The following is a 144179-nucleotide window of genomic DNA, read 5'->3' as shown; positions in this document are numbered from 1 at the left end:
TTTAAAAAGGGATGAAACAAAAACTAGGTTAAATAGTTACCTATGTAACCTATTTAATCATCACTTTTCATGACTTTATATCACTTTTTGTAGGTGTGTTGAACTGTCATTTTGATGAGATACCCGGTCACCCAATTTAACACAATTCAGGCATTTAGATTTGCAAACACGTTCACATACACACACACATAAATGTACAAATACTCCTACATATTTAAAAAATATTTTATCGCTGTACTAACCCCACCCGGTAGAATGTACATAATCAATCCAGATATTAATTTCATAAACACTTGTCTTTTGTACCGATCCTTGTAATCCTAACTAATATTAAAAACGCTAAAGTGTGTTTGTTTGTGCTTCTTTTACGTGGAAACAGAGCGATAATTTTTTGCTTAGGGATATTTAGAAGACCAGGAAGTGACATAGGCTACTTTTCATCTAGTAACAACATTTCACTCCCGTGCAAAAATTCTTTGTATAGTAATTTCTGCCTAATATGCCCTCGCTTCATGCGAACGAAGCCGCGGGTAAAAGCAAGTTATTTTTAAAACATTATCATTGCCATTGCCACTCATTTTATTTATGTTCTGTTTATTTCGAAAATTATAGAATAAATCAAATTTGTACACGCTTATCTATTTACCTGCAAATTGCATAATAAAAACAGTAATATTGGTAGTGGTACACCACTACTTGACTCGAACGTTATTCTAGAAGTTTCCAAACAAGCTTCTTGGATTTTCTTTTATTTTTTTAATATTTGTTTCTGCAGCAACTGGAATGTTCGAGAATGTTTTATTTTCCACCTGGATAAGCGACAACGTGAACGAAATGGTCAGTACAGTACAAGCAACCGCGACATCGAGATCGAATTATTTTGCCTACGTGACGCGCTTCGGAACATTCTCGAACCTTCCTTTCGTAAATCATTTTGTTGTATTTTCTACGTTTATTTATTGTTTTCGGATGTATAATTAAAAACCGCTTCAGCAAAATTTCGTAGTTATTTATTAATAAAAAAGAATACCGAACATAACTACATATTCACAAAAATAAGAATGTCGGGCAGTTGATAAACCGGTGGAAATTATTTTCAACGGTGTTTTTTTCATCGGTTATTGGCAACGATAACGGCGTTAACGTTATTTGAATCACCGACAACGTGCAGTATTTTGTACATCTGTACATTTCGCGTGTCTGTGTACGTATAATAATTTGCTCTCGTATTTAGGTCGGAAGTCCCGGCGTCGCTGAAGCCTTTCAAATCCCCCGACTTTACATGAAAACGAAAGCTTTCACACTTAATGACTTTTATTCGACGCAATAAAATGCCTCCATTCCGTTCATCAGCTCTTCTCATTCATTCTAACTCCATTATTCAAGTTTATCGATATAGCTACTAGAAAAACGATATTACTATATGTTGTTACTCTAAGTATACCCCCTTACATCTGTGCAATCTTTGGGTATACGGAGAAAAATGAATATTGCTAATTTATTGAATATATTATTATTTTAAGCAATACAAATAAGTATATAGTGGCTAGTGCACCTGACTGGCAATCAGAATTCTGCGAGTTCGATTCCCGCCATCGGCATTTATTTTGATCTCGGAAGAGTTTTACAATTTATAAGGGTGTTTCAGGCTAATAATTATTACCTACTTATAATAAGTTGTTATTCTTTGTGCTTTGTTTAAAAACATTGTATTGTAAATAATATTAGTTTATCATCAAAACATTATTAAGAATCTCTTCAAATTATTCGTAATCCGGTTAAAAACGGGAGTTTTTTTTATTTTTTTTTATAGTGAATACCTCACAAGAGTCCCAACTGCTCCCGTCTGGAGCCAGTGAGACTATGGCATCCCCAATTGGGTGATGTTGTGAGGCTGAAGGTAAGTGGGGAAGGGAAAGAGGAAGGTGGGGAAGTACCTGGCTATTCAGATCTAGTCACTAAACACGGCTAAAGCCATTTGGAGCAACGTTTCAATTCTGAATGGTGGTCTTACACCAGGGCGATACTGGTAGTATCTTCCACTCTGGAGTGCCGGTCGTTTCCTAATAAAATTTAGTAAATTCCTATTATATTGTAACACGTGTTCATGCAGCCATTAAATGTTTTAACAAGCAATAAAAGCTCAAAAAAATTATGTTTTTTTTAAAGAATAGACTTAAATACTCTTTACCTCAAACTAATTTGGCTATGCGGTACGATACGAGTATTATATGCATTTAAAAAAATCAGTATTTAGAATACAATAATATGCATATATGTATTTGTACATGTAGTTATCATATTTTATTTTTATTTTTTTACAATAAATAATGCATAGGTATGTGTTTTTCTGTACATTTTTTTACAGAGGGCATTGAGGGAAAAAATCTCTCAGGGGCTCTATCGTCTTTGGGGATGCTGTGTAAAGGGTCTTATGGGTCCCTCCCGCTGCAGTGCGAGGCGATGGGTCGAGAGCTAGATAGGTCGAAAGGTCTCCTTCAACAAGTCTTTCCCGATCCGACCCGCCACGCAGTAGGAGGGCAAACGCATCCGCCGCTAAGACCTAGACAAACCTCACCCCATGAACCCGGGCATCTCTGATAAGTCACCAAACGTAGCGAACCACTTCGGGTGACGTATGGCAGGGGTGTTGGTTATCCAATAAATGGATCCCGGAGCGAGGGTACTCATAACCATATTCATGATAATACTCCCTTCCTAAACAAGAGTTATTCTAAATTAGGAATGTATTAATTAACATCAAGAAACATATATTACATATCGGTGGCCTTGCGCACATATGTGTTAAGTGCAATTTAAAATTTAATTTATAAGAATACCTATTAGGGTGTATCGATTTTTAACTTTTTTTTGTTTTCAAATTTCAAGTTGAGAAAAAGTTGCTACTAGGTACCACAACTTACCACAAAAAGTTTTGGATTTTTAAAAAAATGTTTAGGTCTCCCGCACAAGGCCTAAAGTTTTTATTTTTTTCAAAAAATATCCAATTTTTTTTTAAATTTAAAAAAATAAAATCGTAACTTTTGTGTTTATTCCAAATTAAAAAAACAGTAGGTAATATTAGGGCATAAAAATAAGTAAGAAACGATTTCTTTTTATAAAAAAATGGATTTTAGGTCTCCCGCACAAGCCCTAAAGTTTGTTAATTTTTATGAAATTTTGTGTACATATATGAACCATGTTTTTTTTTTAAGTATAAACCACCGGAATTAATTTTAATTTTCTCACAGAAGGCATAAAATGAGTTCAGAACACAAAAGTTACGATTTTATTTTTTTAAATTTAATTTTTTTTTTATATATTTTGAAAAAAATTAAAACTTTAAGCCTTGTGCGGGAGACCTAAACATTTTTTTAAAAATCCAAAACTTTTTGTAGTAAGTTGTGGTACCTAGTAGCAACTTTTTCTCAACTTGGAATTTGAAAACAAAAAAAAGTTAAAAATCGATACACCCTAATACTTATTCTAGGTTAAAGCAACAAAACTAATGAAAATCCGCTTTGTATCAATTCTAGATAAAAATAAGTCATGTAAATTTCCCACGAAACATGCTGCAAGACCTTATGCAGAAAATTTGCACACTGAACTGCGCTGCAGACCGTTACCTTACTAGTTTAGTGCCAAATCACTATTTTGATTAATCTTTATAACGAATTGGTGTACATTATGAATACAAAAAAATATGCTTTAGATAAATTGAAGGTTTTCCTATCGCTTCGCTTGAGTAGAATACAAATACATATATAAATTACTCAATTAAAAATATAAATGCAAACTGCTAAAAAAAATATTTTTTCAATAGAAATGTATGAACGCATAAAGGCAACAACTTTTTTTTTAAATACAGTATTATAGCTAAGATTATCTGTGACAGTTTCACTTGATAAATTTTTTCCTTTCTTATAAAATTATTTACAAAATAAATAAATTCAAGCTATTTGCTTGAAATCGAACGTTTCTAGACTCTGTTTGTCAATCGATTTTAATGCCTATTACCTACGATCAGAGATGTGCAAAATGGGTACACAAAACCATTTGAAATGCAAAATGGAAATGGGTCAAAACTTTTCCATTTGAAAATGCAAAATGCAAAATGGTTTTTAGAAAAGCATTTCAAATGCAAAATGCAAAATACCTATTTTCAAAATGCATTGAAAATGCAAAATGGTTTCTAAAGTCAAACAATTAAAATAATTATAGAATTTTTAAACAGTTTTGTCATTTAATAATGGACATCAATGTAGAACAGACATATTACATGATGGTAAATCAAAAAATGCCACGACTACGGATTATAAAACACAAAAAATTTGCGCGGGACAAATGTTGCCAACGTAAAAACATAGAAACTGCTATCTAACATTTAATATTACAGCGTCATGGCCCCATGTTCAGTATTTGAATCAGTATGTAATGGTATCACTCAATTGCCAGGGCTTCTACCAGGGAGCAACTTGAAAAATGTAAATTACACAGGTCTGCAAATTGACCTTTTTAATTTTTTTTCTAAATGGTAATGGTTGAATTATATGTATTTCGGTATGCTGAATTCGAGAATGCCATCCATTTCGACCCATCACGTAAGGATTTTCCGCAAAGTGGAAACTAAAATATAGGGAAAACCCGCCTTACACAACTTCTGTAGGGAATGTTCAAAAGAAAAAAAAACGTAAAATTATACAAATTTAATTAATTTTAAGTCTTAATATATTTTATTTACATTATATACAATTATAAATCTTTATAAAATCTACTTTTTTTAGTTTGGAAGCTTCGTTTTGTGCTTTTTCGTTTGTGGGACGTTATATTTTCCCTATGCAGCATCCAGCAGTAGTCGCCCACTATATTTGTATCTCATCGACCTCGATACCTTCTCCCCATTTCCTTGATATCTTGGTGAAACCTCTCACCTTGCTCTTCACTAACTGCACCAACATTTTCCGGTAAGTAATCCAAATGGGAGTTCAAAAAATGGAGTTTTAAACTCATTGAGCATCCCAGATTTTTAAAATTGAACAACATATTTTCTACGATATTTTCCAATTCCGGATCCTTATGATTACCTAGAAACTTCGTAACTACATCTTTAAAAGAATTCCATGCTGACCTCTCAACATCGTTCATCACATTTTCAAAGTTGTTATCATTCATCAGCTTACGAATGTCAGGACCAACAAAAACTCCCTCCTTCAGCTTTGCTTCAGACAGACCAGGAAACTTTCTTGAAAGGTACTCGTATTTAAATGTCTCGCCATCTTTTGGCAATGCCTTCACAAACTGCTTCATCATCCCAAGTTTGATATGGAGCGGTGGTAGAAGAACCTTTTTAGGATCAACCAAAGATTTAAAGTGCACGTTTTTCTCTCCGACCTTCAATGTTCTTTTCGGCCACACTTTCTGGTTCCAGTGTTTAGCTTTGGCACGACTATCCCATTCACAAAGAAAACACCAAAACGAAAAGATTTAACTTTACCTTTTGACTACATTTTAAGCCGTTCAACACACCCTGAACAAACTCCATGCGGGCCCCAAGATTTGTCCTGGTCCCCTATCTTCACACCAAAATACCCAAAATATACTTTTTTAATGAAATCAGTAATATTTAGTTGTTGTTTTTTCACTACAAATTCACCACAAATATAGCAAAAACTCTCAGAAGAATTTACACAACCTCTTGAAGTCATTTTTGAAACGCACGTTACGAAAGTTGGAACAGAAATAAATTAATGAAAGGGCATAGAAGGGAGTGGGCACCTTGGGAATTCCGGCATTCTCTCATAATACTTACTATGGAAAATCCCAATATATATAATTCAAAGCTAACTAATTTTATCGTCATGAGTTACTAAATGTTTTGTTTCAGTCTATAAAACTTAAAATTATCTTATAATAAGTTGTAAATAATAAAAAATATATATTTCGGCAATAAACCCCGTTTTGCGCCTTAAGATAGGCAATCCCACAGTATTTTGAGTTTTGCGGAAAAACCTTACGTGATGGAATTTTTTTGATAATTTTCCCGAATTCAGCAACTAAAAAAAATGGGAATTACCTCTTATTTCAAAGAAAAAAAGAGTGGAGATTGTAGGAAGCATGTTGCAAAAAGCATTTAAAATGGAAAATGCATTGAGAAAAGCATTTAAAATGCAAAATGCAAAATGGTTTTTAGAAAAGCATTTAAAATGCAAAATGGAAAATACCCATTTTGCATTTTGCATTTCCATTTGAAATGGATTTATTTCAAATAAAGTACATCTCTGCCTACGATATAAGGTATACCAAGAATATACACATTTTTGGCTAGTGGCTTCCTTTTAATAGGGGCTAGTTGTTATGTTCCTGGTGGAATATGAGAGAAAACTTTCCCCAGAATATTTTGGGAATGGCATCACTAGATACTTCACCATCGAGTGAACAACTCGAACTTGTGAACGTGAACTGAAATCGTATATGGGTACATAAAATGGGTTATTTTTTCAAAAAATTTAAACTAAGGTTTACAAATTGTTATTAAAAATAGTATAGTCAAAAATCTGTCCACAATTACTCCACTACTATATTACGCACTAGGATGAATGTTTTAGGAAGGACGATAGTAGAATAATTATAACTATGTGTTTTGTGTACCGTGTACCCTCGCTCAGCCCGAGCCATAAATAAACCACTCGCCCAAGCTGCTCGAGTACAATGTTAGACAATCAAGTCCAATCTTTTTAAAGTTGTATAGGCTAGCATTACACTTGTAAGTTTTTTCGTAAATTTACGACTTCTAGCCAATGGGCGCATTGGATTTTCAAAATGCAAGATGCCCATTGGCTAGAACCATTTTGCATTTTAAATGCTTTTCTCAATGCATTTTCCATTTTAAATGCTTTTTGCAACATTCTTCCTACAATCTCCACTCTTTTTTTCTTTGAAATAAGAGGTAATTCCCATTTTTTTTTAGTTGCTGAATTCGGGAAAATTATCAAAAAAATTCCATCACGTGAGGTTTTTCCGCAAAACTCAAAATACTGTGGGATTGCCTATCTTGGCGCAAAACGGGGTTTATTGCCGAAATATATATTTTTTATTATTTACAACTTATTATAAGATAATTTTAAGTTTTATAGACTGAAACAAAACATTTAGTAACTCATGACGATAAAATTAGTCAGCTTTGAATTATATATATTGGGATTTTCCATAGTAAGTAAACCAACGTAATTAAAAATACATAACTTGTTCAAAATTTTGTTGTTACCAAATAAAATTTTCTTATTCTTTTCTCCAAACGCACGCAAAGTAATTAAGATTGAATAAACTTTAAATAAAATTCTATTGAAAACAGGCACCTACGAGTTAAATCGATACTTTAATCCGTCAGTGCCATCCCTAAATCTGGGCGTCAACTCAACGGCATGAATGTATCTGTCAGTTGATTTGTCATATTGTTTGTCCCGCATAATCTTATTTTATTCGTGCTAATTTTGTATACAAGATATAAATCTTATGAAAATGGGTTCTATTCATTATTGTTTGTTAATATTTTTATCGTCAGTTATAACCAGTGGTTCGTGTATTCTTAAATCTTTTAATTAATATGTTGGAGATTTTTGTTTTTATCATTGTTTTCTAACCTTTGTTTTGATTTTAGGTTTTGCAGTGAGATGTTACATGTGTTCCTCCGCACAAAACAAGCTAGAAGATACGTGTGGAGCTTACAAGAGGTTCGACAAAGAGCAAAATATTGCTGTTGAATGTAATAGTGAAGAATCCCCTATGCCAGGATCATTCTGCATGAAGATTACTCAGCAGAGCCCAATTGGTTTTGTTTGTAAGTACCATGTTTATTAATTATCTTAGGAAGTAATCTTGCACTGCAAATTGAATTATTTTCCTCTTATTCCGCTTCACTCTTAATATGCAATATTTAGCTTTCAAATAAATGGATTTAGCTTTATTAATTCAAAATATGATTTATTATGTCGGGGGAGACGGAAAGATACGCACTTTTAATTTTAATTTCGTTTATTAAGTCACTTACGCGATATGTCAATTAGTATGCGGCGCCGTTATAGTAGCAGCCGACAGCGACTATGTTCATATCAAGAGTTGGATTATATTCATAATATCGTATTAGAATTAAATCACAAACCAGTCTATACAAACCTAGCGTAGCCCACAAACTACTTGAAAACTGGGATATAACTCTAAACGGGATGCGAGCAGGCGTTATTAAAGGTTCCCCAACATTTATAGTAACTTTTAGTAATAATATAACTAAATTCAAGTATTAATTCAAAGTAAACATTCCATATTTACCGTGAAGCGGAATTCGTAACCTTTACCCAAATTGAATACGCTGTTTGTGGCCAACTTCAGCCTCTGTAAAGATATACGGATAGATCACAAGCAATTTCTTCCTTTTTCTGATGGTCGCCACATGCAACAGGAATATAGGTTAAAACACATTTTCTACTCTCAGAAGTAAAGCCATAGCTTTTAGAAGTCACGCTAACTCTTGTGTGCCTACCCGTCTCAAAACAGACATTATTAAACAGACCTTGTATATAATATAATATGTTACTGCAATGAAATTTATTTTTTCTCATGTAAAACATTACATTTATGCTGACGACACTGCATTAGTTATTTCACATGAGGATTTATTTTGACTTGGTCACTCTACAAAAATGGTCACATGATGTACGTTTAATAATCAATGCTAAAAAAACGAAGCTTATGCACATCAGATCTCCTCATAATAACATCACCATAACTCCTAAAATTATTTCTCATGATTTTAATTGCATCCATAACTTTGTAATACAACCATGCTCATGTAAAAATATTGATCTTGTTTCAAAATACGTATATCTAGGCTTAACAATTGATTGTAATTTTAAATGTGATATACATATACAAAAAGTCTGCACACGGCTTAGAGCTATAGTGAGCAAACTTTATAGATTAAAGTTTTTTGTTCCACCAAATACCCTTAGAATAGTATACCTGTCATTGGCGGAATCCCTAATAAGATATGGAATAACTTCATGGGGACATTCAACAAAAACAAATCTTCTTTCAGTCCAAAATGTACAATATTCTTTGGTAAAATTATTATTAAACAAAACTAAATACGAACAAAGACATGACGTACCAAAGTCATTACTATACAATTCTGTAAATTTATTATCTGTTCGTGCTTTATTGTGGCTTAAAATTGCGAGTCAGCATACATCTCAATCTGAACATAATAAAATAGTGACACATGTTCATAATACAAGACTAATTGCAAACGATGGACTTGTAGTTCCCAGATACCTGAATAAATACGGTCAAAGAACTCTAGAATACCTCGTTCCAATAATTTACAACATGTTACCAAACTCAATAAAAAGCTGTGAATTGACTCACAGAAGTAAATGTATGTTAAAAAAATGGTTATGTGAAAGAATTTTTTTGTACTAATGTAATTATGTGTATATTTTATGTACTTCTTAAAATTGTATATGTATTTAAAAAGTAATTGTTAAAAGAACCTGTTGACAAACTGATATCAATCAGTTTAACGGGACTTAATAGTAAAAAACTGTATTTTTGAAAGTTAATAAATAAAAAATAAAAAATTTAGTAATGCGGGTAACCAAAATAATATTATGCAAACATTTTAAATGTCCAGGTTGCCGGCAATGAAATTGAATTGAATGCCAATTGTCAATGGTGTATTTTCACAAACTATGAATACTGTTAAAAAGTGGAAGACTTAACATTTATTTTTGTTATCATGCTAAAAATATGTAATTTGAATATTTTCATTCGTAATTATTGATTTGAAAATTGATCTAAAACGGTTCTGACTTATCTACAACGCCATTATGACTTAGAAAATGCCAATATTTGGTGAGATGGCTGTCACCAACGGCTCTCGGCATGTCGTCAACGCTACCGACTTCACAAATAAAAATGATCATCATTTTGGCGGCAAATCGAAAATGGCACAATGGTGAAAATGGTAAAATCATCACAGAAAATTTATTCGTCAACACAAAAATACCTTCATTGTCATCATTTTTTTCGAAAATTAAAAAAATAACTGTGTAAATACTCTACAGTGTATGTTTTGAGTCATGTAATTTCTATATCTCCATTAATTGATTCAGATAAAACCCGACAACTTTCACAACTTAGTTTATAAATATTTAAATTAAAGTTATATCATAATTTCTTTTTTTTTAACGAAAGACAAACAGAGTTACAAATAACCTGACAATATTTGAAAATCTTCTACTAACATCACAGTAAAAGTAAAATGTTGCTTGTGTAGTGATGGAGGACTCAGCTGAAGAATTAAACTCACAATGTCTGGGTGGGAACTGAGAACCCAACTCAAGCCAAGTTTTTTTTTTTTTCATAAAAATTTAAATGATTACAGTTTTTTGTTTTCTGCAGCCACCATACTAGGCACATGCCCATATTAGCTACTGGCCCGTTAAATTATGATAGTATTTTTTATGAACCTGGAACAGTTTTGTTGTGATATTCTGATTTTTGATACTCACTTTGTCATATACATAGGAGATTTTATTTGTTTTGTTTTGAAGGGATTCAAAAACTCATTTTTAGATTCGTAAGACGTAATATTTAGATCATTTTGTAAATTTTGATTATAATTGGATTCATATGTCATGATGTTGTTTTCCAGGGGACGGACGTTGGCGTCAGGTGATCAGGCGCTGTGCCTCGGTGGCAGACACGGGTGTGACAGGAGTGTGCAACTGGGGCGTGTACGAAAATGGCGTGTACTGGGAGGAATGCTACTGCTCGGCCGACGAGTGCAATTCGGCCACCCCCCTCCCCATCGCCACCCCCCTCCTACTGCTTCCCCTACTCTTCATGATGAAGTCCGTCTTTTAATTTGTTCATTTTACTTATAAGTTGATGCTGCTCCCTACCTGAGGAAATGTCTCCATTGAATATAACCGTATTTACTGAAATAAATAGAATATAACCACTCGAGCGATTTTTGGCATACTATGGCAAGTTTGCAAAAAGGTTTTGCCTGTCATAATGTGCCAATTTTATAGAACTTAAAAATATAGAACTTAAAAATATAGAACTTAAAAATATAGAATAAACGGTGAGGTCTTGGTGGATTCATTGACTTTACACCGTAGTAAGCAATTTATAAGTTTACTTATTAATATTTTGTGGAATGATATTAATTAATAAATATGGTAAATGTATATATAACCAATTGGGTATGTATTTACAACCAATTGAGTGCTCGAGTGGTTAAAAAGTATTGCTTCTTACGGCCTGTTTATTTCATGAAGTATAGATCTACGTGTCAATTTTTTTGTCACGACATGTCGCAAAGGATATTTTTGCTAGATAATACGATTTAAAAAATCTGTTTAATTCTACAGATTTCTGAATAATTAAAAATTTTTGTGTACTGTCCAAGCTCTGCTAAGCGAACAACCATTCTTTACGTAGACATCGCATGGAAAACTCTCACGTCACAGTGACGTATGCCCTAAAAATTGACATTTAGCCGTGGTTTAGAAATTAACTGCATTCTCAGTTTTGAAACCTTTTTTAAAAAAAAATTTTAGTGATTCTTTGTTATAAAAATTAAGTTTAGTTTAATCTCGGTTTTATCTATACTACAGAAGAAACAACCAGGCCTAAGTGTGTTTTAACTACTATTGTATAAGAATGCCTTTGAAGATTTTAATCTCTTACATGTATGTATACATCACGTGTATTATTTTCTGAATAATTGTAAAAGTCTATATTTTGTTTACACAACGTATATTATTTGCTGAATCTCAAATTTGGTAATCTCAGAATAAGGTCATTCCAGTATTATTATGATTTACTGTGTGTATGTACAATATTTGAAAATATTATTTACTTATAATTATTGTGTTTTACAAGAATTTTTACTCTAAAAAATAACATTTAATATTTTTAAATGTGTGTTGAAAATTTCTTGAAATTTAAAAAAAATCTCTTACACCATTACTATTCAATGTAAATAACATAATTTTAATAATTCAATAAAATATTGTACCCAATTTTAATGTTACCGCACAGTGCCTAATATGAACAGAGAGCTAAACAGTATCATTATTATGTGATTCCATTTCCAGTAAAAGTGCCTTTTAAAATCTATTCTCATTACAAAAACGGCGCTCTACAAATTAGCCAATTATTATTATTATTATTGATAATGCATGGTCAAAAATGTTTCAGAATTTTGGCCTAATATTTTAAAATTGTTATTGTGTTTGACAATTTAACGTGACAATTTTTCTATTACTCGATTCGGAGTGTTGCATAATACGAGTGTTTAAAGCAATCTACATAACATTATGTTATTGAATCTTATTAGAAAACAAAAATATTATTTCTGCTCCTCGAAAGAATTCATAATGTGTTTCTAATAGAGCCGAAATATTATCAAAGGAATCAAGTTAAAGGGGCAAACACTGCGCCGATAAACAAAATAATTCCTGTCAACACACGGAGTCTATTTGTACTTCGTTATAAATAATGCGCACACAAGAAGAGTAGAAATGCTAATAAACATTAACGCGCGTATGCGAGTAATGGGGGTATTTTGATTTTTGAACTAAAATTACTGAAAACGAAAAACACATATTTTATTAAACAATTATATCATAAATATTATTGCCTCCTCACTTTTTTGTTTTATACAATAATAATTAGTAAAAAATTTCTCATAATTTTTTCTCAAATTAGGTTTGGAACCTTTGGTTTCATAGAGGTGTACATTTTAATTCTTCTGTGGTTAACTTCTGTAGTTCAATATAAAGCTTGGTGTTTTCTCTTTCTAACACCATTTAGTTCATATTTCTAACTATGATAGTAAGGGAGACACAACGATATCTGTCAGATTTGGTTTTACTATTATGTATTAACCGAAAAATTGTGACTACCGACTTTGAAATATATAAGGAGGCTATAAGAAAGCAACAAGCAGTCACAACATACTAAGCGTATAGCGTTGCACAGTTATAATGTCCAATTTGTATGGGTGTTGAAGTTTGTCTAAATCAGAGTTCCCCAAACTTTTTTATCCCACATTATTTGACGAAATTTCCCTAGATTTGAGATTGGTTCGTATGTATGAGGTATTCTCGATTTTTCAGTACTAGATTCCCCCTTTTTTTTAAATCCACTAATTCCCCACACAATATTTAAAAAAATCCATGGGGGGTTATTTTTAAATAATTAATTCCCACCATTTTCTATAAATTTTCACTAGAATATATGAGACTTCTGCAGAATTTGACCTCTTCATCAAAATTTTCAATTTCCCTAGATATCACATCACTGTTGTCTTTAGAAAACTGTTCCAAATGAAATCACAAAAAAGTAACATTCCCAAAAAATGTCGCCTAAACGCGATCCACTCGTTGAAATTGCAGGTCGAAATCGACCGCTGGGGATTGTAATAGACCACTTCGGGAATGACTGGTCTAAATGTTTACAAATTATAAAGTGAATAAAATAGATTAATTTACATTTACATCTTCATTTACAGGTTTACAATTTGTAAATTATATTTTTTTATACGATTATCACAAGAAATCACCTTTCTGGGGAAAAACATAGTATCTATGCATTATTTTTTTTTATCTTTTAGATTTTACTAACTGTATTGCACATTCCTCATATTTTATAAATTATATTTTGTAAGTTGATAAATATTTTCCGTCCAAGATTTATTTCTTAGTTTTAATATTTTATATCTGTCTTAGTTTAGGTATTTACCATTATTATTATTTCAACAAGTACACCGCCCCTATAAAGTATTTAATTTTAGCTGACGCATGGAGCATTTTTTTAAGTTTATAAATATCTTCCGTCCACGATTTATGAAGACATTTTTGTTTGATTGTCCGTCCTTAACTTTTATAGATTAAACAACTATACTGCCTTATAGAGTATTTACTTTTTGTTGATGTCTGACGTGAATATTAATGATTTAAAAAACACATCAAAGCCTTTTAGATGTATGTATATTTGAAAACTAGAATAAGTTGATATTCTAGGAGCCTTTGCCTGAAAATTAAATGTGATAGTTTCCAACTTTTTATCTGATGTGTCTAGGTGGTTTTCAAAACTTGTTATATAAGTGACGCACATATTAGAACTTAATACACATACATAATATTAATAAATTATGAACTGACTTCATATTTTAACGTAATATATCTGTTTTTGTACATTTTTAAAATAAAAAATAACTTTCATGAAATTGGTCTTCTTTTAATAAATGATTTTGTCTACAGCAAAAGAAAAGTAAGTACCTATATCTTACTTATCTGGTTAAACTTATTGTACCTACTGGAGTAGTCGTAATGCCCTTCTTTTTACATTTGCATATTTTAGCAATCGGTGTTTTGGATTCAAGGAGCATTTTCTTTATATTTCACTTTTGTTTTCGGTAATGAATGAAATCCAATATTGGAAGTGGTAATTAACCCGCTTCTTGACATCCGATCGAGCTGAAATTTGGCAGATAGACTCGTCGAAGACAATGCATTCTTTCAATTTTTGATAACAATTGCGTGCACACATACAGACATGTACGCATTTCTCTGAAATCAGATGACATTACAGCAGTTAGTATACAAAACAAATGCCGGTCCTACCCAATCGGCATCTGGCGAGGTTAGTAGAGTTGTCGACTCCAGTTCCTGGGTAGGAAGTTCAATCCTCAGACAGGTTTTACAGTTTTATACTAGATGTAAAAAATAAAATAATTGTAAAAAATCTTTATTTTTTACGGGTTGATTTTTTCAGGAATAAAATTTAAAAGGCGGTTTATACAGGTGGGCCTTGCTATAAAGATTATGTGTGTGGGTACCAGATACCCAAAGAAACCAGCCAGGAAATAAAAGAAGGTCTATACAGGTTGGCCCTGCTTTAAATATTATGTGTGGGTACCAGATACCCAAAGAAACCAGCCACGAAATAAAAGATGGTCTATACATGTGGGCCCAGCTATAAATATTATGTGTGTGTGTAACGGATATCCAAAAAACCAGTTAGGAAATAAAAGGCGGTCTATACAGGTGGGCCCCGCTATAAAGAAAATGTGTGTACCAGATACCTAAAGAAACTAGGCAGGAAATAAAAGCAAAATATAATGGCAGGGCCAAAAAAGTTTAATAAAAATGTAAAATTGTACACGAGACATGTTAATACATAACAGAGATTTACACCAGAATACATAAACGTTTCCAAAAGCGAAGTCAAACTTGTTTACATTTTCTTGTCAAATAATATAATTATTATTACACACAGGCAAACTTGCACATAAAATCGCAATACAAAGCTGTTTGATGGTACGACATCAGTGCAACATGTAACGGAAACAGCGGTAATGCTTGATTTATATTCGCTTTTATTGTAAGTCCATCCTTGCTTTTATACATCAAGAATTGAGTATTACATTTCAATTTGTGGAAGCAAAAAGTACATTTTTTTATATTAGTATGAAGATTCTTGCCTTTACCCAACTGATAAAATAAATGTTCATCTTAAAACTAATTGTGCTACATTAAAGATGTTAATTTAAGTCACATTTTATCATTCTATTGAGTGTACAAAATAAATGTGTAGATATGTAATTCTTTCTCTTACCAAAACCCTAATATGTATTAAATGAAACAAACACTTTGTTTCTAACCTCAAATTTATTTTAATTTATTCACCAACCGGCGGTATCCCTTGGCTAAAGCTTCACCAGGCTAAACATTAATTTTAATTTAGTTTCAATTTTAGCCTGATGAAATTTGAGTCAAGCGAAGAATGGTTGGCTCGAGAATAAATTATTTAAATAAATTTAAGGACAGAAACAAAGTGTTTGTTTAATTTAGAGGTACACAAATCATTATTATTTACTCTTTACTTGGTCATGTGGCAATGTTTTACACAAGTTTTAAAAATGACATCACAATACAAAATTATAAAATATGGAATAACCAAAATGACATCATAATACAAAGTTATAAAATATGGAATAACCAAAATGACATCATGATACAAAGTTAGAAAATATGGAATAACCAAAATGACATCATAATACAAAGTTATAAAATACGGAATAACCAAAATGACATCATAATACAAAGTTATAAAATATGGAATAACCAAAATGACATCATAATACAAAATTATAAAATATGGAATAACAAAAATAACATTAAAATGGATGGAATACAAAAAGACCTATATTAACCAAATAATGATTAAAAATTATCTATATAGATTTCTCAAGGATAAAAACAAAAATATCACGCTATACAGTATGCGATAAAGTTCATAAAAAAATTGGTTGTACGTGGGTAAGTTCTTAAAAAAATATATAACAATATAGTTTCAAGGGAACGAGCATAAAATGGAATGTTATTTAATTTAATTATTGGAAGTGTTTACTTGAATATAAAAAAAATGTATTAAAATTATTACATTAAAACTGAGAGCATAACTCTTATCGTTAATAATTATAATTCAGTCAATTTATCTCTTATGTGTGTACAAAATGATTTAGAAAAAATATGTATACATATTAAAAACTGGCAATTATGTAAATGATTTACATAATTGTAGAGAGAGAGAACAAAATATGTAAAATATATAATAAAACATATTAAAACTGGCAATTGTGTAATTTATTACCTTCGTCTCTACGCTTTAGCTAGTTTTACAGAGAACAAAATATTTGTCAAGTACTGACTAAAATGTGATAAGATTACATATCTCTTACATTCTAAATAATCTGCAATTAAAGGCTAGATTCACATTGGAGACTTAGCAGAGCAATTTCGCAGCATGCATCATTTTGTATCTACGTCGCAGGCTTGTACACATTAGCGACGTGAATATTTTCGATCGATTTACATACAAAATTATGTATGCGGCTAAATAGCCAATGTTAAGACGCCAATGTGAGTCTTGCCTTAGAGCACCGCAATTTGAAGGACGGAAAATAAATTCACAATTGTAAGCTTACTAAGGATGGGTTGTTTCGTAGAATTTGAACAATTCATAAAATTTCAACATCCATTTTCGGGTTCGGTGAAAGTCCTATTCAAGTTTTGTTATTATATCATTATATGCCAGTTACTTGAGAGAACTGAAATAATAACTTTCAAAGAACTTGAAAATTAACTTTGAAATTCGAAGAATTGTTCAAATTCTCTGAAACAACCCGTCCTAAATTGTTATAGGCACTTATTATCACCATTTATTTATGAAACAGTTAGTTTATAAATAGCATTACATAATAAATGTAATTACGTAGTTATAAAATATAACCCTTAAAAAACCTATATCCGTGGGGATTCTATTCTTACAAATATTATATTGTACTATGAATCTATTTGTAAATGGACGGAGATTCAACTTCTACATACACAATGTGTACATTTATTAAGTATTCAATGAGTCAGATCTTCATAGAATAATATTACTTCATCAATGACTCCTTGTTTCAGCATAAAAAATTAATAATTATCAAATGATGTTGCAGGAATGTGTAAAATAAACAAAAAGTAATATTTAGAACACAGGTCCAGTTCTTTCGTAGAAATTCAAATGTAATGTCATCAAATGCTATTCAGCGCATTTTTTTTTACATTTGAAAGGTTTGATTGCAATAAGTTTTTTGAAAGGTTTGATTAGATGCATTGCAACTTTCTATAAAATTGCTGACTGGGCTATATTACATTGCGGCTTTCTATAAAATTGCTGATAAAATTGGGCTGAATGTAGTTGTCCTTTTATGCTGATCACAATTTGTTCAAAAGCTGAAATGGTAAAGCTGAATCGGCATTTAATGGGAACCTTTCAACCGTAACAAAAACCAAAATGGCCATTTAATGACTTTGTCATACGTGAATTTCTGCAAAACAACTGAGCCTTAGGAGGAACGCTGCGGCTGCGCAGTCTTTTTCTTAGAAAACTTAAATTCGGATTTCAGACAAAAATGAATAATTATATTTTTAATCAAAATATATAGCAAATGTCTTGTACGGATACGTACTACTAAATATAGGCCAAAAGATTTCAATTTTTCATAATTTCAGAGGCAACTTAATAAAAACATTTAAAAAAGTATATTGATGACTTTTAATTTTAAAATACTAATGACCGATTTACATCGGAAAACATATTTGCTATATGTGAATTAAAAATTATACCCAAAAAGAGTTTTTTTTTAAAAAGACGAGATTATTTTTTTATTATAAAATCACAAAAAAATGCCAAAGTTACCTCTAAAATCACGTAAAATTGAATTCTTAAATGGCCTATATATCATCCTTTAAAAGACAAATAAATAAAGTAGCACATATCGGTACTAGATATTTGCTATACCTTTGGATTAAAAAAAATATATAATTCAGTTTAATTTGGTAATTTAAATTTGAAATTATTGTAAATTTTGTACAAAAAAGGCAGCGCAGCCGTTTTAAAACATCTTATATACCTCAGTATCGTTGAAATTCGGGAATAATTGTATTACATGTATAGTAAATCTACAGAACTTGAAACTTGCTGGCTTTGATAAAGTTCGTTCCGCCTCCACTTCTGAAAGTTCAAATCAGAGGAGTGTCTTGATTGCAGTGAATGCAAGAGTAACTGCGGTTGAAAGGAGGGTCAGGGAAAGGGCGGAGGTGGTGGGGGTGGCTCCGTTGCAGCCATCCTTGCTGTTGCAGGTGCAGTATTCCATGAAGATGTTATAGGTGCCGGTTCTCATGAGGCAGAAGCGCTCATCTCCGCCCAGCCCGGGCTCGCCCATGTAAGCGCAGCTTCGGAAGTAGCGCCATTCACCATTTACTGCAAACATAACGATGCAGATTGAAACAAAAGAAAGGATTCTTTAAAAAATTTATTAACAATCAGAATGATCCAATTAATAGAGTTAGACAGGTTTGTGGAAACATGACCGTTGTACCAGTGATCACTGTTGACAATATAAAACCTACACAATAGATCTTTACAGCTTGAATTGGTAAACTTGTCGACATCCACTGCACGCTTAATACGCAAAATAAATAAATAATACAGCACTTGGTTTTAACTTAATTACTACAAGAAATAACTATAAATGTCGTGGAAATGTTGGAAATAATTGAATTTCATGGAAAAATGTTGTAAGTTGGCAGCTGATAAACAATCACGGAGAAATGTTGCAATTATATGCTTCATCTAGTAAGATCATATTATGCTTAATCTAGTAAAGAAATATAAAAACAGGAAAAAAAACAAGAGCAATTGATGTTGAATTACGCAGTAAAGATATTGAAACACACTGGTTTTAACAATCTCTTGACAAATTTTATTGAATTATGTGTTCAAAATTCACCTTTCTGTCGTATTTTTCTACACATGGTGGGAAGGACTCCTTTAAGATGGGAAAGTTCTTGTTCTTTTTTGCAGTCTGTTATGGGAACCGTGGTGTTGTCGAAGGGATCCGCACATTTAGGATCCGTGTCAGATCGACACACCCAGCATTTTATACTACCGCCTGCAAACAAATAAAACAAACAAAATTATGGAATAATTTATGCACGGCCACTGCTTAAATCATCTTCAGCATTTTAGTCGAATTAACACATTTAACAAAAATAATATATTAAAAATGGGCGTGAACGAATGAGTCGTCTAACCTCCAATCTTTACTCACTTTGTTTTAGGATAACGGCGAATAATAATCCGAAAAGGATGAGCGGCATATGTTTCGCCATGGCTTTGATTATTTACCTTGGTGATTTAACAAAAAGATTAACAAATATCACATGTATTTACTGAGAGTTCAAAACAAGACTATAGATGATGTTTACATCACAAAAAAAGTCGTTGACGTTGTTGACAATCTGAACGTCGGCAACAGAAAAAATAATAATATAATGCGCGCGTAGTCAAGCACTGCTAGAAGTAGAGCTTGCGTAATAGCGATTGTGTCGATTCATGTAAAATCTTTTTTTTTCCAGTGATGTTTTCCGATAGAAATTACATTTTTGTTGATGACGCCAATCAAACCGGCTAAAACTGATCTTAACACGTGTGCGCCTGGCCTTCGATATAAACCAACACTATTGAAGGATCACTTTTAACTCACTGGGATTTTTTTTTTAAATTTTCCGACTTATGTCCGGGTTAAATCTTCCCCACAGAAAAAACTAAACCCTTACACACACTTTTTCACAAATGATCATCTAGTCAATCCACATTATGCAAGTGCATTATATAAGCATAATAGTCTAAGAGGTCACGGTCTTTTTCATAACGATCAGAGGAATGGGTAGTTTTAGTACATATTCAAAGTATGGCATCTCCGCATATGAAAAACGTTGGTCTGCCTGCTCTAAGTGGTTGCAACTATGAGTTATAGAGCTTACAAGAGGCTTTATTGTTTCGAAAAAAAAACGATCAGAGGAATGGGTAGTTTTAGTACATATTCAAAGTATGGCATCTCCGCATATGAAAAACGTTGGTCTGCCTGCTCTAAGTGGTTGCAACTATGAGTTATAGAGCTTACAAGAGGCTTTATTGTTTCGAAAAAAAAACGATCAGAGGAATGGGTAGTTTTAGTACATATTCAAAGTATGGCGTCTCCGCATATGAAAAAAGTTGGTCTGCCTGCTCTAAGTGGTTGCAACTATGAGTTATAGAGCTTACAAGAGGCTTCATTGTTTCGAAAAAAAACGATCAGAGGAATGGGTAGTTTTAGTACATATTCAAAGTATGGCGTCTCCGCATATGAAAAAAGTTGGTCTGCCTGCTCTAAGTGGTTGCAACTATGAGTTATAGAGCTTACAAGATTAGGCTACATTGTTGCGAAAAAAAAAACGATCACAGAAATGGGTATTTTTAGTATATATTCAAAGTATGGCCTCTCCGCAGATGAAACAAGTTGGTCTGGCGGCTCTCAGTGGTTGCATTTCAGAGTTATGATGCGCGCAAGTCATTGCATTGTTGCGAAAAAAACGATAACAGAAATGGTCAGTTTTAGTACCTATTCGAAGTATGGTGTCTCCACAGGTGAAACGAGTTGGTCTGCCTGCTCTCAGTGGTTGTATTTCAAAGAAAAAAAAATAACAGTAATCAATAAAATAAAAAAATTAAATCGAACAAATCCAATTTTTATTAATTCAACTTCCATAATCTAAACATCTTTGGGTAAAATCACAGATTAATCATTTTGTAGAATATTACTAAGGCTTAAAGAGTTAAATATTTACTTACTTCTAATATTCTTTTAATATTTTTATGAGCTTTTTCATTAGTCACATCAAAACATCATGGATTTTGGCGATAAAAGTAAAAAATAGCTTAAAAAAAGGGGTCTACGGTATCGTATACCGTTTACCTAATTCGAGTTTGAGGGATTTCTTAACGTACTTCGAAAAATGGTGTTCAGAAAACATAAAAAAAGACAACCTAATATTATAGTAGGAGATTTCAATATAAACATGAATAAAAATGCAGACATCTATACAAAAAACTTAATCATTGAATTCAATGGGGTGAAACAACTGGTAAAAGATCCCACTAGAGTAACTCTAACATCAAGTACATTAATTGATCTGGTGATAACAAATGTATTTGAACTACAGGTAAATCTATTAGATGCACCCAGAATCACAGATCACTCCATAATTCAAATTATAGAGCAAAATCGAAATACGAAAAAACATTTTATAAACACCAAAGCTTATCGGAACTATGCAAAATATGACGAAGAAGAACTAAGATTACAACTCAGAGCACAAAATTGGAATGGAATAATGGAATTAGATTTTGATATTAAGGTAGAAACATTCATAAAAAACTTAAAATATTCAATTTCAATATTCAAGATTTCTTTTTTAACTTGGATAGATTTAACTTAGATTTCGTCATCTTCGGAATCTTCTTCTTCGCTGCTGAGGCACGTAGACGAGGAGTCTGTAATGTGATAAAATAACTGTAAAGTTTGATAGAAAAAATGACGATTTTGATGATATGAAAATTATTATACATATGTATATATAAAAAAACAGAAGGAAACGAACTCTTGTATGTATAGCTTAATGAGATTTATGGTTTAGATACGTAATATGCCATTAATAAGAAACAAATACATGCAAACTTTTCGTTTCCTAACGATTTTTACCTATACATCCGCAATCGTATAAAACTTACCACTGACATCACCAGAAATATTGTCATTTTCTGACTCCGTTACAGTAACATCAGATACTTTATCTGGTAGTCGGTTCCCTGCATACCAGATAGGGACATATTTGCCGTGTTCTTCTTTCCACCCATGTTCAATTGGCAATAGATAGCTTGGAGGATTTTTGGTTGAATTTATCCAGATATTTGATACGTATTTAGCTCTAAGTATCTGTTGAACTAGTTCGATTTCAGACGGTGGCAAAAAAGCAGCATCAAAATTCATAAGAGTTTTGTTAAATTTTTCATTCTCTTTATTGGGCTTAAATTTTTTGAGGAAAATCTTATGGCGGGCCTCGTTTACAGATTTACTCTTCACACCATATAACTCACATATGAATTGTTCAATTTTGCATTTGATTTCATTTGTCAATGGAGCATTAGAACTTAGCTCTATTAGAGCCTCTTGATAAACTGTGTTTTTACTTAGGATATTGTAAGGTTTTTGTTTGCCCTTTCTATAAAATGCAGGGGTATAATCACACCCTGTCAAAGCATGAAACGCTGGCAAACTCTTTGCCAATGTAGCACCAATACTGAGATAAATTTTGTTAACATTTACAATACGTCGTTTGGCAAGAGTGCCGGATTCAATAAATATTTCATGCTTTTCGAATTTGTCCAAATTTCCCAGTAAAATGACGATTACATCAGTGTCAGAAGTTTTAATCAAAATATTAGATGGTTCTTGAATACTGTATATGTGGTATATTATTTTTGTATCGGTTTCTTCGTGGTGCCCACACATCAAATTAGGGTTATCGTTTTGCACAACCTTTTTGCCGTCGCTTTGATATTCATACGAATAACAATTATTTTCAAAATTGAGATTAACCGTGCTTCCAGAAATGACTAGACTAGCCTCCTCGGAACTCCAATGTTTTATGAAAAAATGCACGAGTTTTTCTTTGAATTGTGTAATTCTTAATTCTTTGACGAAATTTCTTGGTCTGATTTGTTTTGGCGATGTTATTTTATACTGTGTTTTGGGGGTAGCTTTGTGCCCAGCTCTCATTTCACGTTCAAAATCTTTGATTGAGGGTGATAAATAAGAATCAAATATTACATCGATACGGTTTGCTTTATAGCTCATACATTTTTTCAAAATGTATAGCGACATTTCACCAAATGTTTTCACATGCACTGGTATTAAATGGAGAATATAGAATCCATCTACAATCACAACATCAATTTTTTGTGGCGTATTGGCATTGGCTGTTTTTTCCAATATTTTCATGAGTGCAGCCTTGTTAGTCTTCATCAAGGAACCATCTAAATGACTCATTGAAGGTGACGATGAAGATAATGGATATTCCAAAACTTTTGGCAAATCTAGTTTCTGATTAAGGGAAATTCCTAAAAGACGACGGAAGACGTTTCGTTCTGCTTTTATAACTTGCAGTTTTTGTGCTGCTTTACATGGCTTTTTTGATTTATCTGAACAGAAATTCCTGATTTCATTGCGTTTTATTGGTTTCTCGAAACGGTCGGGATTTTCATTACATTGAGATATAAATTCTTTTATCTGATTTTCTCCCGTAGCCTCTATATTGAGCAGAAAGTCTGCGGTTTCATTCGTTACTGAATTCCCAGTGACAATATTGTACAGTTCGTCTTTATCGTCTTGATAATCAAATGGATTGCCATAAGATTCTACAGTATCGACAAGTTTCTTCACTGCCTTTTTGTTTTTGGAAATGTTGGCTGTCTGCAGATCAGAGGTAACGTCTTGTACCCTGGTAATATTAGTTTCTTCTAAAACATGAGTTATAATGGTGGATCTCAGTGCATGGCTTTTTGCCCAACGCTGTCGGCCTGACAAGGAATTAGTAAAATGGCTAACACCAGACAATCGCTTAGCAGCATCGGCGTTTATGGTTTGTTCTAGTGTTAAATCAACGGGTTGTCTAGAAAACGCTTTGTCAGTGCGCTTGATACCCAAGCCATGACGTTTTAAATGAAGCTCGAGGCCTGGGCGAGTGTCTTGGACTTTTAATATGTCGTCATGGTGCTTTGTGAGCCATCGCGCATAATTTGGATGATTTAGTATGAAAAATATATTGTTAATTTTTGGAAGTACATATTTGTAAAGCTCAAAATTGTTTTCTCGTATCGATCGGCTCAAAAGAAAGTAATACTCGATCAGATTTATATATTGCATGTAAAATTGTGCCGTTTTGCCGTGTTCTCCGTTTTGAGTTTTTTCTCGAAAAATTCTGTATTTAGAGATGATTTCTGATAAAAAGAAATTGTCAACATCGACCAAGATGTTTCCAGAACTGTCCATTCGTCTATTTTTTATTTCTTGCAGTTCTTCTACCAAATCTGGTGACAATTGTAGATTTTCCTCTTTTAAAAAGAATTTAAAATGGATTAATTGTAAGGCCAGTGAAATAATAGGGTGAAGTCTCTTGCATCGATTGTAATGCGTACCAGACATGAATCCATTAAGAGACCCATTGGCTAGCAAATCAGCTTCGATTAGCATATGCGTCAAACCACAATCATCTATAAATTTTCCTATAGCTTTGAAATAGGCCAGGATGATATGAAATGTGCCAAGAAAAATAAAAAGATTGTCAAAATTTGGCCGTTCTGTGGATTGTATTTGTAATGCCACTTTTGCAATTGCAAGATCATATGTAACACATATATATTCCTGACCACACTCTTCGGCTATACTTTTTGCTTGTTGCATTGTTGTTTTAACAACGGAAGTGTTAGTGGGAGACATGTTTATTGGGTTCAAATAAGCTATTTTCTGTTTACTGGTTTGATCATTCATAGTGAGGTTATTAAATCCTACCCACATAGGAGTATTCTCGATTTCAGCAGCATGACACAAAACCCATAATAAATCTCTATTCTTTGCATTTATTTTGACAGATTCAGTTGCTTTACGTAAGTCACTATCAAGTAAAATCATACTGTCACTCATTCTTGGTTTTTTAATGGGATGATCTATATTAATGTCAATCACGTCGAATGCCCTTCTTCTTTTGCCTTTAGATGGTTTCATTGACAAGTCAATAGGTTGATTTCGTATGGAGTACTGTTCTTCATTTTGAAAAATAATTCCTACTGTGTCATGCAATGTATTTTTTCCAGAAGGTGTGTCTACGTAACGGTCAAAATTATCGAAAGCTACTCCAGTATTTAACTGAGGACATGGAATTATCCCAGACGGAATGAATGTTGTTATAGATTCATCGATGGAGGCATAGGTAATTTCAGTTTCTAATTCTTCTAATAAAGTGTAGCTAGGTATCTGACCATATTTGTTCAAAATGTTCACAACTTTTCTGCTGTTAGTTAGACTTTTAATAGCCATTCCCAGAGCTAATTGTTTAGAAGGCTTAACATGTCCATTTGTCACAGCGTAAATTTGATCCTGGCTTATCGATTCAGCTTTCTTTAAGCAAGTCTCAGACAACTTTTTTTTTGTGCGCGAACCGATGCCAAGGAGCTCCAAGTTGAATTTTTTAAGAGCATCGGGTATATTACACTCGCCTTGGAGTAATTCCTGCACTGAACAAGTGGTTGGTAGGGGAGTTTTAGGCAGGGAAAGAATCTCTTTTCTCAATATATTAGCAGCAGACGTGAGAATATCTCTTTTCACTAATTCCTTCTGTTTCGACATCACGAAATCAATTGGCAAACCCGTTTTGAAAACTAACTTACGTCCATTTATTTCTTCTAACGCTTCGATCAAATGAGGCTCGAATTTTCTGTTCTAATCTCGAACATGTAATATTATTTTCAGTGCTATTTGACTGCAGAGAAGATTCATAATATTCGTGAAGATTGGACATTAAATGAATATTATTGCCATGAATTATGTCGTTTATGAATTCATACAATTTTTGTAAGGCATTTTTATGGCTCTTGCGTATAACGTGCCACACACCGTCTTTTTCATTGGACTGACAGTCGGATATTTTTTCAGTTCTTCTAAAAAAATCTTTCAAACAATTAGTGTGATAAAATAATGGAACACTTGTCTGTGAAATTTTATGTTGTAAATTGACTTCGTTAGATGCTAACGATTTCATCAGTATCTTTTCGCGGGTTTCATTTGATTGCAAACAGTGCATCTTTTCAAATTTTTTATGTGATTGTTTACGCTGGTGATCGCAGAATAAGCATATAGCTTTGCAACTAGACGTACTTGGTGAAGGTGATGACAATGTCTCCGCTTGATTATCTGAAGTCTCGACTGGCAGAAGTGTTAAACTGTTGGTCTCAGGAGTAGATATTATTGTTTTTTTCACTGCGGTAAATTTTTTATAGCACGATAGATGATATACGGCAGTACTGTCACAATCATTTGGTATTTTGATATGAGCATGTTTCAAATTACGGTTAATACGAACTGTTAATATATCACGACACTTTTCTAAACTGTTTTTATTAAAAGGCAGCACTTTTTCGTCCATCTTACATTCACAAAACAGGCATGTAGTATTTATGTTCGACATTATTGTAAAAGTGGGAGTAACGGGTAATAGTATTAAAAAATGCACCAAAACAAGCGAAAGCACACCCTCTCACAACGATTGTACTGCGCACACTGACGCGGGACGCGGGCGGAGGAGGGGGCAATGTGTGTGTCAAGCAGGGTTCCCGATTTGCGGGAATTCCCCAAACTGCGGGGAATTTTTCAGATTTACTTAAAACTGACCATTTCTCTGATCGTTTTTTTTTCGCAACAATGTAGCCTAATTTTGTAAGCTTTATAACTCGAAGTTGCAACCACTTAGAGCAGGCAGACCAACTTTTTTCATATGCGGAGACGCCATACTTTGAATATGTACTAAAACTACCCATTCCTCTGATCGTTTTTTTTTCACTACAATGTAGCCTAATCTTGTAAGCTCTATAACTCATAGTTGCAACCACTTAGAGCAGGCAGACCAACTTGTTTCATATGCGGAGACGCCATACTTTGAATATGTACTAAAACTACCCATTCCTGCGATCGTTTTTTTTTCGAAACAATGAAGCCTCTTGTAAGCTCTATAACTCATAGTTGCAACCACTTAGAGCAGACAGACCAACTTTTTTCATATGCGGAGACGCCATACTTTGAATATGTACTAAAACTACCCATACCTCTGATCGTTTTTTTCGAAACAATTAAGCCTCTTGTAAGCTCTATAACTCATAGTTGCAACCACTTAGAGCAGGCAGACCAACTTTTTTCATATGCGGAGACGCCATACTTTGAATATGCACTAAAACTACCCATTTCTGTGATCGTTTTTTTTTTTCCGCAACAATGTAGCCTAATCTTGTAAGCTCTATAACTCATAGTTGCAACCACTTAGAGCAGGCAGACCAACTTTTTTCATATGCGGAGACGCCATACTTTGAATATGTACTAAAACTACCCATTCCTCTGATCGTTTTTTTTTCGAAACAATGAAGCCTCTTGTAAGCTCTATAACTCATAGTTGCAACCACTTAGAGCAGGCAGACCAACTTTTTTCATATGCGGAGACGCCATTCTTTGAATATGCACTAAAACTACCCATTCCTCTGATCGTTTTTTTTTCGAAACAATGAAGCCTCTTGTGAGCTCTATAACTCATAGTTGCAACCACTTAGAGCAGGCAGACCAACTTGTTTCATATGCGGAGACGCCATACTTTGAATATGTACTAAAACTACCCATTCCTGTGATCGTTATGAAAAAGACTGTGACCTCTCAGTCTATAATAAATACAAAACAATACAAGAACACGTCAACTCACTAGAGATCAAATGGGAAAATAATTCACCGACTCCAGATATTTTCATATGAGAGGGTTCGGCTCGGTAGAACTCGTAACTGGACCTATAAATCCTACTGATCCCTCAATATAAATATTTAAAAAATCTTTCGTAATCCTACATGTATTTAAAATGAGAGATTTTTGAATTTTTTAATATAAATTCTTTGACAGATCTAATACGCCTACATTTTGAATCGTATAATGCCAGTAGCCGAAATAACAAATGGTAATATTTTTATAATCTGAGAATGACAATTTTTTTGAAATTTCCAAATTTATATTTTTTTATTTTGCAATGTATTATTACAAATATTACCGTAAATTATAACTTCTAAAATGCATTCGTATATGTAGGAAAGGGGGTCAGATCAATTGGGGAACTGCCGCCGAATATCATTTCTTTGTATGGGATCTGTCACTTTGACAGAATACAGCCGCGTAATTACGGCGCTCCGTAAATTGTTCTGACCGGAGAGGGGTCGCATAATTTTCAAATATCGCCTATTGATCACAGCGCATATCGTCGCCATGCCAACACATAATCTTTTTAGGTGTGACAGGTATGTATGGGAATGTATTGCGATCAAAATTGTGTTATATTAAACGCTTTGAACTTCAGCCTGTCAGCCCCTTTATATGCTAGTGAGCTAGTGAGGCAGGTGTAGAGCCCGCCTCCGAGAGGCGCTGATTTCATGCAGGTAGAGGGGGTGGGGAAGTCACTTGGAACGGTAGCTGAGATGGTTGCGCGTTGTTTAGTTTGAAGAGCGCCCCAAACAACGAACACCTCCGAAGTAGAACCGATCATTAACGATTAGTATTAAAAGAAATTATAATTATTATTTGGGTCCTGTTTCGAATGTTCGAATAGAAAAAAAGGGTAAATATTCGGAATCGCTGGACAAGGATTATATGAAATATTTTTAAATAAAACCTTCTGATTTACCTTAATGACTATAAAAGGAATCTGACTGCATTTGGGATATTTTTAATTGTAGCATTTTAATTTTTAATTACGTAAATCGAAAATTCACTTTCGTTGTATTGGATGACAGCTGGAATGATTTCTGTTGATGACATTTTCTCTGGTTGGTATTCCTGATACGAGTAGCTAGAATTTGAATCATTTCAGAATGCAAATTCTAGTTAGGTACTGTTTTGGCCAAACTCGAAAAATAAAATATTTTTATGTTACTTAAAAAACTTAAATTATTTATATTTAGGTATTATTATAATTATTGTTTTATTTAACCTAAACTATAGTAACCTAACCTATAATAATCAAACCTAAACTAACCTAACCTAACCTATATCCTAACCTAACCCATAATAATCCAACCTAACCTAACCTATAATAATCCAACCGTACCTAACCTAATCTATATTCTAATAATAATCGAACCTAACCTATAATAATCGAACCTAACCTACAATAATCCAACCTAACCTAACCTAAATCCTAATAATAAACAAACCTAACCTATAATAATCCAACCTAACCTATATCCTAATAATAATCCTACCTAACCTATAATAATCCAACCTAACCTATAATAATCCAACCTAACCTAACCTAACCTATATCCTAATAACAATCCAACCTAACCTAACCTAACCTATATCCTAATAATAATCCAACCTAACCTAACCTAACCTATATCCTAATAGTAATCCAACCTAACCTAACCTAACCTATATCCTAATAACAATCCAACCTAACCTAACCTAACCTATATCCTAATAATAATCCTACCTAACGTATAATAATCCAACCTAACCTATAATATCCAATCTATCCTAACCTAACATAACTCCTAATAATAAACCAACCTTACCTATAATAATCAAACCTAACCTATAATAACCTCACCTTTTTTAATTTTTCTATTTTATAAAACATACCTAAATATCTTTATTTTATTTTTCGAGTTTGGCTAAAATAGTACCTACCTAGTATTTGAACATGGTAAAAAATATAGCCACTCGTATCAGAAATACCAACAAAAGAAAATTTTATCAAAAGAAACCATTCCAGCTGTCATACAACGATAGTGAATTTTCGATTTACGTAATTAAGAATTAAAATGCTAAAATTAAAAATATCCCAAATGCAGTCAGATTCCTTTTATAGTCATAAAGGTAAATCAGAAGGTTCTATTTAAAAATATTTCATATAATCCTTGTCCAGCGATTCCGAATATTTACCCTTTTTTCTATTCGAACATTCGAAACAGGACCCAAATAATAATTACTAAGCCAACTTGTTTTTTTTTAAACTGGCACTGTATTTTGCATGGGAGTCAGATGTTTTTTATTCTTAAGATTACCCGCTTTTAACATTAAGGAACATTAGGTAAAATGTCAGCATCTCATCACTAATGTTATCGTATTGGATAAAAGTGTAAAAAGGCATCCATGACCGCACCTGATATAAACAATTTACCGGTGTTTAAAAACCCGCAATAAAAATGTTTTCATCTGTTCAAATGTGAATGAGGAATTGCCAATGCATATGTTCTAAAATATCCACAAGAAACGAAGAGATTTTAAAAATCTCCACAAAATCCCCAACTCCGAAATGAAACAAAATTATTTTTTTTTATTCCAGATAAAAGAAAAATACATTTTCAATTATTTAACTACAAATAACCAAAATAAAAACATTTTTTAAATTACATTATACAAAAACACATAACATATCAATATTATTCACTTCCAGTGTTTTGCTGATTGAGCATAAAAGTGAACAATTTTTTTTAAAATGTACCTACACTTTTTTCATTCGGTCTGTCTTAAAGTCTTAAAGTCTGGAAGGTAATTATATATGTTGCCCCCCTCGATTGCTTGCCATAGTGAGTATGTATGATGTTTAAATGTATTATGTTATCGTGTTGCCGTGTAAAGTGTGTGTGTACTTTGAATTCTGTATTTGTGTCTGAGTTTATTATTTATTTTGTATGAGAGATGTATTATATTCATATAGTTTTCTTAATGTTAACAGTTTTGTTTCCAAGTAAAATTTTTTGTCGATGTTCTGTGTTAGATGTGAAATAGCTTTTTGATTACTTTGTTTTGTGTTACTTGTAGTTCATGTGTGTATGTTTCTTATGCGTTTCCCCAGATTTCAATCAAGTAATTTAATTTTGAATGTGTGATGCTTAAGATAGACCTTTTTAAATTTGATTTGGTAACAGATATCAGCTAAATACGCTAATTAAGGGGGTGATTTTATCTTTAATATCTTGAATGTGCTTGTACTGGACGGAAGTCCGCACAAGACTGTAGATTTGGGCGAAGGTTCCAAACCGTGTCTTCAACCGATGAGAATGCTCCTTTACGGTCGATGATGATGATAGTTGTATAAATTTATGTCAATCTGCCTCCCGCACCCGGTGCTTGGTGAATGTTGGGCACTGGGTATGCTGTCGTCTCTGCTCGCTTCTGGCGTTGGAGGTTTTCCTGAGCAGGGCCGGCTGGTCTTGATGAGGTAACACCAGAAGGTTTGTAGCAGAAGACTAGGCGAGGTGAGGCAGTTGGTGGGCAGGAGTCACTTGTTGATAATAAAACGCTTGTTTTGGTGGTAAAGATGAACTAACTTATGACTTATGAAATATTGGCATACAGAGCTCCGGGCCAAAAAGGCCCCTTTCTCTTTCATCATGATTTTAAATATTGGTTGTAGGGTAAATTTTAGTTTAATTTTGGTTGTTTTTTAAAAATATTTTTGCAAGGAAACATGGCTGCAATATGGGGGATTTAAGATTTACGGAGGATTTGTTTGGGTTTTTTAAAGGTAGTTATTTCATTTTCATCGTACTGTGCGAGGCAGTTGATAGACGCGTTTTCATGGGTGGGGAGGCCCGCATAAAATGATTCCGCGAGACTTAAGATCTGATCTTTAAGGAGGGGAACTTCAGAGTCCCGATGTAGTTGAGCAACCCTAGTCCATCTAGATAAGATGAACTGATTTAATATGTTTTGTGTTGCTGCTTATATGCAATAAGCTTGGCTCGCAGCCGACATTTGGCTGTCCGCTGAAAAATGGTGGGGATTCTATCCGCGCCAGAAACGCGTACATATGCCACCGCAAAATGTTGCATATTCATTTTGCCGGTGGTATAGCCGAAGGCAGACGCTTAAATTTGGGAGTTTGCAAAGATTTTGCAAGCTCGCCTGAATAACAATTACATAGTTTAATTACATAGCAGTTATAAGAATGTGAACCTTGACAACTAGATTTTTAGTTTGTCAAGATACGACAAAAAATAAGAAAAGTTTGTAAATAAAAGTGTAAAAATGATCTTGAAGCGATCAAATTTATAAAAATGGTTAAGTATTTTTCTCAGGTCCCCCGTGACATAGCGCTCAGAAAGAGAAAAGGTTCACCATGCTACGAGGTTCCTGGATTTTTGTAGAGGCAAAAAAGTAAAAATAATTGTACAAAAATGGTTACACAAATATGTTAAAAAACAGCATTTTAAATATCTCCTCAGTGGTAACACATCGCAAATAGTGTTTATTTAACTACCGCCGAGGAGATGTACAAGTAAAAAAATAGGCATTTGCAACATTTAATACATTTGTACATAGGAAAATTTGAACATCGTACAGCTCGGCAGAGGTAGGTGTGCGATGCGGTACCGATGCTTTTCGGAATCAGAGTTTTCAGGCCGTTTCGGCCGAAACGGGGACAAAATGAACAGTGGCGGGGAGTGAGGATTTCGCCAGTGGAGTGGAGTAGGCACATTTTATAAATGTAAACAAATTTTAACAAGAAGAAATAATGTGGCTAACAACGTCCGTTACAATGCTGTTTAAATTTTAAGTGCTTATAAATGCACAGTCCAAGATATTTCTCCTATACCAGGATTTGCAGGTTGATGTTTTCACTTTTTAAGGGTACACGACGAGGAATGATTTTACGGCTTGAGCTTAAAATCATGCATCCGGTTTTTTTACATTCATAGTTAAAATATTTGATTGGAAAAAACTGTTAATTTTTTCTAGGTCTATTTGTGTATTTTCTAGTAAGATGTCTAAATCTCAACCCCAGTGGGAAATTGCTCGATCATCTGCAAATAAATAAAAAAATCACTGTTGAAATCTAATTGGGAGAAATCATTTATATAAATTTCGAACAGTAGTGGTTCTAGTATGGATCTCTGCGGAACTCCATAGTTTATTGGAAGGTGGTTGCTATTTTGATTATTGATGCTAACGAATTGCTTTCTGTTATAATAGAAAATAGTTTAGTAAAAAATTAAGTAAAAATGTGGTTAGCGTTTTAGACAATATTTTTCACGTTTGATATTAAAATATTAATGTTTATTTTAAATGCATACACCTGAAAGAAAATTTTATCTAGTTTCTAAAACAGTGTTTTTTTACGGAAAATTAAAAAAATAAGATCTATACAGGGTGTCCGGAAACTCGTAGTACAAGCGGGAAACTGGTGAATCTACATCACATTTGGAGTCGATTTTGTAGTATATTTTTTTTTATTTGAGCTTTCGTTATCGAGTAAATCGAGTTTGAAGTTGATTTTTTTTTTTTTTTTTTTTAATCAAATTCTCATAAATTATTACTGAAGATCAAAGTACCCAACTAATTAAAACTATTTGAAAGTAAAACAAATGAAGAAACTCGGATTTGAAGCATTATTTTGAAATCACCCTTCATTTAACCCTGTGTAATCATAAAATATTTCTGCTCTGCAGGGTTAAAACATCTGTTATTCAACCCTAAACACCAGAAAAAACTTTAACCCTAAAATAGCCGAAAAATATTTTTTTTTGGTTTTTTTTTTTTTTTTTTGAAAATGCTCAAATCAAAAAACTTAATGTTTTTTTGGGTTCCCCATGTGGTGTAGATTCTTCAGTTTCCCGCTTGTACTACGAGTTTCCGGACACCGTGTATAGTACATTTGAAAAACACAGAACACATTGAAAACTGAACAAATGTGTTGAATTTTTAATTCATTGTTTTTTTTTTGTTTAGTTCGTAGAATTCGTAGAATAATAAAAAAATAAAAAAAGTGTAGAAAGTAGTGAAGTGAATTCTTCTATATTTAATATTTATTATTATTTATTTCTATTATTTAATACTTGGTATGTTCTTTTTATTATTTTGATGTACTTTGTAACTCGCACACGTAGAAAATCAACAGATTAACATATTTTATTATTTGATTACCCAACAATACATACTAACATTCTAATATTATTACCATTTATGTACTATACTTTTTTATTCTTCCATATTTCACACTTTTGTTATATTCTTTCAAATTATTTTAATGTACTTTATATAAACACTGTAACTCGCACATGTAAAATATCAGCAGCTTATATCTACATTATTTCCTTACTTAGTAAATACTTATATTGATTTCATTATTTTTTCTAAATTATACAATATAATATTCTTTTAAATTCTATACTTTCTTTTATGCTGTATACTTTCTATATATCTTTTAAATCCTTCTGTATTCATCTCCGTCCATTGATATTGTACTTTATACAGGGTGTCCGGAGGTGTGCACTAACTTCGGGGAGTAAACTTATTCTACACGATTTTAGAAGTATAATAACTTCTTTCGAAATTCCAACTTTTTAAGGTAGTTTTTAGGTAAAAAAAAGTTGAATTGTTAGTATGGGAAAAAGTTGGAGTTTCGAAATCAGTTTTTTTAAATCTTTTTTACTTCTACCATCATGTAGAATCACCTCCAGAAGTTAGTGCACTTTACCCCCGGACACCCTGTATATAACCGACCACCACAATACGGGCATTTTCTTAGCATGGTGGTCGAAAACTTCTCAAGGACTGTAATAAACAATGCACAGAATAAAGACGAATTAATTAATTATTTTAATTTAATTTTAAATGTGTATTAATTTTATACAAGGAATTCGTTTAGAATCAAAAGATTATGATTTTTTATTACATTCATTGAAATTGCTGAAGTTAAGAACGGGAATTTGAACAATTCAAATTCATCAATATAAAATCGTACCTACGAAGCGAAGCGTCGTGCTCTGTCAAGCTATCGTTAATAATAGTAAACAACTTTATAATAAATCCGACGGAAGATAAAACGTAATCGTCGTTAAAAACAACGAAAGTTTAACACGTGGTAGTGTTCTCCAGTGACTTTTTAACATTTTACCATTGTTTTTTTAATAATATAAACTATAAAATTCACTGCATCCCAAACCAAAGTGTTGTGTACAACGGATAAAGTGCGCGGATTGGCCGCTTTAATTATGAGCTCACCTTTCAGGGCTCCTATTGGTTGCGTTTGTGTTGTGAATTTGTCATACCCCTTGTTTACAATCGAAACTATCTAAATTCTGTGTATTAAATCCTTTTAAAGTGACAATTGTGCGTCGAAAGAGATTACTCTCATCTCGCAAAATACTTTTTAGTATACATTTGTGTATTTTTTCTTTTAAATAAAATTATCCAGAACCTACAAAAAAACATATCCGATAATTTCGTGAATAAAACAGAAACTTTTCGGTAAAACCGATAGTGGATTTCGTAGATACATTCATAGTGATAAACTGTTTAAAGTTATTTGTGCTCAATTAGTGCAAATATAAAAAAAATCGTGATATAAAAACTCGATACGGCGACTTTTGTTTTGATTTACATAGAGCTAGACCGATTGCCCACCTACGAATTTTCAGGCGCAAAGCTGAACAGAACTAATACTCTGTTTCAAACATTGTTTTTTTTTTTTTTATGTGTCCTTATAAAGTAGTGTTTAATAATGAATCGTCCTAAAAAACGACACATAAGCACCATGATGTCTCCTAGTCCAGAGGATATAGGAGGAAAGTGCGTGACGATTGAGGATGCGGATGAAAACAGCTCGGTTACGTCATCCAAAGGCTCGGACGTCACCGAAGCGGAATATCCTTGCGCTTCAGGAGTAGATGTGCTCAATGAAACCCAAGCACATTTGACAGCTCTTCAACTTGTGTTAGCAGAGAAGCAATCTAAGGTCTCAAAAGACCAGCAGCTGAGGATCGCTAGAAACGTATCGGAAGTTTTCAGATCCGTATCTCAGCTGTTGTTGGAGCGAGAGACGATGCGTGCGGATTTAGCTACAGTTACAGCACAACTTAGAATGGCAGAAATAAAAATACGCCACGAAAAGAGGGAAAAAAGGCACCTTGAGCAAAAAATCATACAATTAGAGTCTGATCTCGGGCCTGTAATGCGGAGAGTGGCAGTGGCAACGGAGGCTACCCTCTCTTTTGCTGACATCGCCCGAAAACAGCCATATGATGCTCACCAACCCCCACCAATCACTCAACAAGGACATCGCGTCGGACCACCAAGACCTGCCGTTTGCATCTTTCCAACGGATGCGGACGCCACAAAGGACAGTGACGGTACGAAAAAAATGATTGAAGATACAATTCGGCCATCTGAACTAGGCGTTCGGGTCACGGGAATAAAAAAAATAAGAAATAAAGGCATCCTGATCAATACGGCAACCACGGGCGAACAACAAAAGCTATTAAATGCACCTTGCTTCGACAACTCGAGCAAACTGAAGGCCCGACTACCGTCAAAGCGTCTACCGAGACTGATATTCTTTAATGTTCCCCGGGACCTGACCGACGAAGATTTTTTAAGGATGGCTCTCACTGGTATTCCCAACGTTGAAGACATTGAAGAAACTATTGCAGGCTGTAAACTAAGTCACCTGGCTGGTGCTCGCACAGGTAACGCTTGTCACCGTATCTACGCAGTACCCGCTACCGTACGTAAATTTCTAGTCGAGCAAGAGAAAGTATTTATAAGCTGGACTATTTGCCGCGTCCGAGATTTTATTGGCCTTACTGTCTGCACCAAATGCTACATGATTGGCCACTCATACAAGTATTGCAGAGATACCAAACCCACATGTGGACATTGTGCTCAACAGAATCATACTGGTGAGTCCTGCCCAAATTCCACCATCAAACCAGTTTGCGCGACATGCACCAGATTTGGTAAGCCTGCTGATCACTCAACTGGAGATAGGGACAACTGCCCGGCCTACATCGCTGCACTCAAGAACGACCTTGCAACTATAGATTATGGAGTGTAACATACATGAGCATAAGTGCCTCACCATCGAGAATTATAATCCCGTGACGAACTGTCTACGAATAATGTATATGAACGCGAGAAGCATCCGTAATAAGTTTGATGAGATCGAAGAAAAAGTAAGAAGTTCGCGGTACATTGTACACGTGCTCGTCATTACGGAAACGTGGCTTAAGATTGGAGAGGAAAAGTTTTACTCCCTGAATGGTTACAAAAGTGTTTTTTCTTCTCGCCCCAACGAAGGAGGAGGCGGCGTAGCAATATATGTGATTGATACTATGAAGTGTGCAATTATTAAAAATTTCTCAAATGAAAATTCCTTTTTAGGTATAACGCTTAGTAGCAGTGATAGGAAACCAGTTAACATCTATGCTATCTATCGAAAACCCAACACAAATATGCAGGATTTTCTAATACATCTAGAAAAAATACTGAACGAAAGTAGACAAGATACATTAATATTCGGAGACTTTAACATTGACATATCCATATCCACACATTCTTCATTAAATTTTTGCAACATCTTACAATCTTACAATTTTTCAATACATAACAAAACATTTCCCACGAGAGTCACTGATACAAGCTGCACCTTAATAGATCACATCTTATCAAATAGGCAAAACATTCAGACTACTATATCGAATATTGATGATCCACTTAGTGACCATAATATACTTATTGTTGATTATAAGAACAACTTAAAAAAATGTTTTAATAATAGAACCAAATCCCGGATTACGAGACCTATCATCAACAGTATGTCAGTAAAATCCTATCTTCTTGATAACAATTTCACGATCAACTTAAGCAACTCAGAAGACCCTTTTAAAAGTTTCAATTATCACATTAAAAAGGCAATAGAATCAGGTACAACTACACCAAAAACAGGATTAAGAAGTCGGGTACAACTGAATACTCCGTGGTTTGATTCCAAATTAAATACATTAATCAAAGAACGAAACCAGATTCACAAGCAGTGGAAACAAGACCCTGGTAATCTTACTCTTGTAACACTTAAAAAGAGATTGAGAAATACCATTACTAATTATAGGCGAAATCTAAAACACAAATATTATGCGAACAGCTTTCAACAAAACCAAAATAACCCCACTAAAACCTGGAAAATCATAAACTCTATTCTATCAAACCGAACACATAAACCAACTAACGAAATAGAATCCCTCGTGGTAAATGACTGCGTAATTAAGGATCCGAGCCAAATAGCATCCGCATTTAATGAGTTTTTTCTCTCAATAGGAAAAAAGCTAGCAGCTACCATTCCGTCATTCCCGGATGACTGTAATACCGTTTTTGTGGAACCGAAGGCTTGCCAATCCTTGTACATGGCTAGGACAAACAAAGATGAGGTACTGAGGATCATCTCTAAAACTAAGCTGAAAGCAGCACCGGGACTCGATGGAGTAACACCATCAGTTCTTAAGACTTGTAAAGAAGAATTAGCGGGTCACCTTACAGAACTTTTTAATTGGTCACTGTCCTCGGGAAAGTTTCCAAATGAATTAAAGTTAGCGAAGATAATACCTATACACAAAGGAGACTGTAAAACATGTATCTCTAACTACCGTCCTATATCACTTCTATCGGTTTTTTCAAAAGTATTTGAGACCATAATCAAAGATAGACTCCTAAAATACATATCTGCGAATAATATCCTTACACCACAACAATATGGCTTTCGGAAAAATTCTAGTACTCAATGTGCCGCCTTTGATTTTATCTCCAACCTTCAACAGTATATAGACCAGGGTGAATATGTGGCAGCCATATTTATAGATCTCAAAAAAGCCTTTGATACGGTCGATCATGAAATACTCTTAAAGAAATTGGAATATTTGGGAATTGTTGGGAAGCCCCTAAATCTCCTCCGAAGCTACTTAGATGATAGATTTTGTCTTGTTGAAGTCAAAGGTGTCTCGAGTGGCTTAGGTAAAATCACATGTGGAGTGCCACAGGGATCAATTCTTGGGCCTCTGCTTTTCTTGCTATATGTCAATGACATAACTAAATGTGGTATCTCTGGAAACCTCCAACTTTATGCGGATGACACTGTAATCTATTATCACAGTACAAGCCTGAGTGACCTGGAGTCTCAAATGAATGTAGATGTCTCAATTCTAGCTAATTGGCTGCGTATTAATAAATTGAGCCTCAATATAAAAAAAACGCACTACCTAACTTTCGGTAATAAGGATTATGTGCCAATGAATATCACACTTGGAACTGAGAAGCTCCAAAATATAGAAGTCACGAAATATTTAGGGCTATTAATAGACTCTAAACTTTCGTGGAATTCCCATGTTGAGCATGTGAAATCTAAAATATCCCCAATAACCGGCGTACTGTACCGACTCCAAGGTCTTCTCTCTACATCTCTACTAAGGGCCACATACTATGCGATGATTCACTCCCATCTGAGTTATTTAGTTAGTATCTGGGGCACTATTACTAAAAAACAAATATCAGAAATACAAGTGATTCAAAATCGAGCAATAAGGAATATCTACCGTCTACCGTGGGATATACATATCAAAGATATATATTTAAAGACAAACATACTTCCTTTTACGGTTCTACCTAAATACAATATCACTTGTACAATATTACAAATCATACATAGATCCTCACACACTAACATCAAACCAGCATTTAATTCAGACATACACCAGCACAAAACACGGTCCCAAAATCTAATACACCTAGCATCGTCTACCCACACAACAAAATTTGGTATTAACTCATTACAATATATTGCATATAGACAATACAATGCATTACCTAATGAAATAAAGCAATCAGTAACTAACAAAAAAATATTAGTTAAAACGCTTAAAGATTATTTCCTGAAAATGTTTTTAAACCAGTGAATTTTCGCTCGCTTTCATATGTTGGTTTACTATTTTTCATGTGTATAGATGTCTCTCAGTATTTCTAAAATCTCTATTCTTAACAATGTATTTTTCCTTTTTTATTTATTTTTCTTTTCCTTTTCAATATGTTGTATTTTTTTAAAAGTGTAATATCCTTGTAAAATGTATTTTATGTGTCTGTACTTCCCGTAATGAGTTTTATCTCAACTCATTGGGAATAATGTGTTACTTACCATGTTTTTTGTAATACATTATAAATAAATAAAATAAAATAAAAAATTAAAAATAAAAATTTAATATTTTGTTTATAAGTTCTGGGTCCTCAATGTGTATCATTTTGGCATTTAGCCGGAGCCCCCTCCGACATTGGGACCTATGTCCTCAATGTGTATTATTTTGGCATCTAGCCGAGGCCCCCTCTGACATTGGGGTCCTATAGGTCCTATGTCCTTAGTGCTTACCATTTTCGTAGCATCGCCAAAGATGAATATCGCCTTAAAAGTAACTTATTTCATATCAAGGCCGGGGCCTCTCGGGCCTAGTCCGACCACGACCAAGACTAAGACTAAACTAGTAATATGTGTTGTTAGATATATTATTAGAAACGTATAATACATAGATTTTGTCGACTTATAGATGTCTTTTTACTATCACCAATATGTCTAAGGGAGAGTTGCCATGTACGAGTATGTAAATGGCACTTTTCTCGTGATTCTAAATAAATAACTAAGCTATTGTATCACGAAAAATCCTTAAGATTTTCTCCACCAGAATAATAATGGTTTAGTTGCTCGATGGAACGACTCCGAATCCAATTTAACGCCGCCTTCAGAATCATATTTGGATACCGAAGATACAGCAACGCATCGACAATGTTCACGGAATTAGGACTAAATGGATTTGCCGACCTGATGAGACACCGGGTCACTGGAGCCAGGATGCTGCTAATGGCCTCCGCCAACACGGTGGTGACGGCAGCCTACCAGCACCAAGCGCTACTCCTGCATAGTTCTTCTTAATTCTTAATTTATTCTTCTTCATCTATTTTTGAATTTTTCAAATATCTATTCTACAAAAAAATATCTATATCTATATGGGACGTGTGGGATTGCACTAACCTTCCCACGTCCTGGAATAAAAAAATTATATTTTCAGATTTTATGTCCGGGTTAAATCTTCCCCATAGGAAAAACTAAACCCTTCCACACACTTTTCCACAAATGATCATCTAGTCAATCAACATTATGCAAGTGCATTATAAAAGCAAAATAAATACAAAACAATACAAGAACAACACGTCAACTCACCAGAGATCAAATGGGAAAATAACTCACCGACTCCAGATATTTTCATATCAGAGGGTTCGGCTCGGTAGAACTCCTAAGAGGGCCTATCCTACTGATCTCTCAACATAAATATTTAAAAAATCTTTCGTTATCCTACATGTATTTAAAATGACTGATTTTTGCATTTTTATACATAATTTTTTTGATAGATCTAGTACGCCTAAATTTTTAATGAGAGAGCTAGGTATAATGCCAGTAGCCGAAATAACAAATGGTAATATTTTTATAGTCTGAGAATGCCAAATTCTTTTTATCTTATTTAAAATTATTTACAAAATAAATAAAAAAACAGTTTTGTGCTTGAAATCCTAGACTCAGTTTGTCAAGAGATTTTATTATTATTATTATTAGTAATCTTAACATCAATGATTGAATCGGAGTAATCTTTCTAACCATCCATGCATGTTATTCCGACGACAGGAAGTCCATAAAATGAATGGACGTAATTAATTAATTTTAATGGATACAACTTCTTTATTATCTGTGCGTCTGTGCACAAGGTATTTAATGTTCATTGAGAGAATTATACGGTAATGCGCATCCATGAGAACGCATCTCAGACTCAGGATGCACAATTATTAATACACAGTACTAATCTCCTTTATATCGATCAAAGCAATCGATTAATAAAATTAATAACTTTGTATACACCACTATTTAATCTTCATAATTATTAATAGTCAATTAAATATTATTAATAACCATTTTTCTTAATTGCCGTCTTTAATATGTATTTTCAAATCAATACCTATAAGCATTGATGATAATTTAATTGATTCTGTTGTGTTAATTAAAGGTTTTGATATGTATCTAAATGTGTTCATTATAAAAGTTTTTGATATGTACATAAATGTGTTCATTTATAAAAGTTTTTGATATGCACATAAATGTGTTAGTTTATAAAAGTTTTTGATTTACATATATTCAAAATTTGAAAATGGTTGCCTATTTAGTAACAATTTTATTTATTGTACATAATTATAATATTTACTAATTAATTAACGCTCATTGTAATATTTTGTCTATATGCACCTACTTATTTGTCTCTTCGTATATTTCTTTATGTATATCATTTTTATTATTTTTATTATGATACTGAAACAAAGAATTGATAAATACGCAGAAAACCTACTGGGAGAGTATCAGGCAGGCTTCCGCACCGGTAGATCCACAACAGACCAACTGTTCACCGTCAGACAGATCTTGGCAAAGTGCTGGGAATTTGACATAGACATACACCAACTATTCATTGATTTCAAGCAAGCATATGATAGCATAGATCGGGAGTGTCTATATGACATACTACTACAATTCCAGATTCCACCTAAATTGGTTAGGCTCATAAAAGCCACAATGTCAGACTCAAGATGTCAGGTCAAAATAGACGGAGAATTGTCGCAAGAATTTACAGTATCACAGGGACTTAAACAGGGGGACAGTCTGGCTCCCACTCTCTTCAACATTGTGCTCGAACATGTAATACGAAAAACACTAATAGACACTGGCTCCAATATTTGTTTCAAGAGCAGTCAAGTTGTCGGATATGCGGATGACATCAACATTGTCGGAAGATCAATTTCAGCCATTAAGGAGGTCTTCGACCCTTTAGAAACAGGGGCGCGGGAATTAGGACTGCGAGTTAATGTTGACAAAACAAAAATGATGGTACAGAGCAGGAACCCCTCACACAGAAGAAGAAGTAGTGCACTATTTAAAGACAACTACTCATACGAAGTGGTCGATCAATTCACCTACCTGGGCTCCAGCCTGACAGAGAACAATGAGGATCCAGCAGAAATCAGAAGGAGAATCACAGCAGCCAACAAAACATACTTCTCTTTGCTGCCAGTGTTTAAGTCACGTAGTGTCCACAGAAAAACCAAAATAACCATATATAAGACCATTGTAAGAACTGTATTGGCATATGGATGTGAGGCGCTGACACTGACGGTAAAGATGGCTGAAATGCTGGATACTTTTGAAAGAAAGGTGCTGAGAAGAATATGTGGACCCGTGAAAGAGGGCGAACAGTGGCGTATCCGGCACAATATAGAATTGTACGATATATATAAGGCCCCTAGCATCTCTGCACACATGAGACTCCTCAGGCTGAGATGGGCTGGGCATGTACAGAGAATGCCGGATACACGCGTCCCAAAAAGAATTCTGACTGGTCAGCCAGGTGGAAAGAGAAAAGTGGGAAGACCCAGACTGAGGTGGGAAGATGAGGTAAGAGGGGATGCAGCACAGCTTCTCCAGGTGACAAACTGGAAGTCAGCCGCTGAGGACAGGAGGAGTTGGAGGCGACTGTTGCAGGAGGCCAAAGCTCGATATGGGCTGTAGCGCCATCGAAGAAGATATCATTTTTATTATGTTTGTTTATCCTGATGAAGAAACCATTGGTTTTGAAACAAGTCAAATTTTGATCAAAAATTGGTTCACCCAAAATGATTTATTTTATTTAAAATAAAATGACGCCTCGAAGTGAATTTGCGATTATTGTCCTGTAAGATCTTCACGAGAATTTGCGAAATGGTTTGCATTTGTATACTTACTTAAAAATACTATAATGTAAAGTAATACTTACTTAAACCTACCAGGTATCTAATTATTTGTATTTTATATTATATGCACTAGCGGGAACATGTAATCTCCAGGATGGTTCATAAAGTGGACTAGTAGCGCAATGTTGAATCTTACACATCAAACCCATATAAATTAAATGGGTTAAACGATTGTGGAGGGCGCCACTGATTTTGGATATTGATTCCCATATCTGGAATACAGGATTCCTTGATGGGGCGATTCCTGCGATGCGTAAAACCTGTACATAGTTACCTATTAGGCTCTGCCACACGTACATTTCGAGGGGGCCGCGCAGAAAAGTCTCACAATGGTTTGCGCTGTAAACCGTTACCTTACTTTACTTTCGGACTTTATTCTTCTGCGCGGCGGTCTGGAGTGGCGCGTGGTACCGCCGCTCCGAAGTGTACGAGTGGAAGTGCCTATTCCATTCCTGCCCCTTATTCTGGTAGTTCAAAGCGGCGATGCCAAACATACCGAAATTTCAGTAGATCTACCGATTTCGGCAAAAATCTACCGAAATTCGTATAAAAACAACCGAAATTTTGAAATTCTATGGAATTTATTTAATATCTACCAAAATTAAAAAAAAAACGTATTCAGTAAATATGCACGGAAGTTTAAAATTATTATTGTGGGGAATTATTTTTTCCCGAAATTCGCAAACCACCCGTGGATTTCATAATATTTGTGGGTAATTTCTCCTGTAATCTCTAGCCACCCTCCCCCACAGGGATTTGAAAATTTCGGGAATATCATCACTGATTATGCACCTGTTAATATTTTGACGACCTATTGATTTTTGCCTCTAATCTACCGACTTTTTTCACCCAAATCTACCGATTTTCATTTTCGCGGTATGGCATCACTGGTTCGAAGACAGCTGCTATCTACTGAAATGGAGCCGGTACCTAAATATCGGGAAAAAAATCCGATAAATTACGATTTCAATAGAAAACAGATGGGAATGATTTGTATGTTTTACCAATATTTCAATTTTGGAAGAATCGCGTCCATCAACTGTAACTGTAACAAAATGACACGCGAAGACCAATAGTTTCCTCTCTACTAAAAGTTGAAATAGAGATTTCGAAGAGTCGTGAACCCGACTCAGTCCTCTTTCTTCTTAAAAAAAAACCGCACAGAGATGGTAAACTTGCAGTGGGAAATAAAATATGTCCAAAAGAAAAGTACAAATGCAGCCATAAGAATATTTGTTAATTACATTTCGTTCTTGTTTTCAGTTGTTGGCTTCAGTACAGTAGCCCCCTTTATTTGGACTAATGAATGTTAATTAATTTAATTAAACCTGACCCTCATTAGAATGTCACGTCTTTTTGATTATGAACAATCATTGGAAAGGTAGAAAGCACCCTACTTGCTGTCGTCTGCTGTTTAGTCACTGTGTGTTATTATGTTATTACTAGAAGCAACATAAAACATTAACTTTACAAAGGATTGGATTAAATTGGGGAGTTAAATTGAAAAAAGTCGTTAGTATTAATGTTATTTTTACACGTATTAGAACAATGTCTTACATTTATTACTGATCACATTAAAGAAACAAAAAATACAAAAACAACAAATGTATTACGAAAGTAGAATTACAAATAAATACATGTAATTAAAACGCAAATAATTATAATACGAAGTGTTGTCATCCATCTGGTTTCCAAAAACTTTTGTGCAAAATCAGAATTTTCGAAAATATGTTATTAAATTTTTTCGTTACAGTAACAACTTTCATGTGTAACGTATAATAATAAAGCACTGTTAAAAAAGTTAACAACGCTTGTTTTTACATTGGAAACCTCTGGATACTGACAATGGTTGACACCACTATGTATGTACGTAGATATTATGCACATCAATAAAAATATATGTTATCAGTGTAGTTATCAAAGTGAAACAAAATCATACTTTTATAAATCTGAGAAAGCAGTTTACAAAAATAAAGGCCATGTTGTCAATTATAAAAGTGTCAACAAAACTGACAGTTTGACAGTGTAATAATAGTATCCTTCGTTAAACAGGTGTGCTATCAATTCGTGATTTCCAATAAATGAGCAGTAGTTAATTTTGACAAACATTTACCAATATACCATCGTTATTCAAAGATAATATTATCTTCATAAAGAACTAACCGTTAGTTATATCAATATGTCCATGTGATGAAATAATAATACATTATCGTGGTACGAGTAATATAATAACCAATTGTATATCTGTGAATTTATGTAACTCAACTAGAATAACTTAAAATATTTATGTACAAATTTAGTTGTTATTGTTATTAAATGAAGCGATTTTTATTAAGGCACATTTAAACTTAATTATGGACGGAATGCTGACAAGTTATCGCACGACGACAAAAGGTCTATATCATTTTGGTTAGTAGTTATTGAAATTGAAAATTAATACAGAAAGAACAAGACAAGACAAAGAAAATTTTAATCAAAATACTATGTACAAAATATTTACGAGTTGAGGATAAATTGCCAGTTAAGAAATTAATACATTTTTTCTTAGACAGGCATTTGATGCGGAATTTTAATTGCCGTTTGCTTAATCCTTGAGATGTTATTTCATATTTTTCAAGTTGACAGATTTATGTTGTCACCTTTCGATTGGTGTGGTCAATGACATCACAGGTACTTGTTCTATTGTTTGCTTTTCTTTTGATTTGGTAAACACTTAAAAAAGGTGTTAAAATTATGTCTAAATTTTATGTTTAAACGCAAGATTCTTAGAATATATAAATGTAAATCTTAGTAACCTCGGTTTAAACCACACCACCATGGATAAACTCTAACTCTGTTTGAACTTATAAGGATCTAAAAAGATTTGTAAAATAATTAAAATAAAATAAGCAAGATAAGGATATTTATTATATAACACATGATAAAATAGTATAAAGTTTAATTATTACAGCAACATTTTGTGTTACTCATTATTTTAGAACTTCTGAATCGAAATCTTAGGTAGTAAGTAAAAGAAAATTGAATAAGAAAGTGTAAAAAGAGTCCCATATTGTCAATGAATTGATTTTTTGGTATTAATAGTAAAAATAAGTAAAAAAAAATAAATGGTAATTTTTCACGAAACTTATAGGTAAGTACTTAACTAAAATATACTATACACAATATTATTTTTTATTTGCACTGATATATATCGACGAAACATACAACACTTATTAATTTATTAATATCAAACAAACATTTATTCAATGTTATAATTTAGAATTACGCGTAGGTACAACACGTCATTGGCAATTTACCCGATGACGAAGAGATTATTTCTAATAAATCACACACGTGCAGCGTGCTGAAAACTTTACAAAACATTTAAATTTACGACATTTTTTTTGACGAAAAAAATCACTATTTTATTAGGCACTTAATGTGGTTATGATTTATCATGGTTAATGGCTTGGGCCCAGATGTGCAATGTTCTTACGTGACAGAATGAAAGAGAGAAACTACTGTCATGAAATATTGTTAATTTATAAAAAAAAACTGGTGAAATTATTCGTTTTCCCGTTAAAAACGCAACTGTAGGCCAATAACGAATGATTTTATAAATTTCATAACAAATTATCAGTTCAAATATGTTATGAGGAAGTCGGAACACGTGTTCTTCAAAAAAATATTTAATTTTTTAAATTTACGTGGTCAACGACACCTGCGTGAACACGCGATCAGATATATTCTGCATGATTTTTTTTGGGTAATGAACATGCAGTCTCATTTTTAACAGCATCTTGATAAAAAAAGCTTTTCTTAGTTTTCTCCGTGCAAGATCTATTGTGTCGTCCAAAATAATGACACTACTGAGAAGTTACTACTACGTGACGTTTACTCGGTTCTTTATTATTTATCTTTGGCCCAAACAACTGTTCCTAGGTTCAGTAAAATAAGCTAGACTGTGCCTGAGTCAAGCTGGATACAGGATTTAACGAATGTTGGAATGATGTTATGCGCGAGCAATATAGGTAATACAGTAATAAGATTTTAATGGAATATTAACTTTGCATCACCTGCCATCTAATTTCTTGGAAAATAGCGCTTCTGGCGGGTTCAGATGTTTCAATTTTTGTTGATCAACTCGACATTTGAAAGAATATTGACAAGTGCGAATCTTCTTTCAGCAAAGTTGATCAATTTTTTTGTTAGAAATCTTGTCGTTCAATAAAAGTTGATCAACTAAATTAGTAACGCCTGAACCCGCTATTTGGCCGATTGCGATGTTTAAATAATTTTAATTAAAAACATTTAAATTATATTATCAGAATTGTACTTGACTATTTTATGCGGCGTTTGAAATTTAGACCCAAATAAAAAATATTGATGACAGTGCATAAATTAATTTGTATTTTGATGTAAATAAAAATACCAAGGTTATGCTAGAATAAAAATGTTTCATGTGTAATTTATTTTACTGAATATACCCGGAATAGTCTACGTTCAAATGGAAATTACTTTAAATTGAATTTTCATGTCACGTAGCACATTTTTGTATTATGCCGTCATTAATATAGCAACGTTTAGGCGTTGCCACACCTTGATTCATAGCGTAATGTAAAAATTGTTCTGATTTATTATGGAATCTGACAGGAGTGTTTACACAGGGCCGGCCGTTAGTAAAAGCCTCAATGGCGCTGTATTAGGTAAGTAATATCAGCTCTATGGCTCCTTGGCAAGTTTACGCCCCGAGCGGACTTCTCCAATTGCGCCTACACAGGGCCAGCCCGGTGTTTACAAGACATTAGTAATAAATTATAAACCAGGAGTTTTTTGCCTCTGATCAGCGTGGTGATTGAATGAAATATATACTGCGAGATTTTTGACTCCCAATAAGAACAGATGTTTTGTTTCCAGTGAAATATTTTGCTTTTTTTGTGCACAGGCGTCATTTACATTATAATATTAATTACAGAGGTGATGCAGTTGATAGGTCTCTAGACTTTATTCAGTGCATTCGGCCTGAGCTATGGAGGGGGCGTTTAGCGCAGCAGGAGAGCTAGGGCGGGCGCCAGCAGCAGGGCGGAGAGCAGGCCGAGGGCGGGGGCCCCGTTGCAGCCGTCCGTGTCGCAGGTCTCGCAGAACAGCACCCGAATGTGGCCGGGGCCCGAGGAGCTGCTGGGGCAGACGCCCACGGGCTGGTCGGGCATCTGCCAGGCGCAGGCGCGGATCACCGTCAAATCACCGCTCACTAGAAGAAGAAAACGTTTGAGTTGAGAGAAATACACAGGCCAAAAATATGTCTCTTCTTAGAGTGCCTCATATTACCACGAATGTACGTAATTAGAAAGAAAAAAGTTAATCAAAGGAAAATGTCACAAATGATCTTAGCCATAAAATTTATTTATAAAATTCAAAGTATTTTTTTAAGTTATTTCTTTCTAACACGCGTTCAAAATAAATTTTAATATTGACTAACACCATTTTTAGTAATTTAGGCTTCGGTTTTGTTTTCTTTGTCTTAGGTAATGCATAGATACCCAAGCCACAAGACTAAAGACATAGATATGTTTTTAGGAAATGAATAGATACCTAAGCCACAAGACTAAGAACACACATATGCTTTTAGGTAATTTAATAGATACCCAAGCCACAAGACTAAGAACACAAATATGTTTTTAGGTAATGAATAGATACCCAAGCCACAAGACTAAGAACACAAATATGTTTTAGGTAATAAATATATACCCAAGCCACAAGACTAAGAACACAAATATGTTTTTAACTTAAGCCAAAACAAATTGTATTAAACACAGAGCTGTTTACTGGACTTTGAACTTTTAACGTACTTATGTACCATGAACACCGAACTCTTAAGGCGATGCACTAGATCTTGTTATATTTTAAATTGAGCCGCTATCAATAACAACGCTTACGTAGATGGCGATAAGGTTTAAATTCCCGCTTAACACCATCCGCCGGTTTTGATTTACGCATGAAAAAAACATGGCCAAAAAGTGCCTTTTATTTTATTTTGTGGATGTTCAGGCATAAATATTTTTATTTTTTCGATCATATTCTAAATAACTTAATTTATCACATTATACAATAAAATCGTAACCGAAAATGGGTTTGTAAGTAGGAGATTTGGAACTTTAAAGCAGTTTTCATAGGCCTTATACATTATTTTTTTCTGGGCTTATAAAACGACTTATCTAAAAAATACTCGATTGTTTCAAAGACCAAGATGTATTCTACAACCAGTATTTAATTAAAGCATCAGAAACATTTCTAGGCGACCAAATTTTCAAACCAAAAACACATGATTTTGCATTACTACGTATGGCATCGCCTTAGCGTGTAAATTATCGAAAAGGCTGACACTGATAAAATTATTATTAGCAAAAACTATTTAATTACGTTCGGTTGGCAAACACGTAGAAACCTTTCATGAACAAGTTCGTTACATATTTCTGTATTTTTCATTTATGTTTATTCTTTATTTATTTTTTAATTTTCAGCCCAGAAAATTTATGTTATTTGTAATCTCAGCGTCTTGTGACTTCGAATGTTTAGTTAATTAATTAATTTTTATTGTTGCACCTGTTATTCATCACTTTAAATTATTACGTACTTTGTTTAAAACCGGAGACAATGAAGAAGAGATACCAATATAACATCTTAATATATTCATAAATTGTCTCATCTAATTATCCATAAAAATATATAATCAATAAAAAAGTGATTAACTAAGCTTATGGTAAGAACAAGTCACGTAATTTTATTATTTATTAGTCTGTTAACTCATTATTTTAATTGTAATTTAAAAAAAATATATGTATTGCATTATACAGGTGTTCGGGGGTAAAGTCCACAGTCATCGGGTGGTGATTCTACATAATGGTACAATGGTACTTTTTTAGAAACGTCAACGTTTTGAAGTAGTTTCCAGGCACAAAGTGGAATTATTTGAATGGAAAAAATAATATTCCACCATGGAAAAATATTTTTCTGTAGGAAAAAACGGAATAACGAAAAAAATTATTAATCCTTTTTTACTTTACCTCGGAACCGTACCGAGATTTATTTTGTACATTAACTGCTGCAATTTTTTATAATGTCATACAATTTCAGAGAAATGCGTCTGTGTGGGTGAGTGCCACCAAAAATTCATAGTATGCATTGTCATCAACAGCGAGTATTTTGCCGAGTTTCAGATCGATTGGATGTCGGAAAGTGTGTTAATTTCCACTTTCAAGATTCGATTATTTCATTTATATATTTAAGAAAACAAAAACGAAATTCAAATAGAATTATTTAGAAAAACAAAATTGTACTAGTAACCTATTATTATTAAAAAATGAAATAATATTATCGTGTATAATAAATATAAGTGTCCGCTGATGTAGCGTGATGAACAATGTATATATTTAAATATTTAAATACAGGGAATTCTTTATTTTTTTCAGAACACGTAGTCGGATTATTTAAATGTCTTGCATAAACAAAGGTTTATGTTGTCATAGCAAAAAACGTAGGTACATAATATAATGTCCTGTATTAGCAAGTTCAGTATGTGAAGTTTACACCTTGTATCTGCTTTTAAAATCAAACATGACACGTGGCAGCCGGTGCGTACTCGACAATAATACACCTGGCCTACTTCTAAGGAAATGCTTTGAATAATCAGCCCGTGAGTTGGTAATACATGAACATAGATATATATTATTATGTTAAATATGCTAAGTCAACTAAACGTTCAATTTGTGTGTCATATACTTGGATGATTCCTCAACTATCTGTGTGTCATGTTTTTGGCTGGTTCCTGAACGATTTGTATGTCATATACTTGGCTGGTTCCTGAACTATTTGTATGTCATATACTTGGCTGGTTCCTGAACTATTTGTTTTTTTTTTCTTTTAAAGAAAGACAAACATCGACAACTCGGCCAACGACCGGTCGTCATATACTTGGTGTGTGTCATATACTTGGCTGATTCCTGAACTATTTGTGTCACATGCTTGGCTGGTTCATGAACTATTTGTGTCATATGCTTGGCTGGTTCCTGAACTATTTGTGTCATATGTTTGGCTGGTTCCTGAACTATTTGTGTCATATTCTTTGTTGGTTCCTGAACTATTTGTGTCATATGCTTAACTGGTTCCAGAACTATTTGTGTCATATGCTTGGCTGGTTCATGAACTATTTGTGTAATATTCTTGGCTGGTTCCTGAACTATTTGTGTCATATGCTTGGCTGGTTCATGAACTATTTGTGTCATATGCTTGGCTGGTTCCTGAACTATTTGTGTCATATGTTTGGCTGGTTCCTGAACTATTTGTGTCATATTCTTGGTTGGTTCCTGAACTATTTGTGTCATATGCTTAACTGGTTCCAGAACTATTTGTGTCATATGCTTGGCTGGTTCATGAACTATTTGTGTAATATTCTTGGCTGGTTCCTGAACTATTTGTGTCATATGCTTGGCTGGTTCATGAACTATTTGTGTAATATGCTTGGCTGGTTCCTGAACTAAACGCCTCGCACAAATACTTGCCATATATTAAGTGACCTAACTACTTCCTAATATCGCAAAAAACTTACCTGCGAGAAATGACATAATGCTGAAACACAGTATTTTTTAAGAATGCTTGCACCAAATAAAAATAAAATATTTTGAAATCCACACCCAGCTGGACTTTTAAAATTACTCACTAGAAATAATATAAAGTATATTTGCGGGACGTTCCGGTGTGGAATATACTCTCAATATCGCCCTGGTGTAACTACTATTCGGAATTGAAACGGTGCTTCAAACGGCTTTGGACGTGTTTTTGGGATGTTGTATTTCGGGAGCATCTTATTTTTTTAGCTTAAACATAAATACTAGGGTATTGTAAATTATTCGCAGTCTAACACTTAACAGTCCTACTTTTTTAAAGTAGATTTTGGCATTTGCATACATCTTCCCTCTCACCCCGTGACTTCAATTTGTTGAATTGCTCCGTCCAGGGCTTTTTAGGTCCATGGGAATCCTAGTGAAATGAGGCGAGGCGGTGCCGATCCGATGCCAAGCTGGTATGTATGCGATAAACTTAAAACGTAGAAATTCAAGTCGAACAGTTTTATTTGTGTTACTATGACAACACCGATTTTTTTAAATTATGGTGTGTTCAGATGTGAGGTTATGTTTAGCTCCCGAATTTGAATAGTATAGTCCTAGAATGTGCCGGAATTTTTCCGTTAATACTTCCTTCTTTGTTCATCTGCTATACATGTTCATGTACTCTTTCTTGATCTTGTTCGTGTACTCTTTCTTGATCTTGTTCGTAACGCCTACACTTGATACTAATCTTGCAATCATTTCGAATTTCCGCGTTGTTGTGCTGTATTGTGAAACTGCGTGTACGAGTAGCATACTTAAGTTTGTATGTCTTGGAGTAAGCCTTATACCTACACACATATCGTACGTCTGGTGATTTCTCTTGCTTCGTATAATTATGGTGGTTTGGTTCCAATAAGGGCATTTCAGAAAAAAAGTATCCCCTGTTTTAAGTATCACGAAGAAATTATAATTAAAACTTGTGACTAATGGATTATCTATCAATTATTTATGAAGTTAGAAGCGTATACATTGGTTAATATGACATTATACATATGTATGTAGATACTTAATATAATAAATATAATCATTGAAGACAATATTAGCGACTCTTAAACAAACATATTAAAAAGAAAAATCATAAAAAGATTCTGTAGCTGTAGTAATTGAACGCAGGATCTCAGCCTTACCGGGGCTTTGTTCTACCACTGAGCTAATTCGACCCTAACTCCCTCGGCCATATTTAACTATATCATACTTCGACTAAGAACTACTACTAACATCATCTGCATTTTCTTAATTTAATTGTGATTGGCTGCTCTCTTTATATATGGGGTGCAGCAAAACATATAACGCAGATTTGAAGGGCCGGTACATCCCGTGTAGTGGCTGTAGGATCTGGGAGGGGTCTCATTGTGTCGAGAGGGTCGTGCCGTTTTCAGTCGTTACCATGGTTTGATTCGGACAAAACCGGGGCTTCGGGCCCTATAGCTTCACGAGAGACCTCTCCACTTCCCAAAAGAGACTCGTGTGATGTGCGATATCAACATTTTGGGGTGATTGGACCTTATTTTTTTGAGGAGAATGGACGAACCGTGACTGTCAACGCTCAACGTTATTTTTCCACGTTGGAATTTTTTTTTGAAACTCAATTGTAAGAACTGACGGAGAAAACAGATCTGGTTTCAACAGGACGGAGCTACGGCCCATACTGCTCGAGTTTCAATGACGCAACTGCGACAGATGTTCCCTGCGCGCCTCGTCTCTCTGAGAGGTGGCGCGCGCTCTAAGCCGGTTTGAGCATTTGCAACTTCTTCCTGTAGGTTTACATGAATCCTTGAATTCTCACACCTTTGAAGAATTCAAGGATCAAATTCTGGAGGAAATCGCCGCAATACCCGTCGAGATGTGCCAAAATGCGGCCGAAAACTACTTTTAGAAATCGCCTTTATCAATGTATCGCTGCAGGCGGCCATCATCTTTTTGATGTAATTTTCAGGATTTGATGCATAAAACAACATGACGTATCGAATGAAATATAATAAATCCCATTTATGTAAGTTCTGCCGTTATTTTAATAGCTCTTCCAAACTGCACTGTCTGCACCCTGTATGATTGCTAGATTCTTCCCGAACTAAATGCAATTTAGATAATGTCTTAGAAAAATATCATTTTTTGTAATGTGTTAAATCTTTCGCCTTTTCTACAAGATTGGATGAGTATTTTTTATTTTATTTTTGGAATAACCTAATGAGTAAAACCTTAAATTGTAATATTTAATCATTGAACACAATATTAGCGACTCTCAAAAGAAAATATTAAACAAAAAAATCAGAAAAAAGATTCGGTCGCGTATAGGAATTGGTGAGGTCAATTAGCGACCTAATGTTTTTCAGATTTTTCGTTTTGTCACAAATTTTCGTTTCAAGTTGCTAATATTGTTTTCAATGGTTGAAAATATTTCTACTATTGAACTTATGGATGCCTGTTTTCGATTGTACCACACTTTCAAAAGAAAAATCAACATAAGTATTTAATAATCAATAAAAAACGTTTAGTTTTTTTATGTAGAAGTCAAGTGACTAAAGTTAGTACTATTATTGCGACTCTGCCAAAACTTGACCTCGGTTCGTCTCAAATATTTACTAATTGTTTGTTTTATCGCATAAACCTGTCAATTTTAGTGTGTGGGGTTCAATAACTCTAGCACAACACTGACATCTTTGCTCAAATTCCGGCACTGGTTACACAGTAATTGGTAATTACTTTGCTATGTTGTAATCCCATACATTACCGACCTATAATACACGCTCGCGCTCGTAAAGGTTAAGTAAACTAAGTGAAAGTATACTATCACTTTTACTTTAAAAATGCCTCGGAGTTGAAGATATTGGTGAAAGACCGCCATTCAGAATTGAAATGTTCCATGAAATGGATAATGCTTTGTGTAGTGACTATATCTGAATATCCAAGTCTTTTTCCATATCATTTCACCTCTCCGTCTCGTCCCCTTATCTGTAGTTCCACCGGTTCTGGGCAGATGGGTTTATATAGCCGGTTTATCAGTTTATTTTAAAGTCAGCTTGGTTGGAATGTCGAGCTTAGCGCGGCCTGGAACTTAATCCGTTTATAGGTCGTAATATCAGCAATATTATTATAGAGGACTGTGGTTCCTTTTTTTACTGAAACCAAATTACTGTATACGAGAGTGTTATATTTATGCTCTTTACTGGGGATGGAGGATAAAATTCCTCACTTCAATCAGTATGGTGCAATACGCGAGGATAGTGATTTTAAATAGTATTTGTTTTGCTGGAGTCAACGCACTATTCATGAAATAATTACGAATAAACCGCTATAAAGAAACTTCAATGACGTTGAAAAATCTTTCTTATAGTACCTTACCAGACTATTTGTCTATTTTATATTGATTATCAATTAATAACTTCAACATACCTCATCGCTCGATAATGTAATAGTTTATACTGATAAAAGACTAGGGAAGAGATCTGGCTATTCAGATCTGGTCACTAAACACGGCCAAAGCCATTTCAAGCATCGTTTCAATACTGAAAATCGCGTTGTCAAAAAATATATTTATACGAATGTTTAAACTGGTTTTATTGTTTGTACATAACATTGAATACCTACCCACACTATAACAACAACCAAAAGGCGTTTTCAATGAAATAGCAACCTTTATACTCCTTTGAGAGACTCTTCTGATTTTGTCCTCTATACAAGTCGACTGGTTGAATCACTTACAGCGCAACGAATTCGCCGCAGATTCAACAACATATAAAGTCGTATTATTCAATATTAGCTCACTTAAAAGTCACAAGCCGCCACTTTTTCCACGGTCCAAAAACTTGAGAGGAGAAGATAGTTGAAGGTTTTTGGATATTGAGTGAATGGCTTTACCTAGCTGTTCTGTCTTCTTGCAGACGGAACGCGCGGCGCTAACATAGGGGTAGGACGCCCCGGCGCCAGTGCTGGGAGCGTCGCAGTTGGTCAGGCTGTACCCGTGGGCGCCTCTGGGCACCGTGGAGTTGAAGGGGTCCCCGCAGCGCGGATCCAGGTCGGAGGCACACGTCCAGCACTGAACGGCCCAAGCTGCAAACAAACAAAAAGCAGCACGTTTAGTTACATGATCTGCGATAAAGACGAATTTGATCTGTGATGAAGATAAATATGATTCGATCAGTGATGAAGGGATGGGTTGTTTCAGTTCTGTGGAAGTTCTACGCAGGTTCTGTTATTATTTCAGTTCTGTGAAGCAACTGGCTCATAATAATATAATAACTGAACTTGAATAGGACTTTTACAGAGTTTGAAATTTGATGAATTGTTCAAATTATGTGAAACAACCCGTCCTTATATATTCTGTTAGGAACATGATTAATGAATATGTTATGTGATGAAGACGAATGTGATCTGCGATAAAGACGAATATGATCTATGATGAAGACGAATATCATCTCAGAAGCAGATGAATACGGATTTCAAAGCATTTTGGTAGAAAGCAATCATTGTGGTTTGACATTGCGTATGATAAAATAATACATTCTTTGTATGAAGGCTACAATTTTCGATTAAATTAGTGTTCCGTTCAGAGTGCTTGCTTAACTTTGTAAAGTGTTTGAGAATGGATTAACATGAATTAATTAATTACACAATTTCCTTACATTATTGCTTTTGTAATTATTTTTAATGTAAAAAAGGCTACGTTACTTCCACGTGTGTTAAAACCACTTTCAATATGTGACTAGAAAAAATGGGAACCTAAGTAAATATTAACTAAGCTGTGTAATGTTTGATTGTAAATAATTACTATTGATATTGACGAACTCAATAATGTTACAAAGAGAGCACGCAAGGCAAAAGACACACCTAAGGCAAATAATTATTTTGTAATAGCGTTTGCAAAAATAGCTGTCATCTGTGAGGATTTCCGGAAATCTTTTTTTGACATTTTTAACTCTGGAAATCAGTTGTTAAATGTCATTTGCATAATAAACCTTCTCATAGCAGCGAAGTGTTTTTGGATTGTTTTTCAATATCTATCAGTATCCGAATCTTGAATGGTCACTTGTTCAACCATGACCCAAGCAACATCTTGCCATTTCAACACAGACCACCTTTACCCTTAGAATTGCCAGCTTGGTATTGGGGAGAAATTACTGTTCAAAGAATTTTTTTATAGAAAGAAATGTTTTTCCTTTAAGAAAAGTAGCCTAAGAAACTTGACAGTTCTTCATATATCTCTATGCAAAAAATCACATCAATCGGTTTCACTGTTGCGTCGTGAAAGAAGGATAAACAAACAAACACACTTTCGAATTTATAATATTAATTAGGATTGGACCCGATGAAAACCCCATTGAGAATCATATGTAAAAAAAGGTGTCCAAAGATATTTTACGAATTCATTATACGCGGTGTCCGGACACTCGTAGTACGAGTGGGAAACTGGTGATTCTACATCACTATTGGAGTCGATTTGTGGCATAACTTTTTTTATTCGTTCTTTCGCTTTCAAGTAAATCGAGTATTTTAGGTCAAATTTGAAAAAAAATTCGGTCGCTGTAGGTTAACATTTGCTGGTTAATGTCTTTTAAAATGTGAAGAAGCACAGAACCGGCACCACAAGTGCTTTAATCCTTACGTTGCCGAAAAAAAAAATTAAAAATTGAAATACTCAAATCGAAGAAATGGGTTCTCTATGTGGTGAGAATTTTTCCAGTTAAGACATCGTTTATAATAAGTGTTTGCTTATTATATATATTTTTTAAATATAATAAATTCATTGTTACCGAAATAGGATGACGATTATAACAAATAATTTTGTAAACACTAACATATTTTCACTTTTTTAAAAATAATTGCATTTTGTCGCATATGAACTTATACGTAAGCTTATATGGTAAAATATGGTAAAAAAAATTATAGGTACCTAACTGTAATGACCGTTTTATGAATTTATAACATTAGTCGATAGTTATTAATCGAGTTGGCGGAATAATGGTCAAGAGATTGTAATTAACACAACGTATTTAACCGACGGTATTGGAAACCGTTCACACATAGACTTGTTATTATTGTCTCACGAAATTAACATAAAATATGGCAAGTAAGAAGCGCTATTAGGTATCCAGTAAATTCTTAATTCAAACATTGTTCATGTTTGACAAAGATAGACATTCAAAGAATATGTGTGTATGAACTAATAAAATGATAGCACTGGGCGGCGTTTATGTATTAAAAGTTGTGTCGAATACTGCATTTTATATCATGCGTCTGAGATGATAAGATTACGCTTACTCGCTTACACTAAGACTAATACGGAATACTGTATGAGACGACCTAATGCTAGTAGGTTGTCCTTCTTATACTTGTGTGTTGCTACATTTGCTATTTCATTTGTTCTAACGACGCCGAAAATTTTCGTGAAACAATAGAATTAATTTTATTTTTAATAAATAATTGTCTGTGTTTACTAATGAAATGTTATCCTCGGTTTTTTCTAGAATATGCCGTGTAATGAAACAACACATTCTCATCACACACGAGGGCATTTTGGAACTTTTTATGCAATTTAGGTAGCACACGACCTTACGCAACGCGTGATAGTCTAGTACTAAAACTACGAAATCGAAAGAACGACAATTAGCGTTTCTTTTGCTTGCCTCTTTGAGATCTCTAAAACGCGTCTACATGATTGTATTGTAACGTCATTGGTTCACACTTTTATCAGACCTTTCTTCTCGCTCTCTCGTGTTGTCTCTTTCATATAAGACGTCAGTCCACTATCATTAGAACAACTACTAGTAATAAGAAAATAATAGAGAAATAACATTGATTGATTATTAATAAAACCCCTATGATAACGTGAGTAATCCCATTGCTCATATTAAATAGGTAATAGTCTCGTCAATCGATTAAAAGTTAAATCAATGTTGGATTAGATCAATTGAATAATAATGTATTATTTCATGCGACACGCAACCTCTTATTTTTTAGGGCAGGAGGGTTAATAGTAAATTGTGAGAACACTCAATTGAAATTAAAATTTAAAACGGTCACTGGTCACTAGCTCTTCTAACAATACGGGCCTCGCATGATTCACGAATTACCATTATATTTATCGTATTATTATATGATGGACCTATGCACAGTCATAGGTTGACATAATTGCTGTCTACGGTAATCTATATAATTTAAATGTTAATTATTTTTAATGATAAACTAATGTTTTAAGAGGCAAGGTTTTTTATGCACAGCACAAAGGATAATATATTATTTTTAAGCAAAAATTATTTGACTTTTTTTTCAATTAATATTGGTGTTTCAGGCTACTAATTATTGCTAAACAATAACATAAAAACGTAAATGTTCGTTTTTTTAAAATCATTGATAAAAAGTTCTTCACCGATTGCTTTGAGATTGTGAAACAACTTTGCATTCGAATACGTGTGTGTTGGAAACGAAAAACAGAGCCATTTGTCGGACGTAAAAGCAACACGCGCTAATGTTTATATATCTGCGCAGACAGACTGAGCCACAGCGACGCGTGGCGGGTTCCAACCAAAAAAGTAGAGGAACCACAGACATAGGAATTAATAGACGAGAAGATAATGGCGAGGGGTAAAATCAACTGTTGAAGAACGAAGGGAGTGAAGCTGACTGTGATTCGTCAATAAATCAATCTGACAGTAAATAGGCATCTCGCATTATAATATCACCATTTACTTCTTAAAAGTAAAATCTGCTTTTGAATGAATAGACATTTTTACATGGGAGCGCAAATTACTCGCCACGTTATGAACAAATTTGCGAAGTCCAAATTCGGCAAAAAAATTCGGTTCATTTTCAGAGTCGAATATTTCGTTTAAGTATTTAGTTAAGACACTTTTATAAATGTTCATAATTTACTTCCCAGCGACCAACCAGCTTTGTGTTTCGCGTCCAGACGTTTCTCGATGTGATAGTAACGACTGATTCATATTATACGATGTGAATATGCTTAAAATAAAGTAAAATAATCCTTATATATGGAATGTAATACGACAATTGGGTTTATTCTCTTTTTCACATCTATTTTTACAAGTTTTCATAGTACAAGTCAACATTTTGCCGTGTTATTTCGTAAAATGAACCGATGATGCCTCGACCATAGTTCGCACAAGAATGATGACGTCACGTTTTCAAATTTCACTTGAGGCCATACGCGAGCACAGCCGGCTCCAATGGAACCGGTCAGGTCTTAGGGCAGGTCTACAAATATTCATATGTCTATGAGAGGAACGATATCGCTTAAAATTTCAAAGTTTGTTCTAATTTATTTGGAAAGTTAAGAGAGTGGTTTGAATGGTAGAAAAAGTCGGGGATGCTCGAGGGATACTTAACACAATATGTCTGATACTTAACACAATATGTCTGATACTTAACACAATATGTCTGCACCGGACTGAGAGACAGTTGATGTAATGTAGTTAATTGCGTGTTTGTGGCGGCGTGGGCTTGATTTGTATACAAAAATCTACAGTTTTATTCTAAGATTGATGAAATTTTGCACACTTGACCTACAAGAGAAGTTTTGAAAAACTCTGTGTAAAGTTCGAGCAACACAGGGAAGTTCAGCTAGTTCATAATATCAGATAAAGAGTTGTCATAGAATATTGTGCAATGAACGACAAGCTGCCGATAAAAAAAGATATCCCGTCAGTTGAAACAAGATCGTGAAACCAACAAATATTCTATAATCCCGGGATTAAGACAAGTGCAGCACTGGGATTACGGTGCCAACAAAATTCCCGGAATGCCTGTTCTCGAGATCACGGGATTGAAAGATCTATTACTCACAATCTGATATGATTAATACGCTTGTGTATCTGTTATTATTTAGCTACGGATATATTTGCGAAACAAAATGCGAACCGAGTCTGGAATTATATGAACTAAGCGTTCCTTTCCCATAATTCGAGTTTCAGTTCACAAATGTATACACAAGTACCCATCCTGAATATTACTCTAAGATAATTCACCAAATCTCTACCAGAAGTACCACACTAGAGTATACAAACTGGAACCAATCCACCACAAATTGGCGCAGTCGGGATCACCACACTATCTGAAAATGTTGATGGAGGGAGAGCATAACGCTTTGGACCATTTTGATATTATTGTTATATCATTTTAAAGGATTTAATAATACAGAATTCCATAACTACACGCAATCCTTATGTATTAGTTTTGTTTATCATATTCTTATTTCTCTATGAATTTGTGTTGGAATTGGAAATTAATGTTTTGTATTACGCACAACCATGCTGAAAACCTTGCTATTTTATTAATATAATTTTGCATAAACCATTTAGGAGTGCGCAGTGAAATCATGTTAACATTTCGGTCTTGGAGATATGGTCAGTTAACTTTTATTTGTTAACTTTTCCGTTTATTTGGTAAGTAGTCCGTGGAGAGATATTAAAAAGAAACGCGCTGAACCGTTAAACTATGCAAGAAACGAACGTTAAACCATAATTATTGTAAATTATCTTTTATTGGTACATGAACAGTTTCGAATGACTAGGCATTAGCTTTTTGTTACAGAAAACAAGTCATCACTTTTATACCAAACGTAGCTAAACTAACTAATTGCGGTCAGACAGAGAGGTAGGCAGAGAGGACGGACCGCCAAACAACTCGGTCTTAGCACACACATCTTGCCTCATTCACATCCATACATCGTCTCATACATACTCCTCCATTATTCTGACTCTTGACATGGCCCGACTCAGGTATCTGATTTACTTGATGGTACCATATCTTCCTTGGGCTTCCCTAATTTTTTTTTTCATAAACTTTTTTCTGTGCTCATTAGCTCTAGATTCCCAAAACACATAAGCGTCCCTTACTTAATCTTACTCATCACACTTACATCAGCATTGCACTCTTTGCGTATCTCCATAGACATAACTAACTATTCGAATACTAAACTATCAATTAAATTCATCAAATCTGTTTCTTTGTCCAACTAAACGTTGAGCTTTGACCATGTATTTTGCAAAACTTTTCAGTCTGAAATTCAACGGTTAACGTAACTGTATATTTGCGATGGAGCAATGGATTTTTAAATATTTTTACTCATTAATACATTATTTATAACAGTGTGGGAACTATTAACGATTTTTTAAAACTCTTTGATAATAAACAGAAGAAAAAGATCTGTTTAATTAATTATTAGTGGGAGGGTAATGGGAGACGAATTAGAGAAAGGTTAAACATTGGTTGAATGCAAAATTAATGCGTTGTAAACATGTTGTAATCAGATAATTAGATGACATAAACATGCAAAAAAAAACAGGAAAACAAACAATGGAAATGGATTCTTCAAACACGCAATGATATTTTAATGTTTTTAATTGTCTTTTTTTTAAACAATGACGGTTCGCTTGTAAATATTATGATCGTGTAAAAAAAAACTTAACTTGCTTAAATTGAAACATTCTCGAAATAAGTCTTGGTTATGAGTATGGTTACATATATTATATCGGTAAACAAAAATTCCCGGATTACGTAAAACCTGACCGCAGAAAAGTTCCTTGTGAAATGATGGACCTAGTTCTCCGCAGCACGTGGAATTTAGTAAATACCTCTTTACAGTGTATTACGTGAAACATTACTCCCATGGTAACTCATCACTGAAATACATTTAGTAATAATAACATAATTGCATATAGACAAGCAGAAGGTAATTTGCAGGTGATGTCAGTTGGGGCTAACGCGTCTAAGGGGAAATTGCGTATATTCAAGCTACGTAGTTTGATAGCTAAACTAATTGTAAAAATGATTCAACTGCGTAGTAAAAAATACATTTTCCCTTCACTAGATGAAACTTAAACTCCATTGATAAATATTATGATTTACTATAAACCTTCGCATTCAGAATTTTAGTTAAAAATCTAAAAAAATATACGTTTTATTGTATAATATAATATGGTTATTCGAACAGTGAATAAATCGATTTTGAGAAACGACTGATCAAACCACCAGACGTCATTCTGCTCTGTTTGTTGGAGATATTGACTACGATTGAGACGTCATCTGAATCAATATCGTATGCTTTTAAGATTTCAAAGCAGGTTCGTTTTCACGATCCATACTTTGTTTCTTACTAATAAATAACTAATTTAAAAAATACTGGCGTTTAAGCCAGAACAGTTGAATTGAACTTTTGAAATGTGAATACCTCAAAAGAGTCCCTATGGGTCCCGATAATTTCATGAAAACACACTTTTGTTAAGTTACTCTTTAAAATGTTAAGAAGAATTATTTATTTGCACCAGTAAATACGCAATATGAATATGAATAAATAGCTTTGTATGTATACAAATTCAAATCTTTCAAGAAAGGTATACAAATACAATATTGTATCGATGATTCAAACCTATATTGCATTTGTATGCCTTTCTTAAAAGATTTGAATTTTTATACATACAAAGCTATTTATTTATATTCATATTGTATATGTACGGGTGCAAATAAATAATTAATCTTAATATTTTAAAGCACAACTAAACAAATGTTTATTTTTTATAAAATGCTAATGTTAATGAAATGAACGCCTGCTGCGAATGCGCATATTATAAGTACGTTACGTTTAACCTAAATAATACAATCAAAACAGTGAAACGTAGCATTTTAAATCACCTAAAAAATATTACCTCCATTAGTTGTCAAAAAAAATTCAATGCTATTATTTCTATTGCGTAATATGGTGTTGACAACGGAAGCGAAACAAGTCAGTTTTTCACAATACCAGCCACTAATCATCCCACCTTAAAAAAATCGGTGTATAAGTAGTTATGATTATATTGTATATAGTTAGTGAACGGTCGTTATCTACAAGGTTTTCCAATAAGAGGTGTTATTTTGATATTCAATCGTAAAAGTTCAATGATTTCGTTGCTTGTGTGGCACGCAGCGCCGTGTTGTTGAAAGTAAACGTTGTCCAGATCAATACCATTCAATTCCGGCCATAAAAAATCATTAATCATCTCTCGATAACGCAATCCATTCACCGTAACTGTTGCTCCAGCCTCATTTTCGAAAAAAATGGTCCAATGACTCCGCCAGACCATAAACCGCACCAAACAGTCACACGTCGAGGATAGAGAGGCTTTTCAACGGTAAATCTTGGGTTTTCCGAGCCCCAGATGCGACAATTTTGCTTGTTGACGAAGCCACCGAGGTGGAAATGGGCCTCATCACTCAAGATCATTTGCATTTGATTCACTCAAGTGAATTTTAATAATTTTAATGCGTTATTGAAGCGTGTATCGTTCCATTTTTATTAATGGCGTAGTTTTTACTTGTCAAATGTCAAAAAATGACAGCTTCAAAAGTAACATCTACCGAAATAGCGGGCTATTCAAAATAACACCTCTTATTGGAAAACCCTGTATATAATTATTTTACCATTAATATTAATTTTTTAAAGTTTATGTAAGGTTGCCGAATCTCCACCTACATAATTTAATTTTATCCCCACACCGGAGGCCTTGAGGAAAATAATTTCCCTCAGGACCTATGTCATCTTTGGGGATGCCTTGTGGAGGATCTTTTTTAAAGAGAGGAAGTTCTGGGAATGTTAATGGTATGAGGATTGGGTAGGAATCTGGGCATTTATACATCTCCCACTGCGACGCAATGCGATGTGTCGAGAGACAAGTTGGAGAGGTTAAAGGGTCTCCCCAAACCAGCCTCTCCCGATCTGGCACTCCACCCATCTGGTGGGCAGGCGCAACCCGAACACAACTCACCCGATGAACCCGGGTTAAAGTTACCAAAAGTAGCGAAAGACTTGAGGTGTTGGTTTTACAATAAATAGTTATGGGGACAGCGGTACCCAAACCTCCCAAATTATCGAAATAGTAGTTTTCTTGTAGTACTTAAGTTGAAACCAAGTGCTACTTTATTTAACTCAACACAATGACAATTCAACGCACATTTAAAAAGTGATATAAGTCAATAAAAGAGAAAAACAACTAACCTGTAAACCAAACCTGCGTAACCTTTTTAACTTAGTTTTTGTTTCATCACTTTTCACGAATTTATATCCACCTTTTAAAGGTGTGTTGAATTGTCATTGTGGCGAGTTATTATATAGAAAAGAATAAAAAACTTCGTGGAGACGCAATTGCAAATATTTTGATCGCCGAATGACTAAAAACATGGCGTCTTACTCTTTTGACCTACTATGTCAAGTTATACCTACGTTGAATTAAAAAAAATAATAATGTGGGCGTTGAAAGCGTGACCGACCGTTGCGTGAAATTGGTGTTTTCTAAACGTGGCCCTTCGAATACTGAACAATGACAAGACCTCGTCCCACTGTGCAGCAGCTGTGCGCATTGTTGTACCTATTGAGAATAAAAAATGAAATATAACACACTCACATTGCACAAATGCATATTATCGAATATATACTATGAAACTGTCCTAAACGACATTTCCCCACTCACATTGCATAAATGCACATTATCGGATATCTACTATAAAACTGTCCTGAACGACAATTTCCCCACTCACATGGTATAAATGCATATAATCGGATATCTACTATAAAACTGTCCTGAACGACAATTTCCCCACTCACATGGTATAAATGCATATTATCGGATATCTATAAAACTGTCCTGGACGACAATTTTCCCACTCACATGGAAAAAATGCATATTATCGGATATCTACTATAAAACTGTCCTCAACGACATTTCCCCACACTCACTTTGCATAAATCCATATTATCGGATATCTACTATAAAACTGTCCTCTAGTCATTTCCCCACTCACATTGCATAAATGGATATTATCGGATATCTACTATAAAACTGTCCTGAACGACAATTTCCCCACTCACATGGTATAAATGCATATAATCGGATATCTACTATAAAACTGTCCTGAACGACAATTTCCCCACTCACATGGTATAAATGCATATTATCGGATATCTATAAAACTGTCCTGGACGACAATTTTCCCACTCACATGGAAAAAATGCATATTATCGGATATCTACTATAAAACTGTCCTCAACGACATTTCCCCACACTCACTTTGCATAAATCCATATTATCGGATATCTACTATAAAACTGTCCTCTAGTCATTTCCCCACTCACATTGCATAAATGGATATTATCGGATATCTACTATAAAACTGTCCTCTACGTCATTTCCCCACTCACATTGCATAAATGGATATTATCGGATATCTACTCTCTCATCTGGAATAGACTTCCATCAGCTCTTACTAATCTCCAGAATTTGGCTGAATTTAAACGAGCTTTAAAAACAAAATTATTTAAAAAATCTTACCATTTATAAATTTTAACTTCTTTTCGATATTTTATAATAAGCCATATTCTAAAACTTCCGGTAATTGTTTGGTTTCGGTTGTCTCCTTATTGTACCTTTTTAAAGTGTCTGCTCAGAAAATTCTCATTTCTGAGCACAAACTGCCTCCTGTTTTATGTTATGTTTTAGTTTTAATATTCGTGTTTTGTCCTGTTCTACTGTTATTGTTATTCTAAATTTTGTCATCACTTTGTATAAACAGTGGGATGAGGAATAATTTTAAGAACCATTAATACTGAATTACCATTTTTTTTTTAAAGTTTGTTATACGAGTAGTTAAGCGCACTTGAAGTGAAATGACACTAAACTGCGCTATATAAATTCCATGTTATTATTATTATTATTATAAAACTGACATCTACGTCATTTCCCCACTCACATTGCATAAATGGATATTAACGGATATCTACTATAAAACTGTCCTCAACGACATTTCTCCACATTCACATTGCATAAATCCATAATATCGGATATCTACCATAAAACTGTCCGGTACGTTATTTTTTCGTTATTCGATTCTGGGTTCAGTTGTACCAATCTTTCCGAATAAGTAACACCAGAAATCAACGTTAGATGATTTTGGCTGTTTAAACACACACATTTTTTTCTAAAAAAACTAATATAGTGAATAAGTATGTCCAAAAAACACTAAAGTAAATTTCATTTACATTTTTCTCTCCAAATAATCTCAGAAATCACTAGTTAGTAAGTCAAATACGTCCCTTAACACCCTGCATATTATGTTTTAGTAGAAAACAATTATTTTGTCTTTAATAAATTTGTGGTTTAAAACAGAGTGTTTGTCCTAATAAAACTTTTATAATTTTCGAAAATCTTTCTTGAAGAAAATATAATTTCGTTTGTCTGTCTGAGGCCTAAATTGAGCGACAACATTTTTTTTTTAAATCGGTATATATAGAACAGGATGGGGGAAAAGTAATTACCCGATGTTCTTTTGCTGTGATTTTTTTTTAATGATAAACTTTGGTACTGCTTGTTATTCTTGCTTATAAATACAAGATTCATATCTTGTAGATTTGTATTCTGCGTTTGTTTACTTCACAAATGTAAAATTCGAATTGACATTTGGCGCCATTTGCAAAAGTTATAGCGTTTTCCAATAGGGTGATTACATTTGCCCCACCCTGTAGATAATTCTTCTATGGATTATCATATCTAAATAATATTATAATAAATCTAAATAAATATGGCAATCCATTCAAATTATTCGTAATCCGGTTAAAAACGGGTTGCAGGACATTAATGAATGAATTGACAGGTATCCTGATAAACTTTTAGTAAAATACCAACGTTTTATCACGATGGTGTTCATAAAAATCCTAACATTTTCGCATTTCGTTATTATATATTATTAAGACAAACGCAGGTGCACGTACACGTGCTCCGATATTATTTCGAATTTACTAAGTTTATCAGATGGCGGCCTGTAGCACCGTTTTTAACCAGATAGCCAATAATTAAAAAAGATTTTTTGATAAATCATTGTTTAAAAACAATGGATATTTTCCAGATGTACAAGTCCGTCAGGGTTGCAGGCAATTATTGTAAATCTGCTGAAATAATACCTGCCTAGGTAACACGCAATATGCTCACCGACTGGAATATATTATTATTAAGTGTATTTGTGTTACGGCATTATTGGTGATGTCTCCTCTCCCACCTATCCCCCCCCTCTTCCTCCCCCTTCACTTGCCCATCTCCTCGGCATAACTGAGCCGAGCGGAGGCAGGCACCGTGACGCTCACAATGGCCTGAAGATTGTGTGAACATCACGTTTTAGAAAACGAACGTTTGATCGATTTAACTGTACTTTTTTAGTTGTTGAGTTGTGCCTATTATTATACGAACGAGTATTGCTGGTGGTTGCAACATAATGATTAGATTGAAAAAATCAATGGCCCGTTTCCCAAAGATATTAGCAAAAGCAGCGTGTAACCGTGTACGCCTAACCTAACCTAACTGTGTACGCCTCCGTAGTGCATGTGATTCATTCAAAATATGATGGAGGATCAGATCAGTCAGATTCGAAACGTTGCTTAAAATGGCTTTAGCCGTGTTTAGTGAATAGATCTTTAAAATCAGGTTCTTTCCTACCTTCATCTATAACGCCATTTACTTTCATTCCCCATACACTCCAGTTTCACAACATACCTCAAATGGGGATGCCATAGTCTTACAGGCTCTGGTTAGCAGGGAGCTGTTGGGACTCTTGTGCTAAATTAGCCAAAAAGTATACCTATAACTAAAGATTTTTTGAGAAAGACAAACATTCCCAGTTTACAAACAACCGGACTAGATTTGAGAAAATTTAGATCATAATATAGGCTCAAATATAATATTATAGGCTCAAATATAATATTAAAGGCTATTACGATATAGGCTCAAATATAGTCCGGTTTATAAAAAACCGGACTATATTTGAGAAAGACTAACATTCCCGGTTTACAAACAACCGGACTATATTTGAGTAAGACAAACATTCCCGGTTTATAAAAAACAGGATTATATTTGAGTAAGACAAACATTCCCGGTTTACAAACAACCGGACTATATTTGAGAAAGACTAACATTCCCGGTTTACAAATAACCTGACTATATTTGAGAAAGACAAACATTCCAGACTATATTTGAAAAAAAAAAACTCCTACTATCATCATTATAAGCTGCAGATGTTGCTTGTGCAATGGTGGAGGAGAAGAGGAATTGAACCCACGACGTCTTACTGGAAACCAGATGCATTTATCACTTAAGCTACTAACCGGTCAAGATGATTCAAGATTTGTGGTCTGGTTTGAAGTTTCCACTGAACAAACCAAAACATATATTTTAGTAGATATGTACCGAAGTTTTAACTATATATGTAAACTATATATTAAAAGGTTATATACTGTATAATTTTTTTGTCGATTTTTATCGCTCTTACGTAATATCGTATAATTTTATATTAACAACTAGGAATATATTTTTTTATCGCTTTTGCAAAGGATTGGTTGTACAACTGGTTTTGCAAAATAAAATAAATTCACACATAAATTAGTAACTATCTATTTGGCTCTTTGGATTTGTTTACCAAAGATGTGGAGATGTGCAAAAATGGCTAAAGCTATTTCAAACAACGTTTTGATTCTGAATGGCGATCTTTCTTCACGATGATATAGAGATATTCTACCTCTGTAGAGATTTATTTTAAACGATATTCAGTAGATAATTTTGTAATGCATAACAAACACGAAACAAAGAAAAGTGGTTTCTACAAGAAGCTTTGAAATAATAATTATCAAAGGTAATTTGTATATTAATGATCTTCCAATGTAATTAATTGGCGTTGTATGTAATTATAAATATATTATGGCGTTGTTGTAACAGACACAATAATGCGTTAATAATAGAAGTTAATTTAAGGCAGAATATTTAATAAATAGTACAAAAAATTTAAACAATTTGAAACAGTACCTACCAATGCAATTTTACGGCAGAACAACCATGAACTACTAAAATTTCAACTACCTTTTTGGGTTAAATAGCAGTTTTTTTTAACGACAATAAACATAGTTTTTTTAAACTTCAACAGACGCGTCAAACCGCAATCAATAAAATCATACTTTTATCATATCTGTTTTCGCAGACAAAATGTTCATAATTTAGCAACTAGGTTAATTGCACGATTTTTTAGAGTTGGCCACTAAGCAATATTGGTAATAAAATTAGTGAGAAAAACCTACAACGAAGACCTTGATAACTTACCACATAAGTTGCAACCAAAGTTAAATTGATTCAGTTATTGATGTCTTGGATTCTTAAAATCAAGGTTTACATTTGGAGAACAGGACACCGAATATAGTTTCATACTTGGTAGGTAACTTGACCACACCCAATATATACAAGATTGCACTTTTTCAGGGTACATAGTCCTTATTTCTGAGAGAAAAAACTATTATTATTATATTATTAAATGGTGTATGGGATCGCTGCTTTAATGCGCCACAAAGTAGCAGGGATATGTCAGCGTTGCCGGAAATCGGAAAACACTCTCGTCCAGGCCGTCGCCCAGTGGCAGTACAAGTGTAACTAAGTTGACCAATTCAGTTTACTTTTCCTGTATTCAATACATTATGTAATTCATTTCTATGGCAGAGTATTGCACTCACCGTTCTGTTCAGCTGAATTAAACAAACATAATTATTATCACATCCTTATTGACACCTGATGACAGTGATGTATGTCGTCGATAATGTTATTCAAAGTTTCTTTTTCAGATTTACTGTACAATGACCAATGTAATTTTTGGAGAAATTATTATTAAGTTAATTTTCTAAAACAAGTAAAATACCGTCGGCATAGTGACATTTCAATAAACGATAACGAGAATCGAACTGATAACGTTTTTGAATTCACTCATTGTTCTCTCCAGAATTAGGCACAAGAATGGAGGCAATAAAATGGATCCGCAGTCAATGGTAAGTAATAACTTGATCTAGATGAACTTGGCACTTAACCCCAAGTTAAGCTGATTAATTTAGAATTAGACGGTGGAGGCTGGTGACTGTAGCGACAGACTCAACATTGTATTGGACATATCCAACAGTACCTATATTGAACATACCCAAGAGTAAGTACAGTATATTGCACATACTCAACAGTGTACGAGTGGTGACTAATGAATGACGAGAATGGTTCGATGTTTTAGTATGTCAATAGTCAATATTATTGAGTGTGAACATTCATCACCAATAAGCATAAATCAATATTTTTTGTCCTTTACCACAAGGTATATAATACATTGTTCTGCTACAAGTGTTCTGTTGTCTACGCAAATCGTACTCGTGTAAATAAAGATTGAATTTACACATAACACGAAACACGTTTTAAGATATGAATTCTGATTAGTATATGTATGTTGTACGCGTGAATATAGATAATTGATAGTAACACATTTCAGAAGGATGTTTGTTATTGGTATTATGGAACTGTCAGATCGTTAAATATGCATTCATATACAGGTACAACGGGTTCAAGTTGGGTTATTTAAAGAGATTCTTGCTTGTGTAGTGGTGTATTGTATCGTTGGACGACTGCGGGGTAAGATGGACAGCGGGCGGGTATTACAAAAAATTTCGAACCAATTTGAACCACTTCTTCATTCGTGTGGTGGGAGGGTCAGAAAGAAACATCTAGGACAGTAAGTCAGTATAGGGCCTCAGACGTCGGCCGCCCTGTAGACCTTATCAATCCCGCCGGGTAATAAATGGAGTCGGCTTTCGTTGACCACATGTTTGGTGATCAGCACCGCATCGCATTCACACATCGCCGACTATTTAAAGCCCCACCTATATATCATGTGGGCACAGCGGCTGTGAGAGATTCTATCATGGTGATGGCCGTCCAGAGTTTATGAGGCAGTTAGAATCCAGACTGTCTTTCAGTGAGGTCGTGTACGAGGATAGGTATTTCTTACGTCGACCGATTGCCCTTCAAGTTTTCGGGACTCCTTTTGAATGAAGACTTCCATTTGAAATAAACAAGACACAAAAGTGTGTTCTCTAGACATTTTTAATTTCGAAAAAAGTTATTTACCGTTTTTATTTGTACCTACAGAAGTTAGTGCACTTTACCTCAGTACACCTGTACAGCACTATACTGGCCTTGCAGGTCTGGCTTTGTTGACACAACATTACCACATAATTACAATCATAATAGTAGGTCATTCCATTGTTGAGTTTTCATCTTTAGATCGTCCTCTTCTTTCTCACATTTCTTGTATGAAAACTAAAAGTCAGAAGATAATAGAGCGATGACGTCACGTACGACCTCTCTTTGTGCTACTTTATTATTTATTAATAGAATTAATTTCCATAAAAAAATCTAGAAGCTTTGATTACCTTAACAGTCTCTGAAACGACCTAATTATTGTATTTTATTTTGCAATATTGATGATTATTATTATTATTCATCACGCAAATGCAGTCATTTCATTCCTTTGGTATTATTCAACTTAGGATATTTTTACCTCTGACAAGTGTATTAGTCAGTGGACATTGAACGTTATTTTTTAAGTATGTCAACGATTCTGTTTAGGTTTTTGTGTTGCGAAAATTGCGGCTGGTATTTTCAATGGTTCCATGATAACTCAACACAGTGACAATTCAACACACTTTTAAAAAGTGATATAAAGTCATTAGAAACGATGAAATTTTTTTTTAAACCTAACCTAACCTAACCTAAAGTTTTTGTTTCATCACTTTCCATGACTTTATATAACTTTTTAAAGATGTGATGAATTATCATTGTGATGATTTATCCGGTTCCCATTTTCAATAGGTGCCAACTTTTTATGTTGGCTTGAGAGATATTTAAGTTCGTCAAGTTGCTATCAGGCTGGTTTATTGACAACCCTATACGACTAATGCATTTATAAGTATACTGAAAAACCAACAATTTTTGGTAATGTATTTTTTTAAATTCATCATTTTGTTTGGAAAAAAGATTGAAAGAAGAAATATCAGTTCAGAACAAAATTTAGAGTTTTACGTGATGTTGAAAATTGTACAATGTTTCGGATATAATTTCATTACAATTTGGGAGGCGGGTACGGGTACACAACTGCCATATATCACCCCAAGTGGTTTGCTACGTTTAGAGACTTAGCAGGGGTGCCTGGGTTTATGGGGTGAGGTTTGTCTAGGTCTTGGCGGTAGATGCGTTTGCCCACCTACTGCATGGCGGGTCGGATCGGGAGAGACTGGTTGAGACCTTTTGACCTCTCTAGCTCATTTATTATTCAATCCCATCAATCATTTTTATCTCATTTAATATTTGTATAGTCCTGATGAAGGTATTAACAGAAACTAGTCGGTTATAATATAATATATTTGTACAAAAATAAAGTACTTTTTTAATTAAAATTATAATGTCCGCCCACAAAGTGTTTCCTTTCTGTGATAATCATTAAAAAAAGAAGTATAATATAAATGTGTGTAAACAAAACTGACGAAATGCAATTTTATTAGACATTTATTACTTTGTTACACTGTTAATTTTGTAATTTTATTTCACTAAGTCGAGAAATTTATTTATGAGATTACGGCTATTAACAGTGTTCGATTTGTTTTAATTAGATGTTTTATTATTATAGTATCCTATTAATTCAACTTTAATAGTTAAATATCAATTATTGCAATGTGACGAAATTGTTTGGGTTGACACACTTTTAGAAATTCACATCAAAGCATTTGTCAAATACGTAGATAATTTCATGCCAAATGTGATATATCAACAAAATAGAAAGTATTCTATATGAAAAATATTCGCCCGCCGCTGTGATTATCCATTCGGATTTTAAATGGCTAATTATGCCCATTGTTCCACGGGTCGGTAAGCAATCGACATAAACCGAATGCTGCAAGACCCTGCACAGATAGAGATTTTATGTCAAATTTGACAGTCGTAATGTAGTCCTTAACCGAGTGTGAGTACTGCAAGTAACAGGGAGATCGGAAATTAAATTACGTTTGATTTGATTTGTGCCCACAGTAATAAGTTAATAATGTTTTTTTTAGAAATATGTGATTAACCTACATGTAACGACTTTTTATTTAATATCAACTACATACATTTTTAGAAGTTGTTCGGGGGTAAAGCGCACTAATTTAGAAAGATTTAAGTGAGTTTTATGGCAAAAATAATTTAAAAAATCTCTTATGAAAAATATTTCGCAAGTTAAAAAAAATCAATGGAATTTCGAAAATATTTATTTATCTTTTTTACTTCTACCATAATGTATAATCACCTCCCGAAGTAAGTGCACTTTTCCCCCGGACACCTGTATTTTATAGAATCACCTCCCGAAGTAGGTGCACTTTACCCCCGGACACCCTGTATTATGTAGAATCATCCCTTAAAGTAAGTGCACTTTACCCCCGGGCACCCTGTTTTATGTAGAATCAACCCCCCAAAGTAAGTGCACTTTACCCCCGGACACCCTGTATTATGTAGAATCATCCCCCAAAGTAAGTGCACTTTACCCCCGGACACCCTGTATTATGTAGAATCAACCCCCCAAAGTAAGTGCACTTTACCCCCGGACACCCTGTATTATGTAGAATCATCCCCCAAAGTAAGTGCACTTTACCCCCGGACACCCTGTATTATGTAGAATCAACCCCCCAAAGTAAGTGCACTTTACCCCCGGACAACCTGTATTAAGATGTAAACTTAACGAATTATAAATAATTTATTTATTTAATATAATTTGTACAAAATATTGATTCAACATATATCTGAGTCTGATTATAAAAGGAAAGTGGAACATGAATATAATACAAGGTTTACAAAGAATGAAGGAATGCTTGTTCCAAAATATAATAATAAATACGGACGGCGAACCCTAGAATTTAACGTGCCAAAAATGCTTGACATGTTACCCATTAATATAAAAAATTGCGATTCTACAAATAGATTGAGATATATGCTGAAACAATGGTTACTAAATAGAGATAGTTTATATTAATTTAGGTGTGTTAATTGTATAGTTATAGTAATAATATTATGTGTGTATGTATGTAATTGATCATTAACATCCTGTTGACAAACTGCTTTATTGCAGTTTAACGGGATTGTAGCTTGAAAACCAATTAAAAAAAACTAAAAAAAAATTCTGTTAAGATCATATAATCATAAAACGATATTTTTTATGAAATGTACTTAAATAAAGATACATCTCTAATCATCGAAAATACTTTTAAAGACTTTGTAAGATTTGAATAATTTTGTAAGATGTTAAAATAATCGTTAGATCATTAAAATTTGTACTACAGGTATATTACAATATTTATGCTCGGGTATATTCCCGATAAAAATATTTCACTTGTACATTTTAAAATTTTATGCTCTTTAAAAATTAATATTATTTTTGAAGATAATATATTTTCATTTGCTGAGCCAACACTAATTTTACATGAAATTCCCTAGATAGAAAAAAAATCGCAAAGTATGCTTCTAAAATTATTAAAACACATTTTGTTATTTAAAATGTTATAAGTATGTATGAAAAAATTCACAGCATTCCTTTAAGCCCCCGCTTACCCACAATTTCTCTCGTTTTATAACAAGTTTCTCGTTAAATCTTTAAGTTTTTAAGTTTAAGAAAACAGTTATTTTTGAAGATAATATCTATCATTTCTTATGCTGAAACGTTAATTATATGAAATTGCCGCGATAGAAAAAACGCAAAGTAAGCGCCGAAAATTATTCAAAACACGTTTTGTTCTGTTATTTAATATGTTATAGGCATGAAAAAATCATTGTGTATCTTTAAATACAACTAAAGCATTTGTCAAGAGATTTTAGCTCTATTTCAAATTAGTCGTGTTTTATTAAATTGTCACCATTTTCGCTTAATTATTAACGTTTTTAATATTAGCGCGCTCCCTCAGATTTTTGCTCTATTTTAAATAAAATACTTAACCAAATTTTTTCATACATGCGTGTTTACACATCTCCCTTTCGAACCATCTTCTTCTTCTTTTTGAACGCTTACTATGGAGCCTTAAGGATAACAACAAAAACCCATCATAGGTACTATTCGGTTACTAGTACTTTATCAAAACTCAAAGATTAAACTATAATATTGTAATTTCTTTGAGTTCATTGGTCGTGTAACAGTTCAGTAAACCGAAGGGAATGGGTACTAACCGATAACATATTTGATTGAACACGGGATAGTAACCTGATTATGGCAAACATTATATGAAAATCTACTTATTATTATTTACCTATTTACGACATGTACGACAGGCACACACTACTTTTGATTGACGATCGGAATAATAATGTGTATGGAGTAATCGGATCGGATAATTGGAATGGATCGTTACTATAATGTGTATGGAATAATGTTTTAATATCCCAATTTTGATAGTATTTACACCCTGAAGGAAAGGCGTTTTTCTAATATTTATTTTATTTTTATGCACACACATTAGCAAAAAAGCAACGGCTAGCAAAATTGTGCGTGATTATAGTTATTACCTGCCTTGAGAGAAATAAGTATTGGTCATTTATTAAAATCCAGCATAAAACGAGAATACATCGTAACACGTGCTCATGCACCTGCATTTGCCCTGAAAATATATAATGACGATTGAACAAAACTCGAAAATATAGTGATTTTTATGAAAACGTGTCCAGTGCATTCCATTTTTACAAACAAAAAGTTTAACAGGAAACCTATCAATTCATTCCTTAAGGGGAAGCTACAAGCCAAAAATATGTATATTATTGGGATACCTTATATTGCAGGTAATAGGCATTAAAATCGCTTGACAAAAGGAGTCTAGAAACGTTCGATTTCAAGCACAAAACTGGTTCTTATTTATTTTGTAAATAATTTTATAAGAAAGCATGATGAAGTGAAACTGTCACAGATAATCTTAGCTATAATACTGCATTTTTGTAAAGTTGTTTGCTTTACGCGTTCATATATTTCTAATATATATATATATATATTAGAAATATATGAATAATATATATATATATATATATATATATATATATATATATATATCCCGCTACATTTGTTGCGTCCGACCCCTAAAAACTCCATAGCATTGCAGCGTCCACCGACTTACAGCGTCCGATATACGGACGCTGCAATGTTTTGACCTCAAAATTGGCCAGAACGATGCTTACCCCATGTAGAATCGTATGGCAAAAATTTTTGTGGAAGCAAAAAATGTCTCAGAATGTCTGGAAACGAATATTGAACGTTTGACATTTTGCCGACAGGTTCGCTACACGATGTATATATCGAGCAGTGTATGTTTTTATTCATTTCTACGATCTTGCCGCGTCCACGAAGTAATATAATTTTCGATACATAACGACGATCATGCTGCGTCTACGCATTACATCGTTAGTATTGCGTCCTCAAGACCGATTACGAGTAGATATTATTTTATATACATAACGACGGTCGTGCTGCGTCCACGCATTACGTCGATAGTACTGCGTCCCCGTAGCCGCTCATGAGAATATACTATTTTTAACTCATAATGACAATCATGATGCTTCCATGCATCACGTCGATAGTATTGCGTCCCAGTGAACGATCACGAGTAGATATTATTTTGAATATACAACGACGGTCATGCTGCGTCTACGCATTACGTCGATAGTACTGCGTCCTCGTGGCCATTCGGAGTACATTGTTAAATATTATTTGAGCGTTTGGTTGAGTAAATCATCAGATTTGGCAACATTTGGTTAATTTACAACGATGCCGCTTGATACTCAGAACTAAGAATCGTCTTGCGTGGTTTTTAATGCATAACGACGATTTTGCTGCGTCCACGCATTACTTCGATAGTACTGCGTCCCCATGGCCATTCACGAGTACATTTTTATAAATTATTTGAGCGTTTGGTTGAGTAAATCATCAGATTTGGCAACGTTGGGTTAATTTACAACGATGCCGCTTGACACTAAGAACTAAGAAGCATCCTGCGTAGTTTTTAATGCATAACGACGATCGTGATGCGTTTACGCATTACGTTGGTAGTATTGCGTCCGTTGTTGTTTTTTTTAAAAGAAAAAGCGTTTTTTTTGGGAGCGAAACCCGGTCGGCACAAAGTATAAAAAATAAAAGTGGTGTTTACAAAGTTATTGTTTTATTTTAAATTAAATATTGTTGTCAATTAAACAAACAATTTATAAGTTCCCGAATATTATCTGAATATAAAATAAATCTTATAGAATAAAATAAAACCTCAAGATATGAATTGAAATCTAGCAAGAATATCGTAACACAAATTGTGAGGATTATTATTAATATATTCATAGAATTATAACTATATATTTTATCACACCTTCATAAATGCAATGAAAACTTTAACTTAAATGAAATCAACAAAAAATCAAAATATAGAAGAATACGTATGTGAAACATACAGCGAATGCACTAAAATCTAGAACAATATAGTAAATCTACTAACAATCTTGCACTTAAACATAAGGAGTATAATTTGAAACATGGACGAACTTCTGGTATACCTATGTATTTAACATTATGTCCACAGCCAGATTTTTTAATACTATCCGAGGCACACTCGCATGCAATACATAAAAATATACCAAGTATTCCAAACTACAAACAATATGTCACAAATTATCACAAAAATAAAAGTAGTGGAATTGTAGTCTATGCTAAAGAAAAATTTACTGATATCAATGTTAACGAAATACCAATATGTAACGCAAACTGTTTGTCAATTAATAAATCTAAATAATTAGCCAATTAATATAATCGCATGTATCGAATACATAGCTCGTTATACCCTTATAATCCAGTAGGTACCCAAGCGATTCCTTCAGAAACTTGATCAGGGTGCTTAGGCTGTGAACATCTTGGAATAATTATCGATAATAACATCAAATGGAAAAGTCAAATAAACTCCACAGTAGACAGAATGAGAAAACTCATCTTTATGTTTTTTAGACTTAGAAATACTGTATCATTAAAAATACTTAAAGGTATTTATTTTGCACTTGCACATTCTACAGTACTACAATATGAAATCGTGGTTTGCGGGGGGGGGGGGGGGGTGCGTATAAATCATACCTACGTCCACTTGTGACAATTCAAAAAATATTAATAAAAATCATATTTAAAAAAGCCATATAACTATCCAACAATAAATGTTTTCCAAGGTTTCCCGGTTCCCATTCTCACAAAAATTTATGACAAAAATACTCGTACATTAAGAACTTCAATTACATAAAGATTTATTTGATAAAAATAATATTCCATAATTAATTTTAAGCTAAATAATTATTTATATTGGAGGACTAACCGTACCACTAGTTCGAACTACAACAGCATAACATCATTATTTATTTAACGGTATAAAATTATTCAATAAATTACTCCTGGATATATCTGAGGAAAATTATGACAGTTACAAAAAAAAACAATTTAAAATTCTCTAATACCACCTAATAAATTTTCTTATTGTTTTAAATTATTTATTTATTTATTTTATTTCAGGGAAATCAACAGTTTACAATGTGGTTCATTTATACACGTGTAATTTACCTAACTGAGAAACCAATTGCAGATTTCCGCAATATTCTATTCTATTATGTATGTAAAAATTTAAAAACTATACTTACAAGAACTAAAAAATATTAAATTTATCGAAGAAAGCAAACACTTAGTGGCTTGACATTATACAAAATGAAACAAATACTTTGTTTTAAACCACTTTATTTTTATTTATATTTCGTCGACCGGTTTGGATTGAACCCAAATATTGTATAAAATAAATATAAAGTGGTTTAAAACATAGTATTGTTTTATTTTGTAAAAAATATAACGTTATTCAAGAGGGAGATTATTATAACATGAGATTATTTTAACTGGAGATTATTATAACAGGAGATTATTAAAACAGAAGATTATTATAACGTAATACTACATAATATATGTCATTACATAATATAATAACATTTTATGCAGTTTGGTACACGTTTAATATATTTTTAATATAGTTTTTATATTTATTTTGGTTACATTGAAGATAGAATCAGAGAGAATGTTATTATACATATGTTGAACATATTCTTCTAAGACAAGCATTTTTATTTTACTAGATTACATGAGCGTGTGTGCCGTGTAGGTACTTTCAAATCAATTCTGCTTAATAAACTCCACATATTATGTTTCTGCTTATCATTCCTTGGTATTATTTATAACTAACCTGTTTTTATTACTTTTATTGTATTTTCTTGTAAGGCTATTAATAGTTTTTGTAATAATATTTGCAATATAAATATGTAAAAATATATTGTTGTCCTCTCCTAAGCACAAGCATCTTACTTATCAGAAAAGTGATTTAAATATTATTTAATATTATGTTGTAAATATTGTAACACTAAAGATGTTAAGAAATAAAAATAAAAAAAATATTTTTATATTGAACTTAATGGTATTAATAAGTTTAACTCATTAATTAAAATATTGCAATTTGAGGTTGAACTAATTAAGTTAAATATAAAAACAGATATTATTATATTGAATACGTAACGACAGAAGTTCTGCGTCGATGGTATTGTATCCTCGTGACCAATCACGAGTAGATATTATTTTGTATACATAACGACGGCCGTGCTGCGTCCACGCATTTCGTCGATAGTATTGCGTCCCCATGGCCGTTGGCGAATTTGTACATTTTTATGTATTGTTTGAGTCCTTGGTGAAGCAAAACCCCAGATTTGGCAACATTCAGTTCATTTACAACGTTGCCACTTAGCACTCAGAACTAAAAAGCGCCTTGCGCGGGTGGACATTTTTGTAAGATGGTTTACAGTGGACGGTAAATTGATATCCCGACCTAAAAATGTCCGACCGCCCTCTGCAATGGAGCAAACTGGCGCGTTATGAAATGATACATTTTTACTAAGGATATCGTTGTAAAAAAAATTGTCGCACGCCTGCGCCCAGTTGGTACGTTTGTATACAAGGTGCAACAAGATATTCATTAAAACTTCTCACTATCAATAGACAGTTTGTTGTCAGGTCTGGTGTGTTTCTGGATGTCAAAAAAATAAAACATAAATATATATACATATATTTTTTATATACCGCACAAGAGTCTCAACCGCTCCCGTCTGGAACAGCGAGACTGTGGCATCCCCAATCTGAGTACTAGGGTGAAGATATTGGGGAGGGGAAGAAGATGAGGAAGAGAAATGTAGAAAAGTACCTGGATATTTATATCTGGTCACCAAACACGGCAAATGCTTGGAAATAACGTTTCCATTCGGAATGGTGGTCACACACCAGGGCGATACTGAGAGTATATTTCACTCTGGAACGTGCTGCAAACACACTTTATATTATGTTTAATGTATTAATTGTGAAATAACACAAACAAATAAAAAATTATTTGCGCACGCCGGGTTTGACTGTCAGATTACGGGCTTCGGATTGCGAGTCGAGAGTCTTATCTCTCAACCACAGATGCTGTAATTAATTAATTAATTCACTATGAACGTGAAAACTTCACTAGAAAAGTAAGAAATATTTTGTGTTGTTTATTTATTTGTTAATTTATTTATTACACCTAATAGACGTTTCTATTCTAGTTTAATAGTTGAGTATCGCAGTAATTATAAATTCTTCAAAATTAAAACAATAGAGAAAACAAAATAGAATGAAAAAAAAAATGTTACAACAAAAGCGTAAAATAAAATAAGATACATTGGTAAAAATGATAAGAAGTCTCACATAAGTAGATATTCAAAATAAAGAAAAGATTGCAAAAATTATAGATGTCCTTTTGTCTCGATATATAAAAGAATTAAAATAAACAATATTTATATTGATTATTTTTAAGGTGAAATATATCTCCCATATCAGAATAAGTCATGTAATTCTAAGGGGTTTAATAATATAAGGGGCATAACAACGGCCTAAATTTACCTTTTGAAACTCTCAAAACAAATCCAAGAGTCTTAAGGGCCGTATATACGGAAGACGTAAAAATTAAATCGACCTTCAAAACGCCATGTAACAAACAAATAATATACACTCGGACGCAAGAATATATTATTCAGTATGGACGTGAAACCTTTATTAGAATAGTCAGCAATATACGGCAGACGTAACAATTAAATTAGAGTGAACGGACGTGAAACCTATATTAAAAGGAACCTACAATATACAAAAAATATACACCCGGACGTGAATATGTACGTGACGCTAGAAATGTATGAGAGTGTAATAAACATCAAAACCTGCATTATTATGAATATTAAAAAAATATGATATTGGCGATTATCGTGAGTAAAACATAGTGCAATATTCACAAAAACAATCTAAAAAAAAGAACTAGAAGTGCTGGACGCCCAAAGACGGATTTACGCACGGACGCAATAAATGTTGTGGGACCTATATATATATATATATATATATATATATATATATATATATATATATATATATATATATATATATATATATATATATATAAATATATATATTTTTAGTAGTTTACATTTATATTTTTTATTGAGTAATTTATTTTTTATTTGTATTCTACTAAAGCGAAACGATAGGAAAACCTTCAATTTATCTAAAGCATGTTTTTTGGTATTCATAATGTATTCGTTATAAAGATTAATCAAAATAGTGATTTAGCATTAAGCTTCGACTTAAGGGCCTGCTGTACCGTTTTTTACGGGATTAAGAATATTTTGAAGAGATTCCTAATAATTTTGCAATATTAGTTATATCAGTAAGTTTTATTCGTGTACAAGTTATCATTTTATCTGTCACCCCGTCACGCATTGCTGCGGCTCAGTCTGCCTGTTCAGATAGAGAAACAATACTTAACTAGCAGTTAAAAACCCGCTCCGCGGGTTTTTTTCTGCTAGGCCCTGCGGGCGGCACTTCGTTGGGCTTCGCCCATTTTAAGTGATATTAACAACAGTTACATTTAATAGATAGATATTACGACATTCACATAGAGAGGGTGAGTATATATATTGTTAAAACACGGAACAGGAAGGAGATAATTAATAATAACATGCTAAATTTACGCATAATAAGAATGACAGTTGTTTGAATAAATGAAATTTTACGTATTTGTGATGGATTATTTCAAATGAAACACTATTATTGCCTACATGTCTACAACTGATATTAACTGTTATCTTAGGTACCTAATATAATTAGCTCATAGGAGACTTGCAGTGCTTAAATATGTGTTACAACCGTCAATGTCTATAAGTTGAATCAATATCGTTTAGTTTGTCACCATTAAAGATAGTTATAACAAAGTTCACTTAAATAATAGATGATTACATATTTTTTAATTGTACCAGTGTTTATGAATAAAAGGAGGGGAATTGTGCGATGAGATTAGCAGTCGGTTTAATTAAAAGGTGTTAATTTTACTCCAACTGGTGGTAATTCTTTACCTACAACTGTTACTGTATCTAATAAAGTTTAAAGTTAGATTATATATACAACATCATCAGGAGAGTAAAAATTTATATATAAAGGTAGATTATTACAATATAGCGCCCCTGAGGTGATATCTCACAAAAGCGGCGCTATGCAAATTGTCCAATAAATGAAAAAATATAATGTTTACATTTTATTGTGTATACACCGAAGTCAAAAATTAAATATAGATTGCAATTGGGAAAGAAGGAGTGGAAGGAGGGGGGAGGGGTAACAGTAGGCTGGGTTTATAATAATTAGGAATTACAATATCGTTAGACGGGAAAGACCAGTTGAGTGGGAAAATATTTAAAAGAGAGTTTATAAAAAAATTCTTGTTAATTATATCTGCTTTTATATTAACATGTTTCCTCATTTCTAAAATTTCAAAATTATTTATAGTGAAGTATTTTAAGACCTGAAAAAAACAAATAGCATATAACCATAAAACAATATATTCATAAGACAAATAGCATTTAATAACGGTTATTCTAATAAATTGATAGTTGAAATACTAAATAAAAAAATTAAACATATTCTCTTCAAACGGTCTTTGAAATAGTGTATCTGAGTTTGCAAATCATCTTTTGAATAAAGATCACACTTTCGATAAAAAAAATCAGGTCTTAAAATACTTCACTCAGGATATAAAGCACCGCAAATAAATAATTTTGAAATTTTAGAAATTAGAAAACATGTCAATATAAAATCAGTTATAATTAATAAACAAAAAAAACATAAATAATAATGAAAAATGCCATTACAAAGTGATAAGCTTCCAGAAGAAATCTTCTTAGTAAACGCTTGTTAATCGTATAGTCAAATATTGTGAGCTGCATATTTAAATATTCGCGCCATTCATTTGGTTCGTTTTTAAACCGCCAGAGGTGCGCTCCCTGTCGGCCATCTATAGCTGTGCGTATCGGCCATTGAAGGAACGGGTGATTTTTTTTATAAACGTCAAGCATAATCACGTAACTGTGGATAATTTTCATTGTAATGTAATTAATCCAATGGATTATGAACTTTCTAAAACATATTTTCTTCGATATTATCCAAAAATTATATGAGCAGAAACGTTGCTTTTGAAGAAATCTCGTATTATTATGAGGCGTTCCTATTTTAGTATGAACTCGTGTCTTAATTTTCAAGTTAGCGGAATTTAACCGAAACAGACAATTTAAATTTGACCAATCAGAGGGCCTACACCGTCCAGACGCTGGAGTATTAATAATATCAGATGTTGCTTTTATGTTCAACAGATGGCGATGTTTTTCAAAAAAGCATTTTTCACCTGTCACAGGTGACATTTAAATAATAAAGGTTTATAAAAACATACGCGTATTCGAATGCAAATTTCAAAGCAATCGATGAAGAACTTTTGGAGTTTTAAGATTTTGAAAAAACGAACATTTATATTATTATTTCTACAGATAACAAGTTACTTAAAGAATTATTTTTAAGATTCCACTATATTTCAACCTCTAAAAAATCTCAAATTCTTATTTAACAGAACTTCTAATACTTCTATTTTTTATTAATTTTGAAATCTGGGTGGATTTGTGTTTTTTACAAAAGAAACATCAATATGAGTAATAAAGCGTTTGTACAAAAAAACGGGGCAATTTTACTTTGATTGAAACACGTTTAAATTTGGATGAAAAACTAGTAAGACAATATCAACCCTATTTTTGAACAGTTCTACATCTTGGTTCTTATTAAAAATTACACCAGGAAGTGAACGTATTAAAATTAATAAATTATACGAATGTAAAACATGCCTTTTAATCTACTGAATGCAAAGTTAACTTATACACACGAAAATACACAAGACACACACAACCATAATGCCTGTGACAGACCACGCTATACTCTTGTGTCTTTGTCTATTTCAGCATATCGCTCGCCATAAATATCAATTGGGATTATATTATTATCTCAGTTCACTAACACGAAGATTTACACATACTGATCTCTGACCCCCACCAATAAAACCGCAAAATAATTTTACTGCTGTGGAATTAATTGCACAATTTATTATTGAAGAAGAAGATAATACTAATAAATCTAAACGAAACATTAAACAGAACAAGACATAGAAAAACGGTCACAACTAGGAATTGAATCCGGGTTCACTTGTCTTACCGGGACACGTGTTTAAACCACTAGACCTTTAGAACCTATTTATTATGCGTGATATTTGTCGAAGTCACATTTCAAATTTAGAATTAACAATATATCTTACAACTAATTTTTTCCATATTTTTGGTGGATTTTTAAAATTGTATCAATAATTTTAATATTTTTTCTACCAGAATGATTTAAAATTAATTAATCGTAAAAGCGAATTGCCATAAAAAAATAGGACACCTCGAGTTTGAAGAAAATGAGAGGCATCGAAAATTCTCGAAGAATATTTTAAGAAATTTTAGATCTACCGGCTGCGCCAACTCTAATGTAGCTGGTGCCAATGTGGTGTAGAGGCTGGAGTATTGTTGTAGAAGGGTGTAAGTCGTACACAATAATGATTCGTGATCTTGTACTGATATTTATTGGGGAGCTGCTTGTAACAAAAGAGGCACACAACTAACGTACATCGCCTTTTATAAGATCTTGCAAGTATTCCATCTCGCTTGAACTCATCCACATTCATACAGACATCACAATTTATAATGAAATTTGAATGGATTTTTTAAATTGACGTAACTATTTTTAAGTATTTTTCATAGTGAGCTATGTATGGAGCTTCGAAGTATTGTTAAAAGGTGAGATGGTCAAGGGGTAAGGCTCTCGACTAGCAATCCGGAGGTTGGTATCTCAGCGTGGCAAGTAAATTTTATTTAATTAATTTGTATTATATCACAATTATTTCGGCTCGTTCCAGAGTGGAAGGTACTTTCAGTATCGCCCTGTTGTAAGACCACCATTCTGAATTGAAACGTAGCTTGAAATGGCTCTAGCCGTGTTTAGTGAGTAGATATGAATAGCCAGGTACCACTCCCCACTATCTTTAGCCCCACAATACACCCCAATTGGGGATTCTATAGTTTCACTGGCTCCAGATGGTTGGGATCAGTTGGAACATTCCACACATGTCAATGATGCGCTCTCACAATGTATGTGAGTACTTATAATAGGTATACGAGTGTGTTGAGCTATTAAACTAATCATTTATTGCTGTAATGAATATTATTATATTTGTGAGGATGAACTATGCTGGAGGTGAAGGATGTCCAACATATGTCAGTGTAATTAATAATGTGTATCTAACATGTTTTTCAATACTTCAGAGGTAAAGTGGGCGCCGAGAAATTTGAATATTAGGTATATTACAATACTGTCGCTGTTGTCAATATTGCTGTTATCACTGCTATTGTCAATGTTGCTGTTGCCAATGTAGTTGTTGTCAATGTTGCTGTTATAAATGCTATTGTCAATATTGCTGTTGTCAATGTTGCAGTTATCAATGATGTTGTTGTCAATGTTGCTGTTGTCAATGCTGATTTCAATGTTGTCAATGTTAATGTTAACCCCCCTCCCCCAAATATTGAGCGAAGGGTACAACTGCTGCTCAGGCTGATTGTCCCGGATTTTTGTAGGGTTTTCACCATAATTTAGAGAATTTCTTCCGCAAGGTTTATAAATATTTACAGTACGTGCATATTATAGTACAGAAAGTAGAAAAGTTGTGCAACGCTGGGTGCAACGCTGGGTGCAACGCTGGTTGCACCTCAGCTAGTACCTAAATAAAATTTTAAAAAATTCACAAAATTCATAACAAATTTTGGGGCATCAACTATTGCAACGAACACTTCTTTTATAAACAATGATATCGTATTTTTTGGAACGCTGTGCACATAAGCCAGACTTGAAAAATAATCCCCCATTTCCAGGTATCTTAGCTTAATTTGTAACTTAGTTTTGACCGGGACAGCCGCGCTCATAACTATGTCCCCTTTTTGGATTTTTGCTTGAATTTTAGAAAACAGTCCATCAAATTCTTATTCCGAAATTCGCAAATGATTGCGATAGCCTTCGGTATCTTCTAACGCCATCTCTCTCAATATAGTCTTAGAACCACCCAATTCGTTTCTCCTTATAATCCATTTTCTGGCCTACATTCGACGTTTTTTGTGCTTTTTCATGTTCTAAAGTTCATTCAGTAAAAATCTTGTTAAATTTTTGTCATTCAACTAAATCGCACTGTCAGACCAGGGCGTGAACGGGGCACATATATTTATGCGTGAGTGGTAAGTCTATGGCCAGAGTGGTTTATTTATTTATGTCTATGGCTCTTAAAAAAATAACAAAACCAGACAACACTTTGGCGTTGGTTTATTTATGCTTTGACGTTTGTGTCGTTTATTATGTAAATATTTTTTTTATTTACAATGATTATAATTCAAATTAATGTACAGTTTTCTTTTTGATTTAAAATAAGACAACTGTGGAATTTATACATAATTATTAACTGAAAATTATTAAAAATAATAATGAAGGGAATAAATTTAATAATAATATTAACAGCCGAGCAGTGTGATAGTATCATTTTTACTACAACTTTGCTTTTACTAAGAAATGTTTATTAAAAACCCTACAAATATGAATTATACTGAAGTAAAATAAAAAAAGGGCAATGTGAACATATAACTACATATTATGAACCATCCCACATACCATTATCTACACTCTGTTCTCATCCCGACACCTAGAAGCTGGAAGATAACAAATACGTTCCTCCTGATAAAATAATTTATGCACAAATGAGTTCTCGTATTGATGATAAGAGCATCCTGGGATATATGATATTATTTATAAAATTGAAGCAAGAGGAAACGCACACAGCTTTGTAGCAATATGCCATGTACCTAATATTCATTTTTGTTACAATATGTGATATTATATTTACAGATCTGAGTTTGGTATTAGTAAGTTATTAGTTGTGCTATGTTTATGTGTAGTAAGAGGATGTTACTCAGAGTGAGAGGCTCTATTTTTAAAACTCTTTTTGGCATTCTGTTGGTCATCTCAGTTCGACATGTGTACATGACTTACGATGTCAAGCTTGATCACGATTACCCCGTTCTTATCTGGTGGACCGGAACGTTTCACGGAGCTGGAGGCATGTCCAAGAACCTTCGCTGCAAAAATAATGACATTTGCGAATTCACAAATGAGTTGGAAAGGCGTTACCATCAAAGCACAGAAGGGTTTTTGTTTTACGGTAGTGATTTTGATTATTTAAATCTCCCACTTCCAAGAGATGCGGGAAAATACATTTGGGCTCTGTTGCATGAAGAATCTCCAAGAAATACTCCCATCATACAATACGGACCTTCTCTTCAACTGTTTAATTATTCCTCTACCATATCTCGCTACAGTGACGTGCCATTGACCTGTGAAATGTGAAAATATTACGTTTTTCATGAATACGTGTTCCAACATTGTAATAATATATTCGTCATTTGTTAAAATTTTATCAGGAAATCTGTTAATTCATTCGTCCTGCCATCTTATTTCTAACCGGATTATAAATAATTTGAAAAAATTCTTAATAAAGTAGCATAACTCATTTTTCTCCGTGTGTTGATGGCGTTCATAAAACTAGGCAATTTAAAGGATTTTTAGTGGGTCTAAACTCCTGTAAGAGATATGTAAATCGTTTCCTCTTAAGACTCTTTTGTAGTAAATTGGCTGAAAAAATGGATTGAATTTACCTCTACTGCGAATTAGGACGCAATGTAACGTTATAATCAAAAAAGTTTTCACATTTCAAATTTAGAATTATTTTGCTTACTCAACCCAATGAAGAGAAAAAATGGAGTAACCTAACCTTACCTAAACTTACATACAACATTCTTCTTCTTATTTCTTCATTTTTATTGGGCAATTCAATTCATACGGGTAATATTATTATTATTGGGATTATCGATACAATAGTGGAAAAATTGAGAGAATCTGTATTTATTATATTTCTGATTCTATATTTTACGTCTGTATAGTCAAGTACTTGATCTTGTTACGGACAGCATTTTTAAAACTAATAATGTCAAATAATAGAGTTATTGTGTTTTTTTTACAAAAGAGGATGGGTGAAATAATTTGAAAACGTCTTTTCCCATGAAAAGATGATTGTTGTTGGATGTTGGATTCATAAAATCAGTTATTATTGTTATTTAATATCTATAATGACTATTCTTTGTTCAGGGTATATACCACTTATATAGAGAGTAACTCATATAACAATGAACAAAATACAGATGCATAATTTTGTATTATTGTCCGCGAGTAAAGGTACCTATTAATATTCAACTTCTTTCGCGCGAATATAAAATAACTATTATAATTAAGAGGAAGCTACAAGCCAAAAATGTGTACATTATTGGTATACCTTATATCGTAGGCATTAAAATCGCTTGACAAACTGAGTCTAGAAACGTTGGATTTCAAGCACAAAACTGGTTTTTATTTATTTTGTAAATAATTTTATAAGAAAGCAAAAAATCAAGTGAAACAGTCACAGATAATCTTAGCTATAATACTGTATTTTTTAAACGTTGTTTCCTTTATGCGTACATACTACATTACTATTTCTATTGAAAAAATATTTTTGTAGTAGTTTGCATTTATATTTTTTATTGAGTAATTTATTTTTTTATTTGTATTCTACTCAAGTGAAGCGATAGGAAAACCTTCAATTTAACTAAAGCATATTTTTTGGTTTTCATAATGTACACCAATTCGTTGAAAATAGTGATTTGGCACTAAGCTTCGCCTTAAACAGCTAAAAATTGTAAACAAAATATCAAAATAATCATTTTCCCGTCAAATCCCCACTTAAAAGTTCTAGAACGATGGTCAAGTTTAAAACAAATACAGTGTGTGGCAAGCCTACGCACGACGGAAGTGAAACTTTTAGTATTCTTCTCTCTCTCTTTTCATTTCATTCTCTCTTTTTTTCTGTCTATTGACATATTTATAAGTAGCATGTGATAAAAAAAAATTAAAAGTTATAAAAATATGGGATTCGAACCCGGGTCCTGCATAACGAGTGTCGAACGCTCTGCCTCTAGACCGCGAGGAGTGGTATCTCGCGCGACGAGAACCGCGTATACAACGTGTACTCCTCAATTGACTTGTCCCGCGAAAATTTTTCGTTTTCAAACACGGCAAATGAATAATATCACATAACGTCTCGTTAAAGCTTTATATAGGGTCGAATCGAAGATATATCGGCAGAGTGAAGTCATATCTGTCGTTTTTCAAAATATTTCCGTATATTTGTCCGTTTTGGAAAAGATCTATCGTGTTTTAACAGTCTCATACCCGTATGGAGTCTGAATTTGAAAAACATTTCTAAATTTTGAAAAACTCACTCACGGCTGTGTTTTTTACTAAAAAAACTTGTCACGCACGTCTGCGAGGGTAATTAGTCGCGTTATCGGCCTTGATTAGTAATTTTAATGATTCAAAATAAAAATAATTAATCAAAATACCGAGCGACTCTACCGGCTCGATTTGTAAGCTATATTTCGACCAAAATATCATATAGTCAAAATATCTAAAAGTCGCAGCACTAGAGCATTTTATCACTTTTCTTCGTATTGAAAAAATCACAAAAAGATTTTTTTTAGTTAAAGCGGGGATCGAACCTCGGTTCTTCACGACGACAATCGGACGCTCTGCCTCTAGACCGCGAAGCTGAGTTTGGAGAGCGACCTTAACTAGGTATATAATATTAGCTAGGCTCCTATAGCGAAATGATCACGGTTTTTCGTGACGGTCATGAGGTTTTTCATGACGGTCATGTTACTCCGGTCCTCGAAATTGCATGACGCGCGTAAAGAAGTTTCACTTCAATAGACACAATTATCTGTTTAGCGAAATGCGTAAGGTTAGGCTTAGGCATAAATATTATTAAATTCGTCTGAAAAATTATGCACTGCTTTGAACATTATTAATCGTCATTATTTGAAATAACTTGAGTACGAAAATTTTCCTTATTTTCACACAGTAGTTGATGTTGTATACGTGAATAGATAGTGCTTAGAATACCACAGTAAAGTAGGTAACATAGTTTACTATTCAGACAAGCTCAATGACATCTATAGGTTAAAGTGCAAGATTTCTGAAAACAATATTGTAAAATAGTCCCAGCATAAGCACGTACGGACGGACGTCATTGACGTTCTTCTTCTTCTTTCTAAGGCGTCTGGTTTGAAAATGAAAGAAGATACTACAACGATGACGTCACGCACGATCTCTCGCTGGGACTAGTATATATACCACAGTATATTATATGCATTGAAAATATTTGAATGTATAGGTACATACCTCCATACATTGTTATGTCATTGCGACTCATTCGTAGGTTGATTTGAAGAGATATTATTGACTGATTATTATTTTAACTCGTCTTTTGCATTTCGTCTTGCTGTAAATTTGTTTAGTACGTTCCATTTCCGTTTCAAGATGGTGGCCGTTTTAAATCGTCCGGTAAAGATTATTTTTTCAAATGTGAACAATCGTGTTTATTTGAACTTTCTTCTTCGCATTTTTTCAATATTATGGTACCTACCTGCCTGAAGTATGTTGTAAAAATAATTGTTATTTTGACAGTGACGTTTTTCTGGAGAAATTGTATAACTGATTTAAAAAAAAAACTTTCATAAAATTAGGTGTTTTAGAGTACTTACTTACAAATCTTATGATTTCAGAGGAAATAATTTTTTTTGATTTGTTAAATAGTAGAAAATTGGAGACAAAACTTTTTTGGACGCGAGGTATACTGTTCAAAGAACTATCAGTATAGGTATTAGCGTTTAGCGTCTGACGTTTTAATTTATTATGTTAAGAAGGCAAGGTTGAAACTCCTGTGCATACACCATTTTATGTAAATACCGCATAGGAGTCCCAACTGCTCCCAACCGTCTTGAGCCAGTGAGACTATGGATTCTCCAATTGGGGTATGTTGTAAGGCTGGAAATAGTTGGGAGGGGAAGGAGATGGAGTAGAAGTACCTGGCTATTTAGATCTGGTCACCAAACACGGCAAAAGCCATTTTTTGCGACGTTTCAATTCTGAATGGTGGTCTTACACCGGGGCGATACTGAGAGTACCTTCCACTTATGTTTGATTTCAGTAACGATGTCGAGAGGTTCAGATGCCTAGGGAGTGTGGTAGTGTGCTTGGCAATTTGTGAACACGTCCGTAAAAAGGGATGGATTCATATACATGTATATAGAATCACTAGTCAGCTGTAGATCCAATTTTATTTATAGATAGGTAACGCTTGGTTATAATAGATGTCTTTGAAAATCAGTGTTAGTGTCGAGAATATCAATTAAATATCGTCGCACGTCGTAAAAAGATTTGGCTCCCGAAAGAGTCCTCTGTTATAACGTCATATTATGTAACGTTTAATGTTTCGTTTGAAATATTTCGCCTCTCAAACAGGTGAAATTGCAGAAAGTATTTCTCACACGACACATTTATTAATAAAAGTTTAACGTAATAAAAATATAATAACCTGTAAGAGCTCATGTAAAATGTAAAAAATTAAAACACCTTTAATTTCATTAAAATCACACAATTATAATAATATTACGCTTTTAAAAAACTACTTTACCTTTGATATTGTTCATATTATGAACAATACCAATAGAATTTACTGCAATATTACGTTATATCATAAATATCATTTTCGGGAAATCAACAACTTACATTTTATCAGTTCGTACCGACATGTGCAGATAATATAACTAAAAGAAAATACATTATATAAAAACCCCAAAAAAACCCAAATAAACAACAAAATAATTTATGAAACTTATTCTGGTTCACATTTCGACTGTGTTTTGGGAAAACTCTTCATGCAACATTTTTGGAAATGTTACTTTTGAGTGATTTCATATAGAATAGTCTTCAAAGTACTACATGATAAAGTAATTTTTACTGATTAGGTAATAATAATAATAATACTACTTGGATGACTTTTATAGCGCCGTTTTTGTGCAAAAACACCTCAAGGGCGCTGTACAAACTTATAATACATTTCTACAGTGATCTATGTTATTACTTAACTATTTATGGAGAAAATATACAGTACAATACTTACCTGGTAGGTCACTTGAGATTAACACTTAATTAACATTATCCAATTGTTTATTGGCGATATTTAGATAGAGGATTTAGGACTTAATTAAAAAATTGAATATAACTGGACTTTCTCTTAGGATTGGTATATTTAATTTAAGGGTACGACAGCTTAAAAAGGTAAGTTTAATACTACCAACTAAATTTATACCTACAATTTATTAGGTATTTCCAGAAAATCGTTAAAGAAATTGTCAACACTCAAATCTAATCGAATAACATTGATTAGCATTGCAATGATCAATTTCATATAAACATGAAAATTTTAATTAGTTTTACGAATTTGCGAATATTTGTTTTCGTCTCCTGTAAAGATTTCATTATGTAGCTTTAAGAGTTTTACCAAACCACAGTTGATTTGTTTTCGACTACTTTATTTTAACATAATATTGCTTTACCGGTTTTAGATGCACCCTTTCTTCATCAGGATAATATTAATTTATTTACTGCAGTTAAATTACGTTTCTGATAATAAAACGTTGGGTTCAACGGTGAACACATAACATTAACATATTTATGATTTATGTTTATTTGCATTGATACATTGTATCAACAGGTGATTGGTATTGGAAATTTAACTGTTATGAACGTATACATTCAAATTAATAGACTTGCCCTAACCTGAAACCTGGGTATCACTTCGAAGAGCTGGAGGCAAACCACGTGACCATATTTTTTGACACCAGGAGGGTTTGAGAAAGCTTTGATTAAACTATGACAGCAGTCGTACGTCAAACTAACCAAACTATGCGCAGAAAAGAAAAGTTCGCTAAAGTAAAGCAACGCTTTGCAATGTTTTCCATTTTGGGACTTTTCTATGCACGATCTGAATGTTCGTTCTTAAACGAATCTTAAAAAGTCTGGGGTAGCATGCTAAAATTGAGTGCGGTGGGTAAATTGTTAAACACAATTCTCTGTCTAATTAAATAGGATACCACATATTACATTTTGGAGACAAGTCCGTACTTTTGTTTACCCGATTTGGGATATTATGGAGTTAAGTTTTTTACGCTGCCAGCAATTTGCGCGCCATTGTAAAAAGAACTAGTAATTCGTAAGTAGATATTATATTCGAGGATAGAGTGTTGATAAAACAATACAATTTATTGACAAAATACCGAAAGTAGGAGGATCACGCCGCCTCCCGCGCTCCACGCAGTTGGTTTATTCCGCTTTTCCTGATTAGCTCGTCTATTAACTTGGATGTCCATGGCTATGAACTAATAAAGTGCGGGATTTAAATCAAAACTTTATTAATTTCACTACAAAACATAGTAAAACGAGTTGATCAAATCAATTTAGATAGATATGTACTTCGTGGGTGAAATTGATGCTATGGCGTGTCTCAATTCTCAATAAAATGTTGAAAGTTGACAAATGCGAAGGGACCTGACCAGACCACTTCCAAAATAAACTGTGGACCGTTTAAAATTAACTTACCTTGAAAAGACGAAGATTGAGACTCAAATAAAACTCTAGAGTAAAGCAGAGTTCGTTTTAAAGTATAGTGAATATTAAAAAGTATTTGAGAAGTTTAACCTTTTATAAAGATTTATGTATTTTTGAGCGGGTTGCGAAAATAATAAACTCCTCACTCTGAGGAAATTCACTCGACGGTATTTTGAATAGTTATAACATGTAACTTATGTAAACTAGTATGTTTTATCACGTCTTCAATAGTATAGTGTAGCATTCGGAATCGGGCCGCTAGTTATAACATGTAACTTTTGTCTCGTATGTAAACTAGTATGTTTTATCACGTCTTCAATAGTATAGTGTAGCATTCGGAATAGGGCCGCTAGTTATAACATGTAACTTATGTCTCGTATGTAAACTAGTATGTTTTATCACGTCTTCAATAGTATAGTGTAGCATTCGGAATCGGGCCGCTAGTTATAACATGTAACTTTTGTCTCGTATGTAAACTAGTATGTTTTATCACGTCTTCAATAGTATAGTGTAGCATTCGGAATCGGGCCGCTAGTTATAACATGTAACTTTTGTCTCGTATGTAAACTAGTATGTTTTGTCACGTCTTCAATAGTATAGTGTAGCATTCTGAATCGAGCCGCTAGTTATAACAAGTAACTTATGTAAACTAGTAAGTTTTATCACGTCTTTAATAGTATATATAGTGCAGCATTTGGGATCGGGCCGCTACCAATAACACTTCTTATATGGATGGCGATAAGGTTTAAATTCCCACTCAATACCAGCCGCCTCTTTTGATTTATGCAAGAAAAGAACATGGCCAAAATGTGTGTTTTATTTTGTTTTGCGTTTTTAAAGAACTTAATTTGCCAAATTGTATAATAACCGAAAATGGGTTCGTAAATAGTAAATACTTCATTTTTTCTGGGCTTATAAAAAGACTAGAATTATTATTTAAAATGCCAAGATGTGTTCTACTCGCAGTATTTAACTAAAACATCTATAATATTTCTGAGTAATCAAATTCTCAAACAAAAAACACACGATTTTGCATTATTATAGGCTTCGCCTCAACGTTTTTATACTGGATCGCTGACGTGTACCAGGCTTTACTTGGGGACTTTTGTATGGTTTGGGGTAAAGTTTAAAGGTTTTGATGATCTCATAAGGTTTAACCAGCGTCAAAATATTTTTTGTCCACATGATTATAAAACTTCAACTTTTTACTACTTTTTATAAATTTAATGTGCATGTATTATGTATAAAAACCTTCCGATAGAAATTCTCGAAATGGTAGTGAAAACCCTGTCAAAATCCGGTGTCTTATCATATTATTTAGAGATTTGAATGTTAGATTGTAAAAAAATATTAAATGCCATTCACGTACCTATGTATCTACTTGGTACTTAGGACATGTTGGAGAGTACTTGAGGTAAGAATCTAAATTAACACCTTTTAATGTATTATTTTCACAAAATAAGTGCGCAAAATATTCACGTTTAAATCTTTTATACAAACTTATATATTTATGGGATTTATTAGTAGGAAAACGTTTAAAATACAGATGAACAATTTTCCCCACTTCAATTTTTATTGTAAAATAATACGCTGAGGCATCATTTTTAATTAAATATTAAGACGCGTTAACTTGTTTCAGAACTAATAGTACCTTCATTAGGACACAAAGTGTACTAAATATTAATATTTTATTTTTATTTATTTATTTATCTATCAATATAAAGTTTTTACTTGTATTTATCGGCATCTGTCTCACTAGGGTACACCTGTGTCGAGACAGACGTATACAGATACTTATACGAATCAACATACAATATGAATTAACATGTTTTAGAACTAAGAATTCCTTCATTAGAACACAAAGTGTACTAAATATTAATACACATCAACATTCAACATGTTTCAGAACTAAAGTTCCTTCATTAGACACACAGTGTACAAAATATTAATATGAATCAACATGTTTCAGAACTAATAGTTACTTCATTAAGACACAAAGTGTAGTAAATATTAATATGAATCAACATGTTGTATTTTGACTGTCCTAAAACAGGAATTCCTCCTAGTTGGGCAGTCAAAGGATTTTTTATGTATATTTACATGTGTCATTGTATCATCACCTGTACAAAATAAATAAATAAATAAAATGTTTCAGAACTAAAAGTTACTTCATTAAGACACAAAGTGTAGTAAATATTAATATGAATCAACATGTTGTATTTTGACTGTCCTAAAACGGGAATTCCTCCTAGTTGGGCAGTCAAAGTATTTTTTATGTATATTTACATGTGTCATTGTATCATCACCTGTACAAAATAAATAAATAAATAAAATGTTTCAGAACTAAAAGTTCCTTCATCAGGACACACATTGTACGAAATATTAATATAACATACAAGTATAGCGGATATAATACTGAATTAAAGAAAACACGCTAAACAAACGTAAGGTTCTCCTAGAGGGGTGTTTACAAAACACTGCCTATTTTATTTCCCCACCACATATTATTATAATTACTGATCATATTAGTATTACTGGAACGAAATATCTATATAAACTGTAATCATATGTAAAATGATTGTAAGAGAATAGAAAAATAATTTAATAAAGTTTATTTTAATATAATATTATGTTTATCGGTTCCATGATAACTCAACACAGTGACAATTCAACACACTTTTATAAAGTGATATAAAGTCATTAGATACCATGATTTTTTTTTAACCTTACCTAACCTAACTAACCTAACCTACTTAACCCAGTTAATAAAGTTTTAATTTATTTTTCGGAATAACTTTATTGAGTAAAACCTCAAATTGTAATATTTAAATATTGAAGACAATATTAGTGATTTCTAAACGAAAATCTGAAACAGAAAAATCAGAAAAGGAAACGGTCACATCTGGGACTCGAACCCAGAACCCTTGTCTTTCCGGGACAGTGCTCTACCAACTGAGCTAATGGGACCCTATTCCCCTCGGTCACTTTTAACTGTATCATACTTCAAATAAGAACTACTAACATTGTCTTCATTTTTTCACCGCACATTTTCCTGGGTTCGAGTCCCAGATGTGACCGTTTCCTTTTCTGATTTTTCTGTTTCAGATTTTCGTTTAGAAATCACTAATATTGTCTTCAATATTTAAATAAAGTTTTTGTTTCATCACTTTCCATGACTTCATATAACTTTTTAAAGATGTGATGAATTATCATTGTGATGATTTATCAGGTCCCCATGTTTATCCACCAATAATTGTCGATATATAATATGGTTAAAACTAAGGACGGGTTGTATAACAGAATTCGAACAACTAATCAAATTTCATAATTTTCAATTCTGGAAAGGTTATATTCAAGTTATTATTTCAGTTTTGTGATCATAACAGAGCTTGAACAGAAACCTCACAGAACTTGAAAATCAACTGTGAAATTTGATGAATTGTTCATATTCTGTGCAAAATCCTGTCCTAAGTGTTTTATTATTATTACCTATTTGTTTATTTTATATTAACTTTATGTATTTGTCTTTTCTAATTAAAAAGCAAAAGTAAATTTTCTTTTATAAATTTTGATAAACCTATTAGAGAATTTAATCACTTTTTACTGTTGCGACAATATTAAAAAAATATATATTTGACACTAATAAAATACAAATTTGGCGTTTCGACATGTAGATTATTTCAAGCTAATGATGTTCAAAATGACACAGGAAAAAGTATTTCCATCGGGTAAGGTAGATCAGGTTGCTGAACCCGGATACATTAGTACTAAACCATAAGCCTGTAGGGAAGTACTATGGTTCTATTAATGCTGCAGGTACTTACTTACTGACGCCTTACTGACGAGGTAAATTGACTAATGTATTTGTCTGAATTATTGATGGGCCTCGGCGCTAATGGGTTTCAAAAGAGAAGAGGAAGGGAAAGGGCTACATATGTAGATTATATTCCTAGGTTGGACGATGATTTTATGGTGATTTATGATATATTAACATTAGGTTTTCAATCGATTATAGTCAGTTGTGACAAAAAATATGTTTCACAAATCTTAAAAACAAAAAATGTTGATAGTTGGGACAAAGTCACGTCTTAATTAGGATAATATAAATACATTAAAAAAGTGATAATATTATGTACGATTACTTATTAATATTATGTATCGCTGGAAGTGGGAAAATGATTGGAAAGGAAACTGATGTCGGCAATTAAAATTCGGTATCAATGTAGATTAGAACCATATTTCCCTACCATATATTTTAGATACCTAAGATAGGTAAAGAAGAGAAATACGAAATTTAAGCGATATTTTATTACATTGCCATCAAAATTAAAAGACGCACATACGTGGAAAATCACAATGAAAAAAAGTAAAAAATAAATAAATATTTTAAAAAATTGCCACGGCCGAGAATAGAACCCCAATCAACTGCTTGGAAGGCAACAATGCTGACTATTACTGTACCACCAACTATCTTAAAAACGGCCTCATAAATTCATTATATTAATTGAACATAAGAATTATATGTAGGAAGATACTCTCAGTATTGCCCTAGTGTAAGACCATCATTCAGAATTGAAACGTTGCTTGAAATAGCTTTGGCCGTGTTTGGTGACCAGATTTTAATAGCCAGTTGCTCCCCACCTTCCTCTTCCCCATCTCCTTCCCCTCCCCACTAGCTTCATCCTTACAACATTCCACAATTGGGGATGCCATAGTCTCACTGGCTCCAGACGGTTGGGAGTAATTGAGACTCTTGTGTGGTATTCACATAATTATTTATTTAGACTATTTATTTCATAATCTTTGACGTAATCTAACAATCGTAAAAAACATATAATTGAGATTAAAAAGTTCCCTAAAAAAACTCAAATATTATGATCAAGAAAAGGGTTGAATAATAAGTTTTTTGGCTTAAAAAGATTTTGGACAGGTGGAAAGAATTACCTCGAACTTAATTCTGCGAACGATTTCTTGTGGAGACAAACCAGTTTTGTTGTTGGCGCCCAAGTTATTTGGTGATCACAAGGCACCTACCTTCAGAAATAAACCAATACGCTAGAAAGGTTAAAAGATGGCTATGGTTGAACATCTGATTTAGTATAACTTTGTATAAGGAAATATATACACTGTAAGTCAGATTGAAAACCATTGGTGCATATATTATACAGGTAATAAAGCAGCTAAAAATATTTGATTTATTACACAGGAAATAATATAAATACACATTAATCAAAACAGTGCAATCAATAACAAGCTCGCACCAACGAACTTTATAATAATTGAATTTCCGATAAGATAAAGAACAAGTCTAATGAAAATTATCAACTAAAAGTGCTTACGTGGTATAAATATTAGGTATTGCAATTGGCAATTCTTTCCCAGCATTGCAAGCAAATTAGAATTACTATTAAAGCGAAGCTTACTGCCGAATCACTATTTTGATTCATCTTTATAACGAATTAGTGTATATTATTAATACCAAAAAATATGCTTTAGATAAATTGAAGGTTTTTCTATCGTTTCGCTTGAGTAGAATACAAATAAAAAAATATAAATATAAAATATATAAAAAAAATCGTTTCAATAGAAATGTATGAACGCATAAGGGAAATAACTTTAAAAAAATACAGTATTATAGCTAAGATTATATGTGACAGTTTCACTTGATTAACTTTTTGCTTTCTTATAAAATTATTTACAAAATAAATAAAAATCAGTTTTGTTCTTGAAATAGAACGTTTCTAGACTCCGTTTGTCAAGCGATTTCAATGCCTATTACGTACAATATAAGGTATACCAAGAATGTACACATTTTCGGCTTGTAGCGTCCTCTTAACTCAAAGTATAGATGGAACAAAAGAATTTTGCTATTGCATACCTAACTCACCATCAATATCTGATATATTCATCAACTAAACAAATATAACGTGTTGGTAAACTACTTGCATTACAATTAATAGTTATTACAACATTATTAGACTTATGTACAATATCGAATAATAAACCGTAAGGTGTACGTGAGCTTCCGTCAGCCTCGCGCAGCGGCTGATTCCATGATTTTAAAACCCTTTTAATACGCAAAATTAAAAGGGATTAAAATTATACAAATATATTGAAAACTATGACACAATATAACATGTATTAGAATCCAGGCTGCTGTATTATCTACTTGTTAAAAAATGCATACACTAATCTATCTTAAATTACATGACATTTAACGGCGTCCATCTTGAATCAGTATCATGGCGTTAAGTAATAGGGTGTTGATAGTTGATGATATTCTTTGCGTGACATATTATCGATATACAGGGTGTCCGGGGGTAAGTGCACAAACTTCGGGAGGTGATTACATAATAGTAGAAGTTAAATAGTAATTTAAAAACTCTTTTTTCGAAATTCTAACGATTAATGGCAGTTTTCGGCTAAAAAAGATGAATTATTTAAATGGAATTTCAAAAAAAGTTATTTTTTTTTTTTACTTCTACCATCATATATAATCACTTCCCGAAGATTTTCGGACACCCAGTTTATATACTTGGTCGAAAATAACTTAATTAGCAAAATGTCAAAGATGTGCAAAAGGAAGACCACAAAGATACGACTCGTGTAAAGACTTTGATTTTCCCGATATTTCTATACAGTGTAGAAACATGAACACAGCCGGCAAAAGGAAGCATTTAGATGCCTTCGAAATACGGTGCTGGGGAAAAATGGCTCAATTCCATGGACAGCAAGATGCACTAACATATATCCATTCTTGAAGAGATAGGCACCACAATCGGCTATAAACGGTCTACTTACAGCGTTTTTTAAGATAGTTTTGGCATGTTGACCAAGTGTCAATTCACCAAGGGAATTCACTGAAAAGCCACCATGACTAGTCTTTTCTCTGATCTTGAACCCATCATCATTCTAGACATCGTTTGCATATTATATGATAAATTTGAACATTCCAAATTACAGAATACATTTAAGGTCGAGAATATCATTGCCCAACCTTTAATCGAGCGGAAAACCAGTATTGGGACCGAAAGAAAAACATTCGTAAACCAGTTTGGTGCGTTCTGAATTATGCACCGAATAGGCTTTATAAGTGTACAAATAAACATCTTATCAATAACAGGTTCTTGGCAAGTAGTTATCGGCACTAGGTCAGTTGCAGTTGCGCTTACACTGCAATATATTATTATTTAAACGTGCACGGCGTTACGCCAGAGCGTACTGTAAACGGAAAACTATTTTCTGTATTCATTCGTATTGCACGGGAAGAATTCCATTGAAAGGGAATGTTTGCTTTTTCTCACATGCAGAGTGGTAAATATAGTGTAAATCTATATACATACATAAATGAATAAATAATAATTATCTCTTGCACTTTTTATACTTAGATGACGCGCTGCATCAAAGGTTGAAAGAAGCAAAGGTTAAGCTAAAACTGATTAAATTTTGAGGTATGGAGTAAATAATTCCTTTTTTATTATTTATTTTTAATTTTTTTATGGAAAGATAAACGTTCCTAAGTTACCGATAACCTACATACGTAATTTGAATTCTATCTACTACCATAGTTATAAGCGAAAAAGCGTAGTTTATGCAACGGGGAAGAATTTACATAGCTGGCAGAGGATTGAATCCGCTTCACCTGGGTGGAACTAGACGCTAAGGGCAGTCCGAAAGATAATTGAAATTGTTTAAAGAACAATATTTTCAAATGATGTGGTAAAGTTAAGTAATAATTGGTATGTATTTATAATATTAAAAAGGAAAACAAACTTAAAATGTCTAAGTGATTTTTCAATGACATAAACATAAATCATCAAAATGTGAATGGTTTGATGGGCTAGCGGACGACTGCTCTACATTAAACTTGGCTATTGGGACATCGCGAAGGTTGAGCATACAGGGTATAAAATATTTGAATAAACCAGTATATTGGTACGAATATGGTTGAAGTGATGTTCGGAGTGATATTATGCTGGTTTAGCAAATCACGGTGTTTACCTCACAGTCGCGGCAGTAAAATTTTATTAATTTTTATTTAAAAAAAACTAATGTTTTAGTTTTCTCTTTGCTCAAATGTCATAGGGAATTTTTTGTTTTATTTTTTTTAATATTAAAATATTTTCTTTCAGGGCCCATATCATCTAAGGAGATGCTGTGTGGGGGAAGTTATGTGGAGTTTAATGAAAGAAAGTAGAGGAAGTACTGGGAAGAAAAAAATTATTGGATGTGTAGGAATCTGGGGTCAGTGTGTACAGGAGTGAACGTGAGCACTCTTCCCCCCACTGCGGTGCAAGCCGATGTGATGGGTCTAGAGAGTTCGGCTTGAGAGGTCAAAGGGTCTCCCTCATCCGGCCTCTCTAGACCTGGACAGACCTCATCCAATGATTCGGGCATCCCCGTTAAGACGGGACAATACTCCATATACTACCATAAAGTAGGAATCTTAACGACGTAAGTGAAAAATTCATGCACAGCAATATGCGACGCGCGACCCTGGTGTATTTGAGAAGCCTACGGGTGAATTTGCCCAATCAAATCTCTAAAGTAAAGCGGGAATCTTAACGACATAAGTGATGAAGTCGTGTAAAACAATATTCGACACACGGCCCGGCGTAATAGACGGACATATGGTCGAATTTTGTTAAATAAAATATTTTAATGATAAAGTACTGTTTTTATAAATCTTTAACATAAATTGCTTATCCGTAGGGATCGGTCTAAAAGTATATATATTATCGTAACGAATCAATTAAATTGTGAGCTTAGAGCAAACCCCTGATATTAGTAGAGTCTTGTGTCGCCTAACGAAACGAACCACTTGGGTGACCTATGGCAAAGTTGTTGGTTGTTCAATGAATGGTTCGCGGGGAAAATTGTAATTTGTTTTGCTTGTCTTATTGCAAGTAATACTTTGATGATCTTAAACAACTTTTCTGTATAAATTATCAAAGAAGGCCTTACTTTTGAGATTTGCATCATTAGTGTGTTATGTAAATGACCTCATAAGGACAAAGAAGCCTCTGTAAATTACGCGAACTCAATATACTTTTGACCTTCGCAAATCCCGTCACATCTACATATAGAGACAACGGTCAACTGTCCTCACATCCAAACGTTGCAAGAATGGTAGATACTCTCAGTATCGCCTTTGTGAAAGACCACCATTAGGAATCGGCTGGTTGCTTGAAATGACTTTAGCCGTGTTTGGTTACCAGATCTGAACAGCCAGGTACGTTTTCCCATCTCTTTCTCCACATTTAACTCTTGGGACTCTTGTGCTAAATTTACATTTATAACAAACTATCACTGCTAACCGGAGCTAGTGAAACCGTGACTCTAAGGCAATTACTATAAAACTGGCTTTAATTTTTACACCGTTTCTTTCGTTTTTCAGTTGTGTAGAATTTAAAAAATATATATTGCGGCCGTTAATAGTATATTTTGCACTCCAGCAACGAAAATTATTTTTTTTTATTGAATGTTTTTAGATACGTCATGTCATTGGAAAAGTTATGAAAATTTAAATACAAGGCATGTTATAAAAATTCCACAAAGGCAGAGCCTGTGCGTGGTAGTTATTATCACATTTATATGATTTAAGATTAAAACATAAAATTAAGTTATCATAAAGTAAAATGAAGTTATAAAAATCGTTAAATGAAAGAGGAACAAAAAATAATATAAAATAATATATGACATTTTTTGTGGAAGTTTTAAACCAAACATAAAGACATAGTAGAACCAATGTTTTAAAAAGTTTAATAAAAGTATAGATATAAATATTGTGTTATAGGTGCAAACTAAAACAAAAACAACAAGGAAACCCTCCATCATTGCAATACTCACTTAAGGCGATGCATTACGTCGTGTAATATTTTAAATTGAGCCGCTATCAATAACAAAACCCTTACGTAGATGGCGATAAGGTTTAAATTCCAGCTTAACACCATCCGCCTGTTTTGATCTATGCAAGAAAAAAACATGGCCAAAAAGTGCCTTTTATTTTATTTTGTGGATGTTCAGGCATAAATATTTTTTGTTTCGATCATTATATAATTAACTTAATTTTCCATATTATACAATAAAATCATAACCGAAAATGGGTTCGTAAGTAGGAGATTTTGAACTTTAAAGCAGTTTTCATAGGCCTTTACATTATTTTTTTCTGGGCTTAAAAAAAGACTTATCTAAAAAATGCTCGATTATTTCAAAGGCCAAGATGTATTCTACTCGCGGTATTTAATTAAAGCATCTGAAACATTTCTAGGCGACCAAATTTTCAAACCAAAAACACATGATTTTGCATTACTACGATCATATATATTATATTATCCACATTATGTAATAATTAGATTTGCGGCAGTGCTTCAGCGTAGTTGCCGGTGTGTTGTGTATTTCTTTGACACTTAGGTGTTAAATACTTTAATTAATACCTACTAGTAATCCAGAGACAGACTGTGATTGTTTTAAGCAATGAACAAAAAATCACTAGAAGTGTTATCTACCTATAAAGTTTTTAAAGTAAGCTGTCTCCAATTTACACAAGACCTTCAACTTCTAGGTCCCATACAGGTTGAAATTCTTAGAAAAATTACGAGATATGAATTTTTTTATCAATTTCATCGAAAGTAAGACAAAACTGATATTACTTCAGGCACGTGGCATGACAGGCATGTGACCGGCCCAAAATATACTTCTATCAGTTTATTTCTTCAGTGCTTTCAATCATGATCGACAAAATAAAGGCAAAAAAATCAACGATTCTATGCATGAAATGCCGTACGATAAATGCGTAATTTAAAATCTAATTAAACATACGAACTACCGTCATGTAAACGCGTTATTACAACTTATTTGAAAAAAAAACGGAAAAATAGTAATTTACAATCTAATTAAAAAATACGAAATACTATCTTGCATAATTTACAATTTTATTGAAAAATACGAACTAATATCATATAGATCGTAATTTACAATCTAATAAAAATAATAAATACCGTCATATTAATAATTACAATCTAATTGAAAAATACGAACTACCATCAAGTAAATACGTAATTTACAATGAAATTGAAAAGTACGAACTACCGTCATATACATTCAATCGGAAGCTTGTAGGTACTATAACGAAGTAAGTTAAAGTGCTAAAATTCAGTAGGTACCGCCAAATAAGAGCAGTATGGCGAGAGTGTTCTCACGTTTTGTAGAAATGTGTGTGAAAATACGTAAATGAAGAGAAGTATTTTATTTTTACAAATTAACTGCGTTTTAGATATTCATATTTCTCCATTAAAGAGAAAAAATGTGTCATGTAATAATAGTGCTTAAAATATTTTGATCTACGGAAAAGCTTCGTTTTGTAACCCGTTGACTTAGAAAATCAATTCATATTCATTATAGCATTAATTTTATTTTTAAGATTGATGTTAATGAATAGCTATGACACCATGTAATTGTATATTGATATACAGACGCGCTGTATAAATCTCAAAGTGGCAAGACAAAAGCAAGTCAATTGCAGTGCTTTTGATTTGGTAGTTTTTGTACTAAACTGCCATGCGTCGTGCAAGGTCGTGGAATACCTCGCCAAAATTGCATTAAAATAGTGTCAAAATGTTTTCATAACTCGGCGAAATACTAGCAAAAGCCAAGAAATTAGATTAAATTCGTAAATACACACAACTTATTTTATTATTAGGATAGAAAATACAATTATTTCGATTGTTTCCCGAAGATTATCAGCGCAGTCAGAGAAAGTGAGATAGCAAACGTAGTAACACATAAGTATAAGAAGGACAACATAATATAAGTAATAACAGTATTCTGTTTTCGTCTTATAGTGTAAGCGAGAAAACGTATATGTTATCTCAGTCACACCCGTGATGTAGAATGTAGTACTCGACGAAAATACGAAAACGCCGCCCGCTATAGTTTATTTCATTCATACGCATATATTCTTTGAATGTCTATCTTTGTCAAACATAATAAACGTTTGAATTAGGAATTTACTTGATACAACATGAAAGTGTTTCTTACTTTCCACATTTCATCTTGAATTTTTGAGACAACAGCAAGTCTAGATGTATTGTAACGTCATTGTTCTGATATGTAATTTAATGTGAAGTAAAAATATTGCTATTCAAAGGGGTTCACTGGGGTCCCCCATCTTGTAATATTATTACTTCTGCCATTTCCAGTAGAATAGATATTCGTTGCTACCTATCGTTTTAACCGGACATCGCCCATCTAAATATTATTAGATATAATGAATTATTTTCTAAATGTTGATCGATATAAATAGCAACTCTGATATGGTACAAAACTAGTAGTGTATTAACTCACTCCCCCCTCAAAACTAAATTGTTAATTGATGTTGCAATATTGAAATAAATACAATGTTGAAACGAATAACAATTACATGTTGAAAGTTTCACGAGCCACCTTGAAGTCTGTATTAGCAGAAGAGAGCAAAGTGCAGTTTAGAAACTAAGTTTAGTAACAATTATAAATTGATGGGGATTTTCACCTATTGCCAACACTGGAAATTGATTTACTTTGACACTAGTACGATATACGAGTACATATAATAATATTTCTTATTATATCAAACAGAATTTTTATTTTTTAATTATTTTTCTGTAAGGTCAAGCTTCCAATTGAGGTTCATTCATTGGATAGCCAACACTTCTGCTGTAGGTAACTTCAAGTGGTTCGTTCATTCTGGTGACTTAACATGGGTACTCGAGTTCATGGGGGTAAGGTTTGTCTCAGAGACGGAAGCATCTGCCCAAAATCCTCTGGTAGACCAGATCGGGAGAGGCAGGTTGGGGGAGACTCTTTGACTTCTTCATCAGAGATTCATATGCCCGTCACTCCTGGACACACTGACCCCCGGATTCCTACCCACCCCTCATACCCTTTTCCATCCTAGAACTTCCACTCCTTCATTTCTTTAAAAGTCTCTCCAAACATCATCCTCAAAGACTACACCGGCCCTGAGAGAAAATAATGTATATCCTGTAGACAGGTCGTGTTGAAGGTCAAGCGTGCAAAATTACATCATTCTCGGAATATTGTAGATTTGGATGAAAAAAAAACCCATAGACACTTTTCTTTATATATCACTAGCTGAATCGCCCGGCTTTGTTCTGGCTTTATTCTGATTTAAGGGGTGGGAAATGGGATGGGGTGGATGTTCGAAATGTCATGTATACAATTACATTCAACTTGTTTTGTTGGTCATGTGTGCAAAATTTCATCAATCTCGGAAAAAATCTGTAGCTTTGTATAAAGATCAAATCCATGTAGCCCGCCTACCACAGACACTCATCTTTATAAGTATAATACCTAGATGATAAAGAAAACGCTAGTCTTAGTCTTTTTCCTTTAATGTTATACAATATCATATTATGTAAAATTTTAATTATTCAGTAAGGCTAGTATCATTATAATTTTATGTAATGACGGCGTCATTAAATAATGATTTAAAAGATAATTCCATATGTATTGTAGTCATAAAATAAACAATAAAATTAATAAATAAATACAAAATAGTGCTTCTCTTTATTCTTTTTCCAATTAATGACTGTTCGCACTTACAATGTGTATCTGAAATGTGATGAAAATCTATATTCTTTGTTCAATTAATGACTGTTCTCACTTACAATGTATGCAGCTGAAATTTGATTAAAATCCATATTCTTTGTCCAATTAATGACTGTTCTCACTTACAATGTATGTAGCTGAAATGTTATATAATCTATATTCTTTGTTCAATTGATTACTTTCTCACTTACAATGTATGTAGCTGAAATGTGATATAATCTATATTCTTTGTTCAATTGATTACATTCTCACTTACAATATAATATATGTAGCTCAAATGTGATAAAATCTATATTCTCTGTTTACTTGATTACTGTTCTCACTTACAATATATGTAGCTCATATGTGATAAAATCTATATTCTCTGTTTACTTGATTACTGTTCTCACTTACAATATATGTAGCTGAAATGTGATATAATCTATATTCTCTGTTCACTTGATTACTGTTCTCACTTACAATGTATGCAGCTGAAATGTGATTAAAATCCATATTCTCTGTTCACTTGATTACTGTTCACACTTACAATGTGTATCTGAAATGTGATTAAAATCCATATTCTCTGTTCACTTGATTACTGTTCACACTTACAATGTGTATCTGAAATGTGATGAAAATCTATATTCTTTGTCCAATTAATGACTGTTCTCACTTACAATGTATGAAGCTGAAATGTGATAAAATCTATATTCTTTGTTCAATTGAATACTTTCTCACTTACAATATAAGTAGCTGAAATGTGATAAAATCTATATTCTCTGTTCACTTGATTACTGTTCTCACTTACAATGTATGTAGCTGAATTGTGATAAAATCTATATTCTTTTTCCATTTAATTATTGCTCTCACAATGTATTTAGCTGAATGTGATAAAATGTAAGCATGCGATGGTATGGGTGTAACGTGTTTCTATGGGTGTAACGCATCACCCCTTTAACAGAAATGATATTCGACGCTTCAAGTATTAAAAATAATTATCCACCCATTTGTTACTTGCGTATCAAATTATGAATATTTTTTGCCTTACATGTCAGACACAAGATCAATATTCAAACAAAACAAAAAATATCGATATAAAAGAATTTCATGTTTACATTTCAAACAACAAAAATGCCGAGTCGGTACAATAGATAAGTATAGTATAGATTCAACATAGATAAGTGCAAATCAAATCAATTTGAAAGAAAATGTACTTAAGAATGTTTGACTTCTAGGCCCCACACAGGCAAACAAAAATATTGTTCGATTAAGAAAGAATTTGGATTTTTATTTATTTATAATGTTTTGCGCCTATAAGAGCTTTTACACACATGTAAGATGTACATAATAATATAAAGTGACAGTAATCATTGAGTAAGTTTAGCGAATTCGAAATATGTAGAACGTATTATGTTAAAACTAGCGCAGACCTCTTGAAAAATCACAGGGTATTATAATTTTTGGATTTGTAAAGGTGAAAGTATTTATAAAACAAATATTTGTCACAGGATTAATGCCTTTCAAAATAATAAATTTACCCTTTGAATGTTAGTAAACTTGAAAAACTTACATATCTATCCACTCAATTAATTCATTTAAGAAACTGTCAAACCTCTAAATAAAATAAACACACATTTCCAATAATTACAACAAATACATTTATTTTGGCAAATTAATTTTAATGATAAACTAATGTTTTAGAGATGATTTTTTTTATGCACGGCACAAACGATAACATACTAAGATTAAGAAATAATTGTTAGCCTGTACCACCTATATAAATTATATGTTATTATGGCATATGTTTATCGCTTGTCTGATGTGATTTATAATATTATTTATACTTATTATCATTTCCAAGTTTGAAAATGAAAACTTCATTGAACTTGAATAATTTTACGCATTACGCAGGAATATTTCACATTACCCATGCACTAACAATCGAAATTAGTATGTTAAGTTAGTTATTATTTAAGAGGTGTGCTATTATAGCCTTCTTGTAACTATATTCCGCGCAAATTGAACACATCTACTATTTCAGGGAAAGTATTGCCAACTGCATGCAAACTGGTACAAGCGAATATCTAAATGACTCGCGATATTGTTGTTACATTTGAAAATAATTTTGCTATATTTTAAACGATTGGTCAATTTCAACAGAAGTAAGGAATGATGAAACTGATTTCTCACACACGGACACATAAAAAAGATTTCGCCAAATTATTAAAGACTACCTCAGAGATATACATGCATTGACTATGTGGGCATCTAGCACGGTAGATCGATAAAACCCTATATCCATACGATATTGACGAAATCCGTCACCTATGGTCAGTTAGCGATATTTGCGAGCACGGACAGAATATGATTTCCGACAGACAAAAGCCGCTGCTTTTAGCGTGGCCCCCGAGTTGTCAGATAAGCTGTATATGCACAATTTTTCGGATAATGTTGTTCGATATGCAAAATAACTGGCTTTTAATGAATGGAGGTGAACAAACCAAACTCGGTCTGGCTATCAACAGCGTGAACGTACTCGGGAAATCGGTATAAAATCGATTCGATATCGTAAAGTTATCGATTTTATGTGGTAGACTTGGATAAGAAAGAAATATTTAATATTTAGAAATATTTCGGTTATCAGGCACAAGAGCTCCTCTTTTCTGATAAGGTATACATGACCATATATGAACCTTAATATTATATTTTGCAAAATATGTATGTATTAATGTAACCCATATGATGTATATTAAAATAATAAAAAAAAAAAAAAAAAAAAAAAATTTAAATCTAATGAAATCGATATTTGAAAATGTTTTAATAATTTGAGCTTATTTCGGACACACCCACAATCCTCTCCCATCGGTTTATTTGTTCAGTGATCCAATCCATAATATGTACCTATGTGCGTTTTAGTGGAATATTTATGTAGATTAGAATAAGTTGTGTCGGTGAAGCTTTTTATTTTTCCTATTTCCGATGCTAACAAGTCAGTAGGTATATAAATATTTGTTTGCGTGTCAATGTAACAACGGATAATGGAAGGGTGCGTAGTTCTAAGGGTGTCGAAGCAGGGTGCTAATGTGATTTAAGTACAGAGATAGTGGATACATTATTAATGAGACTCGTCACGTTCTGAACTATCTACATTTTTTGTAAAATAATCATGTCAGGTTGTAGGGGTTAAGAAACCCTAGTAGGCGGGTTTAAGGGTGAATAAATCAAGCTTAGAGTCCTGTATTCTATGACCTACATAATTTTGTTTTATATATTAGGGTAGACAAAGAAAGTACTTAAATAAGGCCTAAGGGAAATCGTTCACAACTGTCTATTTAATTACTCTGTGTTTCAGGGTATCTCCAAGGGGTGATTATTCATGAACACCTAAAGATTTTTGTTTCTATTTTCATTAGAGCCCTAATCAAAAAGTTGTGACGTATTTCATGTAAATTAGGTGTTCTTGTAACCGATCATTTATAGTAAACATTATGCCGACCACTACAAACAGACCGCTATCGGCTCGCTAATTGCGATATTATGTCTGACCGAACGTAACCCAATGACTGATTGGCGATGCAATTAGTTGCCTATGCAGATGTGCTGGTAAAGGTATTTATGGGATGTTGTAGATATTCATTTGGTGGAATTGCACCCGGCGTTTAATAGTATGTAAGTCCTTCGTGTCAATAGAATGTACATTCTTTACATTAATCATTCATCATTTATCATTATCATTTATCAGTCTGGAACAGCTAAATCGCAACCAGCCACTGCCTCTTACCGGTAATTATGGCGGTAGATAGCCCTTGGTGTCACATCGAAAGTAAGAAAGTTTGGTGGGGGTGGCTGAGCGAGAGGTGGGAGTGGGTGACGAAAATGTGCTTTGCTATGGGAAGGCCGCGAATGATATAGATTATTTCAGAATGGGCCCGTCGACTGTGTCAGTGAGTCTGGAAGGTTCCAGAAAGTTCACGAAGGTTCTCGAATGCTCAAGGAGGCTCTTTAAGATTCCAAACTAAGTGGCGGAGTGTGTAGATCAGTCTATAAGGTTCCGGAAAGTTCGAAAATGCTTTTAAAAGTTCTAGAAGAAGCCACATCAATTTCTTGGCGGAGTACAGTTAGTACTTAATAAACTACGATCATATTGTGGCGTATTGTCTTATTTTTGGATATTTAAAGGCTTATGAAGCTCATGATGGAAATAACGGTTTCGAACATGAAACTGGTTAACTAACTATACAAATTTTGATGGAAAAAGCTGGGAAAATTTCATGACGCCAGAGCTCGATGTTCGATAGCTTTTGTGATATTTATTTCTAATTTTTTTATTCTTCTTTCATAAAGGCGAGCCACGGGATTGGCACGTAGTAAAAATCGTTGTTACTAGTTCAGGTTCGAATTTGAGCGCAATACAAAAAAAAATGTTTGTTGTATCTTTAAGCTCTCTAAATAAATACAACTCCGGCTTCAAGAAAACACTTGGAAATTTATTCTGAAAGATTGACAATGGCTCTGATATCTCAATTATCAGGCGGTTGCAATAATAGACCTTGAGGTTCTCACCTCATTTATTCTTCTATTATTATCGACAGCTAACCCCGTCTATGGATTACCTAATATAAAAATCTAGTGCCATCTATGGATGAGCTGATACACTAATATCAATATTATACTTACCGATTCTAAAACTTGATGAACGAGTAAGTATGTATAGTTGGTGTGATATTTTTTCTCTTTAATCATTTCAGAAACTAGATCAGTTCCGCTAATTTGGATCCGTTCCGACATCCGAACACGTGTATTTGAGTTGATAATATATCATTAACAATAAATAAATCTTTATCAGGAAAAGCATTATTTCATTCGTTACACCTTCATTCCTGTTTTTAACCGGATAACCAATTATTTAAAGAGATTCATTACACTAAAATAGTAATACCCATTTTTCTCCATGTGTTAGTCTCTCACACTTGTTAAAATCGCTAAAGTAATTTAAATAATTAATCAAGTATTTTAATGTGACACACCCACGTTAGAAAAAAATTAATGTTGTTTATATTCTACATGAAATAATTATTATAACAGGAGAGTTTTCTAGCATGTGCTAAGAATACATAATATTGCGAGATTAACTCTAATAAGATTGCTATAAATAGGTTGGTACTGGTATATTTGGCCGATGACTACGTTTGATTTAAACTCCTCCACAATCTATATAAGTATTGTCAAAACTGGTTTCTTAAATTTTACTTTTAATCACGCGGAAGAAAAAATGGTGTGTGGATATATCCTTAACCTCTAAAGCAGTGCTTCCCAATGGAGGCCTAGAGTGATTATATCTATGACTTAACTTTTTAAATTATGTAACATATTAATTTCAAATATAAAGACGGTCACATACCAAGATTGGAGAAAATGTTTCAAGAAAAAAGAATCAACGATTCAATTGCTTCGAAATGTAAAGTTACAACTTATTTCTAATATTACAGTTTTTAATTTGCCGTGGAGGCTTCATTAGGTAGCAGGTATTACAGTTCATTTAATTTTTCGTTGCAATTGCTCCAACACGTTGCATTCTTGATCCATTTACACTTTTTACACAAAATTGAATTATGTACATTTGCAACTAGTGGGTTCTGTAATATCAAGACAAATTGAAAATATCTCCCAAGTAAAAATAAATGCCGCCGACAGGAATTGAACCCGCGCCTTCTGATGTCCGGTCAGACGCTCTGGACCCCTGGGCCACGTCGGCTTATTTCCAACCAATATGTACTAGTACTTCATCAACAATTACCGCTTATTATATTTTTTCTACCTGTAAACAACCAATATTAATTTTATAGGAAAGGCTTTGTTAGTGCTAAATTTCCCACTAGATGGCGTCGAGACATATTATATCTACATTTGTTCGTGAAATATTTTGACTGATCAAATATTATTATTTTTTAATGATAAACTATTACAGGCTATTATAGGCGACTAATTATTGCTTATAATAATTTATTATTATTTGTAGTTTGCATAAAAAAACCTTGTCTTATAATCATTAGTTTATCATTGAAAAATAATAGTAGGTTCTGTTTTTTTTTAAATTCGGCGTCTCTAAATGCTAAACTATTCTAAAGATACATGCTACCACTGATTAGATAATAAACACTAGAAATGGCTTACATGTTGATTTGACTGGAAACCGATGTCGTATCTGACTTAGTACCTTTTGATTCAAACCACATAATAAAGAAGAAAACTAGAAAGTGAGTACGTATTAGAAGTACCTTTCATACGCCTTTTCAAAATTTTAATGGAAACAAATGTTCCATTCAGCACGCGCTCTCTCTCACTCGCATAAAATCGTAGATTCTCCATCCCATTTGTATTTCGTATAACGCAAGATTGGCCAAATATTTGGATCACGAAACACGTCCACAAGGAATTTATGTTGTTATAATTCTGTTCTTACATTTAACACGCGCCTCTCTTTGCACTGCCTGATTATATCGCCGTTTGATTCGTGATGAAAATGACATAATGACGATGAAACGGATTTTTGTATTTTAAATTTAAGCGAAGAATGGTTACGATAAACGCCCACATTCCTAGTATTTTTCTTTATTTTTGATATAAAACTAGTAAATTTTCACATCATAAAGGTTTATGGAAGTTATTATTTTAAAAGTTGTTTAATTCGTTTGACATCTATTGGTTATATATAAAAATATTTATTGGGCCAAGTTGTAAACCCTGAACTCTGGACCATTCATAATACTGTTCGTCAGTAATAATAAATTGTATTACCCACCTTCTTAGTCGAATAGTCACAAAATAATTCTATCAATATAACATTTTTTTAAATATCAACACAACATGTTTTTCTGTGACCAATGCGGAAAAACCTGCTGATCGATGCTTTTTTATTTGTTGCATCTCGAAAAAATAAAATAAACTAACATCCAAGATAGTTCATACGCACATCATTGACGATATCTTCTTCCATCTTACTCACGTTTTGTATGAAAACATAAGATAAACTAACACTATGGTAAAGTAATCCAAGATGGTTCGTACGCATATCATTGATGATATCTTCTTCCTTCTTACTCGCGTCTTGTATGAAAACATAAGATAAACTAACACTTTACTAAAGTAATCCAAGATGGTTCGTACGCACATCATTGACAATATCTTCTTTTTCTTACTCGCGTCTTGTATGAAAACATAAGATAAACTAACACTCTAGTAAAGTAATCCAAGTTGGTTCGTACGCACATCATTGACGATATCTTCGTCCTTCTTAAGCTGCGTTTACACCAAAGTTTTTCACAAAGTTTTCCACAAAGTTTTCCACTAAGTTTTCCACAGGTTGCGGCAATTTGTTGCTTTTTCTACAAAATACAGCAACTTTTTCTGTTTTCGACTTGTGGAGAGACAAATCTTCCACTAAATTTTGGTTTCCCGCGGAGTATCGGTAAAGCCGAGTTTACACCAAAGTTGACAAAACACTGTTTTCAACTTTTATTTGAAAACTAAAAGTTGCTCTTCTCAAATTTAGAACAACAAATGGTAAACTTGTTGCCAATGAATTTGTGCGAAAGGTAGTAGTGTCAAGAATTAGGCATTATCTCCGAGAAGATGGTGAGCTGAGGTGCGACGGGAGTGTCAAAAACTTTCTGAGAATGACCAGTAGTGACTTACAATTAAAAAACGTGACACAAACTACAGGAAAGCAGTTGTGCTGTTATCTTTAAAATGAGCAATCTAAAGCCAAAGAAAACCAAATCTCTGGTAAACAACATTATTTATTTTATCTGTATATAACAAATGAGGAGAATTTGATCATGTTAAACGAGATCATCCCTTTTAGTTACCACTATACTAGTATAATATGCATAGGTATTCGAGTAGGAACCTACAGCATAACAAGAGCTTCGCGTGCAATCGCAGGTAATTGAACAGTGATGCATCATCGATGACGTTATACGAATGTCAATTCATACGCAAGTTCTTAATTCTCTGCGCGTTGTATTGTTCGAGTTTCAAATGAACTATTTACTTGTCATGACGCCATGTTTCCAAGCCTTGAAATATAGCTGAGATGGATCAACAACACCTCACAGTTTAGATGCCTAGACTTTGACAGCGCCCCTAACTGAAAATTTTTCAATGAATCCATTTAAATGTTTTCCATAAGATATGATTTTAAATTTTAGTGTATTATTTTAGTGTATTATTTTTGGGGTATTATGCCGTGTTGCGCTTCCTCTTTCTTTAGCCACTTCTTTAGCGGACAGTATTACAATGTCCATCATCGGGTCATATAGGTAAAAATTGTGGTGAAGACTTTTTTCGGTACCACGACAAAAACAACACTTACTGTGGCCTGCAAAAGCAAAGTTTCCTCTTGAAACAGCCTGTAAACTCGGCCACCCTGACAAATCGGCAATACTACATAGGTTATTTGTTTGTATTTACGAAAAAATGCATATTATACTAGTATAGTGGTAAGTAAAAGGGATGATCTCGTTTAACATGATCAAATTCTCCTCATTTGTTATATACAGATAAAATAAATAATGTTGTTTACTAGAGAATTGGTTTTCTTTGGCTTTAGATTGCTCATTTTAAAGATAACAGCACAACTGCTTTCCTGTAGTTTGTGTCACGTTTTTTAATTGTAAGTCACTACTGGTCATTTCGACCTGCGGCGCTTATTGTTTGCTCACTCGTTTTCAGAAAATATATATAAGGATGATTTATAGAATAGATATACAGGATGTCCGGTGATAAACTGCATTAACTTCTGGGGGTGATTCTACGTGTTTTTAGAAGTAAAAAAAAACATAACTTTTTTAGGAATTCCAACGTTTTAAGGTAGTTTTTAGGTAAAAAAGTTGAATTGTTTGTGTGGAAAAATAAATATTCTTCTATGGAAAAATATTTTAGTATGGTAAAAAAAATTTATATAAAATATGAAACAACTCAAGCAACGAATTTATATAATATGCTCTCCAACGATATGCGGAATTCATAAAATGTTTGCAAAGATGTTGTCGAAAATTTTTATATGTTGCGGTCATATCATAATATAAAGATGACGTGTTATTAACGTTCTTTCCGGCAAGGAGACCTATTCATTTTATTTTCAAAATTAAATACCTTTTATTGGTTTGGTTTTTTTTGCCACTTAAGAAATGTATTTATTAACTAACGGACCATGTCCAATTTCAATCGTTCCATGATAACTCAACAAAGTGAATATTCAACACACCTTTAAAAAGTGATATAAAGTCATTAAAAACGGTGAAAAAAAATAAAATTTAAACCTAACCTAACCTAACCTACTTAACCCAGTTAATAAAGTTTTTGTTTCATCACTTTCCATGACTTTATAAAACTTTTTAAAGATGTGATGAATTATCATTTTGATGATTTATCCGGTCACCAATTTCAACACATTACATATACACGAAGTTATTACAAGAAATGAGATTAGATTGAGATCCGGTACCAACTCATAGCTATAAGATTAAAATAAATATTATACTCGTATATTAATAACGTGGGTTATTATTAACATAAAGCCTTTAAATATAAACAACAATTATTGTTGAAACCAATTATTCATTGTTTTCATATTGTATAAATAAAACAATTTTATCTAATGGTAATATTATTACTACTTTTAATTAATGTTATTAATAATTTTATATTATCTTCTCATAGCAATGAAATTACAAGTAGGCAGAAGTTAGTCTTTATTATTTCAATCCTGATTTAGGTTGATAGTATAATTTTTGTATAAGATACATTCTGGAGTGGAGGATACACTCCGTATCGCCATGGAGAGGTATCGCTTTAAATGACTATCCTTTCCCTACCCAATGTCATTCCCCTTTCCGCTTCTACCAGCTTCACAACATTCTACAATTTTATAGTCCTCCTGACTTCAGGTAACTATGTTGCGGCATAGAGCTGTAAAATTAGATGCGATACTGCGTATTACTATCGCGTCAAAACTCAAAACGTGTTCCAACGTTGGCACATGAGAAACAGTGTACGAGGATCGGATTCGGTAGTTTCCAATCTTAGTTTCGCTTAGTGACTCATGTAAATAGAATACATCAATGTGTCCAGTAGCACGTATTACAGCGAAAAGTTTGGTCGTTAACAACATGCCAAAATCGACAGTTCTTGTAAATTAGGCCGTTATAAGCAAATGTGGTAATACGCAATATACACTTCCATTTATGGTTACACAAATGTTGTAATAGGCAATATACACTTCAATTTATGGTTACACAAATGTTGTAATGGGCAATATACACTTCATAATACGCATATACACTTTCATTTATGGTTAGACAAATGTTGTAATACTCAATATACACTTCCAGTTATGGATACACAACTGCAGATATTTACAAAAAAACGAATTAAATATGTAATAAAATTTTGAAAGTTTTCGTTCTAATAATATTTTTTTAAGATGCTTCATTTATATTGTAACCAACATTTTTAAGATATTTATTGTCTTTGTTTTCTTCTGTCTCAGAATCGTCGTCGCTCTTGTGGTTTTGCTTTATTTCGATAATTAAATCTTTATATAATATATATAAGGTAGGCGCAATAAACAGTTGAAGTACGCGGAATAAATAAATATATTTATATCAATTTTATTTATGTTGAGTATTCACATAAAACGTTGAAAAATATAATAATATAATTAAATTCACTAAGACGTTATAAACGAACTTCACTGGTTTTAACTATAACATAATTATTTTTCTAATTATGTTAATTTATTGATTTACAGAGAAATGTAACAATTGATTTACTGGAATATGCAAAAAACGCTGTAAGCTAAAACTTTATAAACGAATTTCACTGATTTTCACTACAACATAATTATTTTCTAATTTTATTAACTTATTGATTTATAGAGAAATGTAACAACTGATTTGCCGTAATATATAAAAAAACGTTGTAAACTAAGACTTTATAAAACTTCGCTGGTTTTAACTATAATATAATTAATTGGTAATTACATCAATTTATTGATTTACTTGAGAATAGAACAGTTGATCGTTGCGGTAATATGTAGAAAAACGTTGTAAGGCAATTCACAGATTTAATCAAACCTTAGTAATACTGTTAATTATACCATTTATTAACGAAAATGACGTGCAACTTACTTCATACAAAACTTATCTCAGGAGTCTAGTTCTGGTGACGATTATACTTTATGATAAACTGGGATAGACGATTTTAATAAAAATATGGAAAATACCATTGCAAGTTGTAAGCAGAGGCGTTACAAACAAACTTTACTTAATTTAACAAATTTAATAAAATATTCGATTCCGAATTATTCTGCTTGAAAAAAAATAATACTTTATTAATAAATCTTTTATATTAATTATAACAAGAAACAAATATTTATAAATTGAAAATGTTATTTATATCGTGGTAGATAGTAAAAGATGCACTAAAGTCAATTTTTTTGTCAATGAGAGTTATATTTGAAGATTACGAAATACACATAAATTATTTTAAATACATGTTTTTCATCTCCCCTGGCTTAAATAATTGTTTCCTGTAGTAATTAAGTTGAAATAAAGTTTATTAAAAAAACAAAAAAATCGTGCGTTTTGCGTAATTCGGCAACTTTACCGTCGTTTCAAGCAATTCTTTAAAAACTGGTTTTAGGAGTGTCGTATCCCTGGATCCTCATAAGAATGTTATAGATGTAAGCGTACATATTCTAATTTACAACTATCTTTATTTATGATCGCAAGATTCAACCCGAACTAAATGCAATCTAGACAGCGTCTTTTTAGATAAACCTATCTTATTTTTTATTTAACTTACTTTAAGTTAAAAAGTCATTAACTTACTTTAAGTTAAAGTTTCTAAGTAGGTAAAATAAAAAAAAACATATGCATTGCTACAAAACACTATAAAACGTAATAATTGTGTTTGCGCGTGGCTGCCACGGCCATTCGGAGTGGCATTGTTTTTGTTTACGCTCGAAGCCTAATTTTACTACACCTTTTGTGGTTACGCCCAAACCGATAAATTCGCCATCTTATTACGAAATCTTCTCGAACCTACCAACAATGAATAATGTCGGAAAATGATTGTCTCATTTCTTTGACTAACGGTATTCTCAATATAAACAACAACAAAAAAATAATTGAAAAATCTTTTACATTAATATGATTATTTATTTTGTTCGTTATTATCCGTTTACGAAACATATATGCCTGACGAATTTTTCTTCCAAGAATGTCAAATAAAGGTAAATTAAACTTAATTAAGATGAATATAATACGAACACAATATAACAATAACATTACAGCGGTTATTACGCTAAGATGGCACCAGTAAACACGACATGTTAACTAAATACATACGCACTTACATCCGATTCTAAATCTAAACATTATGTAATTTTATTTAAGAAAAGAACATTCTAAATATTTAAATAAAACATTTGGAAACGCGAAAGTTTATAATTATCTAAAATCGGCGTTATTTTGTTTTTGATACGAACATAAAATTTGAAAGTGCGAGACAAAGTGTATTCGTTTACCTGTGGGCGCGAAAGTTACGAGGAGGGCTGAGGTGAACAGAAGTACGGAGGAGACCATCATGACGTGAAACACAACGTTAGCACTCGAACAGCGACGGGAGGGAACTAACAACTACTACTAACCGACTAACTCAGAATTCGACTAACCGATTCGTATTACTTCGCAACTTGTTTCTTCTGGTCGAGTTGTCCGCGAGCGGTGTCGGCAGTTGGAGCGGGATAGACTCCGCGCATCGCAGGAAGCTTACAAACTAACGAACGGTTTTTAAAGTAATACTAATGTTATTTCGTTTTATGTTCCTGGCAGGACAATTACAAGACTTTAAATTCTTCTTCAACGTCGCAATATTATACGCTTATGAGACGAATCTAATATGAACAAACTGGGAAACATCTACTCCGATGTTTTAGATATACATATTTAGTTAAACAATATCGCAATTTAAACTGGATTTAGGCGAACAGCTATGAAGCAATGAAAAATTTGTTTTTTGTTTGAAAATTTGATTAGAAATATTTAAGGACGGGTTGTTTCGGAAAATTTGAACAATTCATCAAATTTCAACGTTCATTTTCAAGCTCTGTGAAAGATTTTTTCAAGTTCTGTTTTTATTTCAGTTTTGTCAAGCAACTAGCCTACAATGATATAGTAACAGAACTTGTATAGGACTTTCACAGAACCCGAAAATGAACGTTGAAATTTGATGAATTGTTCAAATTCTCCGAAACAACCCGTCCTTAGTATTTTAGAAAAAATCTATCAGGCCATGTATGTCCAGGGCCATTAAATTTACCTCTATCTAGGAAAAACACTTCTGGGGAAAACGAAAAAAGAAAACAAAATCTACCAAATTTGTTGTTTTGCAGTCACAATTCTCAAGCTAATTTGGGGAATTTTGAAATACATTAATAAATTGTGCAAAATTTTGAAATTCATCTCGTACAATCTCATTCGGAAATCTGGGGAAATATTGGTCTGAAGTTTAGGAAAAAAAAATTAGGCATGTAATCTCTGAGTGGCGTGTTACTCATCGACTGCGAGCTGATCCATGGCGTACACGGTTCGGCTCGTGACGGACAGACGGATAGCAGACCATGGACTGAGCCGAGCCATCGCAGTAATACAAAGGCGGATATCAGCGATACCTACCGAAATCTCAGTGGATCTACCGATTTCAGCAAAAATCTACGGTATTCGCAAAAAACTACCGAAATTTTTGTAAATTAACCGAAATTTTACGAAAATCTAAAGATATTTTTGAAAACCTACCGATAATTTGAAAATCAACCAAAATTTATGAAAATCTACCGAAGTCAGCGAAAAGATTCTGAATTATGGAATTATGGGAATTATTCTTCCGAAAATCACAATGTGGGGAATTTTCGCTCATCGAAATTCTTTACCCATGGACATGAAACTCCCCCCAATAGATTTTAAAATATTGTGGGGAACAATTCACCGTATTCTCTAGCCACCCCCGCCCTCATGGATTTGAAAAAGTATTGTATAGAATCATTTTTTTTTTTAATTTTTTTTTATTTATAGTGAATAACTCACAAGAGTCCCAACTGCTCCCGTCTGGAGCCAGTGAGACTATGGCATCCCCAATTGGGGGATGTTGTGAGGCTGAAGGTAAGTGGGGAAGGGAAAGAGGAAGGTGGGGAAGTACCTGGCTATTCAGATCTAGTCACTAAACACGGCTAAAGCCATTTGGAGCAACGTTTCAATTCTGAATGGTGGTCTTACACCAGGGCGATACTGGTAGTATCTTCCACTCTGGAACGTGCCGCAAATATACTATATATTATTTTAATTAATTAATTGTGAAATAACACAAATTAATCAAATAAAATTTATTTGCGCACGCCGGGTTCGAACCCGCGACCTTCGGAATGGCAGTCCAATGCGTTACCACTGGACTATGCCGGCCGTCAATCATATTTCGGAATTCTGTTAAAATTGTCAAAATTTTATGAGGAATTATTCCTAGCAGAAATTCTCTGGGGGAAATTGGGGGAATTATTTCTACAGAATTCTCTAACCATCCCCCCACATGGTTCCGATAAAAATATTGTGGGGAATTCTGTAGTGAGTTAGCAATACCCCACACAAATCCGTTCTGATATTCTACCGATTTTCGTACGTATTCTACCTATGTTTTTCACCCAAATCTACCGATATTCATTTTCGCGGTATGGCAACACTGAAGGATCTGTTTGTCGAGCAGAACCGTAGGTGAATTCTGCGCTTAACTCAGAACATTGAAATATAAAAAAAAATTTTGTGCTATCATTATTTGTTTCTTTATTGAAAATAAAGTACAAATACTGTATTTTATTTGTCGAACCTTCAAACGTGAGCACTATAAACATTGTTGAGAGAAAACACTCAATTCATGTCTCAAAATAATATGTTATAATATATTATGATAAGTTGTAGTCAAATAAGTAAAAAACGTTACTCGTAGAGGTCAACGGGTACTTGGTATTGATTACTAACAAAATATTGCATAAAGTCATTTTGACAACCTAACCTCGATTTTTTGGATTTTTATTGGAAACAATAAATTTAAGTATTTTCTCAGAAGTACCCACAAGTAAAACATACGAATAATATAACCACAAACATTATTAGGTTAACCAAACTTTTTTTGATAAATTCGATATCTTTAAACTTTAATTCTACTCGTTGCTCATATCCGTTACGGACGCTTTATATGACACCTTTTTTCGAACAGATTCCATACAGGTCGTCTTTCCATATGATTTTCGTATGAAAAATAAAACTTAAGACTCCTATTTTCGTCCAGTTTAAGGAAATTTGATTAATTGACAGCTGTTCTTCATTTACTGAACTATTATTTTTCATTTTTGTGGAAATATTGGTTCCATGTCAACTCAGGACATTGGCAATGATATGAAAAGTTTTGAAAAGTGATATGAAATCATTAAAAAGACTTCTTAACGTAAAAATTTACTAACCGTAAATCTTCGTAAACGAAAATCTAAACTTAACGTAACCTATATAACATAATTTTTATTTAATAACTGGTGTGTAAGAAGTTATGTAGTTGTTTTTTATGTTAGTGTAAAAAATGATTGTCGAAGGACCTTGAATGTTTGAGCAATGCCCACTGCACATAAGATAATATTTGTAGGAAGGACTCACCATTAGGAAAGGGCACTTGTTTCTTCCCGTCTTTTCTTCCCAACAATGTCACTTAACACAAGCGGATTGCACTATATCGTCGCGAATAATAATGTCGTAAGATAAGGGAGACGAGATCTCGAGCGGATGCGGTTTATTGTTAGCGGTTCGGGTTATTGCAACATACAGACTACCAAAGGGCACATAAATTAGCAGGAATGGGAAGGAAGGTAGGAACAAAGGAACAACAATACTATCTCAGTACAGTGGTCGCAGGTATGTGTGTATGTGTGCATGAGATGTGTGTATAATTAATGTCTATTGCGTATTGGCGCAACCAATAACTTTTATATCGCTTTTCGAGTGTAATGAATGAAGTGTGTTAAATTGCCACTCTTAGAATTGCCGGTTACCAAAAATAATGATCATATCAAGATACAATACCTACCCTCAAATAAAGCCGGAATCATAAAGACGTAGGTGAAGTAGCCATGCATAAAAATATGCAACACGCGTCTCTGTTGTGTATTTGACAGACCTGCGGTTAAATTTGCCCTAAAATAAAGTTATAAAGTTGGAATCTTCACGACATAAGCGATGAACATAATAGACGGACCTACGGTCGACTTTGCCGTAGCCGTCCTGTTTTTCCGTGGGGTTTATTTTAACCTCTTAAGGACCACGTCCGAGTATACTCGGGCGTCTAGAATTTGGAATTCATACTAAAGAAAATTTTTAATTATTTTTTCACACTATGCACCACAAAATCAATATTCAGTCCCATTTCGGGCCCGAAATGGCTTTTATATGAGGATATATATTTTCAGTAAATAAAATTCATTGATAAAAAAAGGTGTTTTAAAAAAAAGAGATTTTAATTTTTAATTTTTAAATGATTACTGAAGGGGTTAATTATTTCCGATGAACGTATTACTAAAATCACTAATGTTTCTAAAGTGATACCTCTTTTACTAATTCATCGTCTAGAAAAATAAAATCTGGTGCCTAATAATTTTATGGTTTAAAAACGTTTTATAAAATTTTAACCGTTTTAAATTAAATATTTTAAATGCAAGTTCCTGTTTTTATTATTTTTGAATATAAATAACATACATCCGTAGGGAACCCTCTATGAATATTTGAAAATTTAGTAATACGGTCATCAGAAATAATTCAAATATGAGCGTCGTGCAATCCCCCGCTATAAGAGATTTAAGATTTTATATATGGATATCATTGATATATAATTTAGCCAATGATGGATATGGTGATGGGTAAGGTAGGCGACACATTACTCTAAACGCATCGTGGCTTGGTATATTTCAGCATATCTCTCGCTATACACTACCAATGCGAATGTGCAAATAGGTAAAGGTACGAAAATATAGCGCGCTTATAGCATGGTCTGTCACAGGCTTAAAGCTAGCGTTACTCCTAATCTATCTTCTATCTATATAAATAAAAATTTGAATGTTAGTTTAATCAAAATCTTAAATCTCCGAAAGATTTTCACCGTTTGCTTTGAAATTTTGACAAAAGGTTGGATTCAAATACGCGTGTGTTTTTATATGTTATATAGATGTTACCGGCTACAGGGGTACCTACAGCTGGTCAAAAATATTTTTATAAATACCCTGTGTTATGTATGTAACTGCTTCCTTGTTTTTATTCATAATAAGTCACATCACAGTTACCTATTGTAGGTAGGTAACTGTTGTAATTTGTATTTATTGACAAGTAAGTTAAAATAAAAGTTTAATCAGTACACACAATTTTTTAGGTTTTTATATAAATAATAATATGTTTTAATGTTTGATCAATTTCAAATGTACACCTTAATAAAAAAGATAATATGAAATAATAAGTTGAGATGAAAAAAAAACAATAATAAAAGCGGTATGAGGTACTGTTTATAATATATGATGTATATATTGTGTATTACATATATATGTTTTATTCTTTTACTTAATTTTTTTATGACTTTACTTATTTTATTCGTTTTTCTTTAAACCATCCTTTAATTTTGTACCTGAAATCTTTTTTGTTTCCCTCACATTTTGTTTGGATTGAAAGATTGTTGAATGCTTTTTTTGTCTGGTTTTCGTGGTGTCTTTGTCCAAAACTTGTCTTTACCGTCGGAGTTTTTTGGTTCGCTTATTATTAATAACTGGTTTATTAATGTTATTTTGTTAGGTCAAAAAACGTAGTCTAGTAGTGTTTTGTTGTGTATAATTGGCGTATGTCTAGTATGCTTAGTATGTGGAGATGTCAAAGGATCTACCTAAACAAGCCTCGCAGGTGGTGGGTAGGCGCACCCTCAACACACCACACCCGATATATGTGGAGAGGTCAAAGAATCTCTCCAAACCAGCCTTTCCAGATCTGGCACGCCACGCAACTGGTAGACATGCGTATCATGAACACACCTCACCGATGAACTCGGGCACCCCTGCTCAATCACCGAACGTAGCGAACCACCTTGGATGACCTATGGCAGATGTGTTCGTTATCCAATAGATGGTTCCCGGGGCGGCGGTACAAAATCCCGCCTCCTAAATTGAGTGTGATATTTACAAATAATTAACTGATAAATATGTCGTGTATTGTAAAAAATACTAATTTCGGATGAACCTCTGTTTGAAACCCCGGTTCAATGAACTATCGAGCTTTTGCTTTGAATTTCTGTTTCTTTTTCAAAATTGGCAGAATCATTTTGGAGAATTCAGACCTGACCTGAGCTAAACAGCATCTGGCAAGAGTAAAGTTTTGGCGCCCCTTGTCAAAACCAGCCTAGGTGGGTTATGACGTACGACGTACGCGTATACATGTAGACGCCTACGTAGGTTATACAAAACAAGTAGAGGCCTAGATAGGTTATCACAAAACCAGTAGACGCCTAGGTGGGTTATCACAAAACAAGTAGACGCCTAGGAAGTTTATCACAAAACCAGTAGACGCCTAGGTAGTTTATAACAAAACTAGACGCCTAGGTAGGTTATCACATATCTAATAGACGCCTAGGTAGGTTATCACAAAACCAGTACACGCCTAGGTAGGTTATCACAAAACCAATAGACGCTTAGGTAGGTTATCACAAAACCAGTAGACGCCTAGGTTGTTTATCACAAACCAGTAGACGCCTAGGTTGTTAATCACAAACCAGTAGATGCCTAGGTTGTTTATCACAAAACCAGTACACGCCTAGGTAGGTTATCACAAAACCAGTAGACGCCTAGGTTGTTTATCACTAACCAGTAGACGCATAGGTTGTTTATCACAAACCAGTAGATGCCTAGGTTGTTTATCACAAAACCAGTACACGCCTAGGTTGTTTATCACAAAACCAGTACACGCCTAGGTTGTGTATCACAAAACCAGTACACGCCTAGGTTGTTTATCACAAACCAGTAGACGCCTAGGTTGTTTATCATAAAACCAGTAAACGCCAAGGTTGTTTATCACAAACCAGTAGATGCCTAGTTTGTTTATCACAAACCAGTATACGCCTAGGTAGGTTATCACAAAACCAGTAGCGGACTGATTGTATTTTTTATTTAAAAAGCCTTGGAAAAATCGACGCCCGGAGCGGACTTTTGACAATTGCGCCTGCATTGGGTCGGCCCTGTACGTACCTATAATATAATATTTTAAAGAGAAAATTATTTTAATAGCCCTTTCGTAATTCGAAATGATTTTCCGGGAATTCAAATTACCCACATTGATGTATTAAATTTGAATAGCCCTTTCATAATTCGAGCTTATTTTTCATTCAGATTACCCTCATTAATGTATTATATTTAGATGATACACGAAGCGAAAAAATTGGTCACACTTTTTACGTCTATTAGTCCAATTCGACCTTCAACGCTCTATACCTGCCTTATTATAAAAAAATATATTTTCATACCTATCCATTAATATTTTACCAGACTATTTTTATTCTATTTTTAAATTATATTTTATTTTTTCTTTAAATTCTGTGCAATCAAATATCTCAGTTTTAATCATGGCAAGTCCTGTGATTTTTCACGTGTAAAAGTGTTATGCATTGAAGATACTTTAAAATTACCTGCGCTGTGTTATGTCAACGATTAGTAGACGTTAATCTTACAAGAAATAATATTTTTGCATAATCTTCATTGTTTTTGCATAATTAGTACTTACCTGATCACGAATTACAGTGAACTAGCGTTTACGTGTGTACAACGCAGGTATAAATTCGCAAGGTATTAATAAAGAACTCTAGTCCGTCTTTATTATTTTTTTGATCAATATTGAACTTTCTAACTCAAATACTAGAATATATATTTTTATTGTTTCAGCTAGTTTTAATTGTTAAAATAATTTCCAAAGTTTTAATTTTTCGGGTCTCCGCATAACGCACATAATATGTAATTTGTCTATGTGATATCACCAGTAACAAAAAAAAACTGCGTAATAATATATTCACAGGCACTGTATTGTGTAGAGACGTTTTTTATTCTTAAATTTAACCGCTTTAAATATTGAAGAACACTCGGTAAAGCGTACTTCTCTTCGCTATAGTTATTATACCTTGCCAAAGTGCAAAAATATATTCCTTACCGCCCCTGATAAATACTTGCAACAAAATCTGTATTACTACAAGGAACTTGAAGATGGTGTAACGCCATCAAGCTAACCAATAAGAAAAATGCTCCCTTATCACTTAGGTCACCTGCATTTTGTTGTGAGATCATTTTGGTTCAAGTACAATAGTTTTATTTAGGCGATCAAAACAATGTTTGTACTTTGTTTGATAAATTAGTGAAAACAAATATTTTCGGGCGCTTACATTGCCAACGCTGGCTAAACTTTCTGAGATACATCAAAATAATCTATTACGAAATTGTGTATCTTAAAAGGGCCACAAAACCTAAAAACTTTACCCCAAATCATTTATAAGCCCCCGAAAAACGCCGATCACACATCACCTAGTAAAATATTAAAACTGTATTCGAAAATAAAATAAATAAAAATAAAATTACACCTGGGTGTTTCAACTGCATATTTTCTTTTAAATTTTCGTGAGACTTTCTCCTTTTTCCTTTGTACCATTAAGGTTTATATCTCAATGCGTGTAATTATAATCAGCAGTGATAAAATCATGTGCATATATTATAAAAACGGTCGGCGGAGGAGTTGTTCCGAAAACGGGCGGCGGAGGAGTTGTACTAGATAGGGAAGTAGAAGGCGAGTGGAAGTGCATGTAGAAGGGAAAGTAGATAAAAAAAAGTAGAAGGACAAGTAAAAGGACAAGTAGAAGGAGAAGTAAATAGGAAAGTATAAGGGCAAGAAAAAATGGAAATAGAAACAGAAGTAGTTGGAAAAGTATAAGGCCAATTAAAAGGAGAAGTAGAAGGGGAAGTAGATATGGAACTAGAAGGTAAAGTTGAAAGGGACGTGAGAGGTAAATGTGAAAGTGAAGTAGATAGGGAAGTGGAAGGGCAAGTAGAATGGAAAGTGGAAGTTCAATTGTAAATTGAAAAAGAAGGGGAAAGTGGATAGGGAAGTAGAAGGGTAGGTAGAGAAGGAAGTATGAGGAGAATTTGGTAGGGAAGTAGAAGTTCAAGAAGGGGAAGTAGAAATAAAATTATAACGTCACCGTCACCCAGGGCCGGTCCTGAGCTAAACGGCGCCTGGCGCGAGTAACAAACCAGTAGTCGCCTAGATTGGTGATTACTGTAATCAATCATATTTGGATGGTTTGTATTTAAAAAAATAATCTCATGGGTGATGTATGTGACAAGGTATTATTCGGCGCCCGGAGCGGATTGATTGCCAAAAGCGCCCGCGTACTTGCCCTGCTGTCACCGTAAATTTGTGCAACAAGAATATAATAAACAAAGTGAACGAAACTAAGTTCACATAAACTAAGTTCTGCAACATAAAAATATATTAAATAAAAGATAAATAATTATGTATCAAGTAAAATCTGTAAATCGCGCAATTCGCCACATCGCATCGTTGAGATCGTCTACGGCCAAACTGTGAACTACAAAAGATATCACCTGTATAATATTCCATTTTTCTCTTATCTTCCGTCGTCATAACAATCATTTTAGCAAAGTTTCATACCTTTCGGTAAAAGACATTCTGCTCGAGGCCATCAAACAGATCTCACATATTTACCACTAGATGTCTCTAGTGCGCCATCCCCAATACCAACCGTGTCGTTGAGGATTGAAACGACATTATGCTTGAGACCATAAATTTACCACTACATGTGTCTCTAGTGAATTTTTGACTTTTTGAAATAATGGCATACAGAGCTCCAGGCCAAAAAGGCCCCTTTCTCTTACATCATGAGTTTAAATTGGTTATAGGAAGATAATATACGACAATATAAGATAATAGATGTGTCTTTAGTGCGCTTACCCAGTACGTGAGTGGTTTATTTATGCCCAGTACCCACCCTGTTGAGGACTGAAATGATTTTTCTAATGAAAAAATGATTTGCTCGATGCCCGGCTGCAGACATGCATGTTTTTTTAAACCGCTATTCGCTGGCAATCAACTGAAATCTATTGTTTAGGACGCTTTTAATATGTAAGTATACGTATATTTATCAGTTTCTATAAAAAAAGTCTGGAAAACCCACTGCAAATATTATGTATTTTATTTTTCTGTTTTATGTACGAAGGTAAATTATTAATGACCTCTGTATTTCATTTATTTTATGTAGAAATAAAAGGTTTTCCAATAAGACGTGTTATTTTGAATAGCCCGCTATTTCGGTAGATATTACTTTTGAAGCTGTTATTTTTTGACATTTGACAAGTAGAAACTACGCCATTAATAAAAATGGAACGATACACGCTTCAACAACGCATTGAAATTATTAAAATTCACTTGAGTGAATCAAATGCAAATCATCTTGAGTGATGAGGCCCATTTCCACCTCGATGGCTTCGTCAAAAAGCAAAATTGACGCATCTAGGGCTCGGAAAACCCAAGAGTTATTGTTGAAAAGCCTCTCTATCCTCAACGTGTGACTATTTGGTGCGGTTTATGATCCAGCTTAGTCATTGGACCTTACTTTTTCGAAAATGAGGCTGGAGCAACAGTTACGGTGAATTGATTGCGCTATCGAGAGATGATTAATGATTTTTTTACTGCCGGAATTGGATGGTATTGATCTGGACAACGTTTACTTTCAACAAGACGGCGCTACGTGCCACATAAGCAACGAAACCATTGATATTTTACGATTGAATATCAAAATAACACCTCTTATTGGAAAACCCTGTACAATGTTTATTGTCGTGTTCAGAAGATAACGTTGTTCGCAAAAATATTATGTTAAGTGCCAACTTCCTTTTTTGTTAGGTAAGTAGGTACGTACTTAGATATTATACTTTAATAATAATGATTTTCCTTAACGTTTAACGTATGAGTACGCCTATGTAAGTAGGATTATAGTTTAATTTTATAAGTATCAAGATACGGAATGATCAATAATATTGTTAGTCATTGCTTGATTTATCGCACCGTTCCTATCCAGGAAATATATGTGTTAGTTATTAGATTTTATCAAAAATATTGTCATTTCCAAAGCACCAATGCGAAAGACCAGCGTGTCGTGCAAAGTCGGGTCTCCAGCGAGAAAATGTTTTCAAAACATCGGCGACTAACAAAAACATTGGATATGCGTCACCACGTTTTTGTTTTCCACCGCCCATGGAAAACAAAAACATTGTGACTATACCCCAATGTTTTCATATTTGAACAAACATTTGGTTCAATGTTTGCGGAAACGTGTCGCTGGAGACCCGTATTTAGTGGAAAGATTACTAAGAATAAGTATTATTTGTTTCATCCAAAAAAGCGAAGCTAGCAGTCCATAATGGAATGCTGATAACAGTACTTATGTATGGCAGTGAGGCATTAAACTCGCAGAAGTACGGTAATAGTACACTGGGTGAAACCAGTAGACATGCGATTACTGAGGCGTATGTTGATAAAACCATACAAGAAAGTTTGGAAAAATAATGCAAGGCTGATGCTTATCTACGTATGCAGTATGTATCGAAATAAATCAGATTAAAACCCCGTAGTAATCGTTGAAAAAGAAGAAGAAGATGGTTTGAAAGGTGATAAATGGAGCGCACTAATATAAAATAACTATTTTAATTAATACGCGAAAGAGAAAAAAGCGCCCTAATATAAAAAAGATTAAAATTAAGAGTGTTTATTCTTGGTATACCTTATATCGTAGGTAATAGGCATTAATATCGCTTGACAAAGTCTAGGAACTTTCGATTTCAAGCAAAAAACTGGTTTTTATTTATTTTGTAAATACTTTTATAAGAAAAAAAAAATGTTAATCAAGTGAAACTGTCACAGATAATCTTACCTAAAATACTGTATTTTTTTTAAGTTGTTTCCTTTATGCGTTCATAAATTTCCAAAATTTATAAAAAATTATAAATTTGAAAAAATAAAAAATATTTTTTAGTGAGTAATTTATTTTTTATTTGTATTCTACTCAAACGAAGCGATAGGAAAACTTTCAATTGATCTAAAACATATTTTTTGGTATTCATAATGTACCCCAATTCGTTATAAAGATTAATCAAAATAGTGTTTTAACATTAAGCTTCGCCTTACCCTGTCAACAGCGTAGCAGATTTCGGAAACAGCGCGCAAATTACCTTCATGAGTTTTTTCTCAAATTTCGGAAAAAAACTAAGTATTTGCTTTTTTTCGATTGTTTTCTGTTTACCAGATAATGTAGCTAATTATTCATATATAGTTCATGATTATATCGTAAGAAGTTTTCCCAGAATAGCTAACTTTATCTGAAAAATTAATAAAAAATTCCCCCGTTCGGGAAACAATTGTCAAAAAAATTATATATATAAATATAAACGGATTTTATTATTTCTACACGAACCTGAATAAAAAGCCTATATGAAAAAAAACAATCCAAAGGTGTTTTTAAAGAAATAATGGCATTTACGTTGTTTTGAAAATGTAAAATATTTAAGGCTTTTCAAAAAAACGTCTAAAGTCACGCCAAGCGTGCACTTTAGAATTTTTATGTGTCGTATTGTATAAAGTTATGAAAGCAATTCTTTCAGTTTTTGGTAGTTAATACTATTGTTGTTATTAATAATATTTTTTCATACTAGAAAACTGTAAATAAATAATGCTAAAAATATATTTATGCACTATGATGTAAATTTTTTACCATTTTTGCTGTCACTTTAATAACCTGATTTTTGACACATTTATATTGCGAAATATTATAAAAATTACATCAAAATAAACTAGGCAAAAGAGAAAATTTCTTTCGACAAAAAATGTCTAAAGTAGCATTGAACGCCTCGTAATGAGCGTTCAAAGAGAGAGCGCTAATAAAAAAAATTAAAACGATAATAATTAAGCAAAAATGGTGAAAATATTTAATAAAACACGTCTTGTTTGATATAGAGCAAAAATCTCTTGATAAATGTTTTAGTTTCATTTAGTGATACACTGTGAATTTTTTCATACCTATTACATATAAAACATCAGAACGAAAAGTGTTTTTCATAATTTTCGGAGCTTACTTTGCTATTTTTTTCTATCGAGGGAATTTTATTTAATAACCATCTTTTCACTATAAATATATAGAACTTTAAGAGTTAAAGAGAAACATGTTAAAAATCGGTAGAAATTGGGAATGCGGAGGCTTATTCCGTGATTTTTTTTAATCTCTGTAACATGTTAAATAACAGAATCAAATGTGTTTTTTTCTTTCCTTTGAATTTCATATAATTATTTTTCAACTCAACAAATGTAAACAGATTATTGAAAAAAAATAACACACATATTTTTTAGAGCTTTAAATCGGTAATTCCGATTGTGCTGTTTTAAGAAAGGCATACTTACATGGTTTATGCGAAAACGAAGAAAGGAACATGCAGAGTATACCGAATATTTGTTTGTGAGGTATATTATTATAGCCTTCTTGTAACTAAATTCCGTGCAGTTAAACACATTTTCTATTTCTAAGTAATGCCAATGCCAACTGCATGATATATAGATATTAAATAAAATATCAGCGGAGGAAAAAATGTGGAAGTTTTAATTGTTTCGATATATGTATTATCACAATAATGGAATTTCACAACGAATTGTCAGTTGTCAGTATCAAATATAGAAATTTTAAGTAGATACTTATACACGGTGTCCGGAAACTCGTAGTACAAGCGGGAAACTGGAGAATCTACACCACATGGGGAACCCAAAAAAACATAAAGTTTTTTGATTTGAGCATTTTCAAAAAAAAAAAAAAAACCAAAAAAAAATATTTTTCGGCTATTTTAGGGTTAAAGTTTTTTCTGGTGTTTAGGGTTGAATAACAGATGTTTTAACCCTGCAGAGCAGAAATATTTTATGATTACACCGGGTTAAATGAAGGGTGATTTCAAAATAATGCTTCAAATCCGAGTTTCTTCATTTGTTTTACTTTCAAATAGTTTTAATTAGTTGGGTACTTTGATCTTCAGTAATAATTTATAAGAATTTGATTAAAAAAAAAAAAAAAAATCAACTTCAAACTCGATTTACTCGATAACGAAAGCTCAAATAAAAAATAAATATACTACAAAATCGACTCCAAATGTGATGTAGATTCACCAGTTTCCCGCTTGTACTACGAGTTTCCGGACACCCTGTATAGTAGTAGTAAGTAATTGTGAGTATCAAAAATAGGAAATATTAGTAAAAAGTTAGTTTGAATACTCAGAATAAAAAATAAACAAGAACCTCCATTATAGACTAGTTTCATTTCAGAATCCGTATCTTATCAATAATGGTACTTATAAAATAATTGCTTCTTTAGATATACACTTGTACCTAGGTAAGTATCATATCGGTATTTTGTACATAGTAGAATAGACCCGTGTAAAATCAGGGCGCATGAAATTAAAAACAAAAAATATACATTCTTTTAAATAAAAAAAACAAAAATTTCAAATAAAAAAATACATAATTCATGGCCGAGAATGAAACTCAGATAATTATCTGATTATAATCAGCTCGGAAGGATTTTTTTTTATTTTTATTTTTATTAATTGCCGGAAACCCGGGCGTTTATTGGAATAACAGATCAATATAACAAATATGAAAGTAACCCGCCTCACTAGAAGATTTCTCTTCTGAGGCGGGTACATATATATGCTTACACATACACATACATTTATACAAATATCAATATATACATGGAGCATTCCTTATATAATTACATACATAAAAACAGGAACTTTAAATTTACAAAATGGAAGCGTCTAAATCTCAAAATAATAACAGAAATAGTTTAAACAACAGTATTAGGTTATGATAAGAAAGAGTTTTAATAAGAAAGAGTAAATCACTATAAATGTAAATAACACATGTTTGTAAATAAGGAATGAAAATTAGACTAAGAAGGGATTGCTAGAAATTTGCTGATGCATGCCCTTTTTTATGTAGTAACCATGTGTTGATATTCATTATTACACCATCATAGAACGGCAGCATGTGAAAATATAAGAACGATACAATTTTGAATTTTAGAATGTTACGTATTCACCACAACTGAAATTATATAGTTTAGTACAATATAATACATAGACTGTAGAAATCTCTAAGTGGCAAGCAAAAAGCACGTCAAATGTAGTGCTTTCAATTTCGTAGTTTCATTACTAATCTGTCATGCGTCGCATAAGGTCGCGTGCTACATCTAAGCAAATTGTGTGTGATGAGAAAGTGTTGTAATTACTCGGCAAACACTAGTAAAGCCAAGGAACAACATTTAATTTATAAATAATACGCGAAAATTACTTATTTTTTCGATAATGAGAAAATGCAAAGCCGACTGCAGTAGAGGTCTGGGCGCGCAAAACCTAAATTAAAAATTAACGAAGTAAGAATTACGAAGCGTCTTTGACCGATATAGTTTTAATCCTTATTCAATTACTCATTGGCTTAAAATGAAGATAAAAATTGTTTTAATATCTCAGAAGATATCACAATTTTAAAAATCAGTCGCAACAAATACAATATAAAACAATATGTATAAACAAATCGATACTTGCATGAAAAATATTGCAGGACGCAATGACTTATGTCAGATATCAAGGCGATGCCATACGTAGTAATGCAAAATCATGTGTTTTTGGTTTGAAAATTTGGTCGCCTAGAAATGTTTCAGATGCTTTAATTAAATACTGCGAGTAGAATACATCTAAAAATCACAAAAAATTAATTTTAGTGATTTTTCATTAATTATAATTACGAAACGACAAAAATGTTTAATAAAAAACAGTAGAGTAAAGACGCCATTTACCGGGTAGTTGCCCAATTCCGGGTACCCCTTTATGTCGAAACTGGTGCCAACTGCGCGAACTAATCGACCGGTAAAACAGAGATCTTACCATCCGCCATTATAAGGCGAAGATCGACAACCGTCACTCACACGTTCATTAAGTGGCAGGCATTTTTGCAAAAAATCTGATAAATAGTTTATCAAGGCAGTTTTAACACGGCATATTTTGATAACAAGGGTAAGTGTTTTTTAGAGTTATTATTATTTTTCTTTTAACCTATGTAGTTAAGTTCACACGACATGCATTCTTTGGACATTTCATCGCTCTGTTACGTTTCTGTCATCATTTCGTTGTTCAGATTTGTGATATCCACAATACCGGGTACCCGGTAATGGCCAACTTCGGGTACCCGATAAAAGGCTTAATTTATTCAGCTAATATTTGTTTTAGATGGCAACTTCAACACGAAAAAAATGGGATCCTTCAGATATGAAAAGAGCTATAGAAGCTGTTCAAAACAAAACGATGGGATATATGAAAGCAGCCCGGGAGTTCCATGTCCCACAGACTACTTTAGAAGATTACGTAAGAAATAAGAAGCAAATAAGTTGCATCGACAAACTAATTTCCCAGAAGTCTGGAAGAAAGCCTACACTGTCAGCAGAATTTGAAAAACAGCTTGTGCAGTACTGTATTCAAATGGATGAACGGTTCTACGGACTCACTCTCGCTGATGTCAAAAGTTTAGCTTTTCAACTTGCCGATTTAAACAAAATACCACATCCGTTTAACGTCGAAAAAAGGTCTGCTGGTGCAAAATGGCTTAAATTATTTTTACAGAGACACCCCCATCTTTCCAAGAGGAAGCCCCAAGGCACGTCTTTGGCACGTATTAAAGGTTTCAACCCAGACAATGTTTCAAAATTTTTTGATATTTTGGAGGCACAATTAGACAGTGTTGATAATTCCCCAACTAGAATTTACAACGTAGATGAAACCGGTATCAGCATTGTGCAAAGTAAATTGCCAAAAATATTATCGCTGAAAGGAAAGAAGCAAGTCGGAGCTATAACATCTGCAGAAAGAGGAGCCCTCATAACTGTTATAACATGTATGAGTGCATCTGGCAACTACGTACCTCCGATGCTCATATTTCCCCGTAAAAACATGAAAGCAGAACTCATGGATGGAGCTCCTCCAGGAGCTATATCGGCGTGCCATCCTTCAGGCTGGGTTCAGCAAAATATTTTTACTGATTGGTTTCGCCACTTCGTTAAATACACAAGGCCTTCTAAAGGGGATCAAATTATTCTTATTCTTGATGGTCATTACTCGCATACACGAAATATTGACGTAATCAACATGGCCCGCGACAATGGCGTTATAATAATTTGTTTACCCCCACATTCAACTCATAAGATGCAACCGCTAGACCTAGCTTTTATGGGGCCATTTAAAACATATTATTCAAAAGCTGTAACTACGTGGTTGAGGAATAATGTCGGAAGAATGGTGACTCCATTACAAGTCGCAAGTCTTATGGGGCAAGCATACCAACGTAGTGCAACTGTTGAAGTGGCCATCAATGGTTTCCGCAAAAGTGGCATATTTCCTTGCAATCGTTTCATATTCAGAGACCACGATTTTGCTGCTCACGATGTTCCAGAACCGGAAGAATCACAAAATATTACGCTAGAAGCTGAGTTACTTGATTCTGGCACACATCTCACTCAGGCGTTGGCAACTGTTGGCACTGTAGATACCCCTGCTGCATCTTCAAGCAATGATCCCATTAGATGTATTGACATTAAAAAACTACCCACTGTTAAACCTAACACAAGTAAAAGAACCGGATCTGCTTGTTTAATTTCAGGATCCCCATACAAAAACAATTTAAGTGAGTCTTTAGCTAAACAAGATAAGAAAGGCGTCAGTAAATTAAATTTGGTTAAAGGTAAACAACGCACTATAAAAAAACAGACGAAAACTGAAAATACAACGAAGATGAAACGGAAGCAAAAAAAAGTGGACACATCAGATTCCAGCAGTGGTGAGAGTAACGATGACTCTGTTATTTTCATGGATACCGACGATGATCCAGATACCGATGAAGAAGATGCAGCGTGCGTTTACTGTAACAAAGCATATTCATCTAATTTCAGAGGAGAAAAATGGATAAAATGCATTGCATGTAAAAAATGGGCTCACGTAGAATGTTCCGATAACGGGAATTTCGATTTCATATGTGATATTTGCCTTAACGGTTGAACTTAACAGTACGAAAATAAACAGACTTTTTATAACTTAATTAACTATGTTTTATTAAAAAAAAAATTTTTTTTTTCAAAGCACCTGTAGAAATACTTTTTATGCGTATTACCGGGTACCCGATAAATGGTAGGCATCCTATCACCGGGTACCCGATAAAAGGCAGGTATGGTACCCGATATAAGGACCTCTTTTTTTCAAAGACAAAATTTCTCCTTTCACATATTTTTGCTTTTGTGTTTTTAAGTACGGCCGCAAAATTATTTTTATTGTACATACACGATAAAAGATTAATACAGTTATACACATACAAACTCATTTTCAGAAAATTCAATCATTTCTTCGTTTTATGGCTGATCAAAAAAAAGTACCCGGTAAATGGCATCCTTACTCTAATGTTCATAATACATTTGTCTAGTAAAATATGTATTTTTTTCGATATCAGTAGTTTTAGTTCACCTTTTAGACAAAAAACCTAATGTGAGCAATTTTTAAAACTTTTATGTTTGATTTCAAAATTTTAATATTTCAAAATGATATGTTTATTTCCAATAATAAGATATTTAAAGTATTTCACCACCTTTCAAAAACAGTTTTTATTTTTTGGATAGGTTCAGAAATATTGCATTTATTTGTATTTTATTGCGAAGCGGAAATATAAACAAATTTTCTATCTTTCTGACAGCGCCAGCGTCTTTAAGAAATACAACAGTCAATATGCCAGATTCCTGAGGGGTTAATAAAACAATGCGAATTAGCATTGTCATCTTTATTAATACAGGCCGTGCTGTAGAAAATGAACTGCGAGTAAAAGTGACCTGTTTTCGGACTTTTGTACCGGGCTTCTATATACAAGTATAGTTAGTACCAAATCCTAAGATCCTAACTGTTACTTTACTTCCACATCACGGCCTGTATTCATAAAATTATGTCGGTGGAATTTATAATTGTAATTTATGTAGAAGAAAATTCACGATTTTGTGATTCAAATTTCGATTACTATATCTGTGTACTTATTATATATATATATCATCATTAGTGTTATCTTTCGCAAACCTCAGAAGTCGAATTAAAAAATATGGATTTGATACCTCGCAATCTTTATTAGGAAGATGGAAGCCATTTAATGATCATAAATACTTGTAAGATATTTTTTTATGCTCATTGAATGGCTTCCATCTTCCTAATAAAGAAAAAACTTTTTTACTCCTACCATCACTAGAAGAGTCGAATCTTTTCCCAGTTAAGGTTAAACGCGACGCTCGTTATATTCTACGTGTTTATAGATGGCGTTAATTAATTTATTTTATTAAAATACAAATATACGAAATATGAATATCAATAAATAGTTTTAATAAAACTCTTTTCTTTCGAGAAAGGCATACAGATTGTACCGATGATTCAATCCAAATTCCATACTAGCCCCGGCAAGGCAAGGGTCGTGGGTTCGAGTCCTAGACGTGACGGCATCTTTTTCTGATTTTTCTGTTTCAAATTTTCGTTAAAGAATCAGTAGTTTGTCTTCAATAATTAAATATTACCATTTGAGGTTTTACTCACTAAGTTATTCCCAAAAAATATATTTACTGGAATATAAAGTTTTAAAAAAAATCATTACGCGTCATATAGAAATAATAATTACTAGTACCTACCAGATTAAAAAAAAGTTAATTCGAATATGAAGGGAGGACTAAAAACATTCTATTGACCCGATAATAAAATGAATGTTTGAGAAGTGACGTAATTGCAAACCTTCGTCGATTTGAAAACCTGATAATGCTATTAATCTGTTAATCCACTAATCGAAGATCGATAGTGGTACCAATCTTTAGTTGTAGATGCCTAATTAAAGAAGATTACAAAAAGTTAGAAAAAATCTGAAAAAAAAAAATACTAACCGGATAAAAGAGTAACAAAATAGAATACGATAAAAATAGTAAACTAATTAATTTTTTCAATGCTCTGTTTTGTAACAGTTCTGTTTGTAATGGATCCAAAAATTACAACACTAATAAATTCGTTTTGTCATAGGTTCTCAACTTTATGTTGCCCACTTTGAGAATATATTTTTTGGATCCCTCCCAATTTTTTTTTAATTGCTCTTTGTCGCGCATCTGATACAGCTATAATTAGACTGTAATATTATATAGTTGTAAGATATGATATAACTCCTATCCTATTTCTGAGTTTAACGAAGAATGCTTCAATGAGAACAATTAAAACTCATACTTAATTATATGTATTTTTATAAATATTTAAAAGACATTAAATGCATAACTTATCTGATGAGGAGGTTGAAATTGATACATTTTAAGGAAGTTGGTAATATCAGACTCGATTTTACTTAAAAAACAACCGTGAATCGCCTCATTCAGTAACATGGAGCCGATTTCTCTTTCTAGTTACCAACGTTGCTACAGCACTAAATCCACGTTCAGTTAAATAGGACGATGGGAATGCTATCAAAAATCATTGAACGATCGACCATAATCCTGGGTACAGTTGCAAAATCGGTTTCTGCAGCCAAAATTCTTGATAGCCATTCTCACATTTAATTTTTAATTCTTCATTTTTTTTAGTTTTTCTTATAACTGGGATGATCCTGCTGTGTTGACATTTAAAAAAGGATCCAAAACCTAGTCTGTTATTGATTTCCATGTTTAAAATATCCTGAAATCGTTCCTTGAAATCACTGTATAGGTTTTCCAATTGTTGACAGAAAACAAGAAAGTCGTCGTTCTTGAATGATGCAGCTGATAAATTTGGGAAGCTATCGAATTCCCGTCTGCCGATATTTCTTTGTATAGTAGCAGTTTTGTCTTAATCAAGTTTAAGTCGTCACCTTGAAGTTGGAGATTGACATCATTAAACAATTTATACAGGTCTGATCTTTGATGAGATGAGGTTATCGCGCAATTCTGTGTATTTGTTTCCTAGGAACTCTATCACGGACCCAAACAGTTTATAAAATCGAGTCACACAAGTACCTTTTGACAGCTAGCGAACTTCTGTGTGAAGCAGGAATCGGTTGTAATCTTCATCATTGGCAACGGAAAGCAGACTAAATAATCTGTCATTCAACGAGTAACTTCTGATTTTATCAACTGCTCTGATAACATATAACATATGCCGTAATGTATGGAGGCGTTCACTCAGACTTTTTTGCAACCAAATGCTGGCGATGAATTACGCACAATTAAGCACATCAGGAACTTTATTTTTTAAGCACGTTATGAAGTCTTTGTGACACCTTGTCACAGCCGGTGCGCCACCTGTAGCAACTGAGAAAATATTATTAAAGTGAATTTCAGATGTAGTGTATTAAATATGGTTTCTCCTTTTGTATCTGTTTCCGAATTTATATCAAACAATAGTTTTAGATATAAGATGGAAAAATAGTTCTATAAAATAGATTTTTCAATTTTTTCAGCCATCTCATCGATTTGTCTTTGCACAGAACTATTGATCAAAGGGGTTTTTCGAATAATATCGGCAGCTGGTTTATGGAGTACAGTGATTATTAGTTCTTTTACTGCTGGTAAAATTAAATAATCCCCAATAGTATATGGTTTGCCTGTTCTAGAAATCAGCAATGAGATATTGTACGAAGCTCAAAGTCCGTTATCGTCATGCTTAGAAGCTAATGGAAAAAGTTTTGATATAGTTGGCCGAATGTCGTAATACTTTTTCTAGTCTTGAAAATATTTATTTATTTATTGGATGATTTTTATAGCGCCGCTTTTGCGAAATATCACCTCAGGGGCGCTGTACAGTTAATGCAGATATTACAAAAAAATATATAAATATTACAAATTGAAATTGAAATTAAGTTAAATAAAATGGAGTACAGAAACAGGTGACACGGAGATGGAGAATCTGCTGCAAGAATCCTAGGTGGTGAGGAAACTGGACCAGCTGCTGCAGCGAGAGAGTCCACAGCGTCCACCAACAGTGCCAGCACGAGGTTCGTCATCCTTCCAGGTATGTGTCTGCTGCTAATAGAGCGCTGACACAATGTCCTCTCATGGATTCCAGACCTTGGCAGCACCGCTGTGACATTCGACGAAGGTAGAGGAAGGAGACTCTGCAGCAAGAATCCCAGGTGGTGAGGAAACTGGACCAGCTACTGCAGCGAAAGAGTGAACCGCGCCACCAACAGTGCCAGCACGAGGTTCGTCATCCGTCCAGGTATGTGTCTGCTGCTAATTAAGCGCTGTCACAGTATCCTCACATAGATAACAAACCTTGGTAGCACCGCTGTGACGTTCGGAAAGTCCATCTCCTTGTACACTTGTTTCTGGTGATTATGCTAGTGGTGCATTGTTCCGAAATAAAAGGCGGCGGACGAGATAATAAATCACCTTGGGCGCTTGTTAGGGCTTTCAGAGTTTCCAAGAATAACATTGAAAACATCTGGCGTACCTACAGTTACCGATTCTCGTCCCAAGTTCAACTTCAGCGAATTTAGAATATTTTTAGCACAATTTTCGATTATTCATTTTTGAAACACTGCACTCTAGTCACATTACTATTAAGTTCTGATTACTAATTGGTTAGTTAATTTAAAATGTTGATTCACTGATTTTTAAAATAACTTCAAAGGGATTTTGCCTCGTTTCCCTTGAAAATACTAAAAAAAACACAAAGTGGTTGGAGACGGCATGACGCGTCCAGCTGCCACAAAGGGCGCTAGCTCACTCC

The 144179-nt window shown here is 33.3% G+C and overlaps 3 protein-coding genes across 3 annotated transcripts; 1 reads left to right on the top strand and 2 right to left on the bottom strand.

Moving 5' to 3' along the window:
- Nucleotides 1–7428: 7428 nt before the first annotated feature.
- LOC149426500 (uncharacterized) lies at nt 7429–14321 on the top strand. Its single transcript, XM_089637219.1, has 3 exons — nt 7429–7573; nt 7658–7837; nt 10709–14321. The coding sequence occupies exons 1-3, from the start codon at nt 7513–7515 to the stop codon at nt 10918–10920; spliced, it is 453 nt and encodes a 150-aa protein (XP_089493345.1). The 5' UTR covers nt 7429–7512; the 3' UTR covers nt 10921–14321.
- Nucleotides 14322–18515: 4194 nt separating this feature from the next.
- crok (crooked) lies at nt 18516–19929 on the bottom strand. The gene is made up of 3 exons (XM_089637207.1): nt 19736–19929; nt 19415–19576; nt 18516–18885 (listed from the first exon to the last, which is right to left on the bottom strand). Exons 1-3 carry the CDS (start codon nt 19794–19796, stop codon nt 18650–18652), a joined length of 459 nt encoding a protein of 152 aa, XP_089493333.1. The 5' UTR covers nt 19797–19929; the 3' UTR covers nt 18516–18649.
- Nucleotides 19930–45483: 25554 nt separating this feature from the next.
- On the bottom strand, nt 45484–121908 carry LOC149426498 (UPAR/Ly6 domain-containing protein crok-like). The gene is made up of 3 exons (XM_089631457.1): nt 121749–121908; nt 56447–56638; nt 45484–49173 (listed from the first exon to the last, which is right to left on the bottom strand). Exons 1-3 carry the CDS (start codon nt 121807–121809, stop codon nt 48965–48967), a joined length of 462 nt encoding a protein of 153 aa, XP_089487583.1. The 5' UTR covers nt 121810–121908; the 3' UTR covers nt 45484–48964.
- Nucleotides 121909–144179: the final 22271 nt, after the last annotated feature.

Source organism: Hesperophylax consimilis, chromosome 1 (genome assembly GCF_061612785.1).
Source record: "Hesperophylax consimilis isolate HC1 chromosome 1, BYU_Hcon_1.0, whole genome shotgun sequence".
In the NCBI taxonomy this organism is placed as follows: domain Eukaryota; kingdom Metazoa; phylum Arthropoda; class Insecta; order Trichoptera; family Limnephilidae; genus Hesperophylax; species Hesperophylax consimilis.
The sequence above is the reverse complement of the archived record's forward strand: the minus strand, read 5'-3'. Positions and strand labels throughout refer to the sequence as shown.

Coding starts and splice junctions, on each gene's coding strand:
- LOC149426500 (XM_089637219.1), top strand. CDS start 7,513: ATGAAAATGGGTTCTATTCATTATTGTTTGTTAATATTTTTATCGTCA. Junction 7,574..7,657: donor ATCGTCAGTTATAACCAGTG/GTTCGTGTATTC, acceptor TTTTGATTTTAG/GTTTTGCAGTGAGATGTTAC. Junction 7,838..10,708: donor GAGCCCAATTGGTTTTGTTT/GTAAGTACCATG, acceptor GTTGTTTTCCAG/GGGACGGACGTTGGCGTCAG.
- crok (XM_089637207.1), bottom strand. CDS start 19,796: ATGGCGAAACATATGCCGCTCATCCTTTTCGGATTATTATTCGCCGTT. Junction 19,577..19,735: donor CGCCGTTATCCTAAAACAAA/GTGAGTAAAGAT, acceptor ATTTGTTTGCAG/GCGGTAGTATAAAATGCTGG. Junction 18,886..19,414: donor TAGAAAAATACGACAGAAAG/GTGAATTTTGAA, acceptor TTATGTTTGCAG/TAAATGGTGAATGGCGCTAC.
- LOC149426498 (XM_089631457.1), bottom strand. CDS start 121,809: ATGATGGTCTCCTCCGTACTTCTGTTCACCTCAGCCCTCCTCGTAACT. Junction 56,639..121,748: donor CGTAACTTTCGCGCCCACAG/GTAAACGAATAC, acceptor GTTTGTTTGCAG/CTTGGGCCGTTCAGTGCTGG. Junction 49,174..56,446: donor CAAGAAGACAGAACAGCTAG/GTAAAGCCATTC, acceptor TTCTTCTTCTAG/TGAGCGGTGATTTGACGGTG.